The following is a 144179-nucleotide window of genomic DNA, read 5'->3' on the forward strand; positions in this document are numbered from 1 at the left end:
TTGACCTGTTGATTATGTTGGTTATGCCTCCTCTGATTGTCTGGGACTCCAGTGATAGGCATCATAAAAACAGATAAAACACATAGCCGTGACTGCAAACACTCACTCACAGTGCTGGGGCTTAACAGTCCAAAGTACCAAACAGATCGCGTTTGACTTTGTAGTAAGGTTTTATGTGTAATCATGACAGATGTTCAGGGAGATTATCCTTTTCCATCTCCACCCTGCCTCCCTGCAACGAGTGCATGTTTGACTTGCTCAAAAATAGCCTCTCTTTTATAAATAGATGCAGCTAGAGGCCCTCAACAGTACGAAGTCAACATTCTACTTATCGAGCATTTGTTTTCCCAACAGAAGATGTTCTTTCCTTTTAGGCCAGGAGCAGGGTGCCCTGCAAGTCCTGTTTGGCTTTTTATGCCAAGAGCTAGCTGATGCCAACCAGAGGCAACTTCAGAGTTACTCTGTGTCATAGCAAAACTTTAAGAATTTGTCCCCTATAACAATTGCCTTTTGGATGGTAAAGATATTTTTGATGTGTATTTACTTTGTCACTAATCTCCCTTTAGGGGCTTCAAAGTGAACAGGCATAATAAAATGCTCCTTGCTGTTTCACTTCAAATTTAGGGATTGATTGCACCACATGCCTTCTCTAGACACATTTGGTTATCTCTAGCACTTTCCTCCCCCAAGTTCTCAATGCCAAGTGATGGTTGAAAAGCTTTCTGTTTGACATGGACATTTATCGGTCAGATTGTGACACCTTATCACACCATCTAATGCCAGATGAACTTCTCTAAGATTGGAAACAAGCAAGGAACGAGGGCATAAGAATCCCTCTGAAAAAATTTTCGAGGCAGAGAGCTAGCTAGAGATCTGTAGGAGCTGGGAAATGATGTCTTTAATCTTCTTCTGTTTTGTATTATTTCTCATTCATTGCAAAAACTTCACTATTGCCTGGCATTTTCTCATTATTTGTTTGCATTTTCCAAGTCAATGAAAAGGTATGCTTAGGCTTTATCTGGAAGGCACACGCATTTAAATATTACAATTTTCCTCTGCAGACACATTTAGGAAGCAAAACAACAACAATAACAACAACAAACTAGGCCATTGAAAAAGAAGGAAGGCTTTCAGACTCTCAGTGTAGACCTTAGGGCATATAGGAAGCTAATTAAAGAGCGTCTCCTTACCTTTGTGGGCAATCACTTGAAGCACGATGCCCAGTGGAACAGAGAGTCCAGTGTAGAACCCTCATCAATGGTCTGAGTCCCATCTCCCATGAAGCACCCTGCTTGCCATTTAAGTGCCGTACTGTACAAATTCCTAAGCTGTGAGTGAGAGTAGAAATCCTTAGCTTGGAAATTTACAGTTGTACAGGACAGTAAGATCATCCAGGTCAGCGTTTCTCATTTCAGTTGCAGAAGGCATAAAGCCTAAAGGATTGAGAGAGCTGTACAAATTCGCAAACCAAATTAACAACTAGAAACTAGACATCAGACTTCTTAAAAATTATTCCTCCAGGTACCAAGGGAAATGATTTCCAGAAGACTCTTAGGTTTTTTGTTTTGTTTTTCTTTTCTTTTTTTGGTTTTTGGTTTTTGGAGGTTTCAGCACCATGCCATATACTACATTTGACATTTTCTGAGCTGATAAATTGGGTAAAACAAGAGATCCATACACATCCATTTTCACTGGTCATTTATTTCTCCACAAAATACTTTTCCCTTTCCCCTTTTTGTTTTAGGTATCTGTCTCATAAATTCTCACGGTTCTAATTCTGTGTATAATTAAACCATCAGTTTTAGGTTGACTTTTGAAACTTCTGTACTAGAGCCTGTACTCTAAGAAGATATTGTCATTCCTGGACTTTGGGAGACACAGAAGGATGTGATGCTATCTACCCTATCCTCAAGAAGTTTATAATTATTTTGGGAAAATGAGAAATCTATGGGAAAACAATTAAGCAATAGTCCAAGATGACTGACAACACACTGTTGGATTTCTAGAAGCCTGGGGAGGCTTCATGGAGATGATTCGGGCAGATGGTAGAGAAGATGCATGATCTGATTGATTGTGGTTGTTTGTTATACTGCATCAGTTGTGAATGGATTGGTAGCTACTCTTTTGGGTTATTTGAATATCGCACCGGGCCCTGTCACTATCAGTGTTCTTAGATGGAGGATAAAGGGCCCACTCAGGACTTTCCACCGCTTTCCAAAGAACAGGAGGCTATATTAGAAGTCCCTATCCTGTATGTTTTTGCTTTGTGTTTTCGGTGTTCCACTTTCAGTGACTGCAGCTGAAGTCTGGAGCAGCATTGTATTTGGGAGCAGGGGAGCCTAGAGGAGCTTAGCTTTAGGATCTGAGCATAAAGGCAAGTTTCTCCTTGCCAACCTTAGCAGAAGAAAACATTTTGATCTCTTAATTATGAAAGTAAGAAGAGGTCTGTTTCTGAAAATGTTCTCCCTGTGACCCTAGCAGCTTTCACTACTTAGGCATCTATAAGACACCACAAAACTCAAAGGAACACATTTAGTGTAATAGGGCTTATTTATAAATCAGTAACTGGGCACTTCCACTTTCATAATAAACTGGTAAAATGTCATCCTCTTTGGGAATTCTAATAAAATATTCACCTGGTTAGTCTCAAAAAACTTCCAGGAGAGAATGCAGGGAGTTTGAATGCCAAGTGTGATGGCTTCTTCCTGACTTTATACTGGCATTAGTTTGTTAGCAGAATGAAGCTTGCTAGCTAGTGCTTTTCACTAAGAAGCCTGAAATAGATTATAGGTTGTTTTTTCTATCCCTGAGTTTTTTCTTTTTCTTTTTTTTTTTTTCAATTGCTCTCCTGAGAGAAATTGGAGTATATGACAGGAAAGACAAACATGAAAGCTTTCATAATCCAGGCTTGTGTTCTCAAGAGATTATCTTTGATATATGAGGCTACTCATTGAGTCTTTCCTGGAGTTTATTTATTTGACCACGTTCCCCCAGACTTAAATGCCTCCATTAATCAATACTGAGCTTTTCCACACTGAGTCTATGGGGCTCATCAAGATGAAAAATTTTTAATTTAAAAAATTAAAAAAATCCTCAGGTATATGCATAATCCTTGGAGAAATAGCAGATCTATTCCTGGCTGATAACACATCCACTGACAGTTGAGTTTTATATTTGTCCCTGTTTTAGGATTATTGATGGGATTGAGGCAAGAAGGAAGGAGTTTACTCAGAAACTTATTAATTTAAAGCGAGAGTTCTTCAGTTTAAGGCAAGGGCACAGTTCATTCTTTGTTCATTGTCTCACTCATTCAGTGAGCTGGTACATTCCAGGAGCCTGGCTCTTGGCTATCATGTGAACAAGATTGCCCCTCTTGACAATGAGCTAATGGTAGAGGAGGCTGAGATACACCAGTCAATGGTCCATTCTGCTGGAGCTTGATACAAGTGACAGTAAGGATAAGTTCAGAGACATCAAACTCCATGTGTAAGGAAAGACTTTGTGGTTATGAAAAGGAATGCAGATGGAGCCAATCTGCATCTGACTGATTCATCTGACTGTGGCCCACGCGGAATACATGTCCTGGATCAAGCTAGGCTGGGAGAGTGCAGATAGACTTACAGGATGAAGCAGAAGGGAATGGGACCAGAAGGAAAAGGCTGAAGCAGTCTTCTTGGTCATAAGAATGTCATTTTTTTATGCCACTCCTTCTTTCTATATCTGCATAGTTTAAGTTTTATTATGTTTTCAAAATAAGAGGACTTTTAAATTAGTGGATATAGCATACATTTTGACGTTGCAGCTCCTATAGAAGAAAATGTCATTCAATAATTTATTCAGTATTTATTGAGCACCTACCATGCACTATGGGCACTTACAATGAGGAAGAAGACAGACACTGTTTGGTAGTAGGGAGATACTCTGATTCTTAAAATAATGATAAAATGATTATATATATATATATGTATTCTTAAATGTATGTTTCTGAGTGTGACTGTTTTTTGGTGTGTCAACTTATGTAGCGAGGTTCAACTTTGGGGACAAAAGAAAGGGCAGCAGCTGTTCTGGAGCATACACATACCCTCTTCCAGTTATTCGATGAAACACTGATCTAGGTGGTTCTGTAAAGAGGTACTGCAGATGTCAGGAAAATTCCTAAAGAGCTGACCTTAAACTATGGAGATTATCCTTGGTAGGCTAGACCTAATCAGATCAGCCCTTAAAAGCCCTTAACTGGGCTCTTCCTGGAAAAAAGATTCCCAACAGCAGCTGAGACTATAATTGTTCTCTCTTTGTGGGATCTGTTTTCCCTGCCTGCCTGTGACAGCAGCTTTGGCCTGTGCCTCTGCGGTTCCAGCTTGCTCATGCTCTTCTCTTCCTGCCTGCCCACAGATCTCAGAAATACTTAGCCAGCCTCTACTATGGTGTAAGCCAATTCCTTATAAGGAATCTCCATCTCTCTTCCCTCCCTCTTTATGTGCATATGTATGCCTGTACATATGTGTATATGTATGTGTATACCTGTGTGTGTGTGTGTGTGTGTGTGTGTGTGTGTGTCCCCTCATGGTTCTTTTTATGTGGTTGACTTCTGACTGATACACTGAGATTTTAAGATAATTCTGTAACCTCATTTAACATGCATCCTATGCTCAGAACAATGATCATTGCTTGTGAAATTAGGAAGATAATATTTATATATCTATGCAGAAATCACCCAACTATATTTTCTGAGATCTGGTTGGCCCCTAATTCATCATCTTTGCCTAGCATCTTAGGTTAAACTGTGAAAGGCATCTGGCCACAGAGTGAATTGCCTATGTGATTACACTGCTCATGCTTGCAGCTTTTCCTGGCTCTGTGCTGGAATGGTGGTCTTTCCAGCTGGCTGGACGGGAAAGCAGCACCGTGCCAAGCTCTGCTGGAACATTTTAAAACAACATTGCATATAACGTAATTAAGTAGGGATGACTGAAGATGTAATGCCTTCACTAGCTAGAGTCAAGTCTAAGTTGAACCCAGAAGCTTCATCTCTGTATTTTTAAAGACAAGAAAATAAAATTTTATGGAAAACTTTAGACTCTTTGTTGCAGTTCTTTTGATTTCATCAAAATACAGAAAATTCTTCAAACTCACTTGAATGAATTTTTAGAAGGTTGTTCATTATTCATTGTGAAAGAAATGTATATTTAAAAGAAAAGAAAAAGCATGAGGAAGGAATTAAGAATTACCCATAGTAATAGTAGATAACTATGGCCATATTTTTGCATTTTTTTCGGCGCATCTCTAAACCATCCTTCCCCCGCTCTGCTGTGTGTCACAGGCGGCTGTACCCTGCAAACTCCTTCATTGACTGCCTTGCCAAGTGGCTTCTGTTAGTTCCAGCCAAAGGAAGGTTCTGGTGGGCAGGGGGGAAGAAGGAGACACTCGGATTCTTTCTTGCCATTCTTCTTTGTGAAAGGGTTACTCTGGCAGTGGTTCTAGAAAGCCCCGTCCTCTGTAGTGTTCTCACAGGGAAAACCCTACTTTTATTCTAGCTCCTCTGGAATGGTGCTACTCCTAACATCTCGTAACAACATCCTTTTTTAAAATTTAATATATTCTTAAAGATTTTATTTATTTATTCATGAGAGACACACAGAGAGAGGCAGAGACGTAGGCAGAGGGAGAATAAGGCTCCCTGTGACGAACCTGATGAAGGACTGGATCCCAGGATCCTGGGATCACGACCTGAGTCAAAGGTAGACGCTCAACCACTGAGCCACCCAGGTCCCTACCCCCTTTTAAAATTTCTTTCTGCCTTAGGTGTGGTAGTGACTTCCTGACGTTTATTTTTCTCTAGTTGTCCTCTCAGTTCTTCCAATACCCTAATTAATTAGCTCCCACAAATGAAATTCTTCTATTAAACAGCCTGACAAAGGTACCCATTTCTTGGCAGTCTTCTGATAAATCCACTTACTTTATTAATATATTGTAAATGCTTTTCCATGGCCATATGTTGCAAGACCTACATTCTATTTTTTATCACTTTTATTGAGGAGTAATTTACATATAGTAACATTCACCAATTTTAAGTGTGCAGCTTGATGAGTTTTGATAAACAGAGACAGACGTATAACCACTGCCACCACACTCATGAGATAAACATTTCCATTACTCTCCAAATCCCCTTATGTTTTTCGTGTAGTCACCTCTTTCTCTCTATTCCAGCCTTTTGCAACCACTGACCTGCTTTCCATCATTACAGTTTTGCTTTTTTGGAAAAGATTTTGCATAAATGGAACCATACAAGATGTTGTCTTTTGTGTCTGACTTCTTTCATTTTTGCCTAATGATTTTGAGATTAATCGATGGTATTGTATGTATTATGTATTGGTAGTATCCTTTCAATTATTGAGTGGTGTTCTATTGTTTAAATAGATTACAGTTGGCTTTTCATTCACCAATTGTAGGATATTTGGCTTAGTCCCAGTTTTTTGCTCTATTATGAATAAAGCTTCTGTGAACATTAGAGTACAGATCTTTTTGTAGACACATGGTTCATTTATTTGGGGGTAAGTAGTTAGGAGCAGGATCTTTGGGTCTCATAGTAATTATATGCTTAACATTATAAGAAACTGCCACTGTTTTCTGAAGTGTCTATACCATTTTGCATTCCCACCAGCTTATGAATACTTGTTGCTCACACACTTGCCATTACTTAGTATTGTCAGTCTTTGTAACTTATTCATTTTAGTGGGTATGTAATGGTGCATTGTTGAGGTTTCATTTGCATTTCCCTAGTAACAGCTGATGTTGGGTAGCTCTGTGCTTGTGCTTATTTGTCATTTGTGTATCTTCTTTGATGAAGAAGAAAATATCTCACTCCTTTTTAATAGAGCTGCTTATTTTATGATTGAACTGCAATAATTGTTGTATTTCATGTACAACTCTTTTATCATATATATATTTTGCAATTATTTTCTCCTACCCTGTAGCTTGCATTTGTATTTTCTTAACATTGTCTTTGAAGAGCAACATTTAAAAATGTTTTAGCTGACAAAAACAAGACAGAACAAAACAACAACCCCCTGGAAATTAAAAAAAAAATAAAATAGGAAAAAAATTTTAAAAATTAATTGAATATTTGGATAATAAGAAATATTTCCAAGAAAAATTTAAAAAGGCCAGAGGGAAACTAAAACTAGAGTAGAGGTTTGGGATGTTCAAAGTCTTATTAATTGGATTATAGAAACAAAGAACAGTGAAAGTGAAGTGAAGGAAGTTATGATAGAAATAATACAAGAAAAAATTTTCAAACTGAGGGACAGAAGTCTCCAACTGATAAGTCCAGCACAATGAGAGAAAGAAAAAGTAAGCCATATTATGGAATTTTAGTGACCTAGAAATAAAGATAAGATTTTTAAGCTTCCAGAAGGGAGAAAGATAGTCCACATGCAAATTATCTGAATGGAACAAGATCTCTTAACACTGAAATTGGAAGCTGGAGACAATAAAACAGTTGTTACATTATTGATAATTAAAATGATTTTCAAGCATGCAAAAAATTCAGAACCCAAAACTTTAACACTTACTTTCTTAAAACATTACTGGAAGCCTTATTAAGCAGAATAAGGAATAAACCAAAAAAGTGAAAGACACAGGATTAGTGAAGAGGTGATCCAACACAGGGATATCTAAGGGTGTCAGTAAAAGAAAAAATCCTAGGACTACTATTGTACAGCAGGGCCAAAGAGCAAGCAGTACAGATGGAAATGAACTTTTAAGAGGCTTTGGAAGGAAAACTACAGTAGAAAAAAAAGCAAAATGATGCATGAGATTTTATGTATATATATGTATTTATATAGATGTCACTCAAGACCATGTATAGTATTTTTCCAGACATAATAATGTCAAAATTAACTCTGAAATTTAATATATATTAACATTTATATGCCACTATATTAAATTACATTTTAATAATATACATGACTGTTATCAAATATATTAACATACACATATAGGTTAATTGAGAGTATACAGGTAGATGGGTAAATGGAAGTGGGATGATGGTGGTGTGCAAGAGATAAAAGGGGGTTAGAGGGAAAATATGGAAGTAAATAATGGAAGAAACAGTATTAGAATTAAGTCATGGGCCTGAGGGAGTGGAAATCGGAAGTGAGAAGGGATAGGACAAGGTTTGCCATCTTTCATTATAAACCTTTGAATGCAACATAAATTTAGTACATGAATTACTTTGAAAAGGTTTATTTTTGAAATTATCATACTGTACACATATTGTACATAAATATATACCAAATTTTTAAAAAATTTGGGTCCAAGATATATCTCTCCCACTATCACCATTAATTTCTGTCTAACTTCTGGAGGGACTACATAAAATAAAATAAAAATCTTTTGATGAATCTTAAATGTGTTTACCTAAATCAATACTGCTTATACTTCAAAAGCAAAGTTTCCTTAATATATTCCTGATTTACAGTATCATTTTTATGATTTTCAGTAAGTCACAAATCCTAATACAAGATCAGTCATTCAAGTCCATTTGGGTTAGTAGTTAGTTTTAGACTCAATTTCTGTAACATTTCTCATGATATAGCCTTTTAGATTCTTACTGTCCCCTGACTGTGATATACAGCAACAGTTAGATTCATGTAGTGCATGTGACTAAATCTTAGCAATCACCCCAAATTGTCTCTTGGCAGGAAAAAAGAGTAGCCTACATATTTGTTTGAAGTTATTGAATTACAGAAATAGTATGATTCCTTTCTCGGTTATGGAGTAAAACAGGTGGAAAACCCCCACGTGTGGACATGATGATGGAGCAGGTTATATTAACCTTTTCAACAAGACATTTGGGACAGGCAGTTAATCTATGAAGCCATCAGCTGGAAAAAGACATCAAATCCGTACTGCTCTATTGAAGAACTGTCTGAAATGATATATACGTATATATATTTGGGTGGTAAGAAGAAGAAGTAAGACTCCTTTTGAAAATTAAAATGGTAGTTCTTAACCTTGTTTGTGAAAAGTGGCCCTAAAAGATTTTTCCTAGTTGATGGGAGTGTTTGCTTTACTGAATCTGATGTGGTTGGATAAAATTCCTAAGTTAGGTCTCAACTTCAGGAGCATGTAGCAACTCTGGGAATCTGATGAACTGGCTGCCTTACATTATTTATGAGTTGCTATTTGAAACCAATAATGGGAAAACCTAAGTGGGCTGGGAGCTTTGCACTGGATCAAGTAGAAGTCCTGATTTTCTTGCTGCTTATTCATTATTTCAAGGCCTTTAGATCATATTGACCTGGAAGAAAGTTCCCTATCAAAAGAGTTGGTCCTGTTCGGAACATTCCAAAGGTTAGTGCAGCTATTGTATCATGACAGAAATTAAAGTGAGCACCGGAGGAAGTGTTCTCATTGTGATTATAAAGATTGAATAAAAGCTTCTTAGCGGAGAAGGAAAAATGATTTTGTTGCTTTAGAGGGAAAGAAAATACTTTTTGGGAGTTAAAAAAAAAAAAAAGGAATCAATCAAGGAAGCCCTAGTGGTACTCTGGAAGAAGGTTGGAGGGCAATGTTGAAAATCCCCAAATGACGAAAAGTGCTATGCAGTTCAGAAGACTAAATTAGAAGTTGACTAAAAAGTTTGATAGGAGTGTGGCTTCTGGTCTGCATTTTTCCTTGTCCTCACTATACACACACAGTACGGCATATTCCTCTAATTAGATCAATGGCAGTCCAAATGTGTAGTGGGGATAGATAGAGGATCCAGATTGTTGTAAGTTAGAGATGTTCAGATTGAGCTATGCAGTACTCTCTGTGGATTCATTTCTTCACACAGATTTTTTTTTTCCAGGTGAAAGGAAGATTCAGGACTATTTTCTTATAGCTGAAACCTATTGTTTCTGTCAATGAAATGTTACCACTGTCTGCTCCTTTACTGAGTGTGGGAGTTGACTTACTTAAGCTTCAGGGCATATGGAGCCAGCAGGATTCCCAGAAGAACCCTTATAGGTTTGTACTGGCAAATCTCAAAGCAAAAGCCGAATATGGGATCACTGTGAATTGAGAAGTACAACATGTGGGGACAGAAATAAACGGTTTCTAATTGGCAAGCTCAACATTCAAATGAAATTGTAATACTGTTCACCAAATTTGGTTCACTAATGTTGATATTTATATTCAGATATTGGGACCTTTGTACAGTAACTATTTTCCAAAAATTTTAAGGTCTTATAATGTAGCTGCTTTTCAAAGATGGTGATTTCTGTGTTCTAACACATTTGGCTGATCTCTAGGACAGAGTTGCATGACTCTACATCTGTGTCTTTTCCATCATGGGACATCATTAAAGTAGAAAATCATGATTGGAATTCATGAGAATCTGTGCTAGGTTCTTTCTATCTCTCTCTCTCAACCATTTCTTTAGAACCTATAGCTGGTTTGGGGGTCTCAGTAGAACATCTGGATGTACTGATTGTTTCTTATAATCTTCACTGTTTGGTCTAAAATCCCTTGAAAAAAATTGAAAGCTTTTAGTGCTTTTGGAGATATGCCATTGATACAAACCCAATATTCTTTGCCTCTTTATTTCCTCCTTTCCCCTCCATGAATGGCCTAGATTCACACCACATGCGAAGAAGTATTAATAAAGTGGCATAGGGGGCAGCCCGGTGGCTCAGCGATTTAGCACTGCCTTCAGCCCAGGGCGGATCCTGGAGACCAGGGATCGAGTCCCACATCGGGCTCCTTGCATGGAGCCTGCTTCTCCCTCTGCCTGTGTCTCTGCCTCTCTCTCTCTCTCTCTCCCCCCCTCTCTCTCATGAATAAATGAATAAAATCTTTTTTAAAAAGTGGCATAGGTATTATTAATACTGAGGTTAAAAGGAGATGCAATATTTAAAGTGAATTGGTTTGCCCACAGAAAGGCAAAAATATATGAACCCCTGGCATCTGTACCTACTCTGCTAAGCATTTGATATTTTCCACTTAGGGTAAAATAGCCTGGAGTATCCATATTATTGCAGAACATTCTTCTAGTTGATTCTTTCATTTATTGCCTCAACAATTTAGTTTTAAAAAGTAACTTCTATCTTTTCTACATTTTTTCCATGTCAATCTAACTTCACTAATATGCGAGTTTAAAAAACATGGACCTTTAAAGCATAATATTAATATTTAGCAGTATTGAAAGTCATGGGATATCCAAAGTTACGTAGACATGGAGATACGAGAAACTTCATTCCATGATCCTTTTGTATTCCGAGAGCCTAGATCATAGAAGGAACTAATTGAAAATAAAGAAGGCAGTGAAATAATATAGATCATGAATTTTTAATGAAGTTTAAATTTTCTTGCTCCAGGTTATACCTAGACATTGCTTCAGTGGTATAGTGGAGCTCAAGTAGACACATGGTTTCTAAGCTTCTGGAAGGCAAATATTATTTGTAGTAGTTTCATGTTATCTGATAGTGTAAGGGACCAATGTTATTGAGGATGATTGGATCTTAATACACTAGTACTTTCCACAGAGAGGTATGTTTTTGAGAGGCGTATGGGTTTTTGTTATTTTTAAACTATTCTTTTACCCAGAATTAACCTTGACACGGACCAGCCCTTCAGAGGGAATTAATTCTCAGTACTGATTTTACCTGAGGTTATGATTTATTGATACTTATTCATGCTTTTAGTAGAATAAGAAAGTTATGTTCTTGCCCATTTTCCTAGTCACCACTGAAATAACAAGAACAGTTATTGGTGGATACAGAATATTCTACAATATAACCCAATACACACAAAAACATGTTTTGTTATTTAGTTCAGTAAAATGTATTTCATCTTTTTTTTTTCTTTTACCTAACTTGCTCCTCCCCTGAAATTTTAGTTATTATTTTTTTTAAAAGAAAAATCAATCTGTGTATGGAAGCAGGGACATATCAGCTAAAAAAATGGCTTTAATTTTTTTGACACAAGAGGTTTTTGAAGGAAAATTAGTGCATTATAGCTTCATGTCAAAACAGTAAATGAAGTTTTTAATATTGCTAATAACTGTCATTAGGAGGAAAACATGTGACATTGTAGGTTGGAGTGTCTCAGAATTATACCAGAGCCTATTCCAGTTCAGAGACAAAGAAATACTGCAGTTATAACAATATTAATACAGTCAAAATGCAGTGCATCATGGTTGGCTTTTTAATTTATTATGAGACCTCTTCTGTCACTGTCTTCAACAGGCTGCACCTTTTTCATGTCTGCATCATGTAAGAATTGTGCCATTTTTTTTCTTTAACAGACAGTAAAATGTCACTGGTAAATCATTATCCTCATCACCTGAAATAACTCAGAGCTTGCCTGTCAAAATGCAGGAAGGAATTCACATGATTACAAATAAGCTTATCATCACCAATCTCAGGAAATACTGGATACTGCCAAATTGACAGAGTTACCAAACTCATTTTAAACTAGGGGAGGAATTGGCGTTTAACAGGTTGAATATACCCCTTGGACACAATCACCACCTTCCAAATTCCATGTTGTACTCATACTGCCTTTTATTGTTTTCCCAGTGATCATAGAGATAAACTGAGACATCCACAGTCTCCAAACAAATCTTCCTTCTGACTCAGTATGCATCTTTGTTAGAAATCTTGGCACTCCTTCTGCGTCCAGAAATGAGCGGAGTTATTTGGACCTCCTGGGTTGTTTTCTAGCCAACCAGTATCTTAGCCATAGTCATTCATTGTCTTCATTCCTAAGCCATATAACAAAAGCAGACAGGAACAGCGCTGTATCTAGTTCCTTGTACTATGTGTTAATTCTCTTCAAGCCACAATGGTGCTAACTGTGCCAAGTACATCTCTCTTGTTTGGTTTTCCTTTGCATAATTTCTTCGGTTAAAGATTCAAGTGACTCTTGGAGTGGATTTATATACCTGTTTGGAATAGTCACTGACTTTTCCATTGGTAAATGTGCCCTTACATCTGTATGGGAAGCCAAAAGCAATTAGTATTCTGGTTGAGATCAGATTACAGCAAATGATATAAGCATATGGCCAAATATTCCTTTTATGCCAGAGTCTACTTACTAGTTTTCACTTCTGGAGTCAATAAGGAAATCAATTCTGTCAAAAAAGAAAATTCAATAAGAAAATCCTTTACTATATAACTGTAATTATAGATGAAAAATTTCTTTTGTAAAAGAAAAAAACGAGCATAAATATAGTAACTCCCTTATAGATCATTCAACAGAACATGAAATAGCTATGCAAACAAAAATGACTGTATTTTCATTATTCCTTACATAGAAATTCACAAGGGAGGGATTTGAACATTTTTTTGTTCCTGACTAAATCATTGTGCTATGCCATCATGGTAGTTTATATACGGAAAAGGAAAAGCATTATAAATATGTTGGATAAAGCAATAATTTAAAAACTGGATGCTCTTCTTTCAACACATTGATTCAATCATTAAAGCTCCCATCTGTGAGCCGGTTTAGAAAATATTGAACTGAGCAGCCCCCGCCAGTGTCTTTGGCACTATAGAAGCCACGTTCCGACTGTCCAGATTACCTGTTTAATGACCTGATTTATCAATATCCACTTCATGTGAATTCTACTTGAACATACTCAGATATTGTTGACTTTGTATGAAAAAGGGAGAATTGTTTGCTAGAGAGTGGGTTTACATTTGATTAATTTTATCATTCTTCCAAGGCTGTTTTGCTCTTGATGCACAACTTAAAATTTTAATACTGTGCTCTCATTGGAATCTAGGTCATGAATGTGAAAAGTAATTATTTTATTTATACAATAATTAATTGATAGAATTTAGTATGTTAAAGTGTTGCATTCCTATAGGATTAAATCCTAGTGTCTTTAACCTTAGCATTCTTGTTCAAGCAGGAGAATGAATTAGTCTGTTTGCTAGCACCTTCTTCACGCCTGTGTAAGCTTTCAATGCACAGACATTCAACAGACTTCCAGAAATGCTTTCTTCAGGGAGTAGGAGAGCCTGGTGGTGATGAAGCATGAAAACAGTCAGATGCTCACTCTTACAGATGCATTTGGTCAAATCTTTTTTAAACAAAAATCTTTTTTTTTTAATTCCTGAATTTTTTTTAATTTTTTTTTATTGGAGTTCAATTTGCCAACATATAGCATTAACACCCAGTACTCATCCCGCCAAGTGCCCCCCTCAATTCCCATCACACCCAAAAATCTTTAAGTCAAAATCTCATTATAAATAAGGTGTTAACAAAAATGAAGTAAATGACAAAAATTAAGCATAGGATCAGATATTTTTATTGTCTTAAACATCATATTATAAAACTACTAGGCCAATGGGTTAATTCACTCATGCTTCACTCACACATGTCCTCTTCTTGGGAGGAGATCCCACTTGGACTGTTGTTAACACATCTAATTTCCCAAACAGGGAGTTTTCACATAAGATTCATTGGGTGTGTGGGGGAGTGAGGGGTGGTCTCGTGAATTTATTAAGTTGTGTGGTTCATGATATTTTTTTTTTTCTGGTGACAAAGTCCTTAGTTTGTATCAAGTTCTCTAAAGAGCTAACACCCCAAAGTTGAAGACCTATGCCCATCACCAATAAAAGATCACAGTGATGACAGTGATGAACCACATTTTGTTCATAAATTTGTTAACCCATATTCAGTGCTCAAATCTGAAAGTTAACTCTTTCTGAAAGAGTTCATTGTATTCTCTCAAGTTACACATATTTTTAAATTTCTACTCACTCAGGGGCTTGTCTGGTCTCAGTGTCCTGAACTAGGAACCAGAAAGTCATTACTGCTGGATTTTCCTTAGTCACTTTCAACTACCAATCAGCCAGTCATGTCGTGTGTATTCAGCATCATACATAGCTCTCAAAATTTGCAATTTCTTTATGTTTTCAAATATCCTCATAATTTCTCACTGAGATTATAGTATTTGCTTTTAAATGGATCACTGCATAAAATCCAAGACAAGTGATTTTTCTAATGTACAAATCGGATTAAATAACACCCCCTGCTGTTTAAAACCTCTGTGCCTTCCATCTGTTCTCTAACGGAGATAGTGTCACCATGGCACAAATACAAAACTCTTATGATGTAATGTATGACAATGAATGAAGAACATTTTGATTTCATTTTCTTTCTGTTATGACTTTCTAAAATGAATTTCTGGCAATAGAATGGCCTTTCTTTCTCTGTACCATACCTTCTAAGTGACAATTCAGTATGGATTCAGATGAAAGAATTTGTCACATGGGAAATAGCCAAATAGGCCATTTGGACTGGTAGGACCAGATTGTTCTCTGTCATGGCTTTCCAGAAGAAGTTATATTTATATGGGATCTTAAGAGGATATTATGAGAATAGAAGGAGAAAGAGTGTTCTAAGCAGAGGAAACAGCATAGACTACTTTTCACACTATTACCTGGCAAATGCCTGTCTTCCACACTAAGTTATAATTTCTTGAAGTTAAGAACAATCTCATATATTAAATGTTCAATATATATTTGTGGAGTTTTGGCTGTTTGTGGTAGATATGCCTTTACTCCTCCTTGTATTCATATCTTTATAATGTGACTTTGCTACATCCTATTAGAAGTAGTTATTTCCTCTCTCCTTGACATTGGGCTGGTTTTGTGACTTCCTTTGACCAAGAGAATGTATCAGAAGTAATGTGTCAGCTCGGCACCTAGGCCTCAGGAGACTTTGCAAACTCCAGGTTCTCCCTGCAATTCTTACCTAGCTTCCCAGTGAATAATCCTGGGCTAGCTTGCTGGAGGTGAGAGATGACATGGGATCAGGAATGAATCTTTGCACTTGAGGTCATCCTAGACCAGTCAGCATTCCTTGGACCTAGTTGTAGGCACACAAGCAAGCCCAGCCTAAGTTCGAAGAACCACCCCGCTGAGCCTGGCTCAAATCACCAATCCACAGAATCATTAGCTAAATAAATGTCTGACTTTTTAAAACCACCTGGATTTGAGGTAGTTCGTTGGGCATTCAGAGCTAACTTGTGCATTGTTTAAACTTACAAAGCAAAATCAATCTTGAAAAATAAATACTATGTTTAAATGTATTCAGATATAACTGAATTGACTGAAATAATTATTAGCTTAGTACTATCCCAGATTTAAAGCCATAGGCTTACAACTTGGAGATGAGACATTAGTTGGTTATTTGGAAGTCTCTCTCTCTCTCTCTCTTTTCCTTTGGAAGAACATTTCACACTCAGTCTCTCTTTTTATTCTCAGTATTAACCAATAGTACACTGAGTAACAAATAAGAACTTGATAAATTTTGATCAGATAGTTTGACAGTATTAAATATCTAGAACCACTTTGAAGCAAACAATTTCAGTATAGAAAACCTAATGTTATTAAATTCAAAAGTCTGAGCAAAAACAATTTTCCGTAGTAACCTGTGTATCTTTATCCTTCTCTTGATTCACTCTGCTTAATTAACAGCCATGTAAGTAAACAAGCATCTGTTACAAGCCGGGCATAGTCCTAGATTCTATTGTGGGGGAAATGAAGATAAGTGTTCACCTTTACAAGTTTATAATTTATTTTTGGTGTCAGACTTAAGACCTTGAATTATAAATTTTGAAATACGACCTTGAACCTTGAATTATAAACTGTAATTCCAGGCAGAATAGATAAGGGCATAATAACACAAGTAAAAGCAGCAAGTAAAGAGAAAAATTATTAATCTGACTGAAGAAACTGAGAAAGACTTTATGGAAGAGTTGGTTTGTAGACTACACTTGAAATGATTAATGACATTTTCATAGGAAGAGAAAGTTGAAAAGACATTTTGTGCTGGCATAACAAAACAAATGAAAATACCGAGGCTTTTGAGTATGTGATACATATAAGCAATGGGGAGGTGAGACCCATGGGTTGAGGGGTTGAGGGGTAATGGTGGAAGATCATTTGTTATATAGTGACCTACTTCATAGTTTTAAGAAATAAATGTAAGATAAATTAGAGATAAAAATATAACTACCTTTAGAAAGGAAGAATTTGTGGGGAGAAAAGTAGAGCATTGACATACCTAAAGGGGAAGTTAGGAGAAACATGTAAAGAAAATTGTATTTTTTGGGATCCCTGGGTGGCGCAGTGGTTTAGCGCCTGCCTTTGGCCCAGGGCGCGATCCTGGAGACCCGGGATGGAATCTCACATCGGGCTCCCGGTGCATGGAGCCTGCTTCTCCCTCTGCCTATGTCTCTGCCTCTCTCTCTCTCTCTGTGTGACTATCATAAATAAATAAAAATTAAAAAAAAAAAAGAAAATTGTATTTTTTACAGCATGTTTATAGGCTGAAAACAGTGATGTGGTAAATGGGGAAAGACTTAGGCTTGTGGAAGATAAACCTATAGAAGAGAAGTTCATGGATGGGTGACAGAGAGTGGGATTTGAAGTACAAGTTGAGGGATTTTCTCTTTTAAGGGATTGGGAGGGCAGTTCTTCCATTAATATAGGAGGGAAATCAGAGTTGAAGTCTACAGAGTAAGGAAGGTTAATCGATTTGTGGTGGGAAGAAGTTATATGGTGGCATTTTATAGAAATGTGGGTCATCAGATCAATTGATATTCTTGCTTTTTTGCTCAGTGGTGAAGTATTCTAGGGGGAGAATTAGTTATTCCAGTTGTACATGAACTATGATAAGCCTTTTAATAATACCCTTCCTGCAGTTCACAATGGCTTCCCATTCCCACTGCCTTAATTCAGGCCCTGCTTCTAGTCTCTGTCAACCTACTTCTGCCTTACATACTGAGACCAGAGTGATTTTTATAAAGCATCTCTTTTCAATCACTGTACTGTTGAAAAATTTATTAGAAGTCTTCAGTCTCCATAGGATCAATTCCAATCCCATAGCATGATGCCTAAGGCCATTCATTCTCTGCCATTTGCCTTTTCTATCTCATCTACCACTTTTTCACCACTGTGACTTGTGCAAAAATCAGACTGACGTACTTATAGTTGCCCCAACATGTCGTGCTGTTTTATGCTTTTATGCCCATGCCATATGCTTGCCTCTGTCAATAATGGTAGGTATCCTTTTATCTGTAGGTTGAACTCCTCATTCTGGCATCACCTCACATGGTGTCTCTCCTGGGAAGTCTTTTTTTTTTTTTCGTCCTGTTTGGCAGAGTTAAGCAATTTCCCTTTGTGCTCCCATAGTGCCTTTCTCTTTTGGGTTACAATAATTGATTGTGTGGCTCCATATGGTTCTCTTCCATCTGTATATCTCCATGTCTGACATAGTGCTCAGAAAATAACTGATCAATGCATAAACTGTTGAGTGAGAGAAATTGAGATTTTGATGTTCCGAGTGTGGGCAATGGAATATATATATACAGAGATGCCATTAAACATGATAAGGAATACACATGAGATTCCAGTTTGGGGAATGGGAAAAGGAATAATAGAGATGACTAAACAAATACATTAGAGGTTTGAATAGTCATTGCACATGGAAAGGATGGGGAAGACATTCCATGTCGGTAGCTGAAGGGCATGTAAGCATTATGCTTGCGGAAGTCAGATAGTATTATGTCTTTGTTTCTTCTCACTAGTCTTAAGCTTGTCAGTTTTCACTGTACATTGGGCAAACTATATAGTTAACTTAGTATTATTTTTGCACTATCTACTCAGAGATGGGTATGTATTTCACCTCAGAAATATATAATGAATGCATATATAATTAACATGAGATCTGCTTGAGGAGTGGAGTGGACACATGTTCATAGGCAATAATTTGCATTCTTTTTTTAAAAAAAGATTTTATTTACCTTAGAGATAGAGAGAGAACGTGTGAGTGGGGGTGGGGGGAGGAGCAGAGGGAGAGGGACAAGCAGACTTTTGCTGAGCGTGGAGCCTGATATGGGGCTTGATCCCATGACCCTGAGATCAGGATCTGAGCTGAAATCAAGAGTTGGATGCCCAACTGACTGAGCCACCAGGCACCCCAATAATTTGCATTCTTCAGGATGGTTATGCTTATCTTATTCTACTTCTGAAATCTAGCCTTACTCTTACATCGATAAGGCTCCAAGTAACTGCTTAATTTAATTAATTTATGATAAACTTGACTCTGTTTTTACCAGTGTATCCATGTCTCTCTGTCATTATCAGAATAATGGGATTCAGAAGGCTAGGAACACCTATGAGACCTAAGGGGAAGGGTCAAAGTGACTACCTGGCTTATTTCTTCTCTAGGCTTTAAAGTTAATGGGTCAGGAAGTTCCTGTGGTTCACTACCAGTCTAATTCAGCCTGCTAAACACATTGGTTGGTGCTAGGGATCAAAGACGTGAATGGCAATGAATAGGGTCAATATGCTTGTGAGCCCTCAGCACAACCCCCATGAGAATTTGCAGCAAGGTTAGCTGTTAGGAGAGTTTGGGATTCCCATGACTGCTACAAATGGGCAGCGTAAGCCTGATAGATGCATACAGGACTGGAATCTGGGAAGCAGACTCTCTTCTTGGGAACCTCCAACTATGGAAACAACTGTAAGTTTCATTGATAATGTTCCACATGCAGGAAACACAGTTCTCGTGCTGGGAAAAGGATAGGCAGAAACTCATGTTGGCAGGGATGGGGATTCATCTTCTGTGCCAGAACAGACTCTGCAAGAGCAGCTGCATGTTTGCTGGGTAACATCCCACATGGAATAAGCAAGAATATTGTCTTGGAAGGGATGGAAATTTGCTTTTCAGAGAGGACTCACCCCAGAACCAGCAAACTTTCCTTGTGCATATATTTGGGTTTGCTGACTAGGATGCCTTCACTACCTTATATTACCTTTTCTGTTTTCCTAACTTTTGGCCAGGGAGGAAAAGTGGACATGTGTATTCATTATCATGTTTTATGGCATCTCTGGGTTCATGAGAATCCAAATTTGGGTATCAAGAATGTCCACCACTGGGGGGCTTTTGTTATTAGAGGTATTTTCTTGTCTATTTACCACCAATTTACTTAGTAAATTGTGATGATTTCTGGCTACAGAGGAGTCCCAGTTCCTAGAGGTAGAGGGAACTGTGCATGCTTTCTTGGCCCCTAACTATGGTTATTTGCATGTGCATAGAAAATTGTTCCTTTGCTTTTGAAAGGAGAGCTCTGGGAATTCAAAAAGAAACAAGACCAATGAAAAAATGATTATTGAAGTCAATATAAGAACTGTGGGAAAGCAAAAACAGATCAGGAGACTTTCAGATTCAGAAGTTTGGGCTCTTCCTACTCTAATGGTTGGGTTAAGGTTTATAAAGCCTGGCTGAAGGGGTAAGGTAACATCTGAGTGACAGAGGACCACAGAAGAAGCAGGGTCAGATCTGGATGTCACTGGAAAAGAGGCTAAACTAGCAATGTGTGTGTTACCATCAAAATCGGAACAGTTGTTCATGTCCTAGTGAATCTCGAAGCTGAGGGAAGCATCTGGGAGCTGTTAGGGAGAGCAGCTGGAGGGGAGTATCATGCATTTTTCTCTTGGCTTCTTAGGGGGCAGACTTAGGAAGAAACAAGTGGAATGGTAAATGGCAAATGGCAATGGCTCTCAAGCCTATGGAGAGGGATTTGACCCAAATGTGGACAAAATGTGGAGACTTTACTTTGGTAATTGGAAATTACAAACGGAAAACATTTATGAACAATAGTAATGGCGGAATTGGTCTGACTTTGTACTCTGGTGAAGAAATTCTGAGAGAAGAGCCAAAGATTGGGATCACAGAGAATATATCAAGGCCTAGAATATAGAGGCTCACATGCTATAATGTGGCTTGCTGTATTCACAGGAAAGAGGAAAGTTCAGAATAGAGACTTCTCAATTCTATGTTGGGTTCCAGGACAGAGGGAGAAGCCTTACTGGCATAGCGTCATCAGGCGAGGAATTATGCATGATCTCATGCACACAAATGGAAGTGCTCTGCATATGTGACAATCATCTCTTGCCAGTATTGTCACCAAACATAAATGTGAGATTTCTTGGTCTAGACTTTAAAATAATAGAACTATCCTCAAATTGCAGACTGCTATACTGATCATGTTTAGTTCTGAGATTGCGTGTGTTTCCAAATCTTATGGGTGTTATTTATATGTATTTTGACAGCTCCTGGGAACTCTGAACAGATTGTGCTCAATTTGGAGGAGTCCGTCATAACTTTCAATGGAAGTGTTCAGGGCTGCAATTGCTCCTGACTGCTGTTGCTTGAGAAGAGACCCAGACCCCATCCAGGAACTGAGGTATGACCCCGAAGCTGAGATGCTGCCAGATAGGAGAAGATTCCATCCACAGTTATTGAGGAGGTACCTGCTTTGTGTCAAGCACTCTTCTATGCACTTGTGGTCAAGATCCTCATATCCCAGAACTTATGTTCTAGTGGAATGTGACAAACAATAAATATGGCAAAAAGAAATGTGTGTTGGAAAAAAAAAGGAGTAGGGTAAGGGGCATTAGGATGCTATGGTGAAGGTCTGGGTGCAGTTCCCAGTGTTGAACTGGGCATTGTGAATAGGTTTCTTTTAGGAAATGACATTTAAGCAATGATCTGGATGAGTGAGGAATTAGTGTTGTAGGGGAGGCCTGATGGAGAGGGTGAGCCTTTCAGACAGAGATGCATAGTACATCAGAGGAATAGGAGAGTCCATGATGGCAGGGAGGGAGGATTCGCAGAACATGAGCTCTGAGAGGTATTGAGGAAGACTGTCAGCAACTGTAAGGATTTTGGATTTTAGTTTAGTGAAACAAGGAGATATGTGAGGGATCTGAGTGAGGGGATGACATGATTTGACATATTTTATAAGGATTATTCTCAATTTTGTAGAGTTTATGTGTAAGGGAGCAAGGGTAGAAAGATGGAGGCTCTATCTAGTGTGGTAGCAGTAGGGTGGGTAGCAGTGGAGCTGGTGAAGAGTGGCTGGATTTTGGATATATATTGAAAGCAGATTTTGGATATATACTGAAGGCAGAGTAATAGGAAATGCTGACGGATTGACATGCAATGTGAGAGAAAGATGGGAATAAAGTTTTTTTGGTGTGAGCAATTGTAAGGAAGGAATGACCGTCTCCTGAGGTGGGAAAGGATGTGGATGTAGTAGGTTTGGAGTAGGGGCAACTTTAGGAATTCAGTAAAGAAAATGCTAATGTTAGCTGCTTTTGCCCATTTCTGATACTTATTTGGGTTTGTATGAACAGATCAAAGATATTGTTGAACACTAGTTTCTTTGTGGAACAAAGGAGTGACAGGAAAAGGAGAGGATTTGTGGTATCCTGGGATGGGGAATATTGGCATACTTTGTTGTATGAGGTGTTGTCTTTCAGCCACACTATAATTTTGCTTAATAAACGTGATTCAGTTAAAACCTGAGGTAGAAATAAATGAAGGAAATTTGACTTGATGGCCCTATAAGCTTAGGGAGAGCCTGGAAAGCAGATTAAAAATTTTATTTCAAGAGACTTTTCTAATGATCCATGGGACTGAACCGTCTATCTTGTTAGATCCAGGAACAGTGCAGGCATTACAGTAGCAAGCTTGCATGATGCTGCAAAGGTTTTTAGAACATGACACCCATCTTCTCCCTTTAGGAGAACAGGAAGACCTCTGGCTTGTTTTTTAAGCCCATTCAGCTGAATAAAAAATGCCCAATATGAAGGAGTGTCAATGCACACACTGAACTGTGGGAGGGAGAGCCCTGGACTCCTTCCCACTCATCATACTTCCCTAATAACAATGAAGAATCACATTTGGGTTGTAACACAAATGAATGGAGCTTTCTGTGAGAATAGCAAAGATGGTACAAGCCCTGGGATCACTGTGAAATGTGGTTCTGGCAGTTGATATAGTCTGTTAAAGTCCCATGCAGCAAAATGTCATGGGCTGCTTCCTGCTGGCTGGAGTTGGTCTTGCCATTGGAAGGCTCAGCAGGCAGAGGAAGTAAAGCACCAGAGGAAGGAGGCTTATTCCAGTGGTGGCTTAAGGGGACTTCTCTCTATGCTTTCTCTTACTGCCGGCTACCAGCGTGGGGAACCAGACTCCTGTACAGTCCTGCTTTCATCTCTAGGCATAGTAGCCACAGATCCCAGACCTCATTCTACTTCTAAGGACAATCTAAGAAACAATTGCTGTACCTTTAATATTAGTCATAAGTTTTAGTACCATAATAGAATAAAGGATTAGAAACCTAATGCATTACAAGATTCTGTATAAGAAAATTTAATTTTATATAATTATAGATTGCAGAATATATAAATACATTTATCTGTCTAATATTTAAGATAATGAGTGCACACTTGGACTAGAAACACAATAAGGTCTCAAATGAACTATATTAGAACAAAAGTATCTTTGATGTTAACGCATATGTAATCTCTTATTACATTACAAGCTCATAGTGGCCAAATAGGTTTCTTCTTAAACTTTCTTATCTGATTTTTTTCTCCTATCAGCATTTTGGAGGTAGTAATACACATAACTATAGCCACAGGCCCCTTGCTATCAAGATTTAAAGGGGCACAGTTAAAAGACTTCCCACGTGGCTTTGAAGTGGTAATATTAGGTACATTTGAGGGATGCCTGGGTGGCTCAGTGATTGAGCATCTGCCTTTGGCTCAGGGTGTGATCCTGGGGTCCAGGAATCGAGTCCCACATTGGGCTTCCTGCGAGGAGTCTGCTTCTCCCTCTGCCTGTGTCTCTGCCTCTCTCTCTATCTCTGTGTCTCTCATGAATAAATAAATAAAATCTTTAAATACATTGGAGTGCTTACACAAATACTTAGCTATAGGTAATTAAATATGGTTCGCTTGGTGCCTATAACCATATTCCCGACCACGTGGAAGACTCAGACTCTTGGTAAATAAAAGTATGATTATTTTCATTTCAAAGACCAAAGCTGAAAGTAGGACCCCACAGGAGGTCTGTCACCCACTAGCTTGCACATGTGACTGTGTAAAAATAACTTTCTGAGGGCAAAGATCGATGGCGTTCTTTAAAGAAGAACATAGGGACTCAATAACTAATTAGCTTATGTCTCTCTGTTCCTGTAATTGCAAACCATACTGGAATCAAGTTTCTGAAAGTGTGAAATAGCTATTACTGTACACGGCTTGCTTCTACCACCAAACTCTATTTTTACACTTGGGATGTTTCTTTTCTATGGACTTAGTTCAGCCAAAAATTTATATAAGAATTCTCTCTTATGTCCAAAATATAAATATAACATCCTTCTCTAGGGTGAAACTAACACTTTTAAGAAGAATATGAGGAAAGGTTCAGGTTGATGAGGTGAATGTTAGAAGTCAAGAGCTCTGGACTCTTCTTTTTATCTTCAAAGCAGACCTGTGCCAATTCTCATTCTGGAATTGGCATCTCATAATTTACTTCATTTTTTTAACCTGCAAAATGGCACAGTAGACATTTATATATACAGTATCATCAACTCAAGCTTATTGGAAAGATTCATGCAAGTGAATTGATTTAGAGTTAGAGTCTGGCTTTATCGTAAGTAACATTTTTAAATAGACAACTGGGTAGAAGTAACATAGCAACACAAAGATAGACTTGTGTTTTCATAAAACTTCATCAAAACTAGTTGGAAAGTGGAAAAGAAAAAACCCCACACAATCCAACTAGGTAATTTGATCACTTAATATCAAATACTTTTTAATAAATTATCAATTACACTGATTATAGAAGTAGGGTCTCGTCTTTCCCTACCTTGTTCACTGTTGGCTGACAGTGTGTAAAAGTGAGGCCACATTTGGAATGTAGTCCTGATCATAGAAACTTTTAGACCTACAGTCATCTGGGATGACTATACCTAGATGATTCCTTCTCATTCTTCAGGCCTTAGATATCGTGTCCTCAGACAGGCCTTGTTCACACCCCTCTAGCTAAAGAAACTGTCTCTCTAAGCATTTTCTCTCTTAAAATCACTTTATTTCATTCCTTTATTTTATTTTATTTATTTTATTTTATTTTATTTTATTTTATTTTATTTTATTTTATTTTTAAGATTTTATTTATTTATTTTAGAGAGAGAGAAAAACAGAGAGCTTACACACATGGAGGAGAGGGGCAGAGCAAGAGAGAGAGAAACCTAAGCAGAACTCCACGGTGAATGCAGAGCCAATGTATGGCTCAATCTCATGACCCTAAGGTGAGACCTGAGCTGAAACCAAGAATTGAAAGCTCAACCGACTGCACCACCCAGGTACCCCTGGTTCACTCCTTTAGAACACTTATGATTTTTAATAATCTTGTTTTTATAAAATGTTTAGGGTAATTGTTTTTCTCCTCCAGCATGGATGTTCTATGAGGACCTTTCTTATCTTGTCTGTCAATATCTGGCTCAATGTGGGGCACGTGGAAGATACTCAGGAAATAATTGTTAAATGTTTGGAATAATGAATAAAAAAGATAGAGAGCACTGCCAAGATCAGTCAATAATTGTCACATATAATCGATCAATTATATGTTGGTACAATGGAGGCATACAAAGAATTAAATATCCTCCAATAACTGTATTTTTTAGTTAGAGAAATTAGGCACTTAAAGCACATATAGTTGTATAAGTGTCATCCTATAAACTAGGGGTGCAGAAAAAAAACCCTATCTTTCCAAGCCTGATTTCTATTTTGAGAACTGATTCAGCAGGTAGAAACAATTAAAACAATTTGGTGTCACTCCCACTGAGTTAAATTTAATTTCAGTTGGCCGACATATTGACAAAGTGTTCAGTGGTTATATTAGTATACCAGTCTGATGACAGCTTTATGCACAATGGCTCTGGGTGAGATGCCCATCACCCATATCTGATCTATCTTGGTCAGATAAAACAGTCTTCGTTTCTGTCCTGAGAGGTTCCTCCAAGCATTGTCCTCTTTCACGTAATTGAGCCTTGCTCATCAGTCCTATGTCTCTACTCTGGCTCAGAGAAAAAGGGAAAGACAGAGTGGAAGCCTTGTGATTTTTAATGGTTTGAAGCAGGAACTATTTATTTGCTCCCCATTCTGCTGGTCAGCAATTTGGGCAAGGCTTAGCAGGGAGAGTCTCATCACTGCTCCACATGGTGTGGGCTGGACTCATTTATGCATTTGTGGTTGTTTGGCAGGTAGGCTGGGGCTGGCCTGTTCTGAACCACTTCACTCACATGTCTGACAGTTGCTTGGGACTGTCAGCCAACTCATTTTAGTTTTTGTCCATGAGATCTCTCCATATGGCAGAGGAGTCCCCCTCCCCGCAAAAGGTACGGCCTAATGCTCAAGCACTTAACTAGCTTCTGTTTGCATTGCAATTGCTGATGTGCTATTGGCCAGAGAAAGTGACATACCCAATCCCAGAAATAAAGGGGGGGGGAGGATTACAAAAGGGGGTAGATGTGAGAAGTGAGTTATTAAAGAGAACAAGCTAGATGGTGTTTGCAGACAACAATAGACCAGGAGCTAAATCCTTTACAAATGCTGTTATGTTTTCAAATATGATGAAGACAAACCAGCCCAGAGATCACCTGATTAGAATGGAGAGGTACAAGATCCTGGTTTTGTGTTAATGCTTTCATGTCTGAGGCAGTGTTTTCTGAAAGTTCATTGTTAGAAGCATCAGTATGAAATCCAAGGCAGAATAAAAAGCATGGTTAAGTAGATCCTTGCTCTACAAAAGTGATGCCACTAAATATTGAGAACAACAACTCACATTCATTCTGAGGAACAAAGGACGTATCAGGAATTAAACGAGCATTTGTGGCTACTGAGAAAATCATTCATTTTGCAAATCTTTCTTATGTGATTGGTATTTGAGGCAGCTTAGTGGAAAGGGATGTTATTTTGCGTTTATTAAGCACCAAATATTTAATGCATTCACATAACACATTTTGAGAAAAATCGCCCTTATCCAACAGGCCATCTCGACTGTGCCATGCTATCTAACTTTACTGCTCATTTTGCAGTCATGAGGGACAGTTCACAGTTTTAATGAAACAGAAAATATTTTGATTAGCATAGCAATTTTTATTGAAACATTTATAGTATTCTAAAATGATTAAGTAACAATAATTAATGCAATATTCATTCCTTATTGTAAAATAAAGATGGTTATTATCATCAGGCAGTGTAAGAGAAAATGTGTTGCTTTAAATGGAATCCAGTCGTGAAGAATACACAGATTGTCCGAAGCCACTCCCTACCGTGTTCCCTGCTTGCTCTCAGTGTCCAGCGTGCTGTAGGTGTGCAAACATCACACAAAACCTAGGTGTTTTCTGGATGTTGCTGGATGTCAATGGATGAGACCAATTTTGTGAAATAAAATGAGACAGAAATTTCCACAGCAGAAAGCAAAGAGCTTGCTGAGTACGTCTTTTGGTGATTGATGAAACTGAGTTAGATGACAAGATAACAATATCTAATCTAATCTAACCATCCCCCAAATCATTATTTCAACCATATCTTAGCATAGGAAAGAGAAGAGCAACTCATGTTTAATGTGAGTATTTGCTACGTACCAAGACTGCTCTGATTACTTTATACGTACTATTTCCTTTAGACACTTGGGAAACTACCATATGATACATAATATTGTTGACTAAATGGCGGAAAAGTTCTTAGACTTTCCCTTCCATATTGTATGTAGAACAGACAGTGAAGAAATGGAAAATGAAAGGGGCAATGATTTTTATATTGCTTTTCCCCTGAAATCCTCCATTGTTTATTAGTACAGATCTGTGTTGGACCAAGGGTATTGGTCTGCTACATAGAAATCTTTAGGTAAGGGGACCAGAGGATGACATAAACACTTAGCCTTTCAACTCTGGCTTCCTTAAGGTCATCATCAAAATTACTTATGTATTCAATCTTCAGCTAGATAACAGATTTCCCTTTGAACTCCATATGCTATACTCTTGGCAAATAGACATTTCTGTAGTTTCCAGTTTGGGGCTAATGGAGTAGTGCATCTATGAGTATTCTAGCATATGTTTTTGGAAGAGTACACATTTTAGTTGATTATATGCTCTTATGTCCAAAATATAAGTATGTGCAAGTGATCAATTTTGGTAGACACAACCAATTTTCTATAGTGATTAAATCAACTATATCATGTGTTTGAGTCTTTACCAGCATTTACAAATATTTTCTCTTTTCCATGTAGCCATCCTCTTGTGCATGTGATGGCATTATGGTTTTAATTTTCTTTTCCCTCATGGCCAGTGGAATAATCACCTTTTCAGATGTTTATTGACTTTGTGCCCACTGGTTAGAATTTTTAAAGAGCACTTTTATTTGCATAAAGGGGAGGCACTTGGGGGGGGGCTAGTTTTTTCTGATAGCCCCAGCCAGAAAGTCATCTGTTCATATTTGGCAAATTAACTGGGCTGGCAGGAGTAGGTCCTGTGACTGGCCAGCTGAGCAGTCTGTGGTATTTCATTTACTTGGTGTTTGTAATAGAGTTGTCTTGTTCTGTTTCTTTAGGGCAAGATTGTACCATGAACATTTTCTGCAACTTTTTCCCATACAAGATCTATTCAGATCGATTAATTATAGATCAGATCTATTTAATTATATCTAATGATTGAATAGGAGTTAGTGTTTCATTTCACAGAACTTATCCAGCCAGCCCCTTCTTGGTGGACATTAAAGTTATTCTTATTTTTTTTACCATCATCAAAAATGCTTCAGTTGGTATCATTGTGGATTTGTATGATTTCTGTGAGTAAATACCTAAAAGTGGAATCTCTTGATCAAAGGTGGTGCATATTTAAGATTTTTAATAAATACTGACCAGATGTCCTCCAAAAAGGTGGCATCAGTGTAATAAAGATTTCTGTGTTCCTCACAACCATATCAATATTGGTTAATATCAACAATTTTATTTTTGCCAAATAGCTGAGTGAGAGATAATATATGTTTTCTTGAGTTTATTTATGTCTTTTGTGTTTTTCTTCTATAAATTTCTTCATGTGCTTTGCTCAGAGTTACATAGTTCTGCTTTTTCAGTGGCCAGGTAGTTGAAGTAGATAAAGGAACCACGCAGATGTAAAACAAAGGGGGAGTAAGGGCCGCTGCAGTGAGCTACCTCACTCAGCCCTCACACTAATGATTTTGATGAAGAGTTATTAGGTTATCTTTTCCTAATTTTGTACTCTTTTCACAGATGATTCCTGTTTATCTTTTCACCTATCAATTGCAAATACTTTCCTTTTGTCTGTTACTCTATCATGGCTTCCACTATGCTTTTAATCCTTCAAGAGAGCCATTTTATGTCATATTATGAAAAAAAAAGATTTCAATTTTTAACTTTCAGATATTGTTTTAGAATTAGGTCTTTTCTTCAGTTTTAGTGCGATTTATATTGTTATTACTTTTCTCTCTCCTATCAGTTTGAATTCCTTTTTTAGTCTTTTTTGGTTAATAATTAAAGGTTAGCGGTCAACAGTTTGACCACTCTCAACCTAGGAGATAAAGATATGCCAAAAAGGAGAATCAAATGATTTTTTTAAAGTAGGATGTGGCTAAAACCATATTAGAGGAAACTTTGTATCCTGAAATATTTTAAGCAGGCAAGGTTAGAGCCTTTCTTTCACCAATATCCACAAGTACAAGTGATAGCATTTCAGTCAATTCCCATTATTCTTGGCTCTAGATATTTGGAACCTTTAGTAATGGTGACAGAATTTAAATAGAGACTTCCCTATACTTCACAGATGCTTTATAGGGTATAAGCCTAAATTGTAGAAACAAACTCATAGAGAATATACATACATACATATATATATGATATATATATATATAAATCTTGTTAGAAAACTTGTTTTAAGCACCTGTTGATAGTTTGACCCTGCTTGTTAAATTTGAATAATTTGTGCATGAATTATTGATACTTTGTATGAATTGGAAAGATCAGTTAGCACTTGGTTAATGTAGTTTAAATCTATGTGTGTGTATGTGTGTATAAAATGAATAAGTGCTTGTAAAAAATGAGGGCAATTTATTCTTATAGCAAAACTGAATGTGTTTCTTCTTAGTTTCTGTTCTCTTTCTCAGAAAGCGATTACTAACACTTGGTTGTATGTTTCTAGGACCTTCTCTATACACTTACGTTCATAGAAACACTACTTTTAAATTATAGATGTGGGCATACGCGTGTAATTTTTAAAATATACAAATTTTAAAAATATAAATATAAATATTGCAGCTGCTTTTGTTTCACATATCTTTCTGATCACATATCTGTTTGCACATGTATGGCCTCCTCATTTTTCTTACTAGCTTCATATTATTCCACATATATGCACAATAAGGTATTTATCAGAAAAAAATTTAGAATATTTTTTTTATTATTTATTTATTTATTCATGAGAGACAGAGAGAGAGAGAGACAGAGACACAAGCAGAGGGAGAAGCAGGCTCCATTCAGGGAGCCCCCCGTGGGACTCGATCCTGGGTCTCCAGGATCATGCTCTGGGCTGAAGGCAGCATTAAACTGCTGAGCCACCCAGGCTGCCCAGTTTAGAGTATTCTTAAAGTCATACTTTGACAATACTGTAATGACCATTTCTAAAGACATAGCTTTGTGCACATGTGAATATTTCTGGAGGAGATACCCCTGGTAATGAAATTCCTTGGTGAGAGGATATGTGCATTTTAGAATTTGTATTGATGTTACTAAATGGTTCTCCAAGAAGCTCTATCTGTTTATATGTTCACCCTCTCCAAATTGTAAATGTCTGATTTTCCATAAAATATTCAACAATAATTTTTGCTAATCTTTATAGCTTTTGCAGTAGGATAGGTGAAAAATTGTATTTTTTTTTTTACTTTTGCCCACTGGGGAGTGAGGTTGAGCATCTTTTCCTATGTTTTTCATCTAGTTGTGTGTACTCTGTAAATTATCTATGCAAAGCATTTACTTGAGCTTTCCTTTTCTTGGGTAAAATAATTTTAGATTAATTTTACCTATCTGTAAATATAGTTCTACATTTCTACTGAGCATTTTTATTTTTCTCAAGCTCAAAACACAATACAGATGACATGGATTGTGACTCTTTGCCTCTCCTCCTATCTTTATATTTACAAGCTATCTTCTAGTTGCTTTATAAACAAGCACATTAATTTTTAGATCATCAAGATATATCTTTGACAGGAATTCATTTCATGGTCACTACCCTGCATTCTGATTCTTCCAAAGGTCATGCCATTCCAACAGTCTCATTCACTGTTGAGGGACAAACAAATATATTTCATCAAATGTGTTGAAAAAGTAAAATCTATTCTTATTTTGCTTTTCAAGACTGATATTAAGTGTTTCAGCAAGAATCTTTCACAAAACATGGCATGGAATTACATCTCTGAATTCTATGTTTGAGTGTTGGTATGGCTATTTCATTCACTTTAAAATAGATACTACTAAGTTATTAAAGAAGGGATATACCAAAGACTTTTAAAAGAAAGTATTATCATATGAGGGTGTGGTTGTGAAAAAGAAGGTCCTAGAGAGAGAATTAGGAAACCTGGTTTTGGTCCCATTGTGGCACTAACTAGTGATGTGTTGATTCACTTCTGTTTGTGTTATGTTGGGGGTTGTGTTTGACAATTTTAATGGTTTCTTTTGTCTTTCATCTTCTGTGCTACACAGTAGAATTTTATGCCAGGGCTTTCTTACGATGCTGGTATTCAGAATGAAAATATTCTGTTGAGGTCAGTGAAAGGATGGGTGGTCACTTATCCTCATGAAAAGACATGGACGGTGGTCCAGTGGCAAATCTGACACATGTATGCACCACCATTACCACCCACACAACATTTTTTACTCTCTATTGAAAAGCATTTTTACAGAGAATTGGGGATCACATCAGAGATTTCCAACTGGCAGTCAAATTTATAGAAATTTAAAGCTTAATTCAGCAGTGAAATTTGTCAGTCAGAATGACTGACATCCTAACAACTCCAAACCTACATCTTAATTTATTATTTGAAGGCCAACCATTCCTTTTCATTTTAAAACTGGCTTGATATAAACTTTTAAACCTCAACAGATATAAAAATATAAATATAAAAAAAACACACAAAAGTGTTCTCTTTTGAAATTGACAATTCAAATAACATCCTCCCACTAACATTCTATCATCTATCATCTTGAGGTCTCTAACTATTCCTGCTGAGGGGAGCCTGCATGTCACTGTTGTGTCTTGCCAGCGCACACGTAGAAATCAAAGTCCTGAGTAGAATTACCAGACCTAGAGATGATTATCTTAGCCATTAAATTATAAAGGACTCAGGGACGCCTGAGTGGCACAGTTGGTGAAGAGTCTAACTCTTGGGTGGGGCTAGGGTCATGATCTCAGGGTCCTGGGATGGAGCCTCATGTCAGGTTCTGTGCTCATAGGGGAGTCTTCTTGAGATTCTCTCTCCCTTTCCCTCTGCCCTTCCTACTCATGTTGTCTCTTTATATAAAATAAATCCTAAAAAAATCATAAAGGAGTCAATATTCAAAAATTGGAAAATTTCTACTGTGCAGATAAATTTACCTCATTGAAATTGTTATTTTTACAATTGAGGCTAAAACAATAGACAGTAACAAAAGATGCCCCTATGTGCACAATATAGTGTGAGTACATCAGGCTGCATCTATTGTTTTTAAAAAGACCTAGATTGGTAAAATGCATCTATTTTATACATGTATTACCTATTACTGAGAAAAATGACATGTATCTACTCAGTATTTATGTGTAAAACAGGAACCCTAAAGTCTGAGTATATCTCTTTAAGAAACTATGTCTCAAGGCATCTTTGTAAGAAGTGATGACCTTTGGAAAAAACAAAATTAATGCTATAATAAGAAGCTCACTGATTGTAAGTGAGAAGATGCTGTTGTAAATTAATAGATATGTCAATATACAACATCTCTGAAAGAAAATAATGCACCTTACTTCACTTCCAAGAGAGACAACATGGTAGAGGGTCAAGAGCATCTGACAAATTGTTAGCCGATATAAATTCTGGTCCTGGCACTGACACCTGCAATTCATGTCACCTTAAAATAGTAAGCTTTGAGGGCCTAATTTCTCTGAGTTGGAAGATGAGGCACTGGATAGTTCTTGAAGTCTCTTCTGCCTCTAATATTCTGATTCCAAGACTCACAGTCATCACAATGAATTCTCCAGTGCAAAAGCTACTAGCTGGAAGCAGTTGAAGCACTTTTGGGAGCAACTATGCTATCCCTGCTCATTCATTTATTTATCAAATATTATTAGTTACTTAATGTATTCCAGATCCACTCTGGGAATTGGGAATAGAAAATGAATCAAATACAATCTCTAGCCCCAAGACATACAGTCTGCGAAGAGTCCGCATAGTAACAAAGGAGTGGCATAGTGTTTCAGATCCAAGACATGCAGTGCACAAGTGGTATGCACCGGGAGGATCAGGGCCACCATTTGGTTGGATTCGGGGGAACAGATATAAAAACCTTTGAAGAGGAGGGAAAAATGGAATAATCTCTCTTGAGTACAAATTCACTAAAGAGATGTTGGATTAGATAGGGGGTAGGTGAGAGCAGGAAGCCAAAGACTGCACCAAAACAGTTAGTTACCTACAAAAAATGAGGCACCTGGGTGGCTCAGTGGTTGAGCATCTGCCTTTGGCTCAGGATGTAATTCCGGGATCCTGGGATCCTGGGATTCAGTCCCACATCGGGCTCCCTGCAGGGAGCTTCCTTCTCCCTCTGCCTATGTCTCTGCCTCTCTCTCTGTGTCTCTCATGAATAATAATAATAAAAAATCCTTTAAAAAAAGTGATACTTTAGGCTCCAAGAGAACATAAACATTTGTGAATTAAATTCCACTTTGTATATCTATATCAAGGAAGTATGATTATTAATTAATATGGCCATCACCCCTGAGATGTAGGAAGGTGTTCACAGCACAGAGGAGAGTGGTAAATTGTCCTCTCAGGGAATTTTAGAAAGGGAGCTTCATAAATTTGTAGTTAACTGCTTTTATTTTTTTTCCTCTTCCTTTGTGCAGGTAATGGGTTAAAACATCATGCAGAAAGGTATGCCAGTTACGTGCATTATTTAAACTAAAGAGTGAAAAAAATAGATTGCTTATTGTGGAGCTGTACCTTTGTAACTACCTTTGTATATACCAAAAAGCACACTTTACTAAATAATAGTCCCAACAGAACAGATGATGACAAGCAGGTTAATGTTTGCTATTTAATACCCAAGTAAAAAGCAGGCACTAGGGCTACAGCAAGCTGGTCATTAACCGCTGTAATTTCTACGGGTTATTGCTGTTGTATCATGAACGTATATAATGGCCTAACACTTTTATTTGCCATGTATGTTTCGTTTACTGGACCTTACCGAGATGGTCCTTATATCCCTGCAGAGACTGTGCTTCCACAAAAATATCAGAAATGATACTGGACCTGTTATCCCTTTTTTATTGGTGTCAATCATTTTGATGAGGGGATATTTGAATGTGGCATGTGCCTTAATAACAGGGTGGTGACGTACCCTTGAGCTGTTCAACTCTGGACTTCACATAATACAAATATCTGTTTGTTTTCCAGACCAGGCTGTAAGTTTCTCTGAGGGTAATAACCTTGTCGTACTGATTTATTATTATTATTATTATCATGTGTGCTGCCCTCTGTCCCCCTTCTCTTCTCAGACCTGATGGAAGGCTTCAGGTACCGATAAGATGATGGATGCCAACGTTTGCCAAAGAAATAGCATAAATGCACAGTGTGTGATAACTCTGCACAAAACAAATTAGTATTATATATTCTTGACATTGGGATATGAGTTTTATTAATTAGCAAACTAGCTTGAAGCTAGTCAATCTTGAATTTGAATATGGTCCTGCCAGAGGGAGGTGAGGGATGGTAAAGTAGAAGCACACCTTCTCACAGGCCTCTTTATGTTCCATGCATAGTATCAAACACTTATCTCATTGAGTCCTTAAAACAACCAGGAAGAGTATGCTAAATAATCCCTTTTACAGGTGGAAGAACTAAGGCACAGGCATGTCAGTTCCCCAGGTTCCCGCGACTAGTAATGACTGCAGCTGGGATGTGTTCATAGACAGACATCTTCCCAAAGCTTGCACACAGCTCCTTTCTTGAAATTCCTATGTGCTCTTCCTTGGATACATCTCCGAGCCTCTATTTTCCCCCCATTTCTATAAATGAGAGTGTGGTGCTTACTTTTATGTGTCAAATTGGCTAGGCTATGATGCCAAGCTCTTTGGTCAAATACCAGTGTAGCTAGATGCTGTGGTGAAGGTATTTTTAGGATGTCATTAACATTTCAAGCAGTATACTCTGAGTTAAGCAGATTACCTTCCATAATGTGGATGGGCCTCATCCAGTTAGTTGAAGACCTAGGAATACTGGCGTCTTTGGAAACAGAAGGAATTTTGCCTCCAGACCTCAACATAGAAATTCTACCTGAGTTTCTGGCCTTCAAACTCAGAACTTCAGACAGTAGCAGCTTGCTGGATTTTCCAGATTTCTGGCCTGCCCTTCAGATGTCCGATTTCCCAATCATGTGAACCAATTCCTTAAATAAATCTCTCTCTGTCTCTGCCTTTCTCGGTGTGTATGTACATACATGCATCCCTATATTCTATTGATTGTTTCTCCAGAGAACACTAACATAGAGGTGAATAATATTTATTTCGTGGATATAAAAATAAATATTGGATGAGGTAACTCATGTAAAAACACCTAGCATCCCCAACCCTGTATGAGTTTTGTTATGTTTCTTCTCTACTTTTCATCTTTTTCCCTACTGTCTTCTCTCATATTTCTTTTAATTTTTTCTTTCTTTTGCCTTTCCCTTGTAATCCAACAGGTTCTTTATGGCATAAAAATGATATCTTTTTAAATTGACTAACTGTATCAGCACAAATATTCTATTAAAAGTAGACTGATATTGCATGACCGTTAGTGCCTACAGTGGCATTTACATGTTTGCTTTCACAAGTGAGTAATGATAATTTATATATACCACGCGGCTGTGAGTAATTGCTCCCTTCTGAAGATAAAGGTTAGAATGGTCTGTAGCCGTCATAAGTTATTCACTGCATGTGTACAGTTTCAAAATATATTTTCCAGAGTGTTGTTCTGTCTCTATTTTCATTTAGATATTCCTCATTTTTATGCAACGCAGACTTTACATTGGAAAAGCATTTTATTGTTGATTTCTTCATTGGATAAGTAGTGTGGTGGATTTGACACTCAATTCACTTTTCCTTCCATAACAAATTAGAAAACACTGGGAGTTGTGAGGTCTCAATATAGAGATTGAGAACGTGGGTAGGGATATAAGATGACAGAGATAAAGGACTGGGGGAGAGAGATTTGAGAGGGCAGCATGAAGGCTTTTTCATCACTGAAACTATTACCAGTGTCTTAATTACTGATACAGAAATTTAATTTATGAGAAATAAGGTTTGTTTCCTAATATTCTTGGGAAGGCAGTGCATAGACCCAATTCACACCAAGATGTCAAATGTAAGCTCCTTCAGGGCAGGCACTGATCACTACTGTAGTTTCAAGTGCTGGCACATAATAGGTGCTTAATTAATATTTTGATCAGATAAATGATGCTAGAGTCTATTCTGGAGTTTGAGTTTGATGAGATAGGCAGGAGTATGGATGTCCTAGATGCTTGGTGGCAGAGGTGGGGCAATCGATGGTGTAGAAGGGGGCAAAGAAGACAAAGAAGCTTCACAGTAGAATAAACAGACGTCACACATTTTGTCATTCTGTCAGAAACACGTCCGGATGTTGTCAGCTTCCTATCTCTATTTGCCTCTGAGGTATATACTGTGTTGATGAGTCAACTGGCCAGCCGGCTATGCTGCCCCTCACAGCTGAACCAAAAACAGCCCCTGTGTACAGCCCAGGGGGCAGGCAGCCTGTTAGGATGGCAGGTGTCCAGTGATCATGCGCTGTAGCTCTCCCTGGCTGGGATCTTGCTCTGCCCAGCGAATATCACCTCCTTGCCGTTCCTAAGGTGGTACCTGTTGTGCTCATAGTTGCAGTGCTATCCTGAAAGAGTTAATGCAGCTTCCAGAAGGGGCCTAACTTAGAAGCTGGCAACAACTTAGCCATCGAAAGAAATATGGCTCATTGCATGCCAGGTGATATAAATTAAAGTTAATGTTATATGTGATGAAATGTCCTTTTAGATATTATGTGTAATTTTGAGTATTAGGAAGTCCCAGTAGGCTACTTTTTTTAGAAATCAGTCTACAAGATTTCCCCTTATATTCCTTCTTTTTAAACCACCAGGAAAAGGTTATATGGATAATCATATTTTTAGCATAGCAGGTAGACTAAACATATAAAAACTTATTAATAATAGACTGTGAAAATATCTATCACAAAAATAACAGCCAAAAGGTTAGCATATATTATATGAAAAGCTCTCACTTTTTTGGCTAAAAAAACAAACAGTCAAACTCCCCTAAGAGTTGCTTAAGTGGAGATATAATTAGCACACATATGGAAAAATATCCAACTAAGCTACAAAGAAATTAAATCCATGACATTACCTCATATTCGAGCTATGCAAACCTGGAAAAATTACTTAATCTCTCTGCTTCAGGAGTTTCATCTGTTAAATGGGGTAAAAATATGACACAGATACTACGAGCACCTCGTGTATTTTTGTACAGGGATTAACCAGCCATACATGAAAACTGCTGACACACTACCTGGCTCAGAATAAGACTCAATAGTTGTTATCATTATTATCTCAACATTTAAAAAAGTGATTAAATAAGCTGAAAAACGTGCCATGAGAAGCCCCTATGTTCATACTGCAGCTGGTAGTATAAATGAGAATAAGCTTTTTGGAAATCGATATGACAATATGGTTTAAGAATTGGAAACATTTGGGCAGCCCAGGTGGCTCAGCGGTTTAGTGCCGCCTTCAGTCCAGGGCCTGATCCTGGAGACCCGGGATCGAGTCCCACGCCGGGCTCCCTGTATGGAGCCTGCTTCTCCCTCTGCCTATGTCTCTGCCTCTCTCTCTGTGTCTCTCATGAATAAATAAATGAAATCTTTAAAAAAAAAAAAAGAATTGTAAACTTTTATACTCTTCATACAGTAATTTCAATTAAAGGTTATTTATCCTAAGAGGGGAAAAGATTAGGAGAAATTAAAAAATAACTCTGTGTACAATAATATATATCCCTCACACTACTCCCATGCTTAAAAAATGTCTCTTTCTGTGAAGAACTGTTATGCAGTCATTAGAAATAATAATTACAGAGATTATTTAGCCAACCAAAAAACATCAGTATGATGAAGCAAATAATGCAAATAAAATAAAAAATGGCCCCTGTAACAAAGACAGTGTTTTCTGATTTTTCATTATCAATAGAATCCCCCTCTCCCACCCCTATTTTGTCTCTGGGATTTGTAGCAGAACAAATAACTCCTCAGAAAAGAAAAGGAAGTAACATGGAGGACATGTCTTGTGAGTGTGGTAAGTTGGAGACAGAGAGTTAAGGGAAGTGAAATAATGAGGCCATCCTATCCTGGCCTCTCGACTCCCCCCAGGCTAACATCCTGGAGGGAGTGGCTGTTACCAGCTACAACAATGAGGAAGCCAAAAGCAAAGAGCCTTTTGTGTCCTACTTTCCAGGTGGAACTTGGGGTGGGGAGAAAGGAGACGTCAGCCATGCCTCATAACCTTGCCGTGACATGATGCAGACCAAGCAGGATGAGAGTGGTGATGCAGTAAGCTTGCCCTGGGGCACAGTTGTGAGTGAGAGCCTCCATTGGCTCCCATTGGCTTGTAATGGCCCCCAAAGTGAGAGAATGTGCAGTATGTGCTGTGCGAGAACCAGGGAGTAGCTAAAGTGAGAGCCTTTCCTGAAAAGTTTGCTTTGAGGTGGAGATGATCTTGACACATAATCCATGGGAGGTGCGCTTCAATCAGGAGCTACTTAAAAGCTGTGACTAAAACCCAGAAGGGTGAGATTAAGGTGGGGTCCAAAATAGGAGAAGGTTGCCATACTCTGTTTGAGGCAAAAGAACAAAACACAAATGCACTGCTACTTGCTTAGTGGATGCCAATGTGAGGGGCATTTGGTAGGGAAATAAGGGCGTACCTCAGTGTGTCCATGTCCTCATCCCTGGAACCTACAAATACACTATGTCAGCTGGCAAAGGAGGGGTTTGCAGCTGTGACTGAGTTAAGGACCTTGAGATGGAAATTGTCCTGGTGGACCCAATATAGTCACAAAGGCCCTAAAGAAGGTAAGACAAAGGAGGCCGGAGTGTCAGAATCAGAGAAGATGTGACAATGGAAGTGGAGGTCAGAGCAATGTGGTCATGAGCCTTGGAATTGTGGGTAGCATCCAGAAGCTGGAATGGGCAAGGAAACAGGTTCTCCTGCAAGGCCTCCAGAAGGCATACAGCCATGCCAAGGCTTTGATTTTAGGACTTCCACCCTTCTGACTGTAAAATAATATAGTTGCATGGTTTAAAGCCAGTAAGTTTTTAGTAATTTGTTACAACAGCAATATGAAATTAATACAGGATCCAAGAGTAAACCAGGCCAGCATTTTCTCAGTGGAGATCAACGGTGATCAATGAGGCACCATGTGGACTCTAAGACCAGAGTGCCCTGTGGACGCGTGAGTTCACTGGCACCCCTCTACCCCAACTTCCATATTGGGGTATGTTGGGGGGTAGAGGTGTGCATGAGGGGGAATCTAAAACTCAGTATTTACCTGAAAGATACTGACTTACTAGGCATAGACTTCTCATAATTGTCAAGTTTACATTTTTCTTCCTGCTACTTATTTTGAGGAGGCTCACAGGAAAATAGATCAGTCATATAATGAGACTGAGTAGGAGTAGGGGGCTACACTGCTGTGAATCTCTGCCATGATCACAAGTAATGATAACGTAACACTGACTGACTTTGCATCATATGCCGGGGACCATCCAAGCACTTCACACGCTTTACCTAATTGAATGTTCAGAACAACACTCTGGGGAAGCTACTGTTACTGCCTTCATTTTCACAGATGCAGAAACTGAGAGATGAAGGAATTAAATACTTTGCCAAAGGTCTTGTGGGTTTTAAGCTGCTGAGTCAAAATTTGCACATAAACAAGCCCAACAGGAAATACAGAAAAATGAAAACAGTTTGATTTATTCTGTTGGCAGGATTGTGGATTTGTTCTTTTTGTTTTATTATTATTATTTTTTTGTTAATGGCAAAATAAAACCATGATCACAATTTTTTTTTTTTGTAATATTGGCAATTTCCAATCCATGAACAAGTTGCATTCTAAAATTACCAGCCAGGAGGGTTGGAAAAGCATGTGGTTTGTAGACAAACAACTGCTGTATTTGAGTCTCTACTCCAGTACTTGTTAGAGATGGCACATTGGGCAATGTACTTAACTTCTCTGAGTTTCAATTTCCTTATTTATGAAACAGAGATAATAATACCTGTATTGAAGGCCTTTTTAAAGTATAGTGCCTGAAATGTAGTCATTCAACAAATGTACTTTCCTTTCCCCAACGAAAACTTTATTTTGATAGTTATCAGTACTGCCAACCTGGCTTCCTATTTAAAACAACAAAATTCTTGGAAATTAAAATTGCGGATCACTCAACAAATCTGCGTCACTGAACAATTTACCAGAGGTATTATATTAAGAGTGCTCTTCCAACTGTACATATCTATCAGTCCTAATATTGCTTCATTGGGAAATGAAATCTGAGTTACAACTTGATAGGACAAGGATACGTGCTGACGGGCCCCAGACATGAGTGACCTCTGCCTCCTGCCCTCCTTCTTCATTACCCCAGCCTTGGCAATGAGCTCTCTTTTAATAATGTTGAAAAGTACAGCTGGTCGGGGGCGGGGGGGGTGGGGTAGGGAGTGAGAATTGGCATTAAGGAATGAGGTAGGCCAGAGCTTTTTCCAAAAAGAGGTTGGGTGGATATCCCTGGGCAGTTTTACTCAGTTCTCTGTAGCTGCTTTGGAGAAGAGAGACATTTTCCTGGCTGTCTAATTATGATTGAGTATCACTGCTTCCATCGCTGGGTTCTCAGTCCTTAAAACTGACTCTGTATCTCTCATTGGCACACCTAGGTCATTCATAAAATATAACACAGTGGATTCTGGGCACACACTCTAATACACAAAATCTTTCGTCAAGCTTACGGTGTGGGACTATATATGCATTTATCCGTGAGAACCCATGCTATGGCTAAGCATACATCACTGTTTAGCAACCTGGATATAATCAGTTAATCAGGACATTATTTACCGTTCAATATTTTATGCTCATACTCAAATACATTGAGTATTTTTATGTCATACTCAAAAGCCGCTCTGTTTTAAATGATGTTAAAAGTGCGTATGGTTAAGAGGATAGGAAAATCATTTTCAAAAGAAATCTCGGGGAGAATAAACAAATGCATTCAACCATAAGGCCTGGAATGCAACTGAGCAAAATTAAAAGGCACGAGAAAGGGAAGAAGCACACTGTTAGATGTGATCTGAGAAGAGATGGAGGGTTGATGGAGTGCTAATCAATCATGCTATCTCAAGCAGTCCTCCAGCAATGGATTCCAATATTTCTGCCCTAGGGTCATTGCCATGAATTCATAAAAGAAAGAAGGTAAACAGAGCATTTGTGTTGTGCTTAAACAACAGCCGCACACAAGAATGTTTTCACTCCCCTGCCACCAACTGATCCATAAAGATCTGTTACTTCTCAAAAGTCTTAGGTTGGCATCGTTAAATGAGTTTTTCTTTTTCCTTCTTTTTTCCTAACTAGAGAACCATGTCCCTCTATTTGTACTGTTGCCTTTATCGTTGTGACTACATTCTTTCGGCTGAACAACCTGTTCATGTGAATCCATAAAGCATAGAATGAAGAATATACCGCTTTTCATGCTTCCCATCTGCAGTGAAGACAACAGTAATGAAGACAAGACAAATACAAAGTAACACCAGCAGGCTAGTTTTAATCATCTGAGGGATCAGTGCTCTCTACCATTTTTTGCTCCAAGCAGCATTTTGGACGTTTGCTTTAGTAAATCCTGGACAGCTGGCATTTGGATTGATTACATAATAGTTTGGGAAACACAGCTAAGGAATTATAGCATTAGAATTTAACAGGTTTAAAAAAAAAAGAATTTAACAGGTTTAAGACACAAAAGCCATGATCAGTAGGAGCCCGTGAGTTGTGGATGAGACTTGCTCTGTGTATCCAGGTCGTGAACACTGAAGGCGAAGGAGCAATCCCATATCAAGAAGATTAGCACGTAGAGGTTAAATGAAAAATTTCAGTGAGTCCTGGATTAACGCTAAGCCTCAGAGTTAACAGCTTGACATAATGCAGCAGTTTTCCACCTATATCGCATAGCCCATACCAAACTACATAGCTGACGCGTAAGCCCAAGGTATCTTCAGTGCACATTTAGACCCTCACAAGGATCTTTGCCTTCATGGACCTGCCTTGTTTGGGGTAAAAAGGACAGACCCAAGAAACTAGGGCTGGAAATATTGATGGGAATATTCCAAAGAACACTGAGCTTATTTATTCCTCTTGTCTGGCTTGTCAATCACAAGACCATTTTTATATTGCAAATATTTTGTAAGTGATATCATAATTTGGGGAGAAATTACTTTCAGAACATTGTATGTGTATTTTAGTTAACCAAGAAATGGTAACTAAATAGAGGGAGGAGAGTATGTCAGGACTACAACTCTGAATTTCTCTACCTCAAAGAATTAGGTTCCTGAGCACTGGAAAACCAAGGTTGGAGGGAAGTGTGCATAATTTGAAAGCGTCTGGTAGGACTGCAGAAACCCCCTGGCTGCTTTATCTGCATGACATCAAACATCTGGATGTTTGGAAACGTTGGTTATCATTCTGGCTCCTCTTTTCCCCAAGATATTTTATGGTTTCTGAATATAGTCCGCGAGTCGAGTTCACACAAGGTATAGGCTGAAATAGGTAAATATGAATAATGCTTCCAGGGATTTTTAACTTAAAGGGAGAAGATTAATGGTACTATGGTTATGGTCTGGGGCAGAAAGACTCTAAAGGCTTCTTCATATTCTTTTTCCTTAGTCACTTTTGTGATCCTTCTGAGCTCATGAGCTCTCTTACTAACTACTGGAAGGTCATGTTTGTTGAGTGAAGAAAACCAAGATGGAAAGACTGTAGGTAGCCTCCTGGCTGTTTTAAAAGGATTCCTCATTTCACAAAGCCACACAGACATTGAAGATGAAATATTTTTCTCAATCAAGGCTTTTTACTGCCCTTGCCTTCCCTAGTGTTTTCATTTATATTAGAAATAAGGAATGGGAGAATTGATAAAAGGATCTTCAGAGACATTGCGGAAATTAAGACCAAGATGTAACAGCAGCAAAGCTTTTATATTTGAGTGTCATTGCAGAATAAGAAGGATTTCCAGAATGTTCCTGGGTTGCCTGTTATGTGCTTTGTGCCAGGCTCTGTGCTGGACCATGCTGATTCCTGTGGAAGTCTCCAGAGCTCCAGGCAGAGAGGTGGAGATCACAGAAGAGTTGCCTGGAAAAGCCTGCAATACGGATCTGGATGTTAGGGATGTTAGGAGGGAGCCATGAGACTGTGGCACTAGGCACTGAGTGTTGTGTCATCGTTCCTTCCAAAGTAAAGAATGATGGAGAAGATTAATTTGAGGGATAAAGCAATGTGAAGGGATCCAGTCGGGGGAACGTAAGTAAAAATCATACTGCATTTCTTACTCTTGCTGCTAACACTTTTATCTCCTTGGTGGTGCCTTTGTCCTATAGGACTGAATATTTTCTCCTTAATAATGATAATAATAAAAGGTAGGCAATGAATGATATGGGCCCTGAAAACTTCACAGCAGAAACTTCTTAAAAGCTCCCCTGTGATCAAGAAAGGAACTCAAATCACACAAAAGTATTTCATTGGGAAAACAAGTTAGAGGAGAATATAAGAGTTCCATATGTTGCTTCAGATAGAGTTTTCTTGGAATTTGTTTGAGGGCCAGTTCTGAGCAAGCTCGACTGCAGGCCCGATGATGTGGGAAGCAAGTGTAAAGAGAATGGAGGTCTGGAAGGCACAGAGGTGGCATTGATAAACGTAAGGAAGATGGTTAGAATGGGGCAGGCAGGTGAAAACTTTTATTTGTACCGTATGTATTTTAGCATCTGTTATCCAAAGATGCATTTAGGAATTAAGATTTAAAGCACTCAGAAAGGCATCTCCAAAATGTCTATATAGGTAGATTAAGTTCCAAAGTTCTACAACAAAATACTCTGATCATTAATGTTGTCCACTGAGAAATATTGCATTCCTTAAGCAGGAAGATGAGCAAGAGCCCCTGCTATACAGTTTCCCTAACTGCACTCGACGTGCGATATACTGAGCACGGACTGCTGTCATTGTGTTTATTACGCCAACTCTTTGGGCTATTAGTCTTCTGGAACCTTACCACACTAGCATGTTTCCCTGTCCCTGTACCTCTGGGAATATCTTATAACAGGATATTAAAATGGAAGTATCCATCCATGCCTCAGTTTTGCTGTGGTGCCAACACGGTACCAAAGTGGGCATCAGGCATACTGTCTGATGGAGAATCTACAGAGGAAATTTTGGAGAACTTGTTCTATGATTCTTGGATCCCTCAACCAGCCTCAGGATATAAAAATTGGTCACGGTGGAAAGAGAAAAGGATTTGGGAAGAGACTTCTTTGTGTGGTCAGTGCTCTGATGCTATTTCCCATCCTCCAGTCTAAGGAGGGAGTTTCCGAGAGACTTCTGTGTCCCCTGTGGTTGGGAGACAGGCGAGGCTGGGCTGTCACTTCTGTGCCTGAGGAAAGAGGTGGCTGTGGTGGATTCCCTTACTCTCCTGGTGTTTATCAAGGCAAAAAAAAAAAAAAAAAATCAGGAGGTATTTTTCATGGACCAGATGTGGATGGGGAGAAGTGAAAGATGGGTGGGGTTACCTTGGGTCTGGTAAAGTAGTACAAGTAGAAGAACAAAGGGTCCCCAACAATGAGAATCTGGAAATAAATACTGGATCCTTTGGGGCTGAGGAAGGAGTCATAAGTCAGCTTTTCACATCTAGCCAGGTCCAGTGAACTGAAGTCAGTGAAGCTAAGCAGGGGAATGTCCAGAGAACCTGCATTGGGGCTGCAGGGTCTCTAATTAGCCTGTGAGGCCAAGGTTGCACAAAGCCTGTGTTAAATGGTATTTATAACGACTTTCTAGCTTTTCCTACTCCTTCCTCCATCTACTCATAGTTAGAAGAAACAAACTAGCAAATTAGGATGAATTGAGGGCAGAGGTGAATCACAAGGCAGAGTAATCAAGAAGGGTACACCTTTATATCTCAGGCTTTTAGCCTGAGAACGGGGTAAATTGCCGAGAGAAGATTGTTGCCGTTAATTAGTTTCTGTTTATTTTTATTTTTAATGAGACTGGTCATTCTAATTACTGAATTAGATTATGTTTGCAATAGATCTTAGTACTGCCTAATACCTAAGACAGAACAGGAAGATCACGAGCTTGCTGGGACTTGCTTCCTGGGGCAGCTGCGGATCACCCATATTGAATAAAGTCTGAAAGGGTGGTGGGAGATAAGAATAAAGTTGTGTTGCTCACATAGCTATAGACCTGTCCTGAAGTTTCTCTGGTTGCTTTACTGCTCATCCTTTTGGAATCCTGCTTCAGAAGACATCAGTTGGTACAATCACAAGGGAATTAAGCTGTGACATGGCCGTGAGGCGCCATCTTAGAGCGCGAGGCGCTGATCTTGTCTTTGTTTAAAATTCTGATATTTTATCCATCATGGACTTATTTGCATTACTTTTGGTTTGTTAGAATCCATACAAGTGATTGATCCTGAGTCAAGATTTTGGTCCCCACCCCATTATATTTTGTGCCTGAGATGAGTATCTTTAGTTCCCCCCTCCCAACCCCCCGCCCCTAGCCTTGGCCCTGTTTGGAGCAATGAAATTTTGAAGAGGAGGAAAACTTGCTTTCTATTCTTTGTAGTAAATATGTTTTTCTCTCCCTTCGTCACATATTATCATTTGCTGCCAGGTTTTTTGTTTTCTTCTCCCAGACTCCTCTGGAGATTGGAAAAGTCTTCATGCTCCATTCCCTCCACAGGTGTCTGTCTGGGCAGTTGCTCCAGTAAGTGACATCAGCATTGCTGCTTGGTATAATGTTACAATCATAAATGTGGTCGAAATGTAATAGAAGTTTTCCTCTAATAATAGAAGTAATTTCACCTGTGTTCCAGATCAGGGGCTGGTGAGCTGTTTCTATAAGAGGCCGGAGAAGAAACACGTTAGGCTTTGGAGGTCATAGTTTCAGTTGCAAGTCTTCAGCTCTGCCCTTGTGGCTCCAACACAGCCATGGATACTGTATGAATGAACTGGAATGACTGTGCCAATAAAACTTTATTTACAAAAATAAGTTCAGGGAAGACTTGGCCCATAAGTCCTAGTTTGAAAACCCCCATTCTCAGCTGTGATGCTCTCATTCCACTCTTCTTTTTTGTAATTTAAAAAGGAATGAGAAAATTTCAGATAATTGCTTTCAGAGATCTTTTTGCCAGTAAGCTATTTTTTTTTCTTTGTGAGCATTGACTTAGCTTGGTTTTCAAAAGTTATCTATTTCTGATGTGTAAACTTTTATCAGGTGGTAAATGGGGAACTGGTTTTTATAATAATAGCTATCCTTTTTTGAATATTACCCTGGGCAAGACCATATATAGAGAGACATGTATATAGATTATGTAAATTAATCCAAAACCTGCTGTACTATTGTTATTACCCCCATTTAAAAAAAAAAAGATTTTATTTATTTATTCATGGGAGACACACAGAGAGAGGCAGAGACACAGGCAGAGGGAGAAGCAGGCTCCCTGCAAGGAGCCCGATGTGGGACTCAATCTCAGGACCTGAGAATCACACCCTGAGCTGAAGGCAGATGCTCAACTACTGAGCCACCCCAGGTGTGCCTATTACACCCATTTTAAGGAGGCGACGACAGGGGGCAGAAGTCAAGAAACTTGTCTAAGGGCCTCAGAGTCAGTGTTGGGTAGCTCTGAGCTACAAGGCGAGTCCCACATTCCACAGCCGCTGGGGCCCTGAGCCTGTCCAGTTGAGCCTCCTGGCTGCAACAGATACCCAGGCTAGCTTCCTTAGAATCAGTTTGTGCCTAATCTGGAAGAAGAAGACAAGAAAGTCATCTTCAGTGTTGAAAAATACCACCCAGGAACAGGATTAGCCTGGAAAGTAAGTGACCCTGTGCACTTGTCGTAGAGCGTTTCCTGAATTTCATAACTTTTCTGATTACTTTAACTCTTTTGGTGGAGGATGACCTCAATATACTTTTGGGGTTTAGGTCTGCACTGAAAGGTTAAGCATTATTGGAGTGGCAAGAACTAAGGGAAGTTAAAGGGATTGGTATTTGATTTCTGTATTGGGAAAAGCAACACACACGCAAATTGTGTGTGTGTGTGTGTGTGTGTGTGTGTGTGTGAATGCAGTCCCCTGTTCTTTGATAAATAAATATTCTGCTTGTCTCAAACATGTAGACCTGCCCTTTTGTAATTAGTTATTGCAAGCTTTTCACTTTTCAAAATATTAGAGTCATTGCTAAACTTTTTTTTTCATTGCTAAACTTTTAAATTTTAACGTAATGCTTTATGATTTAGCAAACTTAATTATGAGGATGATATATAAGAATTAGAGGGATAAGTTTGAGCTTTGACTGAACTAAAATGACCAGCTTTGCTCTCTGTGTGCCCAGTATGTGGAATACAGTGGAGTAGCAGAGCATATCCTGACCTTGGGGCACATACCTAAATGTAGCACCAGTTGCAATTTCTTAGGGTAAAACTGCTTGTTTTGTGTCACATAGTACGAGGAAGAAAAGTTTTCATTTTTTAACAGCTTACCATGATATTAAAGTGCTCTTTACAGAAATTCTAAAGATTCAGGAAAATGAATCTGTGAGAGTAATTGGGGGAAAATTTCTGAAGAATAAAAAGTTTGGCCCAATACAAGTTCCTAAATAAAATGAAAAGCCACAGCAGTGAGTACTTAAGAGAGCTGGAGAAGGCAGGAGGGTGACCTTTCTAGCTAGTTGGCTCTGTGATGTGCCATCTAAACTTTTAAAGCTCTCCAGTGGTGGGCAAGATTCTGCAAAAATGGATCATTGACTGTATCAAAATGAATATCTTAAAATGTTCATTTTTATGCTTTAATGCTATAGGGCTACTTCATTAAACACAAAGCAAAACACCACCTCATAATTAGTTCAGCAGCGGCCAGGATGTTTTGTGATCATGTTTGGCCCAGCTTGTGTGAACATTTCAAAGCCTTTTATTTTTCATCTTTTTTTAAAAAAGAACTTAAGCACTTTGTTTTGATCCTGTCTTTTCAACTCTGGTGCCTACCTAATTCTGTATACATTTTCCCTTAATAATCTCTCAACTGGTAGCAAAAAAAGTTTCCAAAGAAGCCCGAGAAGACTGAAGATGCTGCTAAAGAGATGTCTCGGTGTTTGGCAAATTATTTCTAGCATTTTCTGGTTTCAAATGCTTGCCTTTTCTTCACTCTCTCACCAGAGATTGATGAGAACAGATTGGAAGCACAAGGAAGTTGATAGAATCCCAGGGGAGTAATCCTTTCTTTACTTTCTCTCAGGAAAAAGATTTTGCAGATTAGTGGGAATTGACCACATCTTATTTTTTTCTTATATTTCTTTCATTCATACAAGAATGCTTATCATAGTCTAACAAAGTGTTCTTTATATTATTCGTTCATCTCTAAAGGATAGGAGACTCCATCAGACTCTGCCTTTGTAATGCACCAAGTCTTCCTGCCCCAAGCATCTTCTTCCTCTTCTGATACGTGAAATTTGTGTGATAGGGTTCTCTCATGTCTCGGGGTGACCAGTCACCCCATTTTCTTTAAGGGCGTTCCCTGGAAGAACAGTCACTTGATTGCAATCATTACCAAATCTAAATCTATCTGTGCGTCCGCTTGGTTAGCTGTATTGAGACCCTGGGCCAGCTGGGGAATAGATGTGTTAAAGCAGATGCTTCTAGACAGAGTGAGCAGCTGATAGGGGCAGGTGCAGGTGAAGCTCAGTTGATGGCGCCTCCAGTTACAGCAAAGGTTGGTAGTTTGGAGTGTGGGGCAAGTTTGTGTGTTTCTGTGCATGTTTGTGTGTGTGTGTGTGTGTGAGAGAGAGAGAGAATTCTAATTTCTGTATATTTTGTTTACATTATAAAGGTGCCTTTAGGAGGTTTCTTTCATCCATCTGTACCTAGACGTAAAGTGTTTGTGCATCACAGAGGGCAGATGAGGCTCCAGGTTTAGGAATTGTGACAAGAGACCAGCTTGACTCTCTGCCTGTGCTGGCATCATCTGTGATCTTAATGGCTTTTTCCTGAGGTGGTGGCCCTGGGGATGTGGTGTGTCTCCTTTGGTCTTGATTCCTCGGGCTTCCAAGTTAAGAACTATGAACACAAAGACGAAAGCTCACAACCTTACCTCTGGGGCTGTAGGCCCAAATTGGGGATTTAACCCATCAGGTAGCATGCAGGAGCCCACAAAGGAGGAAGATCAATAAACAGGTTCTGAAATGAGGCAATACAAGATTTTTTTTCTTGGTTCATAGAGGCTATCTTGGGATCATGGGTTTATTATGGGGACAAAGTTCCCAACAAAGTTTGTAGAATCTAGTATGGCAATAACAGGTGACACTGGCACTTCCTATTTCCCCCCTCATTCCTCCTACTTTTTGGACTATCCTCTATTACTAAGCTTCTTCTTAACCCGATAACACCTTTATGTCCTTCTCTCCCCTGAATATCTTACACATTCACTCATATAAGAACTCTAGTTAGAATTAATGTGGCAGACAGTGCTCTAGACATTGAGGAGGAAATAGGTAATTCAGCCTCAAAAAACCCAAAATATGTGTTTTGTCCTCAAGAGCTAGCAGTGTATCTTCAGCTCTGAACTCCCCTCCCTTAACTATCACTCTCAGTATTTTTCCTGAGACTAGTATGTATTTCCCAATTCAACCCATTTAGTTCCAGTGTAACTGTAGTCACCAATGACTAGATGGCAAATGCAATGGTCATTTTTCAGCTAATTCCCACTTCTCTACTGCACTTGGCACTTATTGGTTGGTTATTATTTTCTTCCTAAAACTCTGCTTCTCTTTTGTCACGATTTCTTACTATTTGTATTTGTTTTCCTACCTGCCCTTTTACTGTTCATGTACTTCAGGGTTATACTGTTATTCTTCAACACTCAAATATTTCCTAGAAGATCTCATTCACTTCAAAGGGCATGTAAGGATAATGATTCATACATCGATAATTACCATTTATTGAGTTTGTACACAATCCTAGGTGACTTATATATTAATCATCTTATGCAGTTATGCAACTGTTCATAAACACGGAGTAAATTCTTTCAAAAGCATTAAAAATGCAACAATTTTCCCAGTTTCAAAATTAAGAAAACTGAATCCCAGAGATACTTAGTAACTGGTTTAAAGCTTGAGTGACAGAGCTAGATTTGGGATTATCTCCTATTTGCAAAGTCCATCCTCTTTCTATGGTGACATGTTGTGTTTTGGTGGATTCTTGACTTTAAAATCTACCTCTGTGCTTTTTTTTTTTTTTTCTTTAGGATTTTATTTATTCATGAGAGACACACAGAGAGAGGCAGAGACATAGGCAGAGGGAGAAGCAGGTCCATGCAGGGAGCCCAATGGGGAACTTGATCCTGGGACTCCAGGATCATGCCCTGAGCCAAAGGCAGACGCTCAACCACTGAGTCACCCAGGTGCCCCTACTTCTGTGCTTTTGATTGCCCACTGATGTTCACTCCTTCAATGAAAGAAACGCTTAGGGGATGCCCTTGTGTGCCAGCATTGGGCTAGGCACATAACATGGAAGAGAGATCCACTTCCCCCTAGGGGATTTCATTTCCATAAATAACTAAACTGCATTCTGTTCAAAGAGAAAGTTGTCTTTCTCCTTCAGTAGCCAAATCTGCATGTTTGGTATGTTTCCTGTGTCACTGCTTCTCAGTCCTGGTTCTACATCACCCTCATCTCTAAGATTTGTAAAAACTGCGAGTGCCTGGCTTTTCCTCCAGTCCTACTATTTCATGATGTTCAGGGGTGGCTCTGGGGCATCTGTATATTTTATAAAACTCCCCAGGGGATTTTTGACATACAGATGGGTTAAAGAACCATTTTCACATCTCAAATCATGGCATTATCTGATCTCTTGGAGTTCTTCTATGATCTTCTTTGTAACCCCTTCCTCATATTCAGTTAATCCCAGCATTCTGCAGATACCTTTTCTCAAGTGACCCTTCAAGACCTCACTTTGTTTTTCTTTCATTGACATTACTGTATTTCAGATACTCATCATTTTTCCTGGATCCTGAACTAGATTTTTCATAAATCTTTTGACCCTATCTTCTTGAGTAGATCCATACTCCTACCTGAGTGATATTTTGAGAACTCCCATTTAATGTTGCTATTACCCAGCTCAGAAACCTCCCATGGTACCTGTTAGCCGTAGGATAATTTCAAATCCTATGCTGGGGTATATAAAGCCTTCAAAACGTATCTGTTCCTATTACATTTTTGCAACCTGGTTCCATTTCTGGCCTCAACTCTTGCCTTAGTCCTTACTCTACTTCAATAGAAAGATGTGTTCCTTTAGTGAGTAAGAGTATTATGGGTTTAGGATATAGCTACTGTGTTTTGCTTACTCAGTAGGACAAGATAGTATGCAATTGTCAACACAAATGACAAATTTGGACTGCTTTTGGAAGCATTTTGAATTATCTTGCTTGTTAAGTGAGAGGATTTCCTTTATAGCGAGAGGATAACATTATTTTTCAGTTTTATAATGCACTGATGTTTACTATGATGAACTCAGGTTCCAATGGAGACAGGGTGAAAGGACCAATTATCCCTCCCACTTGTTACGGAGAGGACTGGGTGAATGACTACCTCTGAATGAATCATTCACTTTTCTGAGACTAGAGTAAAAGAAACACTGCATTTGGGGCATTAAAAAAAAAAAAAAAGGGCTCTGCCTTCTTCCTTGTGCTGTGTGCTCTTTGAAGACACTGCTTATGCTGCTGCTTTTGCATTCTGGCTCTTCCGCCCAGAAACAGTGCCTGCACAGAAGGGTGTTCAGAAATATTGCGACTACCTCTCTGATTTGCATTAATATAAAATATTCAAAAAGAAGCAGCAGTTGCCCATTACTTCTTCATGGTAATGCTGATGCATGTAAAGGAGATTAATTTTATCTTTGAGATTTTGTATCTGAGTGACTTGTACAGGATTTCCAGCTCTGGCTCCATTGCTCTGTTCACAACTGTGGAAGGAAGATGATGAATGGAAGGAGGACTCCCGTTGATCTTAGACAGTTTAATAAATGTATATTTTACATCGCTTAAGAGTAAGTCTTAAGTCTGTGGACTACCATAATATGCTCTAAGCACTTGAATATTGATTCAGTGGGCATAGAATCATTTTTCTAGTAATGACTTAACTCTGTGGTTCAGAGGAAGACCTACAGAAACATGACATATTCATTCAATTGTAAGGTATCTTATAAAAGAGGGAAGCGGTTCCTTCTAATACCAACTGAAGCAACTGGTTTGCACTCTGATGCAAGTGATCAGATAACCTTTCTCATTAACTTTGCTTGCCAAACTCAGGAAGTTATTAATGGACATAAAATGATCCAGTCCTTTTAAAAATCCAGCCACTGTACTCATCTCATGACCTCTTGCTGCAGAGAATTCCATATACCCAGCTAATGAAGTATAGTCTATTATTAGATCTAAATTTACTGCCTACTAATTTCATTGAGTGTCTCTGCTCTCATATTATAAAGAGGGTAAAAGGGAAAAACTCATTCATTTTCACTGTGCCCTTCATTCTTTGGAATCCCTTATGTCATTCCCTTTCTTATTAAAAATTTGTTGGTTTGCATTTTGAAGGAGGGGGGATTATTGGTAAGTGTGCTTTTAAAAAGTTGACATATAATAACAAAAGCCCGTTCCCATATTTACTTCTAGAAAAAAAGAACTAACCCAAAACAACAATGTGTGTTAATTAAGATTTCTTTCTGGGAGGTGTCAACAGTTATGGTGGAAGACCAACATGTCTGGCTCTTGGTTTTTAATTCCATCTTGGATATTGTCTCTGGCAGGTTGTCAAATACCATTGGGGGTCTCCAGTGATGTTGCATCATTCATTTCACGTCTTTTATTTCCCTAGTAAAATTCTGGCTATCTATAAAGGCACTATGATGCTACTTTTTCCTATTTGTTTGTGAAGAGTTAGAAAGGTCTGTAGGTTTGTACAGAGTAAGATGGCAAAGGAAGACTTGTGATTGAAACATTCTTGAATTTTAACTGTAGCGTGTGGTTCCTCCATGATGATAAAGCCAGTTTAAAAAAAGACTGGGTATTTTGTTATCTCCCCAGCATATGGGGAAGCAAAGACTGCATGGGGTTCCCTTGGTGGCATATTACTGCTTAATATGTTTTAAAAATAATTTTTATAAGAAGAGACACCTCCCCGCCCCCCAACCATGTATTTTACTTTTGTTCAATCCTCTGTAAAGGCACAGAGAAGCTGGAATATTGGAAAGACTGGATCACTGACTCTATTCTGTTAATAAGCCCTCTTTACTGTTTGTTGTTTAACTGCTAAGTAACTGCCAAACATTTCAAGTCATTGTTACAGTAACAGAAAGTGGTAGGCTTTCTAGAGATTGTATTGCTGTGAACGCCAAACAGCCACAATTTAGCAGAAGGCATACAGGATTTAAAGAAAATAGTTCATTTTGCTGAAGTCACAATTTCTTTGTATTACCAACAAAGGGAACTTATCTTTTTTCCACTATCCATTTCTGAAATTGTAACCTGTATAATATTGACCATTAACAATGTGTCCTACTGCTCTTGCTTTAAAGACATTTCATTGCTCTGCTCAAACGGGGTCCCTTCTCAGGACCAGGAGAAATAACCAGGTTCGGATGAATGCTGAGTTTACAGGGTAGATGCTGCTCAGAGAAGACCCCAGACAAAGAAATCTGGCTCGAGAGACAGAGCTGTAGCATTAAGCAGCCTTGTCAGACCTCCTGAGAAAAGACTAAGATCTATCTGTAATCTTCATTGTGGACATTGAAGCAAGGGATGAGTGTCCTAGCATAGAGATGAGCATGTGGGATGAGGGCAGCATGGATCCCGGGATTAGGCTCCAGCTCAGGCCTATCAAGAAGGTATTCACAGTTGGTGGCACCTTTCAGATGCTGTAGAAATTTGTTGGAGGTGGCCTTCTGATCTTAATTTCCCTAGCTTTCCAATGTTACAATAAAACTGCTCCTTCCTGAAATTCCTAGAAAAATGTGCTGTTGGGTATTAGCTGAACTGGCAAGATATTTGGGAAAGAACTATTTCATTTGCAGGCAGACACCAAAAAAGAGCTTCCCAAGGTTCAGGGCCTTGAATTTTGGAAAAAGCTACTGCCTCTGGAAGTGTTCTAAAAGGCTTTGAGTGACAAAGATCCAGCTGAACTCAGCTGAATGAAGTGACTTGGAGAAGATCAGGTTAAGGACATGGCACTTCCTCTTACTGTCTCGTATAAGCTCAGGGTAGTCACCACTGTATTGAGAACCACATGTAGAAAGAATTTTGGTTGTAGTTTCTAGTTACATGGAATTGGGTAGAAGCAAAAGGGTTAGAAACCTACTGTTAATGACTGAATCATTTTGACAAAGAATCCATGATCCTTTCCTAGTAAAACCTTTGTTCAACACTTAAAACACCTGTTGGGCCTCCAGCCATCCGTGAACAGGAGGCAGACTTCAAAGGCTATAAATAGACTTCAAGTAGGGCATGTGTCTATCCTCATCTCCCCCATACTTCAGGTGTTGCCAAGTAGGGTAATGAATTAGAAAGAGCCTCCCAGAAGATGAGTCGGAAGCTACTAATAACAATGGCTCAGGATGCTCCTCCTAGAAAGCAGAATCAGGGCTTACCTACATTAGGAACCTCTCCTGTTCCCTGGTTGAGGTGCAGAGACATCACAGATTCTGCCAGAGGGATGTCAAAATTGCTATGAAGCCAACCGTAAAGCAATCACTTTGCATCCACATTCTTCTCCTTTGGATGAATTCTGTCCTTGCTCCAGTATCTTATGCTCTGAGAATGTGTAGAGAGCCTAAACTTTCCATTTTTTAACCCAAAGATTGCCACATCTAGAGAAGCCACCTCTAGACCATATGGAAGAGAATACAGATTGTTCTAACATCATGGGCTCTAAGCTGGATGCAATGATGAGATGTGTTTTCTCCCTTAGGGAGGTGGATGAGTGGGTTCTCTAAGTGAGAAATAAGAGGAAAATCTCTGGGAATTTTCTGTATGGGTAGACTATGTCAGGAACAGTGTGATATGTCAGTACGCACATTTCCTCTTCAAGGGCAGTGAGAAAAATGATCGCCAAGTTTCCTTGCATGTAGTTTGGGGACAGGGGACTGACTGCTTTCTGGATAGTGAAATGAGCTTGAAAGACCCTCTAGCGTTTTTCATGCAGCCGCAGAGGTTAAGTGGTGTCATGAGATGGAAAGAGCCCAGTCAGAGTTACCCCCAGATTCCCTAGATTAAGACTTACACTGTTATGCCACTGAGTGTGTCCTATCTTGACTCATATACTACCCAATTCGAGCTAAATATTTGCTACCCGGACATGCCTAATTACATATTTCCATCCTGCAGAAAATAATCAATTTGAGCTGAAGGTTTACCACTTTGGGCACATGTAACTTCCTTGCTTTTCAAGTTGTATTACAATTATAAAACATGCACAGCTTTGGATAAATATTATCATTTTCATATTCTCATTATTTTAATACAATATTAGAATGAAAATTAGTAGAATACTGGAGTGATTGCTCAAACCACTATCGAGACAGAATTTGACCTAAGTTGTTGGCTAGCAGGAAAGGCTAAAGGAAAAATCACTAGCCAGCAGACATAAAAAACAGTTCACCCTGTGAAAGGTAGTAAAGGCTATTGTATAAGATGGCAAATTGTGGGGCACCTGGGTGGCTTCGTTGGTTGAGCCTCTGACTCTTGATTTTGGCTCAGGTCATGATCTCAAGGCTCTGGGATCAGGCCCTGCATTAGGCTCCATGCTCAGCAGGGAGTCTGATGGAGATTCCCTCTAGCTCCCTCTCCCCCTCCCCCACTCCACTCATGCTCTTGCTCTCTCTCCCTCTTTCTCTTTCTAAAATAAATAAATCTTTAAAAAAAAAAAAGATGTCAAATTTCAACTTTACTCAACAACCAGGACTACTTCTAAAATAAATCATATATTAATTGTAGTGCAGAGAATGAAGTTAGTAATTTTCTTCAAGATATTTTATGGCTTTTAGGAAGGCTTGGTTAAAAACCCCTCTAAGCATTACTGTACATAGAAACCCAAGTTGCATAGACCCACACTATCCAGTAGAACTTTCTGCAAAGATGGAAACATTCTGTATCTGTGCTGTGCAGTATCATAGCCACTAACCACATGTGGCTACTAAACAATGTGACTGGGGCGACTGCAGAACTAGATTTTTTAATTTTATGTAACTGTTATTAATTTAATCAGAATAGTTTCATGTGACTAGGGGCTACTGAACTGGACACCACAGGTATAGAGCTTACCTACCTGTTGAGTCTGCTGCATGAAATGAGAAAAAGAACATGTAAAATACATGTAACTTCTTACTGAGGCTAATTTCTCTCTCGGTAAGTACACATTATACCAGATTGACTCTAACAGCCATTTTACAAAAGGTGTTGAGGATTAAGACAAGAAAACACAAATGAAGATTAAAAAAAAATAAAACAGAAATTGGTAGATTAACTCACGGCAGCCTCATGCATAGTTTATAAAACAACAAAAAAACTTTATTTTTAAAAACTTAGTCATTGAAGAATAATAATTTAGAATCCTAAGAATAATCTCAGTTGGGGAAAGAATATAACATGAGCAAGGTAAATACAGACAAATCATCTGGTTATTGACTAATCAATCCATTTCGTGGAGTGTATTACAGCTTTTCCTTTAACAAGAATCTGAAGAGCTGCTCTCCCCTGAGGATGGGAACATTAAGTATTGCAGAAGCTCTGACGATTAAAGAGTTGCTGGTCATATTGATTTACACCCTCCTTCATCTTCTTTTCCCCCACAAGGGGCCATTTGGAAGATATTATGTTGGAACCAACCTATCAGAAGAGAGTAGTGAACGGTCACTGTTGCCACTCAGGTACTTTATAGGCACCTGCGAATTAGCCTTGTGAGGGGTGAACTAGCAACCCAGTTCTGAGTTCCCTGGAGTTTCTTTTTTAAAGTTTGAAAAAGGGGCAAGAACATCCATGTTCTTAAAGGATAGAGGAATATTACACTAGGAAAAGGAAGGAGCATAGTCTAGCATTTTACTCCCAGTGATTTTTTTTTTTTCCCCTGTGAACAGGAGTCCTGCAGATGGAAAACCAGGAAAAACAATTTCCTTTCCCTACCATTCTTTTCCCTCCTGCCTGAAAAATCTCTAACAGGTTTTTCTGCTAATGGGGAAAGCAAATTTGCCTTCTGCTGTGAGTGGGCCTTTCAGTATTCAACTTGGCTCTCATGGTCGTTCCACTTATTCTGATTACTCAGGGGCGTCTGCTTCTTTTCTTCCCCTCCAGGAACTCTGCATCAAGATGACCTCTTTCTGAACTACGAAAGACCTACCGAAAGAGCATTCTTTTAGTAAAAGAATCTTTTTGTAGATCTTTAATATTTGATTGAGATGCATGCACATTTACTTTGGGAAAATAAAATAATTGGGGAATTCGTTACTACATTTAAATCTTAATTTAGGGCTTTTAAGAGAACATCTCACAAAGTGTTAAAATAAAACTCAGATATCATAAAGGAGCTCTGAACCATAAAAATAGAACTTGAAGTTCATTTGTTTCTAACCTCCTCCTTTTACAGATGGTGACAGCTGAGACTCAGAACGGTGAGCATCCAAGGCTTAATGCAAAAAAGGGATGTTTGCAAAATTGGTTTCAGGAAACAGGCACCATATTCCTTGTTTTCGGTCTTTATGGTGTAAACTGAGGACTGTTCTTGCTGGGTCTTTACTGTTGCATCTCTCTGTGGACTAAACATGATCAGTGTTTACCTCCTTTCTGAGTGTGCTGGGCTGGTCGATGTTCATAGAATCATAATATTATTGAATGCATGGAAAATTGTATGAAAGAGAATTTTTGCATATGGTGGAAAGCATTTTGGAACATCTCATTGTCTTTCAAAGTTCTCTCTACAGATTGATGAATACATACTTATTACCTCAGTCCCTTGGGTTGAAATTTGTTTCTACAACTATGCACTAAGGGTACAATTAGAAACAAACAAGCAAACAAACAAATAAACAAAGGAGATTACTGACATTAAGGCTCATATCCATTTGTTTTCACAATCAGTAGATCAAGGCCCTCCCCAACCGTTCATTTAGACACATCATTTATTTGCTTGTGGGAAGCCTACTTAGTGCCTCTCTGTTTTATCACATTCAGAGCAATAGGGTATGATAACAAAGTATTTTCTCAATGTCTGGAGTTTGAAGAATTTCCAGAATTGACCAACTCTAAATGGATTATTGTGTATTGCTGAACCTCAAAGGGTTCTGTTTTCATGCCGTAGAACCCTCAGAATATTTTAAGGCAAGGCCTGGAAATGGTGGAAGTACCATATTAACAAATAATTTTAAAAAAGCAAATGAATTGTCACATCTAGAAATCTAAGAGGACACATTTACAGAATCCATTTAAATACTCAAATAGTAAAGCAGGAAACTGGATGGCTAAGTTGTGTTCTGAGCTGCAAAATTGTTACATACATTTTCTTACAGCATCATAGGAATGGGTCTGGCAGGCAATCTGAGGACTTCAGTGATTGCCAATAGCCCAGATACCCACAGAGCTACACCTCAAAGTGCCAAGAGAAAATCCATTCATCCAGCAATAGCTGTATCTGTTTGCAAATTAATTTACTTGAATAAATTCCCATTCCCCAGAAAACAAATTCAGAGGACACATACCCTGCTGATAATCCAAGTAAAGTGTGTTTTACAGATGGGAGATTAATACGGCCAAATGTTTGATGGCACTTGCTTTAAAAAAAAAAAAAAAGAAGAAGAAAAAGAATGTTCTTCATCTGATAAAAAGTAGCTGTGAAAAGGAAAAGCTAGAAGCCGATGGTTGTTCTAGAATAGGAAATGGTGTTGTAGAATGGAATGGCATATCATTACTCCTGATTTGGGACATGTGTTGGCATGTCACACTCCTGATTTTTGGTATGTGTGGTGTGTGTATACTGGGATGGTCATATGGCAAGTGAGTAATGAAAATAAGAATAGTGCCAGTTTAGAGTAGATGAAGGGCATTATTAAGTAGCCATTCTTCACAGTCTCTCCAATTTAAAAACATAGATTTTAAAAAGGTTTATTGATTTATCTGAGAGAGAGAGAGAGAGAAAGAGAGGTGGTGATGGAGTGGTAGAGTGAGAGAATCCTCAAGCAGACTCCCCACCTATTATGGAGCCCAACACTGGGCTTGATCCCAGGACCCTGAGATCATGACCTGAGCCGAAGCTTAGCTGACTGAGCCTTCCAGGTTCCCCCACAAACATAAATATTTTTATCTACTAAAAGTGTATTTGAGTTAATAAATTTTCTCTCTTTTCATGAAAGTACCCAGTTTTACCTTCAAATCAATCATTGCTTAGATCTAATTACTCTAATATGGTTTAATGTCTTCTACCACCTGAGATTAGTCTGTTGAGGAGCAAGAGAGTTTGACGGGTTGAGTAGGAAACTGCAGGACTAGACAGTAAAGGGCAGGCAATACGTGCACTCAGGATACTAGGGGGCCAGAAAGTGAGAAAGGAGGACTGAAAATAAGATGAGAAGAAATCAAAGGAAATTGCATCTTTTGTGGCCAATGTGGCATGAGTGCTTTTCCTGAGTGTTCCCTGTGCTTCACATTAATAAATTGCTAATGCCCAATCAAGGAGATCATGCTGACAGCTCTATGAAAAGAATAAATTCATAAAATGCAAGAGATAGGGCTAAAGAATTATGTAATTACGTAAGAAATAGGATATCCTTTTTATAAAAAAGGTAGATCTAAGTTAATTGGAGCCAAAGTTAGTTTCGACTAATGATCATTCACATATTCAGGCAAATTTGATTTTTAGAATAAGTTTTAATAAATGGTGTTTTATTACTTTCAAGTGCAGACCCTAGCTAGAACTGGGTTTGTTATTGGTATATCAAATGCCCTTTAGGGATAAAAATCACCTCTCTGGAATCAGGCAGGTGCCATAACTTGTCCTGCTCCTGCGGATGCTTCTCTCCTTCCCATGTTTCTCGAGGCTCACATCCTCAGTAGGCAGGTGGAAGGGTAGGGGGCCACAGGGACTAATCTCATTATGGCTGCTTCACATTTAGTGAGGTCAGGCCACCTGAGCTCATTTCTCATGCCTTTGATCTAATCACCACACAACTCGAAGCACCAGCTTCCCTGACCCCATTTTTGCACCCGTCATTGCTTTCTGAACCCCTTTCCCATTTGACCTCTGAAAATCCTCTATATCCTCAATCTCTACTGATTGTTTCCTTCTAGTTTTAATGGGAACCTGGCTCTTCTCTGGTGCTTTACCATGAAACCCTCTTAAGGAGTAGCTGTTTTCTCCCTCAAAGAGATCTTCACTGGATCAGAGGATGAGGGAGGAATCCTCTTTGGTTCCCATTGACATCCCCGGACCAGGTATTTTCCCTAAGAACATCCAGGTTTAACCTCATATGCATATACTATGCTTCCTTAATGTATCTACTCCCATCTTCAATCCCCTTTCTACAATCCTTCACCCATCTCATGTCTTCACTTCCTTCTTTACCCAGCTTATATTCAATGCTCATTGTGATCACTCTCTTTTTTTAAATAATTTTTTTAAAGATTTTATTTATTTATTCATGAGAAACACACACATAGAGAGAGACAGAGACAGAGACACGGCAGAGGGAGCCTGATGTAGGACTCGATCCCAGGTCTTCAGGGCTGAAGATGCTGCTAAAATGCTGAGCCACCCCGGCTGCCCTTGTGATCACTCTCTTGCATATCCTCTCATCTCCCTTCTGCCCTCACTTGGTTGTACCTGTTTGGCCAACTCCCTTGGTTAACACTAACCCGTCCCCTTTTCTGTCCCAGAACACGAGCAGTCGGACATTCCTGGGGAACATTATGGGCCTGGGTGACCCCTGAATGATGCCTGGTAGTCAATGCTGTGTTTTGTTCACTACGTTCACTTTTTTACCTGCTAGATGACTGTGCCTTATCTTCCCCCCTTTTTTCCCATTTTCACTTTGTAACAATGTCTATATACTCTGTTTTCTCTGCCAATCCTCTAGATAACTGGTCTTGTTCCCAGCTAAGGCTACCAAAGGTATCTGTCCAGCAATTCTCATTTCTCTCTCCCGCATCAGTAATTCTCTTCTCTATTGAATAATTTCCATTAGCCTACAACATGCTGTTATTTCTCCAATCTTTTTTTTTTAAAGATTATTTATTTATTTATTTATTTATTTATTTATTTATTTATTTATTTATTCATGAGAGACACAGAGAGAGAGAAAGAGAGACAGAGACACAGGCAGAGGGAGAAGCAGGCTCCGTGCAGGGAGCCTGACGCGGGACTCGATCCTGGGTCTCCAGGACCACACCCTGGGCTGAAGGCGGCGCTAAACCGCTGTGCCACCGGGGCTGCCCATATTTCTCCAATCTTAAGACAAATTTTAACATCTTCCCTCTACCCTATATTCCTCTCTTACTACTTACCCCATTTCACTATTTCCTTTTTTCTTCTTCTTCTTCTTACGGTAAGCCCAAGGTCCAATGTGGGGCTTGAACTCATGACCCCAAGATCAAGAGTCACATACTCTACCAACTGAGCCAGCCAAGCACACCTCACTGTTTCCTTTAATGGCAAAACTCCTTGAATAGGATTTTCTACACTTGGCTGACCCCAATTTCTGTCTTTTTCTCTTGAAACCATTCCAATCAGGCCATCATTTTCTCACCTCACTGCAAGCACTCTTATCAAGAGTTGACCCTTGCAGAGCGATGTTGTATGGTCTTCACATTGCTAAATCTAGTAGTTGTTTCTCCGTCTCCACTGACTTGATGTCAGAAGCATTTAACACAGTGCATTATTCTCTCTTTCTCTTTTGAAAGATTTTATTTATTTGAAGGAGAGAGAGAGCGAGCAAGTGAGCACATGAGCAGGGGAGGGGCAAAGAGAGAGGGACAAGCAGACTCCCTGCTGAGTACAGAGCCCCACTTGGGGCTCTATCCCACGACCCTGAGATCATAACCTGAGCTGAAGTCAGACACTTAAGCGACTGAGCCACCCAGGAGCTCTGCATTTTTCTCTTCTTGAAAAACTTCCTTCACTTGGCTTCTCAAAAACTCAGACTCTCCTATTTTTTTTTTTTCATATTCTTCAGTTGTTCCTTCTCTTTCTCTGTCTTTTTTTTCCTATCTTCTCCTGATTTTTAATGATGGAGTCCCACTAGACTTAGTCCTTGAACATCTTTCTCCTATGTCTTAAGGTGCCAGATCCACTTAGATATCTAACAGGCATTTGAAATTTAATCTGTCAAAGCTGGGCTCCTGATATTTCATCTTTTCCTCACTCTAACCTCCTCCTTTCACAGGCTCAGTTAATGACTGCTTTATTTTTTTACTTGTTCAGGCCAAAAATCTTGGAGTTCTCTTTCCCTTCTCTTTCTCTCTCACACTCATTATTGAATCCATCAGCACATTATACTGGCTCTATCTTCAAAGTATATCCTCCAGTGACCATTCGTCCTCATTCACGACAACATTAGCACTCACCCAGAGATTGCAACTGCCTCCTAACTGGTTTCCCCACCCCTCGGAGCAGGCACAGTGGTTCTGGCCCTCCTCTAATGGAATCCCTCCAAGGGAAGAATAAAAGCTGAATGATGGCATCAGGGTACTGCTATGTGGCCTGGCCTGGCCTTAGCTCTCTGTCCTTCTCTCCCCTTACTCATTCATTCACCTCCAGCTGTACTGGCCTCTTTGCTGTTCCTTTCTGTTGGCCAAGAGCCTTGCAATGGCTCATAGTAAGCACTTAAATAGGTAAATATTAGCTGAATCAATCAGATAGAGAGATATTAGTGCTTACCCAAACACATACAACAAAGATATCATTAGAGCTTGCCTGGCATGCAAACCTATGCTTTTTCTATGCTGTGAGTGATGCCACTTTTACTTTTGGAGGATGACTCTGATTTGGTCACTTTAAAATAACTACCAAAAACAAGTTTTCAGCTTTCAGGATTCTTAGAAAACATTCTTTCTTAAGTTTACATATAAATCATCAAAGGTCAGAAATTTCAGCTATTTTTCTTTTCTATGAAAATGTGTGTTGAACATGTCAACCCTTTAAGACATGGATGACTACTTTGTTTTTATTTCTCATAGAGAAGCCTTGAACTGTATCTTACCCCCTACAAGTACAGCCAGCAATTATCTTGTTCGTTGCAACTTTTTTCCTTAGAAAAGAATATAGGTTTTCCACCATTATTGAACTTCTTATATAGATTTTGGTTCAAAGAAAACCTTTTGAACTCATAATAGGTTTTGAATTCATGAATCCCGAAATAAATTTATGGTTGCTGGATAATTTGTCCTGGAGATGGAGAAAGAGAAGAGTGATCCTAGCTCAGATAAACGCATTAACTACGGTTTCAATAAATATGTAAGCACTGCTTCTTCCAACTGCTGCCAGCCCAGAAAAGATTAGTCAGAGGGCTGCTTTCTAGCACTTGTATTCACAAATTCTCCTTAGGATTCGAGGACATAGGGCCTTTTTATAGTTAAACAGGTTCTAGCCAAGAAGAGGGACACATATCACACAATATGAGTGTGTCTGGGGAAGCCAGGATGCATTTTCTTTTGGATCTCATTTTCCTTTCTTCTTTTCAACATCCTCCCCTTCTGCAAAGACTTCCCAACAAAAGCAGCTTCCTTGGAGAGGCTGCTTCAGTTTTCTAGCTGTGTTGTGACTCAGCGCACAACAGGAGCCACTTTGCTCTCCCAGCTGATAATTTTGTCGGGAGACCTGGTGGGAAAAGCGTTCCTCCGTGCCAAGCCCCCTGCCGCTGAAGGACCCAGCCTCTGAGATGAACGACCGGTTATTTTGTTCTCCTGGAGTGCTCGTTGCATCCTGTGGTGTCTTCCTTTAGAGAAGAGACTCTCTGTTGTTGTTTGAAACAATACAAAGACATGCTCAGGGCCCAATGAGGGAATTTGTGGGGAAACAATTTATTATTTTAAATGGTAATTTGAAGAGGGATAATTGGCCTTTTTCTGATCTTTCTTGAGGACAAACTGCATTTCCATTCCCCCCTCTCCCCCTCGACTAATTCAAGAGAAATGGATTTGCAAATTTAATGCAACTCACTCCCTTTGGAAGCTTCCTGGCTTTAAAGACGCCTGTTCTAGGAGAATTACAGACTTCAGAGTTGTAGAGGGCATAACCAATAAAAATGATGGCAGCACAGTGGCTAAAGTATGAGGCTCAAAATACAAATTCCTGAACCGCACCATGGCTTCTGGGGCGCTTTCCAGACATGGTGTCTGAGATGGTTGTAGTGGAGTATGACTACCTGACATGGAATTATAAGTGAGGCTTCTTCTCTCCTTATGCTGTGAGCAGAGGCAAACAGGTGGAATGAGTGGCTTCATTTTTCACTTTTGTGTTTAATTGAATTAGATGATCTAGTTTACTGCTTGATTTGGAATCTTGTAAACACAGCCTTTTTATCCAAACAGTATTTTGACTGCCTGGCACTGACCTTTGTCGCCTATGTAAAAAAGAAGAAAACGGAAAGAAGAAAGAAAACTAGAAAGGTATGATGCACATCAAAGAGAAAACACGTTTTATAAATTAAAATAAAAAGCCATTGTAAAGAAGCCCTTTCAGGGAGAAGCTTTTTCTGCATTGTATGGCTAATCTCTTAATATTATCCGAGTCAGTATCTCCTAGAGTGAGGTCAAGGTTAGGAGGCATCCGAATCACGATGGGGGGAGACTTATTAGGACACACTTGGGTGGGTCCCACCCTTAAGTTTTTGGGTGCAGTAGGTCTGGGGTAGAGGCTGAGGATGTGCATTTCTGGCAAGTTCTCAGGAGATGCTACTTCTGCTAGTCCTGTGACCATGCTTTGAGAACCACTGATTTAATCCATTGTGCAAACTTTCTCCCTCCTGAAATGTTTACCATAAATTGCTTTTGAAGGATAATATAAACTCTTTGATAAATTCTTTGAGACACACTAAAGTCCTTCTTTTCAACAATTTATATGCTGTATTTTTAAGTCATAATTCATATTTAATACTTAATTAAAAAACAATAGATTTCAAAGGATATTTTAGTGATGTGAAGTGGGAGACAGCACGGAATTAAGCAGTGTTTCCCAGACCTGAGTAATATATGGACCCATGTAAGTTTTTTGTATAATAATACTAGCTTATATTTTAAGAAACTAGGAGAAGTTCGTTATGCTTATGTAGCTTATAAATCTATAATTTATAAATAAATTATAATTTATATTGTTAGAAAACAAAATTCAACTGAATAAATGTGAAAATCTAATTGGCTTCATTCAAAGACTCGTGAATTGGGCAGCATCTTACCTAGCAGATAGAAAGGAGCTCTGAGGAGTTGTACAAAATGGAAGACTTTTATAGGAAGGAGGAAAAGAAAGAGTGGCTTGTTTCAGGCAAGGTTATCTTCCTTTAGAGGATGATCAAGGGTCTGTCGGGCAGGTTAGCTCACTAGTGCTGATCAGGAAACTCCTGAGTAACCTGTTAAGATCACATTCCTGAGAGGGGTTGAAACTGCTTTTAGGTAAGGTATTAAGTCTTGATTTGCTGACCCGGGGCTTAGCACAGTTGACTCTATATTGGGCCTGTTGTTTCTTTTTAACAGAATGTATATATTAATATATAAATGCATGCATAAATTATGTAACTTGCAAATAAGCATATATGTGTATAATACTGTAAAATAATTTGAATTCAAGTTGAACTCAAATGAAAATATAAAAACAAATTGAAATTAACAACTTTAACTTAATGTGACTAATGATGCTATTTTGAAGAAATTAAAGCAATATTTGCATTGTGACTATGGCAGGATCTTTCTTCAACATGTCGTACCACTGTGACTGTGTGGGAAGACCCACATTTTTCACCCTTTTAAATTTAAACTCCTGAAAAATGTTCATTCAGTTAGTATAATATGCTATGATTGGGCCTTTTTATGATTTATTACATCATTTACTTATTAGGTCTACCTGTTTTTTGTTGTGTGGTTTTTTTTTTTTTCCTTTTCCAAAGCTTGCAACAATTAGAATTGTATTTTCTATTACCAGTGTAAGCATTCATTCATTCAAAAGCATTTGTTTTGTTCTGTCCTGTCTTTTGAAGTGCCCTTACAGTTACAGGAGGGAAATATCCAAAAGAGGGACCTCCTCTCTAGGAGCTTACTGAGAGGGAGTGGACTGGAAGAGATAAAAGACCAGGCTGGAAAAGTAGATCATATGGAGTGTCATGAAGTGAGGCAAGGAGTTTCGATTTTCTTTGAATGGTAGTAGGAAATCATTGGAGGATTTTTTTTTAGGATTGTTATTTTTTAAAAGTCTGGCTGCTACACAAAGAGTGAGTTGTAAAGGACTGTGATGTGGATCCTAAAACTATGGCAGTGCTTCATTTTAACTTTTTCATCCAGGTGATCTGTGACATGCCATATATAAATTCCTGGATGTGTATGGAGAATGCACATTCTCCACCACATTTTTATTATTTAAAAAAGCTAACAGTATCGTAGAGAATTCTGAAGCCCCTCATATATCCTCAGGTTCTGTGTAACAAACTGTTTTAGAAGAACTTATACGGGCTTTGAAGTCAGACCTGGTTCTAACAGTGTTTGGGCCACTTAAGCAAGTTGCTTAACCTTGCAAGGTCTCTTTCCTCCAAAATGGGAGTAATAATATTTCTAACTCTGGGCTGTTGTGTGATGTGTATGTGTGTGGGGGGGAAGGGAAGTGGTTGGCTGCATAGAATCTTTTCACAGAGATTTGAAATAGTCACTTTACATATATTTACATATATTTAAATAAAGATGTCAAGACAAAAATGTAACACAAAATAAAAGCAGGTTAAGATCAAGAGGACCAGGGCAGTTATAATTATCATAGGTGAGAAAAGAAAACCAGGAACCTGAAATTGGGTCAGAATGAAGGTGCCTTCCCTTCAGTCTTGGCTTCCTCCTACTTGTGCTTTTTAAGCATGCTGTTAAATACGAAACTCTCACTAAGGGGGAAGAAAAGGCTTTCCAATTCTCTGAGAGGAATCAGTTCACTTCTATGTAGTTATTCTTGCTTTGTAGATAAGGAAAATTTTCATTCAAGAGGCTAATCCATTGTTCTAATTTCCATATTAAATTCCTGGCCAACCCCACACTTGTACTGTCAGTGGACCACTGAATTTTGCCTCTTGGTGGAATTATGCTGGTGGTACTTCCATAACCATTTGTTACAATCTACATGCTGACTTCCACTTGCTTTTAAATTATGCCACAATTCAAATGACTATAATGCTGTTCTCTGAAGAATGCTTAAAAGAGGTATCTCTGAATAGCCTTGTGGGATGGGAGCACTTTGGTCAATTTTTAGAAATAAGGGATGGGAGATAGAGGAAGAGAGAAAGTGAAATTGAAAACATATTCTAGGGGCGCCTGGGTGGCTCCCTTGGTGAAACATCTGACTCTTGATTTCGGTTCAGATCATGATCTCAGGGTTGTGAGATTGAGCCTTGCATCTCCTCACTCAGCAGGAAGTCTGTGTAAGACTCTTTCTCCCTCTTTCTCTGCCCCATGCCCCCTGTTCTCTCTCTCTATCAAATAAATAAATAAAATCTTAAAAAAGAAAGAATATCCTATATTCTCTTAATGCTCTACTCTCTGATAAAAATTTTAATAAAGAACTTTATTATAAATATTGTTGCAGAATGTATATTTATGAAGAGAGAAACAAAGAAATCTTATTTTGTCCAAACAATACCAGGCCTGTTCAGTTGCTTCACTGTTCTTGCAATTACTTTTGTGATGACAATGAATAAACTTAACTCTTCCACCAAATATGCTTAAGGATAATTTCACACCCCAGTGCAATGCAGCTGCTTCTGCCATGGCCAGAGTTTAACAGCTCAGAGCAAGAGCACATGGGAGCATCAGAAAGGAAGCATAACAGACTATTTCAATTTAAAACCATGGCATCAAGAATATTGTGTGTTATCTTCACATTCAGACTTTTTCCCCCCACTGAACATTTCCAAAGGGACAAGAAGTCCTAGTTGTGGTGTGTTTAGCAAAATGTTTCTAATAACTTTCTGAATGAGTAGGGTACATTTTGGTACATTTTGCCTGGAGCCTTTTTCTCTTTTAATTTTTAAATTCAGGTATGTTTGGAGCATGTTTCTATTTCATTTACACTTAGCCTACCACACTGTAGTATTCGAAGAGTTATTTGATGTTGGAGAAGCCCTATACATTTTTTATAAGCCATGTTAAGCGTTTCTCTTTGAACCATAAAGTTGCATTTTCCTCATCTCTATGTGAAAATAAGTCTGTGGAAATAACATAACCAGAGTTCCTAAATGCAAGATCACTAAGAGGAGAAAGAAAATGTATCTCGGTATCGCTTATCACCCAATAAGAGGATACTCATCTACACAGAGCCAGAAGATGCTCCATTCTTTAATAACCCTGGAAACAGAGGGGATTAATGGAAGTCTGTTGTATCATTGAAGCAAACAGCCAGTCACCTGATGGTTCTATCAAAAGATCAATGCAAAGTTGAAAAACAATGAGGAGGGGGTAGTAAATGGTTATTCAGTATCATGCACGCATTTCTCTGCCCTGACCAACTTTGTTGATGGAATCTTCCACTTCTGAGGTAGCATATCCTTTTTGGCATAAAAAGATTGAACTTCAGAGGCTACTTCAGTGTTTTACTCTCCTTTCCTTCTCTTTCATTCTATTCAAGGGACTACCCGCTCTTTCTTACTGATGCATGTAGAGATGTTAAAGCCTGGGGTAACCTAAACAATGGCTTATTCTCAGTATTTTCAAGGCACAAGGTTCTACCATTAGTATATAGAACCAAAGCTGTGGCTGAAAAGGCTTAAAAATTTCACCTAATAAACATATAGATTTTACAGTAAGAGAGCGTGAACCTGCCTGGTCTGATCTAGGATAGGCCTTGCTGACTGAAAACCCAGAGGGTTGCCCCTGCTATGGGAATGGGACAAGACAGGAAAGCTCGAAGGCAGAATGAGGCCTACCTATAACCTGAAAGGCCCTTTCAGGAGTGGTCAGCTCTGGTTTTTATTCTTGGCACTGCTGTTTGTTTGTTAGAAATGTTCTTTAGAAAATCAGATCCAAAAGTCCTGGTTCTGGTTGAAGAAGGGCGATTATAACAAGGGCAAAAATCTTTCCTATTAACTTCTTTCTTCTACTTTAGACAATGGCTCCTTAGCCAACTCCATTTCCTGAGAGGTTAGCTTGACAACCACTGGACCTATGAAATTCTCTGATTTTTTGGTGAGGAAGCCCAAGGTAACAGAAATATTTTTTGGCAGAAACTAAGTTATTTTCCATTGCACTATGCCAGCGGTTGACAGCTTTTTTTTTTTTTTTTCTGTAAAGAGCCAGATAGGAAACATTTAGACCGTGGGCCATATGGTCTCTGTGGGGACAATTCTGTTCTCCTTTTGTAGTGAGAAAGCAGATGTAGACAATACATAAACAAATGGGTTGGCTGTGTTCCAATAAAATATTATTTATGGAAACTGAAATTTGAATTTCAAATCATTTTCATGTGCTATAAAACATATTCTTATATCCCTCCTTTTTTTTTTTTTTTTTTTTTTTTTTTTTTTTTTTTTTTTTTTTTTTTTTTAGCCATTCAGAAAAGTAAAGATCATTCTTAGCTCCTAGAACTGTACAAAAATAGGCATCAGGCTTAGGTTTGCCAATCTCTACAGTATACCACCCTTTACCCGACTTAAGTAGTACTTTTCATGCATTACCTTTAAAATAGTTTACACCTTATTTGGGGTCTAATCCCCCCACTGATGTTTCTTATTCGACCACTCAGCTGCTCTGATCTGTATATTCTTTGCATCTTATTCGTTTTACCAGAGGGTTCTGAGCCATTTACTGTAAAGTTAGAATTCTCATGACTGTTTTGCTAGTGAGTGTGTGAATATATAAGCCCAATCAAAGTCAGAGCTAAAGTTGGTTAGATTTCCTATCTGTAACTCATCCTCCCAACATCAGGAACTCTCTTCAGAGAGACCTGGCTTCCTGTTCTTTCAATGCTCATGATGCTCTTGGAGGATATATTCTGCATCATTTTCTCAGCTGTTGTCATTCTGAGCTGGGTTTTTCTAGAAGATGATGGTCAACAACAGCAGAAGTAGCAGCATTTGTAATAAGCCTAATGAAGTAATAACTAACATTTATTCAGTAACCATGATGAGACACAATATAACATGATAGTTAAGGATGTTAAATCTATCCACAGACCTCCTGGGGTAATTCCAGCTCCGTTATGGAGTTACAAAACCAAATGACTTGATATATGTAAGACTTTTTAAATAGTGCCTGATAAATGGTAAGCACTATATAGGTATAAATGATATTATTATTATTATTATTATTATTATTATTATCAGTTAGATATAATTTCAAGTTCACTCTTTTCATATTCCTTCCCAATTCTTCTATTTCTTCACCCTAGAGTAGGCATCATTAACTTCAGACAATAAAATCTAGACATTGCCTTTGTCCACGATGAAAATAATAGTTCAGAATTATTGAAAACTTATCATAGAAATAAGGCATTAATCTAAAGTCTCTCTCACCATTGAATAATTTAATTTTTGTAACAATCCCAAGATAGATACTATTAAGATGTATTTAAAGATGAAGGAACTGGGACACAGACAGATCATTGCAGCTAGCCCAAGGTCACATACCTGGTAAGTGGTAGAGTCATTACTGAAAGCAAAATAATTAAGAGTCAAACATGAATAGATGTAGGTTGAAAGTTCATATGATGATATAACTGAAGTCCAAGTGTCAGGTGAATGCAGGCTTTCATAGTTCCTGGAATATTAAATCTAAGAGGCATCTCTTGAAACCCAGAAGAGTAAATTTCAGAGAATGACAAGAAAGTACTGCTTTACATTGTGGACAGAAAAGCCACAGAATTTATTACCTCAAAAGGCTATAGAGATTTCAGGAAGACAGAATAGAGATAGTTAGGTTTCTTCACCTAATCACGTAAGATTATTCTTTAGGGGGAAGGCAGTAGCATCTCCCCCACTCCCAAACACCACTTGTTCCTTCTCTAGGTTAAAAAATGACACTATGAATAAAATATGAGACTGACTTAGAATGGTAATCTTATACTATTTTTGCCTTAGTAAGTTTCATGGTTTTTTTTTGTTTGTTTGTTTTTGTTTTTTTGTTTTTTTGTTTTTTACTTTCTCCCCCTTGGTTCCACCCTAATCAAATGGGAGGTTGTCAGAGCAACAGGAAGTGGGAAGACACCTGGGAAATTGGATCCCAGTTTAACAGACTCTAGTGTGTTAATCCGTATTGGGAGTCTTTGTTTCCCTGTGACCCCTAGCTCTCCTTGGCAAAAGCCAGACTCTGAAGATTGACAATTAACGTGGGGTCAGAAGGAATTGTTTTGGGAGCATCTAGAAGAATTTAAACACCCCAGTGGGATAACTTCAGGCATCTTAAATAATCATGGGTTTGAAATCTAGGGTCACATTAATGTGTTATTTGGCTCAAAATGTTTTGCATTATATTTTCTTGCAGTTCAAAAAGACTGCAACTTCAAAAGACATTAATTAATTGCTGACAGTTTTCCCAGCATGCAGTAGGAAAAAAATGAACAAACAAAAACTAGGCAATTTTGGCTAAAAAAAATTGTGTTGTTGAAAAATAATTTTTTCCACTTATACATATAAAGCATTTCCTTATAGAGCTTTCAGATAATCCCAAGGGCTTATACATATTTCAGTTTATAAAAGCATAATTTTCTTATTTCCCTCTTGTGCCCAATTATTACCTTTCTTACCCTTAAAGTCAGGTAAGGACAATGTGTCAATATAATAATTGGTTGTGAGTTACTCACTTCAGTGAGTTATCTTGCTACAAACTTGCTCTCATTTTGTGGTTCCTACTTTAATGAATGACATCTCTAGAGCTAGAAGCCTCCAAATCAACTTCAAATTATCCACAGTCCACCAGATCCACACTGGCAGGTTGATTCTTCCTCAGGAATGCAGATCTAATATCCCATTAGTGGTTTAGCTTTCCAGGAGCCCAATCATTATAATATTTTTTAAGGACAGAATTCATGCCACTTCTTTTTGAAAACCTTCTTTAAGTCATCAAGGTAGAATGAATTACTCCTTTATCTGTACTTCAATGGCATATCTTTAAAAAAATAATAAAACAGATATAAACAGCTATTAGAAGTAGGGAGAGGTTTGAATTTCAGTTCTCCTGTTTACCATGAGCAGGTGATTTCAGTTCTTTGAACCTCAAAGCATATCTGTAAAATAGGACATTATGAGGTTTTTATAAAGATGAAGTGTCGTAGGCTAGTGTATTATAGGTGATCATTAAATAATCTTTTCCCCAGTATTCTTTACAACCTCTGCTAGCTAGGATATAATTGATCACAATTGTAATCAATGTGATTGATTGTGTGTATATGTGTGTCTGTTGTGTGAGCTCCTTGAAGACAGGGGCCTTCCAGTACATAGTAAGTGTTGATAAACACTTGTTGAGCAGAATGGAGTCCTAAGTCCTGTGCCTTTCATTCAATTGCAATATTAATACAATGGTCTCAAGAAAAATCCTTATCTTTTCATTTAAATAGTTAAGTTGAATGACTTACTTTATTAATTTTTTATTATTTTTCTTTATGATTTTTTTTTCTCCAAGGCTTGCTTGGGAAAATCAATATGTGTGAAATTATCTGAGCTATATCTATTAAAATAATCACTTAAAGTGAAAACAATGAAAAAACGTTGAAAACAACAACAGTATTAGTTTTTTTTTTTTTTTTAAATCAGATGTTCAGCATTATAGAAGCTATATATGTGTGTTAACTAAGTTTTTTAAGGATAGGTATTTAATTTTGAAAAAGATGAGTCTTAATGTTAAAATTATAACTCAAAGTGCTGAGAGCCCAGATCCATTAATATTAGAAATGAGTGGTACAATCTAATGTCAGGAGCTAATGGCTCCGTAATATAAAGGACATATTTTAATTAAAAGTAAAATCCGCAGACTATTTGTGATCAGTGCTTTAATGGTCGCCACCCAGGAATGAAAGGAGGAATGAGTGAAGAGAGCTCCTTTTGGCAAAATAGAACTTCTCTAATCTAAGCCAGTTTACTTCAATAGGGAAAAGCTAATTTTATGTGTACTTTAAAGAGAACCTCCAACTGCCTGTCATCATTTTCTGAGGACCCTGTGACTTTATCTCCCAACCACCACCATTTTTTTTTTTTTTTTTTTTTTTGTAGGCCCTCAACAGAACCACAGTCTCTAGAAGGCCACTGCCATTTCCAATGCTGCTACTTACTATGTCTTGTTTGGACTGCACATTCCATGAGCCCCAATAGCCACCTAAAAACAAAAACAAAAACAAAAACAAAAACAAACAAAAACAAAAACAAAAAACATTGCTTCTCTTTTGTGTATTTTGTTTACTTCATCTTTTCTGCATGAACAACAGAATTTCACTAATGCCTGGTTTTTATTTAATCAGTCTCTCTGTCTCTTTCTTTTTCACTCTAATTGTCCAGAAATATCACACAGAAGATTGTATTCCCATATGATTTCAGATTTCTAGGCGGAGAGAAACCAATTGGTGTGTCTTGTAGGGAAGAGCATCTTGTAATAATGCATCTGTTATACATTTTGGCAAATTTTTATTTTGATAACATTTTACACTGGCAGAAAAGTTGCATGAATATAAGAGAGATTGCCATATACCTTTACCTCAGATTCAGCAACAACTGTGACTTTTTGTTCTATTTGTTCTATGTCTATGTGTAGATATATAGCCAATTATGTATCCATATTTAATCTAGCTATCATTTATGTATAGTGAATTGCCGTTATTTGTATTAGTCATGTCCTCTAACGCCACTATGAACACTGAGTGAGTGAATCTGGAACTATCACTCCTAGGGGAAATATGGGATTAGGTTCCTGTGAGTCCTGGGTCACAAGCTTTTTTTATTTTTTTTAAATCAAATGATCATTATATGACTTTGTTTTATGTGTGTTTCTGTTTAAAGGCACCTTATTTCATATATAAATAATAAATGATATTATTTAAAACATTTGATTTATTAGCAAGATAATCAATACAATTGACAATGTTGATTCATTAATATTGAATCTTTGACCAATAGCACATTCACTCATGCCTGAAAGAAGCTTATTTAATGCATGTATTTTTCTGGAAGGCACATTACAGCTTTCTTCAGCTGAGGAACACACTAGACAGCACTTCTGCTCTGCAATGGAGGGTCATTTTAAATATCGAAATCACTAAAAAAATACAAAAATGCAAAAAACATATCACTAAAGAGACCATAAGAAGGATACTTATTTATAAGATGAGAGCTGAAAGAAGGCCAAGTGTGTCTGTTTTCTGCCCAAGCTAGGAACATACAAGTCAAGAGATTCAAATTCTTTGCTGCTTTGCCTCTGTCTGTGAATGATTGCTAAAACACTGTATTGATTTTAGGGTTACAAATAAATTTGAGTACGTAAATTCACAAATACAGATTATTGGCTGCATATATGTTTGACCCATATTTTTTTAAAAAAAGATTTTTACTTATTTATTCATGAGAGACAGAGAGAGGGAGAGAGAGAGAGAGAGAGGCAGAGACACAGGCAGAGGGAGAAGCAGGCTCCATGCAGGGAGCCCGATGTGGAACTCGATCCTGCGACTCCAGGATCACGCCTTGAGCCAAAGGCAGACGCTCAACCACTGAGCCACCCAGGTGTCCCTGACCCATATATTTATGTAAACATACCACGTTCCAAACCACCTGAGAGCAAATTGGAGATGTAGCTACTTACCCATAAAAAAGTATGTTTTTTCCTAGGAGCAAAGACATTCTCTTATGTAACTGCAATACAATAATAAAAGGAAATACAATAGCGCTATAATCTAATCTATATTCCTTATTAAATCTCATCAACTGCCCCCAATAAAGTCCTTTATAGCTAGTTCCTGTTTCCCCCTATGAAGGACAAGATCATGCATTTCATTGCATGCAGTTCCTTATTCTTTCCTCATCTCTTCTGACCTTGATATTTCTAAATAGCACTGACGAGTTATTTTGTAGAATATTTCTCTGTTTTGAGTTTGTCTGGTGTTTCTTTATCATGAGATTGATGTGATGTGTTTTTAGTAGGACTACCAAAGAGTGCATTGTATCCTTCTCAAGGTATCATATCAGAGTTGCACAATTGGGTTCTTTCACATGGTTAAGGTGGTATATGTCAAGTTTTATACGATTTTTTCCTTTGAAATTAATAAGCAATTTGAGAGGGAGATATTTTGAGACTTATTCAAATACACTGCTTTTCATCAAATTTTTGCCTACTAGTTTTTTTTACATTTCCTTTTTTTTTTTTTTTATTGATACAAATGAATGATAAAACAAGGTTTGGAAACTACTAATTTTGTAATAGATTCAGAAAAATCAAAATTAAAAGTATATTCAATGACAAAGCATTGTCTAAATTATGCAGACAGTATTTTGTGACGTATGGTCTTCTTGGCTACTTGGTCCACTTATACACAGTCTGAGTTCTAGTATTTGTTGGTAGATCTGTTAGTTGCATATATCCAACACTGGTCAATCTGTCTCATCCTCCTGGTTCTCACTTCTACTATATTATTTCAATCTTTGGTCACATTTTACTAATTTCAAAAATGTGGAACGCTTCACGAATTTGCATGTCATCCTTGCGCAGGGGCCATGCTAATCTTCTCTGTTGTTCCAATTTTAGTATATGTGCTGCCAAAGTGGGCACTGCCTACTAGTTTAAACATCCTTCTATATTTATGAGATCTACTGCAAGGAAGAACTTGCCCCTCCTTCCCCATCCATTTACGTACTCTTATTTATTTATACCAAATAAACAAATAGATTTTTATTTTATTCAATGGGATATAAGCCATTTCCATCAGTATTTATTTTAACATTCAAATTGTTCAAAATTTGGCCAGTGAGATCCCTTTCAAATTGGCCTGTGTTCTTTTGATATGTCACTAGCATTACTTTAGCTCTTCCTTTCTTTATGATGCAACAGGATATCCTAGACTTCTCTGCAAAATTCCCTGCTCTTTTAGCGGAAATAGTCTTTAAAAACTAAAATTTGGGTACTAGGTATGCTCAGTACTACCGATGGGTCATTGTTTCTAGGTCCCTTTATCAGGTAGCCTAGGAAATACATATGTAGGGATTTAAACATGCACACCCCCACATACAAATTCACACATATATAGACATATAAATAGACACCTATATCTATATAAACACATATGTATATACACACATACACATATATGTATAAATTTATATTTATTCCCGTATCTGTATTTATATGTTTTACTCATATCTCTAATTCCAGTCCAGCAGGCAGAGTGTATTTTAGTGTTTCCTCTTTCCATATTTGTAACTCTCCTCCCCAGTGATGAGAAACCTAGCTTTCATTATTGTCACTATAGTTACACTTCTGCTCAAGCTAGGGTATATGGCATTAAAATTGCTAATTCATACCACTGTTGGAAAAAGCAAACCTACAAACTAGGATTCAATATCTATTTATAGTGTTTTAGATTAAATGTGCAAAGAGTGAAATGCACACATCTCAAGTGCACAATTCAATACATTTTAATGAATGTACACACACCTCTTATTCTTTCTGAAAGTAAGTCAGCTGTTCTTCTTATTACTGTTCTCTTGTGTGTAATGTGTCATCTTTTTTTCTGGCTGTCTACAGTTTGACTATGATAAGCCCTAGTATTTTTTTTTTTTTGTATTTATTTTGCTTGTGCTTTACTGATTTTCTCAAACTGTAAGTTTATGTTTCAAGAATTTTGAGAATTTTTTTGCAACTATAACCTTATTACACACACACATTTTAATATACATATATGTGTGTGTATGTGTCTGTGTGTATATATATGTGTATATATACACATATATATTTTCGGTCCCAGTCTCTTTTCTTTCCTTTTGTGACTTTGACTACTCAAATGTGAGACTGTTTGGTATTGTCCTCATGTAACTGAGGCTCTATTTTGTTTTTCTTTTTGAGATTAGTGTCTACTGATCTGTCTTCAGGTTCACTAATTCCATCTCCAATTTTCTGTGAACCTCATCCACTGATTTTTAAAATTTCAAATATAGTACTGCTGAGTCTCCATCATTTGGTAATTTTTATCTCTCTGTTGAAATTCTCCATCTTTTTATTCTGAGTGTATTTATAGTAAAATAACTGCTTTATATTGTGACATCTGTATGTTTTATTTTATTTTTTAAAAGATTTTATTTACTTATTCCTGAGAGACACACACAGAGAGAGAGGCGGAGACACAGGCAGAGGGAGAAGCAGGCTCCATTCCATGCAGGGAGCCTGATGTGGGACTTGATCCCGAATCTCTAGGATCACACCCTGGGCTGAAGCCTGCGCTAAACTGCTGAGCCACCTGGGCCGCCCATATCTGTATGTTTTAGTTGGTTCCTGATGACTGACATTCCACTTCCCTGTGAATCAGATTTTTTGATGTTTTCCTTATTTGGGAATTCTTGTTTATAAACAGAAAATTGTGAATAAAACCACTCTAGACAGTAAATTCTGCTACTCTCCCCTGCAGTGTTTATAGTTGTTTAATCAGGAATTACTCTGGCTAGACTCAAACTCTAGGTGCTTGCTTCTTTGTGGTTGGTAGAAGCTAAAATGTCTGAGAGTCTGTCACTTTTTCTTAGACACTCAGGTGTCAGTTTTGTTTCTGTTTTTGTTTTTTGGTCAGTTTTTTAATAGATTAGAGGCCAGCCAAGGGGTTGGGAAGATTTTAAATGCAGAGTTTTGGACTTTCCCATACTCTTTCCTTTCCATGGTTTCCTTTAGCATGTTCTACATAGTATGGCAACCCCAAAGCCAAGCCAGTAAGACTCAGGCTTTCTGAAACAGGCCACACCGTGTAGAATGAGGAGTTCTCTCACATGAAAAGTTGCATAAATGCCAACCTACCAAGTGCATTTTCTTATTTCAGAGATTGACTCTTCCAGTTTTTTTCAGCTTTTGATTACTTGTTTTCTCAATTATGTCCAGTGTTTATAATTTCATCTCTAGTTTTCATCCATTACAAGCTACTCTACTATCACCAGGAGCAGAACTCTATTAACTTTTAATGAAGTAATTTTGTTGTTGTTGTTGTTTTTATTCTAAAAATACCTTCCTTGTAGAAAAATTGGACAATATGGAAAAAATAGAAAAAACAATTTGTAATACATTTAACCAGAAATAACCATTATTAACATTTTGAAATGCCTTTGTATCCTGAGTTTTTCATGTATCATGCATAGACATTTCCATTTGATTACATACATTTTATAATGACATTTTAATTATTAAATAATATGTTCTAAAATGGATGTACATCATTTATTTAAATATTAGTGTTGATCACTTAGATTGATGCCAGTTTTCATTCTGTTAAATAGGGCTGTGAAACATATGCATTAATGTTTTATAGTATCTTGGATTACTTTATTGAGATTGATTTCCAGAAATAAAGGTAGTACATCAAAAGTATAAATATTTAAGGATTCTTGCTTGTACTTGATGTTTTCAAGAAAGTTGTTTTAACTAATTTATGCTTAAATTGGTTATGTATGAGAGTTCCGCCTCACCACAACTTCTATACATGCATGTATTGTTGTAAATCATCTCCAATTTCACATGGGAAACATGACAACTCACTGTAGGTTTAACTTGCATTATTAGTGAGATTAAACATTAAACACGTTTATTAGCCACATGTAATTATTTTTTGAACTGTTTATCTATTTTACCTTTTATTTTCCTATTGGATACTATTCTCTTCTTACAGATTTGTAGGATAAGAGCTCTTTATTATGTCTTATTTATTAACATCAACTACATGCCAGAGTGATTGAAACTTTGTGGTGGATAAGATCATACAAAGTTTCTGCTGCTTGAATCTTAAACACGAAGGGTTATATGAAATTTTGCCTATATTTACTAACTTCTGTCAAAGATACTTTTTTTTTTTTTTAATCAAAGTAGTTCATGGGTTTGGCAACAAATCAAGTTAAATAGAAATAATAGTTCTACTTCCTTCCTTACTCCCAGATCCATTCCTCAAAGGCAGTATCTTCTGGCTTTGTTGTATGATTCAAGAAAACATGCTTGTTTTTCTCCTTCCTTCATTTAAAAGCAGTAGGCAATATTTAATAACCACTGATATGGAAGGTAAAGATGTAAATCATTTGCATTGTCTTCTTTCCCCCTTCTTAAAGTTTCAGATTTATACTATTTTTAGTTTTCCATTAGTTACTTTTATAACTTAAAATGACTTAAACCTGTAATTTTTGATACATCAAATTTTAAAAATACAATCTTATTTTGCATCATGAAGATATTATCTCATCTCCTTTAGTGTTTTATATCAACATGAAATGAATTTTATTTTTCCTACACTCAAATGTTTAAAATTATGCCACATTTGATTTGCTTCATATTTTTATTTACATATACTCTTAAAATTTTCACATATCTTGGAGAACTTCCAGGTTCTTAGTTACAACTGTATAGTATTTTGTTGAATGGCTACTTCATAAGTGCCTTATATATAAACATTTACATTGATTCTAATCTTTTGCTATTATAAGATTGAAATACCTGAGATTACTAACTTTGGATAAAGATAATGAAATATTAGTATTGTCACAAATATCAATCTAATACAAAAAATGCTTTCATTAGAATATATTCCTAGAAGTATAATTTTGATAAATTTTGCCAATTTTTTTCCTAATTGCATTTGCATGTGGATTTCTACTTTCTACAAGTGTTGCTAACATTTTTTGCTTTGATTTTGCAGTGTTGCCAATTTGAAATGTAAAAAATGGCATCCAATTTTAGTTATGATACATTTTTATTACTATGAATGAAATTGAGCATCATTTCATATTTTAAAGAGCATTTTTATTTATTTTGATGAACTCTATTAATGTCTTTTGATCTCTTTTTACTGAGATAAATTTGACAAATAATGTGATGCTAATCTAAGGTGCACATGTTGATTTGATATATTAAAATATTGTGATGTGGTTGCCATTGTAGTGATAGATAGCACCTCTATTACATCGTGTAATTATTTATTTTTTTGTGATTGGAATAATTAAGACATAGTCTTTTAGCAAGTTCAAATATTGTACAATGTTGTAATAATAACTGTACTTTGCATTGGATCTCTAGAAGTCAGTCACTATCATTTGCAAGATTGTACCCTTTCTTATCCCCCACTCTCCAGCCCCTGCAACTACTATTATACTCTGTTTTTAGGAGTTTGGCTTTTTTAAGACTCCATATGTAAGTGATATCACACATATTCATCTTACTCTGTCTGACTTACCTCATTTAGCATAATGTCCGTAAGGTCCATCCATGTTTTGGCAAATGGCAGGATTCCCTTCTTTGTTGTGGCTGAATAATATTCCATTGTATATTTATACCACACTTTCTTTATCCATTCATCTATTGATGGACACTTTGGTTGTTTCCTTTATCTTGGCTATTGTGAATAATGCTACCATAAACATGGCAGTGCAGATCTCTCTCTGATACCTTGTTTTCATTTCCTTTGGCTTATACCTAGATGTGGAATTGCTGAATTGTATGGTAGATCTATTTTTACTTTTTTGAGGAACCTCCATATTGCTTTCCAGGCATCGCTGCACCAATATTATCTTGTGGCCAGTGGGCTGGCCAAACATCAGATGCCAGATTGCCTCATTTTCCTCTGAAGGCAATTAGTTTTTTCCATAAAGAACCTTTTAGGATCTTCTTTTTATTCTTAATGGTTTGCAATTTCACGTACTAAGCATGGATCCTTTTGTGTTTGTTTGATGACTCGTTTTTGATTTGTCTTCAATCTGATGATGTGTCCTCCTTTAGCTCTAGGAAATAATTTTCTGGCATTATTTTGGTGTGTATCCCTCTCCACTCTCTTGCTCATTCTAGAATTCCTATTAGCTAGACAATGGAAAACATAGGTGGTTTTATTCCCCATCTCTCTCCTGTTTCCTGACTATTTAACCTTTTGTGCACTGTGTTCAGGGAGATGTTCTCAACCTTATATTCCAGTCATTCTTCTGTTTAATCTCTGAGATCATCTTCTCAGATTGTTCTTTGTTCATAGATTTATATTTTGTTTTATAAATATAATACTTCCTCTGATCATTCTGATTACATTCAGTGTCCTCAAAGGTCTTTCCAATTTTCTTAACCTTTCAAAATGCCACTGAAAATTCTTGTTAATTTTGTTCTTTCTCTTGTATGCTGCTGGTTTTCATCACATACCTGACATTTCTTTCCTATTTCTCCATTCACACTTAAGAAAGATACAGGTTTTCCAAGCTACCAGGAGAGTAAGATGATTCTTTAGATATTTTCTCTAAGGAGCTCTGTGAGGAGCCACTTTGGTAGGTAGAGCTACATGATCTAGGAAACAGGCTATAGACTGCATTCCACAACCTAACATTAACACAAATAGCATTTTATTCAGTAGGAAAGGGAACAGGGGAAAGAATGCTTGCCATGAGAATCTGACTTTTGCCCAACATTGATTTTGCTTCCTTTCGGTAATAGCCTTTCCAGTTTTGCCTGGGGAGATAATGCTGGCCATTTATGCTTTGCATTTGACTTTACGGGATGGGGAGTAAGATGGGAGTCCTGACCACTCTAGTTGCCTTATATGTAACTCATTAATTATTTCACTGTAATTATAACCATATCACAATATATACTTACCCATGTCATTCCTTAGATGCATACTTAATTATTCTCTGTCATAAGGGTGCCTGGAATCTGGCTATGTATGTTAATACAATTGCCTAGAACCCTCTGAGCCCCATGGCTAATTTATGAATAGGTTCTCTTGATTTTATATTAATTCTCCTTCAGCCTTCTAAGTAGCTAGATGTCTTACTTTACCTCGCTTTCTGAATTTTTCTCTTTCTTATTAGGGGGGAAAGGAAAGGGACTCTCTTTTCCTCCAAAAACTAAGCATCAATTTCCTTCTCCTTTTTGATTTTATCTTGGATTTTGACTTTTCCTTTACAGTTCTGGCAGACTGCCTCTACATAGAAGTTACCTTAATGACCCAATGTCAGCGATCCTTCCAATTTACATTTGGCTTCATGGAAGACTTAATTAAGTAACAAGGAAACTATGATGAAAATATAACACAGAAGACATCAGGGGGAATGAGCAAATGGGTTTCAGACTAGGCTACAGATCATTCATCAATATTTGATCCTTTCTTGGATCATCAAGACACTTGGAGACTTAAAATATCTAGAACTACAAAATAAAACGTGTACTAAATAATGATAGCAAGAAAGAAAAACTGCTGACTTTATTTTTACTAAAAGTTTTGCTCTTCCTTATTGCACACATGCATGATGTGGTGATTTTTCCAGCCTAGTGTCTTTTTAATGAGCCCCTTGCTCATTTTTTTTTCCTCCTATTCTTCTTCCTTGGTCACACTTTCTTTGGTGATTGGAGGTTTCAGTGCTCATTCCCTTTATTGTTTTTCTTGACTGTAGTCCAGTCCTGCAATTTCTTCCATCTTCCCTCCTCTACTGAAAGTGCCCCATTGGAACTCTCGAGAGCTGTTCCATTGTATCCCCTCCCTCGCATCTATCTTCCTGTCCTGCATCTGAATACTGCTGCTTACTGAGAGGTCAGAAACCCCATAGCCGAACAAGAGTGTAAGGATTGAAATCCGAGGCAAGAAGTCTGTTAATTCTCAACAATTAGTTGTAGCCACTAGCTGATGGAAACAAAATGCAAATCAATTTTAGGACTCTGGATAAGATCATATTCTTGGCTTATGCAGAAGGATGTAATTTGCCATACAAAATGTTGATCACAAAAATGGATGTAGAAGAGGAAGCCCTGGACAAGTTGTGATGTTTAATTTAACATTTTAAATGGACAGAGGAGCAGCAACAGTATCACATCATTTGTAAGTGGTACTGAGAATTTCAGGCTATGGTGCCTGTGGCTGCCTCCGGTGAGAACTATTTGTTAACATGGCTTGTACTGGTGTCAGACAACCAGAGGGCTCCTCTCAGCTGTCAATTTCTCTAATGAAGGAAGAGAAGAACATGCACTAGATTTCTGTATTGACTTTCCAAGAGCTAGTGCAAACCTCCAGGTGCCAACCTATAAATACTTCTGAAAACAAGGTTGAGAGTCTCTTTCATATTGGCGCTTTTAATCTATTCACACCAATATCAGCCAAGTAAATAGAGCAGAACTTCAGGAACAAGGCATGGTTTTGACTAAAACGGTTTAAAATTTAACTTTATTATGTATCTTGATAGGATTTTGTGTGGAAAGTTGGAGAGGGTTTCTGTGACTGATAAAAACCTGATCTCTCTGAAATGTTTGATTTATACAGATTCTTTCCATAACAATTATATGATTTAAAAAAATTTAACTACCTTTCTTTGCCAAGACGATAGCAATCTTTTTTAGTTCGTCTTATAATTTATCTCCAAAATGCCTGTCTTCATAATATGCTGATCATTAGAGTAATGCATTTTTGATGACAATGGGTAATAAATAACATTTCAAAGCCTATTTCTAGGCATTGATTGATGTACGTATTGTTTTGTCTGCTGTGTTTAATGACCACGTCTTACTTTTCCTAGTTTTTTTAGCAGCACCTGCTGAGGAGTAAATGAGAACTGACCTGTTTTGAAATCCTCTTCCAGAAATAAAACTCTCATCCCATTACTTTTGTGGCTGGGGAGAGGATTTGGCACACACATTGTCATTCATTTGCAAATGCAAAGTCACCCACTTGAAAGCCTGTTCACTCTGAGGAGGATATAGTCTATCAAACAAGATCAAGGGTACTTTTTATAGACTCACAAACATCTCTCTTTATGTACATACATAAAAGGAGCTGATAAGAATAGAATTTCTCTCACTGGGAAAAGTCCCCTAAGTAAAAATACCCGGTTCTATGAAATTTATTGATCATAAAGGGGAAGTATTCTTGCAAAAGTGCTGCTAAGCGACCGGGGCTCTATTGATACATAACACTTATATGGCTCAGTACTACTGAGAAACTCTCTCATGTGCTCTCTGGGAAAAACCAGTTCAGACAAATTCCTAATGAGACTTTACCCATCTTTATATCACTTGCAGATAGCCACTTGGCTGTATGCCTACGGATATTAAACCCTGGGAGATGGGACAAGGCTTTGCTTGGGGTCTCATTCGGCCTGGCCCCTCCTCACGCTCCGACTCTCTTCCCACTGGGCACAAGCCACAGGTCAGTGACTACCAGTAAGATTCTATGTCAGCAAGGGGAAAACATACCAGTCCTACCAGTTGTCTGACTCAATTTTTAAATTTTTTTCTTTCTAGCACTATTCACTTTTTTCCTTATAAGAATGTCCTGTGACTTCAGGTGTTGTGCAGTTGTTGGTTTCATTTGTTTCTTCCTTTCTTGCTGACTTACTTTTATTTTTGGAAATATTGTATATTGTCCAATAAGGGAGCACTGGCATCTAAGTTCAGGAAAGAAGAATAAAAAGGGTAGAAGAGGAAGAAAAAAAAGCTCATGGAGAGAGACTAAGAATTATATATAAATTCAATGTGAGAAATGGTCACTCATATGCAGGATTTAAGTAAGTCATCTTGATATTTGCTTCAGATTCTGAAATGGCTGAAAACCGTCAAGAACTTCTATTTTATTTGATTGCCAACAATGAGATAAGCAGGTAAGCTTGTTCTATTTTATTTTATCTTTTACTTTTTGAAAATATGTTTACTTTCTTAATTCTTATTTACCCTGAATTAGATAAAGCACATACTTTGGTAAATATGATGTTGGATATTATTTTTCTAGGACCCATCCATAAAATGTTTCCAAACATGAATTAATAATGATTTCTGATCTCTCTTTGGTAATTCATTATTTCCTTGTTTGACTACTTTTGTTTCTTTGGCCTATAGGTCTCTGGAGATAGCATAGATTACGTAGACACTTTCCTTTTCAGCCATCCTAATTTAATGGTTTGAAACCATTAAATTCACTCCTTATCTGTTGGTATTCATTCATTTGCCAACCTTTCATCAGCTTTAGTCAATTTCCATTATTCAGCCAATCAGATTAAAAATTATGTATTTACTGTCAATACATGCCCAATACTAGATGCTGTAGGGAAATTCAGAAAAGTCTCACATTGTTCTGATTTCAATGGGCACATTATCATAACTGATTCTAACCTGGACACAGAGTTGATTCTCTGCAAATCTGTTTGTCATGGTAGACATTCATAACTACCAGATCTATTCACGTTCCTAATGTGTATTCTATGAGGAATAAGAAGGTGACTGAAAAAACTAAGCATTTAGGCTCAATGGCTATTTAAATTGGAGGGGTTTAATATTTTCAAAATATCCCCATTGACATATAAGTACATTTGTTGGTTGTCAATGTGTACTTATAAATGAGAGGAAAAATGCACAGTGGGCATTTGTTAAAATGGATAATTGTTTTTAACTTAAGTAACATGAAACTTAATAAATTGTGAATTCAATTAGCCTGGAAGAGAAGATAGAGATTTTGGAAAAGTTGGATATCTTTTTTTGTTTGTTTGTTTAAGTTATAAATTAGAAAGGAAAGATTTAAATGCTTGGAAGCCTGAATCACAGAAGTTTAAGATTTCTAGTTGGCTATCTCCAGGGCTTTGGAGATACCATTTTGGCTGAAATGAATTTGGTGACACAACCTAAGTCAGTGTCCTAAATAATAATCCTTTCAGTCGTATAAGATGCCGTTATAGAATGCTACTGCTGAACTGTGGTTAAACGAGAACTACTGCCTAGAAAATGATAACTATCCCTGCTTACATGTGTACCATATATAAACACACATGTGTACGTACATAGATACATACAGATAACATATATTCATGCATATGGACACATATAAAATATGACTTTATATGACAGCTCTCAAGGAGTGGTCCATGGATGCTTCCCAGGGAATTATATAATAAAATTGAAACACAAAAGAAATCACTTGTCTTGCTGTCAGTCTCAAACACCAGTTCCAGCAGGTGCTTTCTTTCCATCCTAAAAATGGGTTTCTGTTGTTACGCTTAGACATCATTGTCATTGCCGCTAAGATCTTGAGGGAAGTACTGCTTCTCATTTATTTTTGTATCTTACCATCTTCTAGCTCAGCTCCTGATCTACACTGAGTGAACTATGAAATTTGAATAAGAAATATGAACCTTTGGGTACCTTCTTGTATGAAAATTGTCATCTTTCTAGTCCAAAGGTACGTCTCTGGGGACTGTAATCCTATGTGCATTATGAAATGATGTGGGATAAGCCCTGTAGAGGAAGAACAGAATACCATCTAACTTGCAGTCATCATCTGGGATAGTAACTGTCTTAAGTGGTAAAAAATTACTGTCAGTGCTTTCTAGAGCCATTAGGAACTTGCTGCACCCTGGAGTGCCGTGAGCCATAAAAGCAGAGTGGAGATAAACACACCCTGGGGTGTCATGAGCTGTGAAGCACAGATGTGTTCACCCATATTATGATAACCGTTGCTTAGAGAAATCCTGTTTTGAGTAAAAGAAGAAAAAGAAGGAAATATGCCTTTTGCTATGCAATAAAGATGTAGCAGTTTAATCTCTCATTTCTTAAGCACACGGGGCAATGGAACTGGGAAGTTTTACATGAATATATCTTTCTCTTTAGAAGCTCCTTTCAGTATCACAAAAGGAGCCTCTTAAAGTGACGTTGTAAGGCCTGACTGTACGTTATATACAGGGACTGAATAAAGCAAACCAAAACTTCATCCTTAGCCTCAGGGCTTTAACAAAGTTATCTGGTTGGTAAATATTGCCAGACTTCAGTTACTTTCCTTTTGTTCAGGAAAAAGAAATAACAGAGCTCCTTAGTTTTTGTATCTGCACAAAACTGGAGTCAAAAAAGTTGGGTTTATTTCTTGGCTTTGCTATTAGCCAAAAGCTAACTTGTGCAATTCACTTATAAAAATGAAGGCTGTATGGGGTGCCAGGGTGGCTCAGTTAGCTGAGTGTCTGACTCTTGGTTTTGCTCTGGTCGTGATCTCAGGGTCGTGGGATCAAGCCCCCAGTTGGATTCCACTCTCAGTATGGAGTCTACTGGGCCTCTTTCTCCTCTCCCTCTCCCTTTTACCCCCTCAAATAAATAAGTAAATCTTTTTTAAAAATCATTTTAAAAAAAAGAAGGCTATAGGGGATAATCTCTAAGGCCACATACAGGTCTGACATTCTAAATAGATGCTTACCTATCTCTCTTTTAGGTCAAATTCATAGTACCTGAAGTATAGCCAGACTTGATTGAATTGGGGTTTATACATTCAAGCCCCTGGTAAATTCTAAATTTTAAGGAAAGTTTTAGCACCAGCTGAACACATAATTTGGATCTCCAGTGTAGACATTATCTCAAGAAGATTCTCACTGGTAGGTGTCAGATCTGTTAGTGTTTCACTTAGCAGGATGAGATTGAAGAGGTATTAGATATAGTTCCTCAAGGCAAAGCTGATGTATGTGATTATGTTGTTGAAGAACATTCTCAGTTGCTCTTGGATATCTCAAATGAAAACAAAGTATATTCATATATTCCTAAAAAATACTTCTAAAAGTTGTTGGCATTATAAGTGTGTTGCTAATCAGAGACAAAGTGAGCAAATTTCATGAGGTAGTCATGGTGAAAATATCAAATTTTATGGTTTGTCACAGACTAATAAGCAAATAATATTAAGGCTGTGCAAACTCTTTTTCAATAACTTGAGCGATTATCAAAGATTACACAGGGCATGTTTAGCAAAAGAACAAAAACTAATAAATATGAACATCAATCTGCGAGCTGTGCCTCATTAATTCTTTACACACCAGTGAAATTGGAATAAAGCAAGAAATATTCATTGTATAATAACCAGGGACTTGTGTAGAGAAGTTTTAAAATACTATTTTTCGTTAATAATTTAAGAGAATAGATGAAACTACTATTTCAGGAAAGTGAGTTGGCATTGCCTGGATTTGGCACTGAAAAGACTGTTGTGCTATAAAGAATGAACCTGACTCAAAGCCTTTCCCCCAGCTTCTGGCAGGTGATCTCTAGGTTCCTGAAATGTCCTGTCTGTAAGAGTATATATATATATATATATTTATATATATATATATATATATATATATATATATATATATATATTTTTTTTTTTTTTTTTGGCTGGGGGTTTGGTCACTGAACAGACTAACAATGTGATTTCTCATGGGGGCTTTGGCCCATATTGTATCAGACATCCAGAGGAACTAGAGACTAAAGGTATTATCCTGATCTCTCAGAAGATGGGAGACTAATGGTCGGCCATACAGGTATGTGATCAGTATGGTATCTGGACACCAAAGGCTGGTTGAGCTTTTCTGGTTGGTGGTACTTCATGTGTGTATTGCCACTCATCATGGCTGGGAGAGGAGAATACTGTCCTTGACTCCACCGGAAGAGGACAGCTGAAAATTCCTCATTTGGATGCCTCCAGGACTCTGTCCTATGTGTCTTTTCCTTTGTTGATTTAAAAAAAAAAAAAAAGATTTTATTTATTCATTTGAGAGAGAGAGAGAGCACATAGGCTGGGAGGTAGGAGGGAGAAGCAGACTCCCTGCTCAGGGAGGGAGCCTGACATGGGGCTTGATCCCAGGACTCTGGGATCGTGACCTGAGCCAAAGGCAGACACTTAACTGACTGAGACACCTGGGCACCCTTTCCTTGTTGATTTTAACTAGTATCTTTCCCCCTAATAAACTGTACCATGACTAAAATAGACTTCAGTAACTTTTGTGATTCATTTTAGTGAATCACTACATTTGAGGATGGTTTTCAGAAATCCTCAAACTTGCCATTGGTATCAGAAGTGAAGGCAGACTTGTGGGGGCTAGTTCCTTATATATTGTAATTTGGGTAACTGCCTAAGGTCATAAATAAAACCAAAGCAATGACAAAAATAAGGTAAATAAAACATACACACACACACACACACATTCTTGCATGTGTGCATACCCACAAGATAAAATGAATGTGTGCATACAAGTTACATATATGCTAACATATATTTTGTGTAATTATCATTTTTGCTCACCCCAAATCACTTCCCCATTTGTTTTGTTTTGATAACAAAATTCCCCCTTTTTCATGGTTACACATTCTGTACCCATCACGTCCCACTCTCAGTCACATGACCCAGCCTTGGTTAATCAGAGTCCTCCCTGAGGCCCTATCTTCCAGAATGACAGGTTTCCATGATCATGCTAGACTGAAGTCCTCTCTGAGATTTGTCTGCTTAGAGCTATTAAGGAAACATCTCTCTTTTTTTCTAGAGTTGCCACAAGACCAAGATACATGCTTGGGATTGCTGATAGCCATTTAGGCATCTGTGCTACACCCTAAGGAAGTGCTGCTTTTAAGAATGAAGAACCACATAGAGAAAAGAAATGTCAAGAAATAGAAATCTAGTGGAACAATTTGATTTGATTTCTTGAGTTCTACACTCATTGTGTTTCCTAAATATCTGAGCCCATGTTCTCATTCTGCTTTTTGCCAGAATAGATCAAAGATTTTTTAAAAAAATATGTCATTTATTTACTTATTTGAGAGAAAGAGAGGGGGAGGCAGAGGGAGAGGCCAAGAATATTAGATGCCCTGCTGAGTGTAGAGCCCCACATAGGGCTCCATTTTACAACCCTGAGCTCATGACCTGAGCCAAAATCAAGAGTCAGGTGGTGCCCACTAAGTCATGCAGGTGCCCTTAGATTGAAGGGTTTTTGTTTTATTTTGTCACAAATTAATACTAGATACTAAAAAAAATAAATAAAAAATAAAAAAATAAAAAAAATACTAGACACTATCAGCATTTTATATATATATGGATCCCTGGGTGGCACAGCGGTTTGGCGCCTGCCTTTGGCCCAGGGCACGATCCTGGAGACCCGGGGTCGAATCCCACGTCGGGCTCCCAGTGCATGGAGCCTGCTTCTCCCTCTGCCTGTGTCTCTGCCTCTCTCTCTCTCTCTCTCTCTTTCTGTGTGTGTGACTATCATAAATAAATAAAAATTTATAAAAAAAAAAATATATATATATATAAATGTGTGTGTGTGTGTGTGTGTGTGTGTGTAATAAAGATTTAGGTTTACAACAAAATCAAGAAGAAGGTACAAATGTTTCCCATATACCTCCTGCCTGGACATGCATAGCCTCCCCTGCTATCAACATTACTTAACCAGAATGGTACATTTGTTACCAAGGATAAACCTACATGATACATTAAAATCACCCAAAGTTTATAATTTACATCGGGGTTTGCTCAGTATTTTACATTCATTCTATAGGTTTGGACAAATGTATACTGCTGACACATAACTATCATTGTAATACATTGAGTATTTTCACTGCCCTAAAAATTCTGTGTTCTGATTATTTGTGTCCCTCCACCACCAACCTGCCAACCACTGATGTTTTTATTGTCTTTATATTTTTGCCTTTTCTAGAATGTGGCATAGTTGGAATTAAACAGTATGTATTCTTTTCAGATTGGCTCCTTTCACTTAGTAATTTGCATTTAAGATTCTTTTCATGACTTGATAGCTGATTTTTTTAAGTGCTGAATAATATTCCATTGTCTGGGTATATCACAGTTTATTTAACTCATTCACCTACTGAAGAACACCTAGTTGCTTCTTAGTTTGGGCAGTTATGAGTAAAGTTGCTATAAATATCCCTGTGCAGGTTTTTATAAGTTTTTCAATCCTCTGGGTAAATAGTAAAGAACATGATTTCTTGATTGTTTGGTACAAATACACTTAGTTTGCTGAGAAACTGCCAAACCGACTTCCAGTGGCCTTACCATTTTGCATTCATAGCAGTAATGTCTGAGAGTTCCTGATGTTTCACATCCTCGTCAGCACTTGGTGTTGTCATTTTCTGGATTTTGTTCATCCTAATAGGTATGTAGTAGCACCTTACTGTTGTTTTAATTTGCATTGCCCTGATGTGTGATGTGGAAAATCTTTTCATGTTTTTTTTTCCACCTTTATGTCTTCTTTGAAGAGGTATCTGTTATGATCTTTGTCTCATTTTTTAATTGGGCAGTTTATTTTCTTACTGTTGAGTTCTAAGAATTCTTTGTATATTTTGAATAACCTTTAATAGTCCTTTACCAGATGTGTCTTTTGCAAATATTTTCTTCCAGTCTATGGCTTGTCTTCTCATTCTCTTGACATTGTCTTTTGCAGAGCAGAAGTTTTTAATTTTAATGACATCCAGCTTATCAATGATTTCTTTCTTGGATCTTATCTTTGGTGTTGTATCTAAAAAGGCATTACCATTCCAAAGGTCATGTAGGTTTTCTCCCATGCTATCTTATGGAAATTTAGTTTTGCATTTTGCATCTAGGTCTATAATCCATTTTGAGTTAATTTTTGTGAAGGGGGCAAGTTCCGTATTTAGATTATTTTTTTCTTTTTTTGCACAATGGATGTCTAGTTGTTAGCACCATTTGTTAAAGGGATTATCTTTTTCAACTGCATTGCCTTAGCTTCTTTGTCAGAGATCAGTTGATTATATGTATGGGGTCTATTTCTGGGTTGTCCATTCTATTTTATTGATTCATTGTCTGTTCTTTCACCAGTATCATACTGCCTTGATTTCTATAGATTTATAGTAAGTCTTGAAGTCAGGTAGCTTCAGTCCTCAAACTTTGTTCTTCCTCCTCAATATTTTCCTGGCTTTTGTGGGACTTTTGCCTCTCTCTATAACTTTAAATCAATTTGGTAATTCCATAAAATAACTTACTGAGATTTTGATTGGGATTGCATTGAATCTATAGATTAAGTTGGGAAGAACTGATGTCTTGATAATATTGAGTCTTCTTATCAATGAACATGGAATAGCTTTCTTTTTATTTATTCTTTGATTTCATTCATTAGTTTTTTTTCCACATATATATTTTTATACATTTTGTTGGATCTAAGTATTTTGATTTGGGTAATGTTAATGTAAATGGTATTGTTTTAAATTTCAGATTACATCAGTTTATTGTTCGTATATAAAAAAGCAATTTGTATGTTGACCTTGTATCTTGAAAACTTGCTATAATCACTTACTGGTTATAGGAGTTGTTTTGTTTCTTTTATTTTTGGTCAATTCTTCCAAATTTGCTCATAGAAAATTGTGTCTTCCTTCTGAGTCAATATACCTTTTATTTCCTTTTCTTGCCTTACTGCATTAGCAAGAACTTCCAGTATGATGTTGAAGGAAGTAGTGAGAGGGAACACCCTTTTATTGTATATGATCTTAGTGGGAAAGCTTTGAGTTTCTCACCATTAAGCATGTTAGCTGTAAGGCGTTTTGTAGGTACAAACTTATTGAGTTGAGAAAGTTCCTGACTGTCTACAGCTGGTGACAGTGTTTAACATGAATGAGTGTTGGCTTTTGTTAAATATATTTTCTGCTTGTATTGATAGGATTGTGTGTGTGTATTCAAACACTTACTTTGAGGGTGTAAGAAGTAAATAAAGCAAAAAAAAAAAAGAAGTAAATAAAGCAAAGCTTTTTCTGTCATTTTAATAGAAGCAGAGATGTTACATAGGTGATCTTTATGAGACTTAAGTCTTATCTTCCCTATAATGTTTTTCCACCAAGTTTCCAAAATAACCAAAACAAGCGTGTTCTTACCATGCAAGTTTTAAGAGTTTTCCTAGAACATTTATGGCTATTCATCATTTCCCAAATCACTCTTATAAAGAAATTCTGGAGCTACCTCTGAGTAATGTAGATTAGAAATTTTAACAAACATTCTGAGATTTAAATTTTTTCTTGAATTATAGTTATAAATATGGATAAAGTTTTGTGCAGTCTTGGGAGATGAAAGTGCTTTTTTTCCCTAGAATTATCCAGGAAGTTTGATGGGGTGGCAGACTTTAAGTTGAGTTTTCAGGAAATAGGTATGGTCTTGGAGACAAGGGAATTTGGGCAGAAAGAATTGCATAAGTAAAACCATGGAAATAGAAAAAAATGTCAGCCATATTTGGGGCAGTTATTATGAATTTGGAATGTTAACAGGAAGATGGTGGAAAGGTGGGCTGAACAGCTGAGTTAAGGACAGGTTATTGTGGACAGTGAATGTCAGACTGAGAAATCTAATTTATTCTGCAGGGGATGTGGATTGGGTGAAATATTTTCAGTACAATGATGACATGATCAGAACTGTACTTTAAGAGGATTAATTTTGTGGTACTTTGCAGAATGAAAGAGACAAAAGACATGAGAGAGAGATACCTTTATCATGTCTGATAATATATCTTTTAAATTCATTTTTTAAAGAAAATGTCACATAGCAACCATGAGAACTTTAACTACACCTTGAGGATGTGATTCCACTGTCAGTAGTGACATTCACTTCTCATTTTCTCTGCTGATAAATGATGGAAGTCAGCTTTAGCCGACAGTGAGAAGAATCACAAACAGGGTCAACACAAAATTTAACTAATTAAGGAAGCAAAAGCTTCTGTTATATGCATAATCATAGTATCTTCTGATTATATGTTACCAGTAATAACAATAGTAGAGAAGGTGGAAGAAAGGGAGAGAGAGAGGGAAAGAAAGAAGGAGCAGGAGAGGGGAGGAAAAAAGGAGGGGAGGGAATATATCAAATGAATTCAATGGCGAGGTTCTTGGAAGTTTACTTAGATTAAACATTTCCTTTATATTTTCTGTTTACCAATAGTTTGAAAGATATTGCCTATCAGTGCAAAAATCTGAGGCAGTCACTAGTTCTTGGCTTTCTGGAGTCAAGGTAGAGGTTGTACTTCCTGGCACCTAATAGGTTTAGTGGAGCTGTGTGACTGATTTGGGGAATGAGTTCTGAATGGAAGTGAAGTGTGTCACTTCTGGGCTGGGACATTTGATTGCTGATGTATGATCCTGGATCCCACAGAGCTCTCGCTCCTTCTGGCACAGATGGTGGCTATTCCCCCAGCCTGCATTTCTGAGACACAGTGTTTTTTTGTTTTTTTTTTTTTTTACCAAGTCACATTTGCATCAACAACATCTGAGAACATTGGCCTAATTGCTTCTTCCACAATATTGACTTAGTGTTTTTTTAGTTAAATAATTTGATAAAAGAATATATACTATCTTGCTGCATTAAACTTTTACGTTTTTTTTGCATTTGGAGGTCATGAATAAAACTTAAAAACCACAATAAGAATTTCTAATTTTTCAAGTAACTTTTTATTCAAGTAATACATGTACCCAATGACCGATTAATACAGATGATTTTATGAGGAGTATGAGCTATTTCTTGAACATTATATCCCAACTTAGTTATAACGCTTCAGGAAAAGCTTCTTTTTAAAAATTGCTTCTATTTTAGATTTTCTATAGGTCATTTCCATAGCTTGCATCCTTTTATATCTTCATTCATTGATTTACCAACTTTATTTAATAATTCCTGGATATATAAAGTAAGGATTCAGTTCACTTACACTAGTCCATCCTCCCCTCTCCTTTTTCCAATATTTGCTATTTCACAATTTGCTATTATTCTTCTGTTCAATTTTGTAAGTGTGCATCATCAACATGTCATCTTTTCTTCTCCATAGGGCCATAGCCAATGTTACACATAAAAACCATCTAAAAACACAATAGCATAAAATAATAATTTTATTAATCTCACAGACTGTACTGTTAGAAATTCAGCAGGGGCTACTTGGTCCTTCTCCAATAATGTGTGGGGTCTCAGCTGAAAAGACTCAAAGGCTGGACAGTCTCAGTGGGGTGATCTCACTTGAGCTTTCTCTGGTGATTGCAGTATTAACGTGGCTAAAGCTGGAGTCATTTCAAAGGCTTCATCATGCACATCTCTGGGGGTTGAGGCTGGGACCTCAGCTTGGGCTCTGAGCCAGAGCATCTAGATATAGTCTTTCCATGTGGCTTGGGCTTCAGAATACTTGGACTTCCTATATGATGGCTCAGGGGTCCAAATGTTAGTGTCCAAAGAGAACGAGGAGAAAGCTGTGTGCCGTCCATCATCACTTTGGCAATTGCTCAGTGCCACTTCTTCCTTGTTCTCTTGGTTAAGTGGGAGTCGCTATGGTTGACCCAGAATCAAGGATAGGAGAAGGGACATGGTTCCCACCTCTTGATATAAGAAATGTCAAATAGTTTACAAATATTTTTTTAAAAGCGTCACAATGACCTTATTTCATTTCCTTCTCTGCATGTCTAGTATCTGAACCCCTAGGCCACAGTAAGAGAATCCATTGGATTTTCCTTTCTTTCACTTTATCAGATGCTTAAAATAATGTTACATTTTATTTTGCTCTGTTTTTTATATTTGCAACATGAATTTCTTGAATAGCACCCTTGAATAGCTCCCTTTTCCTCACTCCCTAGAGTTTCTAACTGCATTTTTAAAAATATATTTCACAATTTGCCTTAAATTTCTCCAAAATGTTTTTCTCCCAGTATCTTGGTAATGACTTCTAGTACTGATTGACTTTTTCTTTTCTTTTTTTACCAGATGCCTTTCTCTCAGAGTTCTTTTTTGCTGTTGTTTTCTTTTTTGGCGGTGGGGGAGGTTGTGTGTGTGTGTGTGTGTGTGTGTGTGTGTGTGTGTGTATGCAAAGTTGGATAAGTTCTCTCTAGAATGTCATGCTGACATTCTTATTTACTGCATTGGAGCCATCTATACTTCCGTATTTTCTATTTATTCTTATATTTTTGAAGCTCATCTTTTAAGAAAAGTTAACAATGTGATAAATTTTCTGAGTCCCTATCTCAATGAAAATGTCTGCTTTCCCTATAAAACTTAATAGTCTGGTTTGATAGATAAAATGATAGGTCAAACATGAGTTTCTTCTCATAATTTTTAAGGAATTTTTTTATTGTTTTCTAGAATCTAGTGCTGGTAAAGAGAGTTCTGATGCTTATCTCATTAATATTCTTTGTTGGTGTCCTATAATTTTTTGTTCTCAATTTTCTTGAATATTCACCCCTAATTGGGATATTTTTTAAAATTTATCTTTTATTCTTGGTTTATTCAGTTTCATAAGCAAGTATCTAGATGTATATATGTTTTAATTTATTGTCTGTGTCTTGTAATGAGACTTTTCAATATGAAGACCTGTATCTTTTAGTTCAACAAAGTCCTCTATAACATTTTTGGTAAGTTTTTTCTTACTCATTTATTCTCTTCTACTTACAGAATACCTCATAATTAGAACTTGAGCCAGATAGCTCAGTCAGTTAAGTGAGTGGCTCTTGGTTTCCATTCAAGTCACCATCATAGGGTCATGAGACTGAGTCCCACAAGGGGCCCTGTGCTCAGTACAGTTTGCCTGGGATCCTTCCCCCTCCCTCTCCGTCCCCTCCACCCCTCCCTCTGCTCATGCTCTCTGTCTCTTTTTCTCTCTCTCTCTCTAAAATAAATAAATCTTTAAAAAAAAGAAAAAACAAAGAACTTGAGCCAGAATATGTCTTGGCTTCTCTCTCATATTTTCCATTTCTCTTTCACTATTGGGAAATCTCTAAAGTCTCTAAAATTCTCTAAAATTTCTAAAGTCTCTAAAATATCTTTTTCCTTTTCCAGTTGTTTCTTTTTCATAACATCCTATTCTTATTTTACACTAACAACTTCTGAAATACTTTTTAGAAAATTAAAGTGTTTTTTTTTAATTTTGTTCTTTGAATTGTATGTTTCACTTCAGATTATGACTCTTTCTTTTCCCCTCCCCCCCCCCTTTCTTTCTTATGCTGCTTGCTTTGCTCAAAGGCCTGATAATCTTTGGATATCTGTATATATTCTTTTTTTTTAAGTTTTTATTTATTTATTAGAGACACAGAGAGAGAGGCAGAGACACAGGCAGAGGGAGAAGCAGGCTCCACGCAGGGAGCCTCACGTGGGACTCGATCCCGGGTCTCCAGGATCACACCCTGGGCTGAAGGCGGTGCTAAACCGCTGAGCCACCCGGATATCCATATATATTCTTAAATGACTAGAGTTCCTTCTGCTATTATATAAGCAGATATTCTTTCCAATGAGATCTCTGTTTTGAGTAGAAATTCTGCCTTGGAGCTCTGTGTTATAAGACAGGTGTGGTGTGAACTAGCCAACCATCATTTAAGATGAACAAATAGGGGTTGGCTGTCAGACCATTGAAACTCCAAGTGTCAGGTGGTAAAGGCTTTCTGAAGATCCAGCATTCAAATTGTATACCTTAACTTTCTTCAGATATTTCATTCAATTCTGTGATGCTACAGTGAGCGCTCTGATATAAGAGAGTAAATAAAGGCCATCTTTTTTCTGGGGGCTGGTGAGGGAAAGGAGGGTAGGGGTGCTAATTGATACACCTGTTCCATATATACCTTATACAGACTTTCAATGAACCCTGTATATACCATATACAAACTTACAGTGAATCTCACTATTTGGGGCTTCATTTTTCACTTCAGAACTTAATCCTACCTGTTGACTTTGAGCTTAATTTCCCACCAGCAGGATTCTGGCCAGCAAGGTTTATGCCCCTCTCTGTGGTGGTCTTCTGGTGTTGTATTTTGGGCTATAGTACTGTCCTTTTCATCTGCCCTTAATGTCTCCAAATGTGGAAATCTATAGAAATCTCTCCTTAATTAGTGACCACCACCTTCTGCTTACTTAACAGTTATAGGTTAATTTCCCTTAGATATTTATTTCTGTATTGATGCATGAATTTATTTTTACTTCCTTTTATTTAGGAGGGTATTCAGAAACTTGAGAATCAAACTTTCATGCCTGGTCTTCCATCTTGAACCAGAAGTTTATAAATAATGTTGTTTTAAACTGCATAAAGGACTTGAATTCCATAAACATTTAGGGGATTGTGTCTATGAAAGGCAAAGAATGGAAGACACCGGTTTCACATCAGGGTCTTTTTTTTAAATTTTTATTTATTTATGATAGTCACAGAGAGAGAGAGAGAGAGGCAGAGACATAGGCAGAGGGAGAAGCAGGCTCCATGCACCGGGAGCCCGACATGGGATTCAATCCCGGGTCTCCAGGATCGCGCCCTGGGCCAAAGGCAGGTGCTAAACCGCTGTGCCACCCAGGGATCCCTCACATCAGGGTCTTCATGGCTTACCTGCAATCACTTGAACTAATGTCCTAGTTAACCACATTGTAAAAATGGTTTTGTCTCCAAAAACAAGAGTTAGTCTTCAGCGGTAACAATATACACCTCAAGAATTGGATTGCTGCCATAGACCAGAATTTGGATTCTGGTACCACTATAAGTATTTCTTAGAGGGAGTAATGCAGTAAGAAGCTGTATATCTCAGTAGGAAAAATCTGTAGATCATGGAACATTGGATATAAATATAGAGGATGACTGATTCTGTATAAGGAGATAAAAGGCATTTCACTTAGGCAAATGATCCAAGTGAACAGTTCTTTGCATAGTGTAGTATTAAGAGATCCAGGAAAGCTTCAATTTGATTATAAATCTGATTACCCAGTGAATGGTGGCATAAGATTTATTAGTTATTTGCACCTCAGTGTGGTTAAAGGAACTGAAACTGATTTTTACTATGAGGTGTAAACATGCAGGCATGGAACCCACCATGAGGATGGGAATACTTCTAAAAAAAGGAAGAAAGGCTGAGGGTCAGCAGTGAAGGGTATTGGAGGAAAAATCTACCTTTTTAAGTGGCAAGTATAGGCCAGCATGTGAAATATTCTAACCCAGGGCTGCCATTTTGATCTACAGAGTATATTCAGTTGGGCATATCAGAGAAACAGGCAGAAGAATTTTGAAGTAATGACTATCAGAGATTTTCTTATGATGTATCTAGAATTATTTATTTTAAAAAGTAATTGTAATGTCTAAATAACATTTCCTGTATTGCCCAACTTAAATTTTAAGATGCTTTATTACACTTATCATTGCATTATTAATACATAAAGCTAGCAATGATGTTGGAGAGAATTTTACTCATCGATGAAAACATGAGGTCTCTCTACCTAGGAGACACATGGTTTGATGCAAAGAAATCCCTCCCTATAAATTAAAAGAACAACACATTCACCATCTCTCTTTGTCATCATTGTCCATTTTGTATCTTCTTTTCTTTCAGACCTCAAACTCTCCTCCACCCCACTCTCATTTTCAGCTACCATTCCCCTCCCCCTAATTCACTGAGGAAATAAAATCAGTCAAAAGAAAGCTTTCAGGTTTGCCCACCCTCACACCTCCTCACTAACAGGCATCTGATCCACACCCTCTCCTCTCTCACAAAGTATCATAGATTCTTTTTTTTTTTTTTTTTTGTATCATAGATTCTTATTGTAGATTCTGGAACTCAGCCCCACTCTAACCTGCTTGCTCTCCCCTCTCTCTCCTTCATCATCAACTTTTCACTCTGGATCATTCCTGATAGCACACAAACCTCTTATTTCTTCTCCCTTTAAACAAACAAACAAACAAACAAACAAACCTTCTGCTTGAAGCCACTGAACCTGCCAACTACCTACCCATCTCTTGCCCCCTGTGTGAGGTGATATCACCCACTCCCTGCAGTTCTCCCCTCACTGTCTCCGAAGTTCAGGATTTTGCCTCCATTTTTATTCACCAGAATTGCTCATGTCAGCAAGTCCAGTGTCCTCTGTGTTGCTAAATCCAGCAGACTGTCTTCATTTCTCATCTTACTTGAACTTGAAGTAGTATTTGACAGTATTGATGACCCATGCCCCTCCTCACATTCTTCTCAGGTTGCTTTCTGGACACCACACTCTGTTGGCTTTTCTCCTCCCTCACTTGATGCCTCTCCTGCGTGTCCTTTCTTCACTGTTTTTTATGCAAGACTTTAATATTAGAATCTTGCTTTAGCTTAGGTTCTCCCCAAAATGCAAAGCCTGAAACAAGGACTTGCCTACAAGTAGTTATTTTTATCAAGTGATTCCAAAGAGAAGGGAAAGGTGGGCTGAGAATCATGAATCAGGGAAGCAGGAGAAGCCAAAAGATGAGTGATTTACGAAGCTGGTTATAACTGTTGTGAATAGCTGGAACTTGATCCTTCTGTGGGCTCTCTGGGAAACGAACCAAAATGAACCTAGTAGGAGTCCCCCCAGTGTGCTAATGAAGGCAGTTATTTATGTATCCCACTGGTCATGGTTTCTCCCCATGGTCCTGAACTGAACCTCAAAACTTTCTGGTGTGGACATACACTGGAAAGGCCAAGGAAGCTATCACAGACTCTCAGGGAGTGGCCACAAAGATATGCCAGGGAAAGAAGCAAAAGATGCTTAGGGCTGCTGAGAGGAAGTCTCTCATGGTGTGCTGCACCCATACAACAGCTGGCTGCTGCAGCAATGACTGGAAACAAAAGGCAGGCAGAGAGAATGTGACTCAGGGCACTAAATATTTTCAACAAATACAATGGAGCTGCATGAATAGTACTGGATGGTACTGGATGAAACTTATCTAGTACCATGGTTTTTAGCACCATCCTTAAACTGTCAACTGCCACATTTGAACCACCAACTCAGATTTCCTGTATGTCAACAGCCTGAGGGGCAGCCACATATTCAACAGGCTCATTGATCTTAACTTGCCTCCAATGGTATTTCGAACCTTCTTCCTTCTTACTTGGCTCCACCCACTTCTCACTATCTCCAAGCTACCACCGTGGTTCAAATTGCCTTAGGTTTGACCTGGACCATAGCAATCTACTCTTAACTGGTCTTCCTGCCTCTTCTCTTGCTTATCTTTAGGCCCTTCTCCACAGACCTGCGAGAGTGATTCAGTTAAAATGAAATTCCTATCATGTCACCCCTGATCATTTCCTTCCAAAGGCTCTTTACTCAGAGTAAGATTGCATGACCTCTTGGGCCACATATGATCTGGACCCAACTGGCCTCTCAGATGTCATGTCCTTTCCTCTTTGCCCCACCCACCCAACCTCCTTGTGGCCCACAAATGCCCAGGCCTACTTCAGCCTACAGTCATTGAAGTGTTTATTTTGCCTGTAGCTTTTGATCCTCAGATATCCTCAGGATTAATTGTCTCACTTCCTACTCTGTTTCAATCTTACCTTTTCAATGATATCTATACTGTTCAACATATTTATGATTGCAAATTTCTTCTCTATTATTCTTTGAACTTTTTATGTTTCCCTTTTTCCTTTTCCATAGTCCTTATGACCATTTAAAATAGGATATATTTGTTTTAATTTTATCTTTTCTTTATTTTGTTTCTTCTTGTTAGAATGTACATTTCATGAGATAATATCCTTGCCTGTTTTGTTCACTAGTACATCTCAAACATCTGTAGCAGTGCCTGATTCATTAACGGTCACGTTTGGCAAGTAAATGAGTTGATGATCTGACATCTACTCTCAAGTTTGCTATAACCTGCGTGACCTTAGTCAAGTATGGGTATGGATTCTTTCTGAGTTTGAGCATGTTTTAAAAATCAGTATAAAATTTGTGAACTGTGACTACTAGAATTTTCCAGTTCTAAAAATTTATCATTACTTTTTCATAAGACCAAGCTTGGTAAAAGTTTTCTGTGTTTCCTAAAAGTATGAAAATTAGTGAAAGAATATATTTCTGAATGTTGTATTTGGCTTAGAAATCTATACTTTATTGAATGGAAAAAAATGAATTATATTATTTTGGTGTATAACTGACAAATGAAATCTGCCTCTTTAACTGTGGCAAAATAAGCCTTGGACAAAGGTTCTAGGCTACTTGGCAGAAAACAAAATCTACTTTGTAAAATGCAATTTTAAAATGATTTAAAATATATTTTTAGATGTTAACAAATTTGCTAGTATCTTCTATTAGACTTTCAGTGATAAGCAATAATGAACTGAAATAAATATATCTCATATATCGAATTTAGTATTAGAGTAGTAAATGCTTTCCAAAATTCCCCAGGACAAAGAAAAAACATTTTCATGAGTTTTGAGGTGCTTATAAAGTTTACCTGTGTCTGTTTATACTTTTCTCTAGAAATTTTCTTCTCATTATAATTTCCACAAAAATGCTTCTTTTTCAAATCCCAGTTGCTTCAACTTAAAAAGCCTGAGCATGTTAAAAAGAGAAGCATTGCAAAATTCAATTGACCTGTTATCCAATCGTACAATTTCTAATAAGTTAGGACTATTGTGAGTACACACACATATTGAATCATTACAGTAGAAAGGCTTTTCTCTTTTGAAATACATCTAAAGCCATGTCCATATAGTTGCTGTTGAATTTGAGTAAAATCCCTGGCCAGATTCTCAAGGGAAAAATAAATATCACATTAATGTCAAGAATAATGCCTCTAAGCATTATTCTTTATGTAGCTTAGGAATTTTGACTAGTTAAATTAGTTTTTCAGCCTTGTCTGGTTCACCAAGTTATATTTGTAGGATGGGCCTCGTTTCCTATTTCACTTTGCCATTGCTGGAAAATAAATTCCTCACCACATATATATTAAATAAAATGTCCATTCTACAGAACTCTCTGTTAAGTATGACTTCTCAAATTATGCATTCATGTATGAGGTACATAATATTTAATGATACTGCTTTTAAAAATATGTCCCGAGTCTTAACATCGTTTGAGAGACAAAAGCAGAGACTGTGTATTTGAATAGCTAAATACTCACCATGATAGACCAAAGATGACTATAAAGTTGAAGTAAAACTGAAAAAAAAAGAATTAACAAATAGAGAATATGAAAGAAGAAAACAAATATTGTTAATGCTACTCAAAAAGAGGCTTTGGCTAATGGAAAAGTTATTTAGATAAAGAGCTGATCAGATTCTGCTGGTTTATATAATTTCCCCATGTTTAAAACAAACAAGCTGAAACAAAACAAAAGTACATTTGGAAGGTGTGTTGACTGGTTCAGAGTATCCTCTTGAAATATTAGGGTTGCAGTATCCTAAGTGCCATACTAAGGATTCCACACAGATAATAAAATTTGTAAAGGCTTTATTGGTCTTCAGTGAATATATTAGATACTGGGAGAAGATGGCTCCAAATATTTCTGTGTCAGCTGAGTTTCTCATAAGGATAGACCTATGTAAGCTTGATACAGTTCTCATTTGAATATTTCACATAGTATGGAATGATACATTTATAGTTCTCTAATGTACCACCTGACTGTTGGAGCCAGATTTATGGATTTTCCAGAATGTGTTAGACCTCAGATCTTTCTCTGTAATATTTAAACCTAATACACTGTGGTAGAGTAGCAATTCTAATATCTCTTCATCATAACTGCATATAGGATAATACTAAAGGAAAGAAATAATCAAATGTCTCTAGTGCCTATGAATATTTTTCTAACAGCTTTTAAAATTCAATATTCTATGTTTTATTGGTAACTAATTTTAATGAAATTATGTTAAGTGCTAGCCTAAATATTTTACAAAACATATGTGCGTCTTTGTTGCAAGTAAAGTATGAAAATAATTAATAATGTGCTCGATGCATTAAGGCACTTCTTTAATGGGCTTTTAAGATGCTTAGGTATTACAGGCAACATAATGTAGACTAATGTGGCACAATAAACACATATAAATATACAGTACACACTCTTCTTTAACATATTTAGTATTATGCTCCAGCAAAACATAGCTTATCTTTGTCAAATATTGTTATCTTTGATTCAATGTGAGAGGAGATATTCTTTGAATAGGCATTTTATAGTTTGTTTCTTATAGAGATCTCTAAGTATAAATTAGTTAATTTATTGTTTAAAAAAGGCCATCCATATGCTAGCAGAAAATATATTTGTCTTCCTTTGAAAGTAAAAAAAAAAAATCCTACTCATTAAAGTAATTTGAAAAACTGGACTAAAGCTGATTTTCTCAACAGATTATGGCTTTTCTTATATTTTGATGAATTAAGTAGTCTTGGGGAATTTTTAATCCACTTCTAGGAAGCCATGATGTCAGATATCACCCTTATTACATCACATTTGAAGGTCTATATATAGAAGCAAGTATGGAAGGATTTTCTTTTTCTTTGTTGCCTCTTCCCATAATTCTGATGCTTTATCCTATTTTCTTGTATTTATGAGGATCTGCAGTTGTTACGATCTCATGCCAATGTTCTTCCTTTGTATTTGTAGGCTCTGACTCCATGAAAATGTATTGCATAATAAAACAGGAGAGATTTAGCTGTATAAATGACCACTTTGGGTAAATCTTCATCTAGGAAAGAATATTTTTGGCATTAAAATTTTCTGAAATTATCCTTCACTGTGTCTGGATTCTGGTGACTTTTCATTTAGAAAGTGTTTCGTGGCTATCTTGCAACCATTAAATTAGAAGATAACAAGTAAATTTATGGGAGCTTATCTCTTTTTTGTTTAAATTTGTTTAAATTTTACTATCTAGATAGTATTCTTACTTGGGGGGGGGAGAAAAAAATTAATAATCTTTGACACATATCAGATATTCCTAGTGGAAAGGCAAATATTGCCTGCTGATCTTTGGTCCTTTCCAGCTGCTAATTTTTTTTCTTGTAGAGAAAAAATGAGGGATCTGTAGTAATTGGCCACTTTCTGTAAACTCTGCCTCCTGGATAGCCTATTATCTTGGCCAGGGCATGTTAATTTAAGGCATAGAAACAAACACAAACTAGTGAAGCTTTGTTATTTAATGGATAGAGAACAATATCTCAATAAGATGCATCCAGGCTTATTAGAAACTGGTATTCAAGGAACCAGGAAGCTCAAGGATCAAAGCTCATGCCTTTATCTCATTTCTACTTTTTATAGATCTGTCAGTCAGCCTAGTATTTATTGAGTATTCATTCAACTCATCCATTTACCAAATATTTGTAGGCCACCACTGTTGCTTCAATTGGGTGGTAGATGGGGAGTAAGTAATGAATAAGAAAGAATAAAAATATTAAATGACTCACTAAAGAGGTTATGCATATTTATAGGCACATAAACTTGATGAACACATAGCTTGGGAATTAGTACTAGTCTGGGTTACCAGAATTAGGCCAGCAGGGAACAGACCTTAGAGCCTTAGAGGGCCCTCTGAGCCAAGTTAAGGAGTTTAGCTTCTTTCTGGAGGCATATTGCCATTCCTTTGCTATTGATCATGAAAAACCACTTGGTTTCCAGTCTTTAAGATCTTCCTTTTCAAAAACCACAGCTTTCTATATTTTCCTGGGTTTTGTTAACATTCTCAAGGAAGAATATGACTGGTTATTGACAAACCAACAGATTGAATCTCCTTTTTTCAGATCAGATATGATTACCTTATGTTCAGGGGAAAAGATGGATTGCAAATATTCATGTAGAATATAAATGGCTACCCAAGTATCCAAGTACCCACGTCTGCCTCTTGTTTGCAGTGATGTGTGTGAAAGCCAGGTCTACGAGAATGGATTAGGACTGGGTAGGTACCATTACATACAACTACCAGATCTTCCTTAAAAGCTTCCACAGCTTTTTTCTCATCCATCGATGAAAACTTTGTGTTGAGGCATGTAGTCCTTTGCAAATAAATCATCAGCATATTTTAGTTCAGTGTTTTGGTATCTGAGGGCAATTACTTTAACACATTTCCTATGAAATTATTTCAAAGACTAGAAATGACGTTAAAAAACCTATTCCAGATGTTTCCCATGCATTCAGCTAAACATAGTGAAGACTCTACCAGCTTCATACCCCATCCTTGAAATTTAATAACCTGATTGCTTATTATAAGTGAGAGAGTAGGAGGAGAGCTGAAGAGTGGAACTTGACAAAATAGAGTAAGAGATTGCTTATAATGGTTAATTTTATGTGTCAGCTTGACTGGGCAGTGGGTTGCCCAGACATTTCGTCAGACATTATTCTGAGTGTGTCTCTAAGGGTATTTCTGGATGAGAATAACATTTGAATTACACTGAGTAAAGCAAATTGCCCTCCCTAAATTGAGTGGCTTCGGCCAATCAGTTTGAAGGACTGAATAGAACAAAAAGGCTGGCCTTCCCATGAGTAAGAGGGAACACCTCCTGCCATACTGCTTTCCACCTAGGATATTAGTTTGTTCCTGCCTTCAGACTCAAAACTGAAACATCAGTTCTTCTTGGATCTTGCACTTGTCAGATTTCATAGTACAACTATACTGTTGGTTCTCCTGGGCCTCTAGCTTGCTGACTATAGATCTTGGAACTTCTTAGCTTCTATAATCACATGAGCTGATTCCTTATAAAAGTCTTTCTTCCTCTCTCAGTAAACATGCACACATACTTCCCCTATTGTTTTTTTTTTTCTTTGTAGAACCCTAATACATGGCTTGACTGCTTGAACTTAAAGATTTGATTAATTCAAAGAGTGAACCCTTAAAGATGTATTTCTAACTTGAATAAAGTATATTGAGAGTAGTGTGAAAAATCTTAAGAAGTCAATGATCTTCAAAAAGCAATATTGACCAATAACCTTAAATAGTTGTAATTAGTTCACAAGCATTTTGTAAGCCCCACCTACTATTGTACTGTTTCCTTAGGAAGCTATATTTCCCCCATTTTCCTCTCAGTCACACAGATCAGTCAGACTGAGATGAACTGACGTTATTATGTGAACTATTTTAGTCCAATTTTTAAAACCCAAGTACTCATGGAGGTTGGATCCTAACTCTGATGTGATCCACTAATGATACCTGCCTCTTAGATTTGTGGCATCATTGAGTGGACTCCACACCTACCATATGGCAAGAAGCAAGGCTTTTTAAAGACAGACATTGTTTTTCTTCTCTGACTATATCCCTAGAATTTCAGATAGTTCCCGATGCCTAGTTCCCACTCAACAAACATTTGTCCAGTACATTTTTGTATGTTACGTACTGTCTGCATTGCCAGAAGGGAGGAGCGTTCAAAGGGACATGGTTTCTGCATATAGAGAAATGAGGAATGAGGAAAACTACAATATCTTAAATATTTACTGTATTTCTGGGACTACGCTAAGTGTTTTCATACAGTTTTACTTGATTCAGATGATAATTTTATGAGTTTTGACACTTAAGAAGAATAGTTGTTCCGGATGAACAGCAATGAGAAATAATTTAAATACTTCATTTAAAAAAAATACTTGCTATTCTATTGCTTTCATTTGTGACTTCAAAAGAGAAGGTGGTGTAATCTTCATTTGTCTCTACCAAATTACATATTACTGTTATATTTTAAACAGTATATAGTTACTGAATTTGGAGATCATTTAGAGTTTTACAAAGATAAGAGCATATTAGAAAAAAAAAACTTTTAGTATCATTTAATGATACTATGTAATTATAGAGATAGGGCACCAAAATAAATACCAACTCAACAGGGAGTTTACTAGTTTATTACAATGTGAATATATCAACATTTGACACATTTTCTACAAACAACACACAAATAAATGGTAATTGTTCTGAAAAAAATATTTTTTTAAAAAAGATTTTTATTTATTTATTCATGAGAGACACAGAGAGAGAGGCAGAGACACAGGCAGAGGGAGAAGCAGGCTCCCCGTCCAGAGCCGGATGAGGGACTCAATCCCAGGACCCCGGGGTCACGCTCTGAGTGGAAGGCAGAGGCTCAACCACTGAGCCACCCAGGGGTCCCTGAAAGAAAGATATTTTTGATAAACTTCCCCCCGCTCCATCAATTCTAACCTTGCTTGTTTACTTTGTAAAATTAATGAGAAATCTAGATTGCACAAAATCGTTATCTTTAAAGGGAGAGAATAATTTTTTTCGACAAGTTATATTAATGGAAAATACTTTTTTCTTTTATTGCAAGATACCTTTTGGTAAGGGGATTCTAAGCACTAGCAACATGCTAGTTTTGTCTTTTTAAGGTATAGAAAAAAAGTGACAAGAAAATTGAAATTTAAGTAATTTCACTGAGGGAATTCATTTAAAGCTTTTCCCTTTGATGTGAATATTGTGATAATTTTCCTGTTAGAGAGTATCTAACTTCCACAGTGACACCTGATGTTTACAAATGCAGGAGATTTTAGTTAATCACATTTAAAAATTTTAATTACATCCTCTCAGGTATTTAAGATGTTGCATTATTCCAGCAAATCCTCCCAATGCTTATTTAAAAAACAGGAAACTTCCTCAGCTCTGTGAATTTTTCAAATTTTATTTTAAATTTGTTCTAGACCTTTGGGTTTTTAAATATATATATAAGCATAGTTTTTAACGAAGAATTCGTAGAGCACATAATTGAAGCAGTAGAGGTGGAATCCACTGTTGTGATGACATAGTGAATGGGTCCATCAAATTTCTTAGACTGTGTCTTGGAGCATTTGAATATCTCAAAAACATTCCTTTGAAACTATCAGATGACTATTTGATAGGGTTTTCTTATTTGTTAAGACTCACAAGTTCTATTTTTCTCAGCATGCAGTGTTGAGCATAATGTGCAATGTTGACTAGCCTTTATTTAGATAAGCTGGAAGAGCATTAGTTTTCCTTGGGAAGCCATGCACATGCAAAATTAATTGAGGAAACCAACTGATTTCTTCTTTCTCAGCCGCAATTCAAATGACCCAGGTGTAATACAGTGCAGTTGAGAAAAATCAAGCCACACAAAGCCCTGTATTAAACAGTTGCTACTCACAGAATGAGGTGTTGATTGTTAAGTCTCATTAACAAAATTAACAATTTCTAAATGGAGACAAAAAAAAATTTCCCTTTACTGTAGATTGCTGCTCAGCTAACATCTCTGAAGTCGAAGCCACCCATTTCAAAATTCTGCTTCATGTTCTTCTCAGTGTGAATTTGCTTTTAGGAAAGTTGTTTTCTCAGTAATAACATTGGTCATCCTAACAAGTTGAATAGCAGTTTTCAAGCACAAGTGTTTTCCAAACAATAGTTTCTTTGCTTTAAAGTGATATGAAGCAATAAATGTGTAAGGAACATGATATTTTGGATGGATTAGGTAAAGTTTTTTTCTCTTTCACGCATAGCCCATGCTCCACTAATCATCAAAAATGATGTTTTGTGAAAAACCATTGAACAATTCATTGAATCCTTTATTGTATTCAAAATAATCCCTTTTTGTGGAGTTATTCACATTGTTCATTGAGCTTCAAAATTGTTTTTAATCATCTGAAACATGGAAGGTCTATCTGTAATAATCACAGCTCTGCACTTAACCAAGATCCAAATGATAAGATCTGCTATTATCTCCCCTAACTTTGTTTTGTATGGTTTATTCTAACAGCAGATACTTGAATAATCTACTGCCTGAATTAGAGGTCAAACTTGTTCTTTCATTTCATTGAGTTTGCTCTTTAACACTGTTTAGTATCATACCACAGCTTTATTTTTCAAGTCCCTGAAGATAAAGCTAATTTTCCATTCAAAATGTTGTTTGTAAAAAAAAAAAAAAAAAAAAAAAAAAGTTGTTTTTGTCATAAAAAAACAGGCTGTGTTTATTTTGGCTTAAGGATAATACATTACAGGTGAATTTAACATGTGTTGAGATGGAAAATTTTTCTTTCTTTCCTTCTAGATTCTTTAGCTAGTCTAATACTTAAGTTGATACGAGACAGATTAACAGGAGAAAAACAAAAAATTAATAACATGTGTAACTCCTTTATATATGGGAGAGACTCAGGAGGAGAACTGAATAACTCTCCAAAATGACTGAAGCCATCACCTTAAATACCATCTAGTGGGGAGTCTGTTATGGGAGTGTACCAAGAAAAGCATGGCAAACAAGAATGAAGTTATTATGTCGGTTTAAGTCTATGACTTCTTCACTGATAATAGTTTCTAGAAACTTCTAGTTCTCTTTCTCTTCTTGGTACAGCCAGGGAGACACCCTTACAAATGAAGATTCCTGTATAAATCACTCTCACACAAGTATCATTTTTCTTTGGTTTTCAGAGCTTCTTCTGTATTTTTAAAAAAATAACCAGCTTAAAATAATCAGTATACCAAAGAGGGATTCCTAGGGTGGCAAACTTTGCCCCCTTCACATTAACCCATTGTATTTAGATCAGCATCTGTAATTTCCTGACAATGCAGAAAACAGTTATTTTGCTTTGACTTACCTGAAGTTTGGTTAACTATGGTCATTTACTATGACTTTCTGTGACACATGATTCAGTACCAAAGAATTAAAAACCAAATGCTTCATCCTCAGAAATGACTCATCAACACATCTCAAGGACAGTTCAGAAACCACTGGGAGGATAATAATCTTTAAGGTAAGGACGTTAGGGCACAAATTAGAATCTGAGTTTGTTTCATTTTGGAGAGAATGGCCAAGGAAGTCCTCTGCCAGCAAGCTGGTTGTTTGTCTCTAAAATAACTTGATTTCTGGAGGGAAAATGAATAGAAAATTACATTGTTCAGAGAGTTGGTTAAAAGGTGAACCTCAGCACCACTCCACACTCCAAGGGAATGCTTTTAGTGTTGCTCCCTGAAGTCAACTAATGGATTGAAAAGGGACTGGGAAAAGTGGTCACCAGAGGAAACCCAATGATGGGCAGCCGCGGCTGAGCCGGTGCCAAGCACAAACCATTTAAGATGGAGAAGAAAATGTAAAGATATATCAGAGACAGCAAGAAGTGCCTCTTTCTTTCTCCTAAAGAAAAATGAAGAGAAAATGTGCAGGAGAATAGATGGGAAACATGTAAACACAGTAGAGAGAGAGATAGTATAGAATTCTTGTTCTAATACTGTAAGGTATTTCACAGAAGAAACCAAATCTCTGATAAAAATTTGAAAAATTAAGCCATTGTAGAAAAAAATCACACACGTGTATGTATCGACACATATACACATGTGGCAAGAAGGGCCAAGAGAGGAACTGGAGAAGACAAGACAGCAGTATGGAACTACTGATTGGATAATTTCCTGCGTGATTAAGATTTGATGGACACTAAGCATCTACTTATATGCTGTACTTGCAATATCTTTTGATTTAAGCTGTTTGGTTGATGCAGTGACAGTGTGTGCAATTTGCAATATTTCTTTTTTCAAAGATGAAAGGGACCAGATCTGCTCGATGTGTCCAAGTTAGTGAGGGCCTTACCCAGGTGCAGCTTGAGCCCTTGCCTCCTTGTTCAAACATTTTTTTTCTTTTTTTCAAACATTTTCTATACAGAATCAGTGCAGCACTGGACAAAGAATATGGGCTTTGGAGTGAGGCAGACCTATATTCTGCTATATATTTGCTATGTGACCTAAGGCAAGTTACTTAACCTTTCATAGCTTCAACTTTCCTTTCCTATAACATGAGGATTATAAACTCTGTTTTAGGGCATTGTGAGGATTACTGTAAATGACATATAAAATTCCAGTTGTCAAAGAAGCTCTAAAAAAGGAAAAAAAAAAAAACAGAAAAATGACCAACCAAACAAGGAAGCTTCTATTGTTACTGCTGTTGTTTTAGTTATTGTCTTAGTCCATTTGAGCTGTTACAACAAAATTCTTCAAACTGGGTAGCTTATAAACCACAGAAATCAATTTCTCCTTTCTGGAGGCTGGAGGTCCGAAATCAGAATGCCAGCGTGATTGGGTGAGGACCCTCTTCCAAGCTCCAGACTTTTCCTTGTATCCTCACATGGTTGAAGATGCTCTGTGGGGTCCCTTTTATAAGATCATAAATCCCATTCCTGGAGTCTCCATTTTTATGACTTGAGTACCTCCCAAAGGCCCCACCTCCAAATACCGTCACAGTGGGCATTTGGAGTTCAACATTGGAGTTTTGAGGGGATATAAACATCTAGACCATAGAAGTTACTGCTATAATTATTGAGAAGTAAGATTGTTCAATAATGTGATCATTTAGTGAGACTCCGAGGAAGCATGTGGAATATGAAATAGTCCTTAAATTATGGGTAGGATATAGACTCCTAGAGAAGAGGGAGAAAAAAAAAATCTAGCTAAAGGAAGAAGCATTGGAAAAGGCATCGAAGTGGAGTATGTATGGAAAATGTCAAGCAGTTTGGTTCCTTTGGCCATTTGGAGGCATGACCAAAGATCTCCCTCTGAAATGCATTATGCATATTTTACTTCTATATGGATTGCTGAACAGTCAATTTGATTGCAGTGCTTATGATAGGTCTGTGGTCTGCATGGTTTATATTCTTGTGGCGATTTTTCATTCTCAAGAATTTGCTGGAAGCGGTATGTAAATGCAACCTCTTTTGTATTGCCAAGGTCTGTCTGTTTCTTACAAGTCAGAGTGAAAATCTACATCAAAATATCACTTGACTTCAAAGAACAATCATTTTTCACTTGTTTGTATCAAGGGACAGTGAACATTCGTGAAGGCTTCTACATTTATTTCCAAAATACAGCTTATACCTAGTTGAAAGAGCTGCCCAAATCCTTTGCATATATTTGCAAAGCTGCAGATAGGCTTAGAACCTTCCGAAATGAAGGTCTTTAAATGAGCATGACTTCTGAATTTCAGGTGGAACGGATCCCCCAAAAAGAGACATGGTTTTTCACTAAGTGGGGCAAATTGGCTAAAAGCAAATCTTGGAATTGTGATGCTTTTGTAAATAGGCTGAACCGAAGCAAGGATTTTGAGATTAGATTAATGCCAGCCTTAGCTGGAATAATTTGTGCTCTTGAGCATCTGCAGCTGTGAAATCACTACAACATGCCCTAGTTGAGTATGTTTCTTCTGCCCTGATCCCTGCTACGTTTTAGCTCAAACAGAGATCCATATGTAGAAATGGGTCACTCAGGGGCATAATGAGCATTTTTGATACCCTCAAAGGACTTCAGATTTACACATTAGCAAATGACTTACAATGAGGCTGAGAGAAAACACAGTATTTCCATCTGTGGCATGAAGATTATTGACATTTAAGGGGAAATGGCACACATCTCCATTTTCAGCAACCCTTGAAAATAGAAAAACATAAGCGGTATCTCTAGTAAAGGCCAATATTTGGTCCATAATTTTTCTTGTCAGCTGGCTGCTAGGAGAGTGAAAGGTAAGAATATAGGCCCAAGGACATCTATTACCACTGTCTTAGTTCAGGCTTCTGCAATAGCATATGAAAGACAAGGCAGCTCATCAACAGCAGAAATGTATTTCTCATAGTTCTGGAGGCTGGAAGTTCAAGACTGGGGTGTCGGCACGGGCAGGTTCTTGATAATGGCCTGCTGCCTAATTTGTAGATGGCTGTCTTTACACTGCATGCTCACATGGTGGAAGGGCCAGGGAAGCTCTCTGTGGTTCTTTTATAGGTACCAATCCCATTCTACAGGGCTCCACCCTCATGACCTCTTCATCTCCAAGTCTACACCTTCTAATTCCATCACACTGTCAGGATTTCAACATACACATTTTCAGGGGACACCCAATGTTAAAAATCTTAGCATACACTGAAAAGAATATGCTTGTTTCAGATAGGCAAGGGCAGAAGGTACCAACCTATAGAGGGTGGGGGAAATGGTATAGCCTTTTCTTGACTGGAAAGAACCAACTGAGTTATGACGCTGAAATGAGTCTTCTGTAGAATCCTCATTTGCATTGTCAGATTTTAAGCTTTTAAGAATCCAGGGTGGTGAACCACACCTATGTATGCACCAGTGCATGGATTAATCTCACAATAGTGAGAGCACAAGAGCCTATGCATTATATATAAAGTTCAAAAAGGCAGAAACAAATCCAAGATGTGAGAAATCAGAATAGTGATTCCCCTTGAAGGGTAGAGAAGACTAGAAGAGTTTCCAAAGGTGGGGGTTGATGTTTACAAGGGGTGCAGATAAAAGTTCTGTTTTTGACCTGAGTTTTAGTTAACAGAGGTATGTTCACCTTATGAAATATCCATCGGGCTGTACCTCTATGGTCTGTGCACCTTTCTGGTGTTTGTTTTACTTCTTTTTTTTTTTTTAATTTTTATTTATTCATGATAGGCACACACACAGAGAGAGAGAGAGAGAGGCAGAGACACAGGCAGAGGGAGAAGCAGGCTCCATGCACCGGGAGCCCGACGTGGGATTCGATCCCGGGTCTCCAGGATCGCGCCCTGGGCCAAAGGCAGGCGCCAAACCGCTGCGCCACCCAGGGATCCCGGTGTTTGTTTTACTTCTATGAGACAGTTTTAAATTTTTTTTCATTTCTGTCAAACCCTCTCTTGAGAACTCCATCAGCATCCACTTTCATGGTGAGTCCTGTGGCTATGAAAACATATCGGTGGCAGTTGGGCACTGTGACTGCACCTCGCCACACGTCCTTATTATGCCAGATGCTTGCCTTTCAAAGGCTCAGCAGCTTCTTTAGTGGGAGTGAGCCAAATGTACAATGTTAACAGAGCACCTTAAAAGTAGAAAATCCAAAAAGTATCCAGGACCAAATAAAACAACCACAAGGCGAGTTAAGGGCTCACTTGGGAAATCTTACCACCTTTCTTTAAAGTCAGAATTTTATAATATTTTTGTTAAGATTTCCACTAGCAAGTCAGAAAATACACATCTGTATCAGGGGAAACATACAATTCCTTCCTAAAATAATGTAATTATAGTAAGAACGTTATTGGGAGGCAGTGTTTCATTCAATGCTATTTGTGGTATCAAAATGAAATGAAAACTTATTTTTAACCTAGAAACACCATATTCGGGGAACTAAATCTGTCCTTTGGAAGCATGGGGCATGATTTTATTTGTGGTCTGCCCATTTCTTTACCTAATGGGACCGCTTTCCAGCAGTCACTATTCACAAATACTGAGGGAACTTATGTATAATTCACTGTTGTGTACATGCCCAGAGAGTCAAAACCAGACCTCTCATTTTACATTATGGGAGGATCATGCACAGTTTCACAGCATGAGATGGATGCTTTTCTACACATGAGGGCATTTCTCAGCATGATCAAGACGGCTGTCTTTAATATGGGTCACATCTGTGTCCAGGTGCTGCCACTCACCAACCGCAGAAAGTCTCTTCCATTTTTTCTGTAAGATGCGTATCTCCTGGGATTTTTCTGTTTTTTTTAAGTAATTTGACAAATATGTTCCACTCCTTAGGTGTTTGGTAAATACACACCTATTGCAGGAGTAGCAGGTGTTATGCTACTAATGATAGTGGTGATGATGATGATGATGATGATCATAATAATAATTTAGTAGCAATAGCTAACATTTACATGTGGCACAACTGTCAGTGCTCCTTCTACATAGAAGTAGCAGTGGCAGTAATTGCAGGCAGATTAGAGTCCTACTCCAACTCCAGATTAGGAATCATTTAACTTAACAGCTTTTCCGTTTTTCACTCAGTTCCGTTACTTTTAGATGGACAACTGTATATAAGACAGAACACAGTTTCATAATGTTTGGCTCTTTCTCAGACCTTTTTCGTATGGACGTCTCTTTTTTCCCATCAATACTGATATACAAGTTAAAATGTTAAGAAAGCATCTCCCATTTACTTCTCATTTTAGAACTCCTTCTCCACAGTTATGACGTGTCTGTTACATGCTGATCATAATTCTACATCATAGTGAGTAATGCAGTCAAGGCACCTGCCCTCGTGAGACTTACATTCCAGTATGGGGGAAGGGAAATAAATAAGCATGTACAATATTTGCTGATTTAATTTCTTTGAAAGGAGTACACAGGGAATTGGTGGGAAGCAGCAGTTGGTAAGCAGTCCTTCAGACACAGTTATGACAGGGCACCTCTGAGACGCTGACTCTTGAGTTAAAATTGGGGAAGAATATTTCAGAGAGAAGGAACAGGAAAAGCAAATGGGATTGCTGGGGATTGCTTGGCATGTCGCAGGAAAAACAAGGTCACCGGGCATGGTGCCAAGTGAAAGAAAGATGGGGAACAGTGAAGGAGATGAGGAGAGAGAGGTAGAAAGGACAAGGGGTGATGATACAAGACTTTTTTTTTTATTGGAGTTCAATTTGCCAATATATAGCATAACACCCAGTGCTCATCCCGCCAAGTGCCCCCCTCAGTGCCCATCACCCAGTCACCCCAAACCCCCACCACTTCCCCTTCCACTACGGCTTGTTCATTTCCCAGAGTTAGGTGTTTCTCATGTTTTCTCACTGATATTTTCACTCATTTTCTCTCCTTTCCCTTTATTCCCTTTCACTAATTTTTATATTCCCCAAATGAATGAGACCACTTAATGTTTCTCCTTTTCTGATTGACTTATTTCACTCAGCATAATACCCTCCAGGTTCCTCCACGATGAAGCAAATAGCAAATAGTGGGTATTCGTCATTTCTAATGGCTGAGGAATATTCCATCGTGTACATAGACCACATCTTCTTTATTCATTCATCTTTCGATGGACACCGAGGCTCCTTCCACAGTTTGGCTATTGTGGACATTGCTGCTAGAAACATCGGGGTGCAGGTGTCCCGGCATTTCACTGCATCTTGATACGAGACTTCTAAAAGTATCACTGGAGTTTTGTGGGCAGAGGAGGGCATGCTAACTTAGTTTTGGGATTTTATTTTAAGATTTTATTTATTTATATGAGAGAAAAGAGAGAGAGAGAGCAGGAGGGAGAGGGAGAGAGAATCTGAAGCAGACTCTGTGCTGAGCTCAGAGCCTGACTCGGGGTTTGATTTCAGGACCATTGAGACCATGACCTGAGCCAAAACCAAGAGTCAGACGCTTAACCAACTGAGGCACCCGGGTGCCCCCTGACTTAGTTTTTGAAAACATCCTTCTGGATACCAGCAGGGAATGCCATGTAAGGCATAAGGATGAATTAGTACCTCATATTAGAGGTGGTAGGTGGTTGTAAGAGTTTGGACTTGGTTCAGAGAAGACTATTTTGATTACAAAATAGAAGCTATCCACCTTTTCATTAATGTGAGCAAGAGAGTAATAGCAATGCCAGTTTTCCTGTTTTTGTGGTTAGTAACTCTACCAGAAACTCAGCAGTAACTATAATTGCAAGTGACTAGCAACTGTCCACATAGATGATGTCACAGACGTCCTTCGTTAATCATGAGAGGGGCATGGATGAATCAGTCCAGGTCCTCTGGTGCACTGAAGAAAGAATCTCAAATTTATCCCCTGTTATGGAATGGAAACCATTTAGTAATGAGAAAAAAAATGAAAGCTTGAGAAGCGTTAGGTAATAATAACATGTCAACTGTTAGTACAGTGCATGTGAGTTTAAAACACTTCACATGAGTTAATTCATTTGATGAACCCAGAATCCCCCAGAATCCCAGGAGCTAAATCCTAGGGCAAAGATTACTGGATGTTTCTCCCTACTTTGTAGATGAGAAAACCAAGACGCTAGGAGGATAAGTGCTTTTTCATGTTTCCACACCTAGAAAGTGACTGCAGTGGGATAGAAACATTATCTCCTGATTCCTGATCTATTTTTTAAAGATTTTATTTATTTATTTATTTATTTATTTATTTATTTATTTATTTATTTATGAGAGAGAGCACACATGTGCACACGCACAGCAGGGGAAGGGCAGAGGGAGAGGGAGAAGCAGACTCCCCACTGAGCAGGGAGCCTGACCTGGGCTCCATCCCAGGACCCCAAGATCATGACCTGAGCTGAAGGCAGGTGCTTCACTGACTGAGCCACCCAAGCACCCCTCCTGATTCCTGATATTAAGAGTATTACTTCTAAATGATATGTAAACTGCTCCTTGTGGGGTTCTAGAATGATTCTAAAGGGATATTTGGAGAGTTAGGCTGGGCCTGCATTTGATCTTTTACTTTCTGTCCTGGGCGATTTCTATTCCCCATGGCCAAATCCAATTCTCTTCAGCCCATTATTGCTACCTTTGTTATCGATGAAAACATTTGGAAATATAAATATGCACTCATTATAAAGCAAGTTCTGATGACCTTTTAGTATTTGTTGTGTACGAACTGTAAGCAGCAGTTAAAGATGAAAAGGAATTGGCATTGAGCCTTCTTAATTATTGTTCCTGTTTCAGACCTTTATTATAGCTCTGGCTCTTGCTGACACATCTAAATGAGGTTTACAGAACCTGGAGCTGTGAATTCAGTGCTCATTAACAGAGGACTGACAGGACTGTGGTGTTTTCCTTTTTGCCCTTTTAGAAAGGAAATCATCTTAGATATCAGATTTAGATGTTTTATTTTACGTGTGGATTACCTACTGATTTGGAATTATTGTAAGTGCGTGCTTCTAAAGAAAAGCCTAAAATGAGATCATAGAAGCATGGCAAGAGAGAGAATGGAGGCTGTGCTTGGTTAGGCTTTCTGAATTCTAAGTCACAACCATTACAACGAGTATGAGGACTCAACGTGCCATTGTAAATAGTGCTATACAAGGAGCATTCAATGATGGAGGTTCCATGTCTGGTGAATTCCACCTCCGTGATACCATGACCAATGCCATCTTTTCCGGCTGCAGGTTGTTAGAACTCATCTTCTGACCTCTAGGGTCTTCTCATTTTGAACTCACCTATACCTCACTGCTAGATTTGACTTCTAAAAGGGGCAACTCTGGTCGTGTAATGTCTCCATATATCCTGTTGCTGGTGCCCTGTTTTATCGTGAATTATACATAAGTCCTTTTAGTAATTAACACCTTTAGGTTCTGGTGTACAAACAATTAAGTCAACTAGTGAACCTCAAAAGGCAAACTTCAAAATAGCGGATCTGCTTGGTCTGCTGTGGTTTGCATACTTCATGAGCATGAAATTCATTTAATACACTTTTACTAGAACTATTGTAGCATCCATATTTTATAAATCTGGAATTTACATTTTCTGACAAAAACAACATGGCTTCCTGTCTCCTATGTGTATAGAGCACAGAACATGGGCATGAATAAAGAGGTTTATGAGAAGAAACACCTAGATAAGGAAGTGCGTTCCAGGGCAAAGCAAATGGAAAAAAAGATGCCATGACTAAGCTGAAAGTATCTGGTGGCAGGTACTTAGCATAATATACAAACTTGAAAAAATGTAATTAATGAAAAATATACACCAAAAGTCTTTAGTTTGAACAATGACTAAGAGAGTAAGAACTTCTTGTAATATGGAGTTTTCCATAAGTAAACAATTATCCCTGCACAAAACCATGTGAAATAAAGTGTGTGGAGCACTAGAGAAGGATCAATAAGACTTAAATTCTAAAAGAAGAACAATTGTAGGACATAGTAAAGGGAAATGATAATTTCTTGACCATGCCCACTTCTAATTAACTTGCTCTCTAGTAAGAAGACTCAGAGAAAGATATTGGAACTATGTAGTGTAGTCATTTTTGTATATAACTGGTATTTATTTACATTTTCTCTATAGTTCTGATTTCAGCTGTTCTCAGCTCACTTTTCTCTAATCCATCTAAAATTCTGAAGATGAATACCCATATGGTTACAAATAGATACTGTCTTTATGCCCCTTAGCTTACCAGAGTTTATTCCTACGTGAGTGAGCTAGGTGTCACAAATGCATTCTCAATTCAACGTTCTGTTTCTGTCCTATATGATTGATCTTGTTAGGGGCTCCCTGTATCTCAATACTTTGCCATGGTCTCCTGACACATAGGCAACATTCTCGTGCCTTCATATTTTACTTTAGCCTAGTGGCCAAGAGAATTAGCAAATGGGAAAAATGCTAAAACAGAATATTCAGTTAGAGGAAGCAGTACTGAATGTAAATTTCCTCATTCTGAATCTAGAAGACCTCATGATGGCACAGGTCATTTGCTAATTTGTTCATTGAATAAACAGTTATTAGTGTCTCAAATACCATTTACTTTGCTTCGTCCTAGAGATATTTAGATGAATAAAATTGAATCACTGTCTCCAAAAAGTTCAGAGTCTAGTTAGCACCTAGATATCTAAATAAATAATATGATACAAGGTGTAAATGTCATAATGAAAAGATGTACAAGATATCCTGATGATAGATTTATTCAGGACAGATTGAGGAGGGATTAGTAACATCTTTGGGAAGTAAATGACTTTTGAGTCATAAAGGGTTAATTCAGGAAAGTCATTTGATAATGTAGGAAAGCAACATCATAAAATACGGGTGTCTCAGCCCCCCCATCCTCTGCGTATGCACGCACACATTCATGTATATCTAATATCTGTATCTAATATCTAAAATTAGTTGGTCCTCAGGACATTTCCATCAGGATCATCTGTGACAATGTTAAACATGCAAAGTTTCAGACATCACTCAAACTTCCTATATCTAAGTTGCTGGGAATCAACTTGGAAATCTGCCATCGCAACCAGATTCCAGGTGATTTCAGTGCACGCTGTAAGTGGAAAACTTATAAGAACTTAAGATAGTTCACTGTAACTTGTTCTTGTGGGGAATTTTACAAGTCATACGAACACTTTATCTTAGACATTTCATCCTGGCAGCCATATAGAAGGTATATTGGAAGTATCTTAAGTTTATGAAAGAATGATTATTATTTAATATAAACTGTGGATATGGATCTGGAAGAGAAAGAATAGACTTCAGAAACATCTAGAAAAGAAAATTATTAAAATTTATTGCTAGACTGCATTGGGTAGGAAGAATTAAGGGAGAAGATATATTCCACATTGTAGGAGGACTCACAGAACCTGAGTAACACAAATTATAAAAGGAAATTTAAGAGGAGATAATGTGACTGAGATGCTTATGGTATATACAGGTGAATACTAGCAGTGAGGAACTAGATTTCTTTTTTAAATTAATTTTTATTTATTTATTCATAAGAGAGAGAGAGAGAGAGAGAGGCAGAGACATAGGGAGAGGGAGAGCAGGCTCCCTGTGAGGAGCCTGAGTGGGACTTGATCCTAGGACCCCAGGATCATGACCTGCACCAAAGGCAGACGCTCAACTACTGAGCCACCCAGGTGCCCCAAGGAACTAGATTTCTAAACTTAGGAGAAAGACCTAGATATTTTTAAGCTACAGACTTACAGATGTCACTGCATTGATGAGATTTTAGAAGGCACACTTGTTAAGGTGTAAGAAGGTCAGTGGAGCTGTCCAGAGGACTACCATTCAAACTGTGCTCTGAAAAACCAAGAGGAGTTAATGGGGGCAGCTCAGAGGTCAAAGAGAAGTGGGAGAGAGGGGCTTTAGAGAGTAGGGAGCTCCAGCCCTGTCTGCAACTCCCCTCTCCACAAAAAATAACAGTAGCACATACCTAGGTAGGACTAGTTGTTGGATAAATATGATTCATGACTCAAAATACCATTTTATTTTTGTCTCTAACAGCCCCTTTACGATATCAAATGGGTATTTCTTCTCTGGCCACCTTTTGAATGCTCCTACAGATGGTGACTTTTCTTCTTAGTTGTAGGTGACAAAGAGCTCTTGGTTAATATTAAGTCATAAACAGAAGCTCAAGTATTTAATTAGAATGCTTATTCCTTCCTGTTTTTCAAAACTCCAAGCTTGTTATAGCATCAAGGTCTTCTCTCTTCTCTTGGCTGCACGTGTTTCAGGTTGAAAGCTTGTAGTGGGAAAGAGGGCTGTAAATTGGCTTCTTTGTATTTCATTGTTGGCTCCCAAAGCTGACATCTTGAGGTTTCATTCCTTCTGTGACTGGCACATGGGAAGGGAAGATGGGGGAAAAACTGGAAAGTACTTTGATGAAGCAATTCTTAGCAATCTGGCTTCTCACTCTGGTTCTAAGACATCGGGACTGGCTTCTTTCCTTGGTGGGACACTTTCATGATACCTTCATTAGTTCCCTCTTGGGACCTTCTATCTATAATGTTCTTAATCTCCATGGATGCAGCTTCGTTCCAGATGAGTCACCTCCTCTTCTGCCTCAGCCCCTCGGCTTATCTCCAGCTCCTTGTTTATGGGCTTCCTTTGGTGGTCCTCCTGAGTAGGACTCAGGGTCCCTTATGCTCACTCTTTCTCTCCTGTGTGTTCCACATATGGTCAGTGGGAAACGTACTCACCCTTTGCTCATATCCTCTGCAATTGCACAGTGACCCCAAGGCAGCAGAACTCTCTAGCTGTATACCTCTATCTTGTGCTAGATCCTTCAGTGGGACCTGGTCCTAGATCCTAAAGGATATGATAGAGTCAGTTTAGCTCAGGTAACCTTAGATGGGGGAATATACTAGACCTGGATTCCTATTCTGCTTCTTTGGACTCTGAAGGTCCTAAGAGGGGTTTAGCAAAGCTGCAGTTGGTCTGCACATTGAAGCCTCAGAAACCCGAGACTGGGGAGGCCAGGACAAAAAGACAAAATCATAGAGTTCCTTAGGAATCCTGAAACGTGTAGTGTTCATATAACTTGTAATTTAGTTTCGTTCACCAGTGTTTTCTTCTGTGTGTGCTGGAGAGTGATGAAGGATACAGTATAACACTTGCCAGAATAAGCATTGGTGGAAAGAAGAAAATCATGTGGGATGTATAGTCTTTCTTTTTAAGGACAGGTATACTTATTCCTACCTGTAGGCAACTCTAGAATATAGCATAATAATAGTTGTAAATGTATTTTAAGGACTTAATTGTTGTATTTTATGCTTAAGGAGAAAAAAAAATCTCAACTAAAAAATGAGGACTCTTTCTACTTCCTTCTTTGCTATTGATGCCCTGTGGGGGAGGTCAAATATACCATGGACTATTCGATTTTAAGAGACATTTAATTTTCATTTATCATTGGCATTTTGGAAGACTAGGTGTTTAATTTTAAACCGAGTTATGGATCCCAAGGTAATTATTCAGAGGGAATCTTGGGCAGATAAAATAATTGTTCTGCTCAAGTATGAGTCTGAAACTATCCCTAGGTGTAGCTCTGTTAGGAGATATTTTCTTCATGTTTGAAAACTTTTGTTTTAAACATTAGATTAATTAATCAAGTTAGAGGAGTCTTAGTGTTGCTAATGATGTGTTATGGTGATGGTGATTCTAATGTTGACAACTATGACTCACTGAATTCCTAATATTTTCCTAACTTGTTCAAAGAAATTGAAATAAATATGTCTCTTCAACACTTATAACAACCCTATTAATATGCTAAGTCATAGAAGGGTGAAGTTTTGCTGTTGTTCTAGTAGGCTGTGAATAAGGGGTGAGGGCAAGTTACTAAGATAGTTGGATCCTGTGAGCCTAGACTCTGAACCTCTATCTTTATAGCTGGTTCTGAAGCTTCCAACTCTCTCATATTTTCCATCCAACATCATTATCTTAATTTAGCAAATCCTTCAACTTTCATGATTCTTATTTTGAGATTTGTGAAACAAAAAGGTGATGATTTTCTTCTGCTATATCTTAGATGAACAACAAAGGATCATCTCAAGCCTTCCCCATTCTCATTCAGGAGCACTATTAACTATCAATTAGTAGGTTATCCTTATCCCTTCTCTCAATGATATGCCTCTCTTTGGCGCAAGAGAAAATTATTCTTCTGGCAATTTGGCCAGTGAAGCTTCTTTTTAAAAAGATTTTATTTATTTATTCTTGAAAGACACACACACACACACACACAGAGAGAGAGAGAGAGAGAGAGAGGCAGAGACACAGGCAGAGGGAGAAGCAGGCTCCATGCAGGGAGCCTGATGTGGGACTTGATCCTGGGTCTCCAGGATCAGGCCCTGAGCTGAAGGCAGTGCTTAAACCGTTGAGCCACCTGGGCTGCCCACCAGTGAAGCTTCTAGTTTAAATGATTTTTCATCCTTACTAATAACATGGGAGACTAAGCTTTGGATACACAGTCAGAGGTAAGTAATGCCAGTTTCTCCTACCATGTTCCTCTGAAGGGCATGAGATAGTTCTAAACCTAGGAAAAGCCATGCAGTTTCATAACCCACAAAATTAGGAAAGAAAAAGTAATTTCAAGTGCTTCATCAGATGACTCCTTCTTCTCCTTTTCCTTCTTTGAATGGTAAGTTGTATTTACAGAAAAATGTGCTTATTAACACTTCTGTAACAACCTTGCTCTATATCTTTAGCATTTCATAGTGTAGTATATAAACGTTCTCCTGGCTTTAATGAATATTCTAATACCATTCACATTGCTCAGTAATATTCTTTGGTATGTTATAAGACAATAATAATACATGCCTGTTTAAATACATTTATATCATCAGCTGTAATCATTCAGCTGGTACAAAAAGCTATATGTCAAGGCACATCTTTCCCTTCTTCTGATCCTCTTCCATGGCTTTGTGCTTCTGTGTTATAATAATAATGCCTAGGAAGAAAATGATCTCTCACTATTTAATACGCCATAAATTTTCTACAAAATTGAGGCTCTGTCATTCATAGATGACCTGCTTCTTGGCTAGGATCTGTTAGCAAAGTAGGCCCTTGTTGAGATTTTCTTCAGTTTAGTTTGTGACAAAACCTGCAGTCAGCACAAAGACTAATTTATCAATACGTATCTTCCAATTTAGACGTTCTTTTTGTTTCTTGGACAACTTGCCCCTCACTTTTATTCCCCACCACCACCCATGACCCAAAATACACAGATATAATCATTCATTAAATGATAGAAAATACCTAAAATTCATTTCAGGAAAAAGCCATTATTTTTAATCACAATAAAATAGAACTGAGTATTACTAGCAATATGAGAAATTAAAAGATAAAGCAATAAAACTCCAATCATTTGAAAGTTAAAAAAAACAAAATAGTTTTTTCCTGTATAACTATTTTGTTAAAGAGAAATATAAAATAACAATTAGGGACCATAAAAATAATACATGCTAGGTCTGTCAAGAATGACTGTGTGAGGATCTCAATGGTAATATTTAACATTTAAATAATTAAACAACAACAAAAAACATTTAAAGTCTCTGGAAAATGTCATAAGGACATACAACAGATAGAGGCATTTATTTAAAAAAATGAACTAAATTTCTGTAGGAACAGTCAGGGTCTATTGTGATTGAGGAAGGGCATGTTCCCATTCTTCCTCCCACTCCCTCCACTCCCCATGTTATAGCAGCTCTACCGTGCAATGTGTGGCCAAGAAGATGGAGACTCTCTCTTCTCTAATTCTGAGTCTGGGTCTAAAGTTTAATCCTAGGAGGGATAGACCATTGGTATCAGTCATCTCTCTACCTTCACACCAGCTTCATGCTCTGAAAACTCTATTCCACACAGGCATGGCGAAGAAGACTGGGATCCCTTGTGCCACCCACCTAGCCCTTAGTGGTGGGGTGCAAGTCCATCCCACACATGGAGTTACAAATACTGAACTCCCATTGCCCCAGTCTAGTTTACTCATAAATTGGAGGTTCCAGTTTGGGAGGGATAAGCTGAGAAGACCAGCAGCTACTGTCTTCTTATTGATACAGACCATTTGCAGAGTGGAAGTCTCACCCTATGAGAATTTGGGTACTTTCTCTGACCCCAGCATGCCACAGTAGTGTCAGGGCTTTCCCCAGAGAAGGAGGCAGGCCATAAGGACTGAGATCTCCACAACTCTGCCTGAGGAGCTTTATTTATTTGGAACAGAGCTTAGACAAGTTCATGCCAAAAGGGCATTTTCAAAAGCAGTGAAGACTTCGGTGGTAAGCAATTAAGAGGGGCTTGGTAGCTCTATGATATTAGTAGCAAAAAGTAAACCAACCAGAAGATTAACAGAGAGAACCAGGTAGGTAAGAAGAGCCCTTTAGGACACCACACATCACCGTGGGTTCAGAAGGGTGTGTGCAGATGCCAGGCTGCAGTGAGGAATAATAAAAGTGAAAAGTGAGATATATTTGAAGGCCTTCTCTGAGTTACATACAGATCTGCTAGCAACGGGCCTGGAGCCTTATTGCCTCAAGGGGCTGAAAAACAACCTAACCAAACTCAGACTGAGAAATAAGCTACTCTGACCCATGGATGACTTCTAAGAAGCCAGGCTTAAAAATCAAATCACACTCACTTCTAGTGATCTAGAATATTGTGTGCATGCCCAAGGCTACTCCGTCACACAGATGGCTATGGAGAGAATCTCCAAGCTACCAGTCCCTGGATAAAAATGAGTCAAAATCATAAAGTCTCTGAATTACAAAAGCAGTCTCCAAGCTACACACACACATGCAATGAGAAAGGGAAAGAACCTAACTAGCTCTGAGGACTTAAGCAGAAGTCAGACCAATAAGTGATTTATGTGGATACAGGGAGAAACTTACGAAGCCTGGCTAAAAGATAAAAGCAAAGAAAAAATAGTGAGCTATAACATTAGAGGCTGCATACTGCAGAGGAATGAATTTCACAGATTTATTCCTACCAGGTCATAAAGGTCATAAACACGCAAACAGTAACCAGAACAAGAAGTCTAAGAAGGAGAAGACTGATCAGGATTCAGAGTTGCTATACTATGTGTCGAAAGTGTCAGGTTTTCAACAAAAATTATGAGACATGAAAAGACATGAAAAGAAAAGAAAGTATGGTTCATATACAGGAAAAGAAAAAGCAGATGATAGAAACTGCCTTTGAGAGGCTCATATGTTGGACTTAGCAAGAACTTCAAAGCAACTATTGTATGTTCAAAGAACTAAAGGAAACCATGTTTAAAGAATTAGAGGCAGATATGATAAAAATTACTCATCATATAGTGAATATTAATAAAGACATAAGAATTATAAAAAAAGAAACAAGTGGCTATTCTGGAGTTGAAATGTACAAGAACTGAAATTAAAAAATCACTAGAAAATCTCATTATAGCTTTAAGGTAATAGAAGAAGGAATCAGCAAACCTAAAAAGACAATATAATCTGAAAAACAGAAGAAAAAAAAAAGAATGTAGAAAAACAGAAACTCAGAAAAATGCAGAACATCATTAAGACTACCAACATACACATAATGGGAATACCAGAAGCAGATGAGAGATAAAAAAAGAAGGATTCAAAAGTTATCTGAAGACATAATGATTGGAAACTTAAAAAAATTTATTAAGGAGGCACCTGGGTGGCTCAGTCAGTTGATCATCCAACTCTTGATTTCAGGTTGGGTTGTGATTTCAGGATGATTGGATTGGGCCCCGTGTTGAGTTCTGTGCTCTTGGGAGTCTCTCTCCCTCTTATTCTGCCCCTTCCTCCTGCTCTCTCTCTCTCTGAAATAAATCAATCAATCGATTAAATAAATAAATAAATAAATAAATAAATAAATTTTATTAAGAAACATTAATTTGCATACTAGGAAACTCAGCCAACTCTAATACATTTGACAGTAATACAATAGAGCAGGGTGGAATGAAGCCATACTGGAATAAGGAAATGACACCAGATGATAACTTGAACAAACAGGAATTGAATAAAAAGAAACAAATATGATAAATAAGAAAATTTACCTGTAAATATTTGTGTCCTCCTTTCTCCTCATAACTTCTGTAAAAGACATAATTTTGTGTGAATAAATAGTTAAAACAATGTATTATTGGGTTTATAACCTATATACACATAATATGCAAAACAATAAAAGTAAAAAAAAATAAAGGAAAGAAGAATAGCACTATCTAAGAGTAAGGTTTCTATACCCTACTGGGACATTTAAAGAATTAATACAAATTCAGTGGGGGAAAGAATAGCCTTTTTTACAAATGGTGCCAGAGCAACTAGATATATACAATTGAAAAGCATGGAATTAGACCTTTACTTCACACTGTACAAGAAATAACTCCTAATGAATCAAAGACCCTTAATGAATCAAAGACCCAAATGTAAGAATTAAAACTGTAAAAATTTGAGATAAAAACATAGAAGTAAATCTTTGTGACCCTAGATTAGGCAATGAATTTTTTTACATAGGTTTACATATGACACCATATAGATAAATTGCAGTTCATAAAAGTTAAAAACTTTTCTGCTTCAAAGCATATCATAAAAAACCCGAAAAGGTAACACACAGAATTGGATAAAATATTTGCAAATTATATATCTCTTAAGGGACTTGTTTTCAGGATATATAATGAACTCTGACAAATTCAACAATCAACAGATAAATAACTCAATTAAAAGTGGGCAAATGATTTTGAATAAACATTTTTCTAAAGAAGACATACAAAAGGCCAGTAAGTACATGAGAAGATGCTCAATATCGTTAATCATTAGGGAAATACAGCTTTATATCCCAATGATATTTCACTTCACATCCATTAGAATAGTTGTTAATGAGAAAGATAGACAGCAATAAATGTTGGCAAGGATGTGGAGAAATTGGAACCCTCACATATTGCTGGCAGGAATGTAAAATGGTACAACCACTTTTGAAAATAATTTGGCAATTCTTCAAAATGCTAAATATATAGTCATTGTATGACTCAGCAATCCCACTTTTAGAAATGTACTCAAGGTAAATGAAAACATATGTTCACATAAACACTTGCACATGAACACTCACAGCAGCATTATTCATAAGAGCCAAACGTCCTAGCAATGCAAATGTTGAATGGTGAATGGTCAATTGATGAACGTATTAAAAATGTGTCTTATTTCTACAATGCGCTATCATTCAGCCATTAAAATGGAATTCAATATTGGTACAGGCTACAACATGGATAAACCTTGAAAACACCGTGCTAAGTGAAAGAAGCCAGACATAGAAGAAGGCCACCTATTTTATGATTCTATTCATATGATATAGCCAGAATATGCAAAAAAACATATATATACATGGATATATGTAGAAAGAGAGCGAGAGTGAGTTTAGTGATTGTCTAGATTGTATGAGCTTAAAGGGATGGCATGTAGGAGGGAGGGGAAAAGAGGAGTGACTACACACTGGTACAGGTTTTTTTCTTCTCTTTATTTCTTTCCTTTTTTTAAAAAAATTTTTTGGAGTATAGTTGACATGTTATATTAGTTTCAGGTGTACAACATAGTGATTTGACAGATTTATACATTATGCTATATGTTCATCACCAGTGTAGCTACCATTTGTCCTGATATGTTGTTATTACAGTATCATCAACTATATTCCTTATGCTGTGCCTTTATTTCCGGGACTTACTCATTCCATAACTGGAAGCCTGGATCTCCCACTCCACATCACCCATTTGCCTAACCCTCCACCACCCCTCCCCTCTGGCAACCATAAGTTTGTTCTCTGTATTTGTACTTCTGATTCTTCTTTTGAGATAATGAAAATGTTCTAATATTTAATTATGGAGATAGTTGTAAAATTCTGTGAACATGCTAGAAACCATTGAATTGTACATTTAAAATGAGTGAATTTTATGACATACAAATTATATTTTAAAGTTATTAGAATGCCAGCCACAAAATAGTAACTATGTTATGATTCTTACTATGTCATTGAGTATATTAATTAGAAACCTATCCAATCACATATAATAATAGTTGTCATTGGGTGTTTCTGAGATAGAGTGGGGTTTTTTCCCCCATTTTTTTAAGTTTTCCACCATCTTCTCAATGAATATCAATTACATTAAAATAACTTTTTAAAAACTTTTATTTCAAGAGAATTAAAAAAATTAGCTTTCTTAGAGAACATAGACCTTGTTAAATTTTGTGGTTTTCTTTTAAATTGTAATAAATACATGATGTTGTTTTGTTTTAAATAATGCTTTTTATCTCTACTTTAGGAATAGAGATAGTGCCTCACTAGTGAGGTTAGGGAATTAGCCCTTGCTCTATACTCCCCCCTCTCGAGCTTAAAGGACAAGGTAATTTTATTGCCTGGTGCCCAAAATGAAGCAACAGGCAAGCCTCCTCCCTCAAGAAAACCTCCAACAAGATCTTATGTTTGGAATATATGGGTTTCATTGAATATATGGGTCTCAACTCCAGTTGAGAGAGCAGAGTAGTTGTCAGTACTTTTCATTTGAGTGCTGGTAAAGAAAGAAGACACTCAACTCCTATGGTTAAGGTAGGGAAAGATGAAGCTGGTGGCAGAAAAGGACAGACTCTACGTCCTGAGGGGTCTGAGTTCAGAATCATTCTGAGTACTTTTCAGTGTCTGCTGCCTTGCTAGAGTGGCTATGTGATCCCTAAATGGAAAGATGTGGGAATAAGGGAATGGTGCCTTGGAAATCAGGAAGAAGCATGTTTGAACAATTTGAGCTCAGAGGCCGAGCTCTTAGTTTCTGTTTAAATAATCAAGAGGTCTGAGCAGTGAGGCACCTTACATTATGGCCCTGGAACAGCTCTCTGTGTTGGGAAGCCCACCTTCACCAGCGATATTGGAGGCCATGTGAACTACAGCCAAAGAAGGTTAAGTAGACATCCATGTTCTTTCTCTAGACTATGAAAATCTTTCCTAAACTGGGCTGGATATAAGCTGGGAGTCTGTTTGGGGGGAAATACAGGAAGTGGAGTTGCTCATTAAAGAGATAGCAGGACCTGCCAGTTAGTTCTGTAGGCAGGAACTTCACAGTTTTTATTTAGAGAAATAAAAAACACTCATAAAACTGTCCCTGGTGTTCTGGGCAGTGCACTACAGTGCACATGATCCATGTATATTTTTAAATGTTATATTTCTCTTTTTATGATTGATATTTTATACCGTGTATTGACTGCAAGTTCAGTTGGGAAGAGGTGAAATGAAGCAGGGAAAATGGTGATGTGCGAATGTTATTTTATAATTAAATAATTTATATGCACCTCTTTTTTTCTTATGAAAAGTAATTATACTAAATGCAATGTGCTATGCTGGATCAGTTCCTAGAACAGAAGAACAGTGTTGTTGGAAGAAGTGGTGAAATCCAAACAAAGTCTGGAATTCAGTTAATAATGATATACCGGTGTTGGATTCTCAGTTTTGACAAATGTATTGTGGTAAGATGCTAGCAATGGAAGAAAATGGATGAAGGTATATACAGAAACTCTGTACTATCTTTGAAAGTTTTCTGTAAATTTAAAATAGTTCCAAAATAAAAATTTGATTCACAAAGTAATTATGAATCACATGTTATCTTCGGCGTGCTGTTCTTAAAAATTTCCAGCTGAGAATTATGAAAGTTTTAGCAAAGAGCCAATTCATGTGAAATTTTAACACTACAGGCTCAAGATGTTAGCACATGGTTTGTACAAGCGTTCCATCTAGTCGCTGCTTATTCTAAGGAAAACTCAGAATCGTTTCATATTTCCTGTAATTGATGAAGCAGGGAGTACAAAGGGACATAATTAAACCTACAAAGGAAGAGAAATCCACAGCTAACATTGTTAAATTTGACACACACTGTCAATTACAAATAAGCTACATATTCGTTCTTTGCAATTTACCTGGGATTCATTTCTCACCTGAAAATTTCTTCTTGTATTCTCTTTAGTGTATTATTAAGCAATATTAATTTAATGTGGCAGTAATTTTAGTGTAAGTTTTAGTTTAGTGGCCAGGGAAAACACACTTGGAGAAGAATACCTATGCACAGCACTGTCTCATGCACTCTAACACTCTTTCTAAGTCATAACCCAGTTCCACCATTGGGATGGAATTTCTAACCTTCATTCTTCCAGTTTATCTACTCTGGAGGTGAACAAATGCCTCATAAAACAACCCAATGGTGCAATTATCACTTCAGTATTAGAGGGACACCAGAAAGTGCTAAAATTCTACATTTGATACAACATTTTATTATAACTATAAACGCACAGTGGCCTTTAGGTGTTTGCTACGGTGTTAGTAATGATTCATTCTTGGCATTTGCCAAGAAATGGAAGGATGTCTTACTGTCACTTTTGATAAAGCCAGTATAAGGAGATTAAGAGATGAGTTAAGGTAAATTGTGTGAAACATAATGGTACATCAAATATCCAGTGCAACACTTCAAGAAAGTGCTGGCAGTTTAGCATGTTTCATGGCAAAATGTGCTGTTCCAAGTTAAATATTACTATCTATGATCTTCAGAGTTTATAGTGATGCCCTGAGCAGTCTTCCTAACAGGTAAGAATATGCAGCAGGCCATCTTTCCATTTTTCTCCCTGTACAAATAGCTCACAAGATAATCCTAGGTTATATGATTGAATCGAACCTAAAAGAAAACACTGTACCTCTTACTTGATAGCGGGTAACCTTTACCTTTTGCTTACTTTAAATTACAAAATTCTTGTTTTGAATTAATTTTCCCTTTCTCTGGAATTTATGCTTCAAATGTTTTTCTTTACTTTTTGATAATGGAGACAATCACTGAAATAAAGGAATGTTTTGTGAAAAAATAAAATCCTTCCTCATCTTATTGCCTTAATCAAATGTACTATTTATGTAGGATCCTCCTTCAAAATTCTTCCAGATAAAAAAACTAACATCATTATTGTGTGCTTTGCATTTTTTCAATTAACATCGATTAAGGTTTTCTATTTTCACATAGATTTTATAATTACAATGGATAAATGATATTACATCAAGTGAGCTACTGTGCCAGAATTGATTGAACTGTTCATCTGCCGTAGAACATTTCGATTTCCTTCAACATTGTGGATGATACTGCAATTGGCATCTTTATGCAGACTTTTTTGTGTAATTACTTTTGTAATATAAATTTCTCAGAAGCAAGATCATTGACTCAAAACAGCAGCTATGTTATAGTCCTCGAGATATATTTCCATATTGTTTTATCACTTTACTATACCAGTCGTATGCACAGAAATTTCATGATATATTCCTTATATGTTAACAGAACTCGTGTTTTCATTATAGGCCCCCAGAATACCATGTGGGTAGAGAATTTGGATACATTCACATATTTCTGTTATAAAAAGTGGTGTGCTTCTTTTATTTTTTTTTTTAAAGAGAGAATACATCTGCCTAGGATATAAGCAATGTTTTCTTTTTGCTTTTCCAGATTTTAAGAATTGTCCTGTTATCAAGCTGCACATTTAGTATCAGTATTTGATAATAGTCAGTGTTGCTACTTGTTATGATGTTATATTGGCTTTTTTTTCCTGAGGTGAAATCAAATCTAGTTTCAGTGCTTACAGTACTCGGAGTTATCAGCTTAGTCAAATTTTTCACATCATTAAAAAAGTGGCTTATCAATGATTTTTCTGCTGAGTTTTTGCGTGCTTCTGTAAAGCTCCATAGTGACGTGCTGCTGAATAACAACAAACATTGTTACATAATTGGTTGTAAGGAATCAATTCAATTAAAGTCGCTTATAATCACCGAATATGCAAGACTACTACTCTTCTTAGGACTAGTGATAACAATTACAGAGACAGTTCGGTTGGTCTGATTCTAGAAAATTATAATGGTTAGATTTTCTTCCATTATTATTAGATAATAATACATTGTTGCTGATTAATGAGCTGTGAACAATACAATGATCTAGGAAAAGGTATGACAAGACCAGATAAACAAAAGGATCTATTTTAATTAGAATAATATAATCATTGATACACTCTCAAGACATACTTGCTTTCATTTAACTGACTTTCTTCTATCTCATCATTTCCCCATTAATTGGGATGATCTTATAGAGATTATAATATGTGAGGAGGAGGGTAGATTTCTGTCCTCACTCATCTATTATCAAGCTGGGTATTGTAAAGGATATCACCGAACCATTGATTTGTGTGAACATTGCCAACTCTAAAATTCCGGAATCATATGATGAAGAAAAAGTGGTACTCCTACAGTATAAGTTATGGGAAAAAATTGGAAATGGGTGAAAGTTCACTATTGTCTTGAGAGACACAGAAGAAATCAGTACAAAACAGTTTTCTCTGTGGAGCAGTTTTGAGGGTATGTTCGAGTGTAATTTGACCACTACCTGTGTTCTCAGGGGATTATTTTCTTATGGTTAGATATGCTGCATGGCTACCTATGCAATCACCAATTGTCTTCATTTTGCTTGTTAATGAGAGGAAAGACATTCATGTGTGAGTCCTAAGTCGATTGCTCCTCAACTGCTATGCAATGAACTGGATTTCTGGGGAGGGGATACAATCAAAGGTATTTCTCAGTAAAATTAAACCACTTCTTGCCTCCTAACTAATATAATGAGGGCCCTAATAAATCCACCTGGATTGAAATGTCCTTCATGTAAGGCAATTCTGTGCAATAAACAACCAAAACTTCGTAAATCATTTGAGATTGAGCTGTCTGTGATAGAAATTGCCTGACGACTACTCCTTCCTGTGGAACCCCCTCATGTTATTTCTGCATAAGTCTGCCCCATGGACAGAAAAGAGAGATAGTCCCAGGAAAAAATGAGGCATGGATAAATTTGTTTCTAAAACACTTGCTTTTTCAGTAGTGACCTTAGTGTTAACTCCCTTTCAGCTTTTTGTATTTTCCAGAAATTTGAAGCCCACTTGTATTAATATATATTTGGTTAATTTTTTGTTTAGCATATATCTGTTGAGCAATTAATATATGTCCTATTGATGGTGAGGTGGGCAGGGTAGGGGGGTTAGACAGATTTGTATGAATTTTTCCTCAATGAAGCCAGAGGCAGTGGTAAGTTCCTATCAGAATTCCTGCCCACAAGCATGTCAATGCAGTGGGAAGTTGAGATTACAAGACTTTGTCTTGTTATAAATAGGCCTGAGAGAAACCCCATGAATTTTCCATGGACACCAAAGAGCATATCAGAGTTTCTGGGTCATTGAGAATGATTGTGAGAGTGTTTTGGTTTTCTCATCAGTGAAAGGGAGAAGTAATGTGAGAATTAAAGGAGTAAAAGACAGAGAATAGAGTTTTGAATAGTGTATACAGTAAATGATCATTATGTGTTATTATTATTATTACTACTATTAGTGTAGAATTGGAAAAAAATAGACTGAAATGTACCCTCACTCCACTTGACTATGGGCTTTGCAAATACCAAGATAGGAAAGATTATAGAAAAGATTATAAGCTAACAGCAATCCTGCATATTAATTATAAATACCTCTGTATATATTTTGTGTGCACACACCTACAGTTCATTTCAAAGATCAAGTGTAGTTCTTTGCCCATACTTTTTATAGAAATCCCTTATTTAGAGAATCTATTTAGTAATATTTAAATAAAAACACCTGAAATGGGTCTCCTCTGACACCACAGCCGCTAGTTTCATGTGGGTTCACCAGTTGGATATATCCATCACAGAGTCTTATTCAACTGACACTGTAGCAAAAAGAACAGAAGGGGACTTGATTGGAATTTATTTAATTGACGCTTCAATTGATTGGAGAATAATGCAGACTCACTGTGTTTATTTAATAGATTCCCTCTTCAAAGTAGAGGTCTGGATATTGGCCCCTAGCTATGCATCAAATATTCCCTGTAGATAATTGCATATTCCTATTAAATATCTGTTGAAACATACCCAAAAATCTCCAGATCTACAATTTTTTCATAGAAAGAAAAATGAGGCATGTATTTGGTCTGCAAGGTCAATTTAGTGGGTTTAAATACAGATACAATGGCAGAGAAAGAAAAATAATCTATGATTTCAAAACCCTATTCTGTCTTTTGCAAAGATCTTATATTAATGTTCCTCCTTTTTTTTGTGTATTTTTCAAAATGTTAAAACTCAATTACCAGACTGCCCCTTGTCTTTGCAAGGTGCTGTGTTTGGGGAATGTACATTACTCAGGATTTGGGATCAAGGCTCAGCTCCATTGCCATGTCCATAGGAATATTTCACTCAACATTGTGCAGGGAGGGCCAGTGTACTTTCAGGAGGAGACCTGTCCACAAGTAGTGGCAGAGGATGAAGAGTGGATGGTCATGTTGATGACAAAATAGATAATCCTGCTGTTCAAGAGCAGGAATTCCTAATTGTGGGGTGGGGGGGGCCTGGGGTTTGGGTGGAAAGGAACTCTGTGGAGGGAGAAAACATTTTAATGCCAGGAAGGTGAGTGTGGACTTTCCTTGGCAGTAGTGGAGTATAGACTGTGATGGAAATCTTAAGACTTCGAGGAAGTAATTGATAGTATCGATCCAGATTTACTGGTTGGTCTCTCCTTGTGGCAGGTAGTTGAGAAGCTTTGAATGTGAGGGAAAGGTATTCTACATGAAATATGTAGCTATAGATTCAGGTGTTGAATTTGATGCTATTTAATGCAAAATCAAAAATGGAAATAAAAACAAAAACAAAACAAAAATCCTCAATGTATTAGCTCACAAACTAGTTGCATTCAAATCCCTCTGTATTAGCCAAAGAGATAGAGGAGCTTCAAGGGCAAATACCTAATGTGTTGCCCTCAAAGAACCATAATATATGTTGGCTTGTGTTATGCTCATAAATGAGAAAGAGAGCAGCCATTTGCAAAAATAAGATGTTATAAATATGCCACTGGTTGAAGAGGAGGAGAATAATGCAGACCCACTTTTGTTACAGGCCTGTGGCTAACAACACATTTCTCCAAATCATGATGTGACATCACTTGTAAATTGATGACATTCATTTAATGGGCCCTTGCAAAAGTAAATTGCTGTTTCAGGTAATGCTACATGACTAAAATGAAAGAGAATGAACTTCCCCTTACTTAGTGACTTGCTGCTTCTTCTTCCTTCGTCATAATTCTAGAATTTCTCTGGTTCTTTTGGGTTTTGGAAACAAGAAAGTAGTAGATGGCTCTATAAACACTTAAATGCTAATAACTATATTGGTTCTCAGTCATACTAAAAAGTGATGAGGAACAAAATGGAGAACCAAAGAAAAGTGGGGAAGAATGTACATATTTCATAGCTCTAAGGAGTCATAAAATATGTGGATATAAATTATAAAGTTTTGAGGAAGTGCATTTTGATACATTTTCTATTTAAACAAATTTAGTGAAAGTATTCTAGAAAATTAGGAAAAGAAGAAAATAAAATTTATCCCTATTCCTATCACCTTTACATTATGTTTTGGTGTCTATAATTTGGTTTTCTTTTTCTTGTATATATGTGTATATTTACAGTGGAGTCATATGTTCTATAATCTGTTTTATAATTTGACTTTTTTGCACCACCTTGATTAATTACTTTTTTTAAAAATAGACTTTATTTTTAGAGTAGTTTTAGATTCACAGCAAAATTGAGTACTACCCTTATTGGCGTTCTATCTGCATCTCCTCTTTTAAATGATGGGTATTCAAATAATGAGGGCCTCATATTTCACACCAATTTACCCTTCCCTCAAACAATGTCTTCAAAAATACTCTGCTATATTCTATGTTCCCATTTTCTTTTAAGTAAATACAATGTATTAATCATGGTCCTCTGTTGTACCGAATTCCACCTGGAAGCTGTCATTCACCCTGCATCAACTGAAAATATTTGAGAGCCTTCTCTTGTGCTCTTCCCCTTCCCCAACAATTTCATGCTTAATCTATGGGTAATTCTATAGTACTTTTTTTTTTATGACTGAATGTATCCCTGATCAGGAAGTAGCAATCACAGAATAATAAGCGTAATCACATCAAGGAGGGCTTTGTTGTTGTGTCTGTGGAGCATGCCTATTGAAACCTGCACCTGCTCCAAATCAAGAAATGCTTTCAGGTTGTCAAATATCAATTGTCAATGACTTCCAATGGCACTGTACTGAAAACAGAGTTAATGTGTTTCCTTGAAAAGTTATCTGAATTGGCTTGTCCATAGTTATCTCTAATTGCTTTATGGGGAGGAAACGTACACCATATCACAGAAATAGAAAATGAACATGAGAACTTATGTTCATCTTTTGCTCCTTTTAAATTCTAAAGAACAGTTATTCTTTTGGTCGGTGGCTGTTTAAAGGAATAACATAAAAATATATGTGTTTGTATATATACATGCACACACACATATACATGCACACATACACTTTCCAAATTACTTAATCTCAAAATGCTAACAACTAGTTGAAATTTGGAATCCTCATAGTACCTGTAAGACTAACTCCAGAGTGGATAAGTATTGACTTAATAGCTTTCGTTTGGCATTGTTCGAGAAGCCTTAAATCACCTAATTCAAGGTTATCTCCCCAAATATGTTATTGCTTTACAATGAAGTTACTGTCTTTCATGTCAAAATATAAGACATATTTCCTGTGAAAATTTGATAAAATAACTTCTCATTCCCTTCTAGGAAAAATGACTATAAAATTGTTTTCCAGTGTTATCTCTAAATCCTGTTTAATCAGTAATCTATGGGACATTTCCTTTTCATTCCCAAATATATAACCATTTTATAAGTCCCATTCACTTGATATATATTAACATTTACTATCAGTTACGAAAAGAAGATTTAAAATTTGTAAGATGGCTGACTCATATAAACAAATTGTGAATGAGGCAATGTTATAGGAATTTTAGAAAAAAGACCTGCTTACGGTCTAATATTTTTCATACTCTGATCGACCCTTTTCCCTCTTTTGCCGGCTCACATCTTGCTTAACAAAAGCTGGTGCTCAGATTGATGGGGACTCTCCCTACAGGAGACACATAGGGGGTGAAGAGCTCAATGAGAAAAGGGTGGATGATAGGCAATCAGAAAGCCTGCATAATTAAATGATGCTTTGCTGGCCTCAGCTGAGAGCTTTTAAAATGATTTTAATGGGCATTTGAGGTCCTTGATGAGATCCTAGTCGGCTGTGACATTATCCTTAAAGGAAGTCTTCTGTGATGTCTGGAGAAATACCATTTCAGAGATCAGACTTAGTCATAGCTATGATCATTTTTGTTAGCAGTCACTTTGAATGTTCTCTTTAGATAGCAAATTGGGGTTCTTCGACATAGGATTGCCTCTGTCTCATAATGGCCTCAGGCATTTGTCATTTTTCCAGGCAGATTTCTTGAGTTTAAGGGATCAGAAGTCAGGTTTTATGAGAGTCTTAGATTTTGACAATCATTTATTGGATGCTTATGATGAACCAATCATTGTTCATGGACTTACAGGGTCTACAACAAATAGAAACATTACTACCTATAAATATTTCGTACTGTATTGATAATAAACAAATGCCAATAAAATAAACAATAACAAATTATATGAAAACTTGGAAATGGAATTTGTTTTCTAACTGTGTTAACTTGACTTGCTTGTCTACTAGTTGGCATTACTTTTCAATGGAAGAGTGTGCTGACCAAAAATGGGAGGCATCTTTTTGTCTGTCTGTACATTTCTATCCTTTTATTATGAAAATTATGAAAATGCATGCTTCCCTTAAAAATATCATCGGTGCATGGAGCCTGCTTCTCCCTCCGCCTGTGTCTCTGCCTCTCTCTCGATCTCTATGTGTGACTATCATGAATAAAAAAAAAAAAAAATCTTCTGTACATATATTATGTGTTTCAGCATCTTTACTGATAAACATTACATTTTAATGAATAACTATTATAATGAAATCTAGCAAAATAGGAGTAAAGTATAAAGCCTCCTGATATGTGTGTGTATATATATATGTATATATGTTAGTTTATTTAAGAAAATTGGGATGGAAATATACTTACAGAGCCAAACTTTGTTGTTTTAAAAACATCTTTACAGGGGCACCTGAGTGGCTCAGTGGTTGAGCATCTGCCTTTAGCTCAGGTCGTGATCCTGGTCCTGGGATCGAGTCCCTCATTGAGCTCCCTGCAGGAAGCCTACTTTTCCCTCTGCCTGTGTCTCTGGTTCTCTCTCTGTGTCTCTCATGAATAAATAAATAAAATCTTAAAAAAAAAAACAACAATCCATACTAAGCTAAGAAAAGGAGAAACCTCATTGCAATTTGATTTTCCCTTCTTTAATTACTCTGAGACTTACTTTAATATTTGTTGTTTCATGTTTGTTATTTATTTAATTTCTTTGGTGAGTTCTTTTTTTATTTTTTTAATTTTAATTTTTTTATTTGATTTTTTTTTTTCGGTGAGTTTTTATTCTTGTTCTTTGCTTATTTTCCTGTTAGGATGAAGTAGTGTCTATTTTCCAATAGGAATGAAAATATGAAGACTAATCTGGCTTGTAGCTTAGACTGCTGTTTCTGCTATCTCCCATCACAACTCAGGTAGGAAAAGTACCTTCTCACTCATACCGCTATCACAAAAGTTAGGAACTCTGCTTTGAATGATGCTTGATGGATTTCCAAAAAAACACCTCCTTTAATTTAACTCTCTTGTCCTCTTGCTAGGACTCAGGAATAAGCCCTTCCTCTGTCTTTCTCATAATAATTTTTAATATCTGAAATGATGCTAGTTACTGATTTGTTTGCCTGTTTACCACTTATGTACTCCCTCATCTTCAACCGCAATAAGAGAACATTGTTTTGAAGATGGAGACTCTGTATTTCTTGGTCACTGATGTCGCTCTTGGTAACAACAGTATCTGGAACATAGTAGGGGTTCAATAGTTATTAATTGACTAATTAAGTGGCTGACTGGTCTAAAGAACATTCCAACTTACAATATTGAGTTTTGATCCAAATCTGTGCTCCTTGGTCATCTCTTCCGTTGGAATTAGTTTTCCCCCTGAACAGTTTTCAGTTTGTCTGAAGAACAGAGCCCAAAGAGTGAGGAGGGCCGTGTTTTTCCAGGGTGGGGCTAACTGTTCTGCATCAGACCACAGAGTTAACCATGGCTGCAACCCATGTCAGTGGTCTAACCTTGGGCACTCTATTTAACGTCCTTAGTGTCTGCTTTCTCTCAACTACCTAACTTTCCTCAACTGAACGAACAAGAATGTCTGCCCCATAAGGTTAGTGTGAGGATTAATAGAGGTAATATATGTAAAGCACTTAGAGCAGCGCCTGACACATAGTAAGTGCTTGATAGATGTTGTTATTATTATATTAGTCTGGGCTCCTAGCGAGAGTTATGTGTCTGTCTCCCTCTCTTGAGGTTAACAAGGAATCTGCATATATAAAGGTGGTGGCCAAGGTAGATAGAGCTTGTTTGCAAATTTCTGCCCGGGAATTATTTTTTTCTAAAGCCATTTTATGTAAAATGCCAGACAGTTTTAATTCTGATTTTTTTTTTCTACAAATGCCTGTGATGGGAATAAGTATTATCCTACTTCTTAGAAAAGTCTGAGGCACAGAAAGGTTAAATGATTTGCTCAAGGACGTAACAAATGAATGGTGGCTGGGAGATAGAAATTATATGACTTCTAGTCCACTGCCCCAGACCGGGCTCATTCTATTTAGATGTTATGTTCATACTTAATATTATAGATCCAAACGACCTGGACTCATCTCCCATTTCCTGTATCGTAGAAGTATGCAGATGGTGCACATAAAGGGAAGGTTACAAGTCAAATGTTGTATCATGGACAGAGAGGCTATAAAATTGAAACATGATCCTCTCTATTATTCCACTTTTATTTGAAGCCTATTCTTTCTTTTTATTCACTTGAAAATACTATTTATTTGCTTTGTGGAGAAGGCATATTCTAGTTTGAAATTATTTCTGTCAATTGCAAAATAAAGTTATCAACTATATAAAATAAAAGATCACCTTGGCAACTTCAAAAATAATAAAGTATGCTATTATAAGAGGTAAATTTTTACACTAGCAGCAACTTATAATAAAACATTAAATCCATATTTATTGCATGAAAAAATAAATTGGACCACATTTGTACCCACTACTTTATAGCCACATACTATATTAGAGAAGCAAGCTGTAATACAGAATGGAAATACACAAATAGAGAAATATTTCCTAGAGCTGTTTTAGTGACTGAGACTAAGGTAAGCTTCTTTTGTTAAAATTGCATATGGTATTTCATGGATTGAAACTAGAGTAGAGGCTTAGTGAAAATAGCACAGTGGGTTTTATCCAGGGGTATGGAGTGGAATTATTTAGTGTGGGGGTGGGGAACAGAACAGACTGGAACATCTGATTGTGGAACCAAAGCAGGGCAGCTGGAAACAGATGAGATGTGGCAAGGGTGATACTTCCAACAGCAGCAGGAAGGGCAATATCCAAACATCAAAAACAGCACTGAGGTCCAACAGATGAACAAGGTGAGTAATGGGTTACCAGCTTTGACCCAGGGGAAGAGAAGAGTCCAGTTGCCAGCACCATCCCTGAGAGGGCCACAGGGCCAGCGCAGAGCTGCCTGGTGGCAGCTGTGCAAGGAGGGACCAAAGCAAAGGAGCACTTGGAATGAAGCCTGGGTCCCAGCAGTGGGAGTGAGGAGCCAGCCAGCAGACTCAGGGGCTGGTGAGTGCACACAAGCCATATTCTTCAGGTATCTCTCCATTCTAGATGAGGAAGGAAATACTAAAAGGGAAAAATACCAAATTGAAAAAAAAAAAAAATCATGTGTAATTTATAACATAAAATACCCCAGGCTAGTAAAACCTGGGGCTGTTTCTGTTCACATGATGATTTTTTAAGGCAACACATGCACAAACACTGCTTTTTTAAATAAAAAGAAATATCATAATGTTCTGTGATCTGGTGAACACTTATTCTATGTGTTCACTTCTTATCTCATACAAGTCTTATAAAAACACTGCCCAGGAGATGTTATAATGCTTATCATAGAGTTGATGAAAATGGGTTCAAAACACATTATATAAATCTCCCAAGGTCACCCTGTGAAAGCATCAGGATTCCAGCAGATATCATGAACTTGCTACCTGACCCTACTATCTCTGCCATTTAGAACCATGTCTCAGGAGTTTAAAATCCAGATGTGCTCATTAAAGCAATACAACCAATTGAAAAGGCCACACTTTCTGTAATACAGCCTTAAATTCTACACACATACACACTGAAGTTATATATATACCAGTCACAATGTGAAAGCACTGCTTTGCTTATACTTTTCTTTCTCCCAGGGATGGAAATTGCTTGGCAAATTCCTCCTATGACAAGGAGAGGTGCTTCCAGTTAAGGAAGTTTGTACAGCAAGTAAAATAAGACCAAACTCACACTGACTTAAATAGAAAACAGATTTGTTTATTCAGATAGTGAAGTGTCACTGAATAAGTCTGAAGCTTCAGAAACGGATTGAATCAGAGACTTCAGTTATGCCACCAGAGCCCCAGCCTCTTTCTGCACATTTTCCTGCTGTCTTCCTGTGTACGCCCAAGTATGCTAATGGCAAGGTAGCAAAATAAATGGAGTAGTTCCAGACCTTACATTCTTCACATTCAGGAGACAGTGGGTTTCTTGGTCCCATCATTCCCAGCCAGAGTGTTGGGACTCATGATTGGGTTGGCAAAAGTCATTGGCAGCCAAATGTGATTGTTTGCTGGTTCACCAGGGTTTGGGCATTGTCAACAATTCCTCAAACTGAAGTGGAACCCCACTCAGCTGTGAGCACTGAGACTATGAGAGTATGGGGTTCCTCTAGTTGGGAGGCAGCACTAGGTACTAGGACAACAAACATTGGATGGTGGGCAACAAAACATAAAACAGCCCTATAGGGGATAAGACACAAGAGAGGTAGAGTAAAAATCTGAAGTACAAAGTACCAGGTGTTTACCCTGGGCTCTGTGTGTACCCTGGAGGCCACCTCTAATACTCTAAAAGTGCAGATGGGATGAGTTTATATTTGTGGTAAATAAAAGACTTTAATTCCTCAACATTTTTTTCTTTAAGTTTTCGTGTAATATGTGAACATGATGAATAAACCAAACAGCTCGGAAAGATTACAATGAAAATAGAGGTCTCCTTCTCCCTTGTCATCACACTATTCTCTAAGTCTTTATCCTTCTTCCCCAGGGTA

At 37.4% G+C, this 144179-nt stretch overlaps 1 long non-coding RNA gene and 1 other non-coding gene across 3 annotated transcripts; one reads left to right on the forward strand and one right to left on the reverse strand.

The window, feature by feature from the left end:
* Positions 1-21145: 21145 nt before the first annotated feature.
* LOC111090610 lies at positions 21146-90673 on the forward strand. Of its 2 annotated transcripts, XR_005353029.1 has the most exons (5): positions 21146-21253; positions 84883-85009; positions 85394-85460; positions 86927-87028; positions 90120-90673. It is a non-coding gene; the product is annotated as an uncharacterized LOC111090610 (long non-coding RNA). The 2 variants fall into 2 exon arrangements; XR_005353028.1 differs by lacking the exons at positions 21146-21253; positions 84883-85009 and having other exon boundaries at positions 85046-85460.
* On the reverse strand, positions 76333-76437 carry LOC119869959. Its single transcript, XR_005354918.1, has one exon. It is a non-coding gene; the product is annotated as a U6 spliceosomal RNA (small nuclear RNA).
* Positions 90674-144179: the final 53506 nt, after the last annotated feature.

The sequence above is a fragment of the Canis lupus genome, chromosome 1 (assembly GCF_011100685.1).
Source record: "Canis lupus familiaris isolate Mischka breed German Shepherd chromosome 1, alternate assembly UU_Cfam_GSD_1.0, whole genome shotgun sequence".
Taxonomy (NCBI): Eukaryota; Metazoa; Chordata; class Mammalia; order Carnivora; family Canidae; genus Canis; species Canis lupus.